Raw genomic sequence first — 104,410 nt, 5'->3', positions numbered from 1 at the left:
GAAACTCAGTTTGCACGCTGGTCTTTTCCCCAAGTTCCCGTTACAGTGGGAGCGGCAGCAGGAAGGCCCTGGGGAAGAGCAAATGGAGGGCCTTTGGGAGTGACCACCCAAGGCGAGGCTGTAACGAGAGACTGCTGATCCGATCAATTGATCGATCCTCTCTTCCTTTGCTGGTCGTGTCTAAAGTAAAAGAGCCCTGGACACCAGCGTGCCTATCATCACGTGACCTCCTTGGCTCTAGGACTCCCAGCCAGGTAAGGTCCTCCTTCCCTAAAACACAGCGAAGAGTGCTTTAATCCCTGTGTCTGTGGTCTTGTTCCTCTTGCTGCAGTTTCAATCAGTGCAAACGGCATCGGAAAACCTGGGGAGCGGGAGCACTGGCAGGACCGGACCGCAGGGGAGACAGGCAGATGTCCATGTTTGAACTTAACCGCAAAAAAGAAATGTTTGTCCCAGCTGACGAGGACTCCAGCTATTGCAGTAACAAGTCAAAGTGGGTCTTCCCTTTCCAGCGTCTGGGAAGTGGCCACTCAGAGGTGGGGGTGGGGGTGGGGGTGTGTTCCTGCTGATAGGGTCCATGAGGGATGTCTTCTAATAGCTCACCCATGCTGCCGGGGGTGCCCTCCGCCCTGTCCACCTGGTCCTTGGACAACCATGGCCTGGGGCCAGAAGCCAGTGTCCCTGAATGCTGCGGGGAGCGTCTTTGTTTAGGGCCTGGCTAACATTGTGCTGTTACGCCCTGCACACAGAGCAGCCAACCCCGACTGTAGCGTGGGGCTTACAGAGCTCCCTCTTCTGCCACCTGCCCTTGAACAGTGTTCCAGGTAACACGAGGGTCTCCACTTGGCAGCCTGCAACATTCCCATTGGAACAGGCTTTGGGGGGGGGGGGGAGATCTACTGATCGCATGCAAAGTAGCAGGCTGATGTGGTCCTTCGGTGCCGGGCTGTGAGGTGGTTGACATTGATGGTCGAGTGTCACTCGCACGAGGAGTGAGATCAGCAAAGAAGCAGACTGATACCGGCCTGGAAAGGCACTGAATTCACACGGACAGGACAAGCCAATGTCTTGAAAAGAGTGTCACAGTAGTGCATTGGGACACGAGTCTCTCAGAGTTGAGGGAAGCAGGCACCTGGCACGTACACCTGGACGTAAGTCAGGAGGAACGTGCACATTCGACATGACGGGGAGGCAGAGACATTCTGGATCACGACCCATCAGTGATGGGTGATTTGTCGACTGGAATTGGCAACCTCCATCCCAAAGGGCAGTGAGTGGAGGGAAGTGGCCTTGCCTCTGACAATGCCAGTCCTGGGAAGGATTCCTAAGTGAGCCCCTGTCATCCTCCTGTTCCCACCACCCACACCGCTATTGAGTCGATTCTGACTCATAGCCACCTTGCAAGACAGCAGAAACAGTCCCAAAAGTGTCTGAGATCATAGGTCTTTATAGGAGCAGACAGCCTCATCTTTTTCCAGTAGAGCGGCTGATGGGCTTGAACTCACTGACTTTGTGGTGAGCAGCTCACTCTATGCCTACTGTGCCACCTTCGTCCTCCCGTTAGCCCCCGGCAGCTAGTTCAGAGCCTAGAGCTGGGGCGCCCCACTTCCCCATGGCACCCCCATTCCAGTCAAGTGGGCGTGGCTGCTCCAGGGTTGTGTTGGGAGGGATTGCAAGGTGGCATCCAGAGCTGAGTGATCCATAAATAAGGCCAGTTTGGGGTAGTTGGGGTGCAGCTGGTAGATGGCAGTATGTGGCCAGGATTTTTGTGCCAAAAAGGCAAATGGAATCTAGCATCCCACGCTGCAGGGCAAGAATTCCTTGGAATCCAAAGATGATGTCCTAGTCTGCAGAATGTAGTTCTAGGAAGGTCCGTTTGAAGACGGAGGAAGGTGTTAGGGAAGTGCGGGCCTGGGGAAAACATCAGGAAGGATGTCGGTGCTCACTGTGTGTGTGTGTGTGTGTGTGTGTGTGTGTGTGTGTGTGTGTGTATGTGTGTGAAAGAGAGAGAGAGAGAGAAGACAGAAAAGGAGAGGTTCGTTCTAGGAAAACCCAGTTACCCAATCTGGGTAAGGGTCAAAAACCAAAACCACCTCACTGCCATCGAATCTGTTCTGACTCCGCAGGATAGGATAGAACTGCTCCGGGGCATTTCTCAGACTGCAGAACTTTACGGGAGCAAGTTCATCATTCTCCCATGGATCGGCTGGTTTCAAACTACCGACTTGGGGGTCAGCAGCTCAACGTGTAACCCAAGAGAAATAGGGGAAGTTGAGTACAAGGAGATCCTGAAGTGAATGTCTACCACTGATTTAAACTCTGCTGACAATGCCCTTGTAAGGAGCCCCGAGGTCAGCACCGGCGTGCTCCCCATCAGGTGGTAGTGAGTGCCAGCAGTGGGGAGGGTGGAGGTCTAATATCATTTCAAAGTGGATGCAGGCTTCTCTGCCCCTGGGCTGTTAATCTCAAGGGGAATTGCTGTTCAGAGGACGTGATCTAGAAATAGATGAGAACCAAATACTCATCTACAACACAAATTAAAAACCATCATCTTACAGTCAGCCAAAAATAGAGGCTAAGTCAATGTGGGCACTTATCCCCAGGGGTCCAGTGTTCAGCCTCAGGGGAAGCATGAAATCCCCGGTCTGTGAGGTCCATGACGCACGGGCGTTCGGTTGTTGGAACTGAAGAATTGGCTGTTAAATTCTCTGGGCTCCCCAGTCAATACTTTTCAGAGGCCCGTGGGATTGTTCTCAAACACATATCAACTCATGTTTTCCCTGGTCACTCCCAGGCTTCCCTTTGTAAATGCCCTCTGCCCCCACCCCCTTGTCCCCCCCATACACAAAAGAACCCCATTCAATATGGGGTTTTATTCAACTCGATGCACAGTGAGTGACTGAAGACAACACTATCGACCTAATATCCGGATATAGTGGGAGGCATTATCATGATAGCTGGCCAAGATGGGAATTGAGAAATTAGATCAAATGATGAGGCCTCGTCATGGATTCAGAGCCTCATGTTTCGGCCACCACTGAAGATGTGTGAGCCTCATTGGGTCAGTGTTTCATGTTGGACAGAAAGAGGAGACAGTGGTAGCATCTTCATCTAGGAGCACTGGTCCAGAGAGAGCCAGAGGACAATGAGGTCTGAAGATGGGGTTAGAACACTGGGCCTTCCATGCACTCTCCAGCCCTGTGTCCCTGCTAAGGACAGGGTTTCAGTCTAGAACTTGAGTTGTGACAATGGCATCACAGCTCGGCATGTTATGTGGTACCCTCTGGGTGTTTCTGCTTCATCTAGTCGCCTTCCTGTACCAAAAGAGGGGCAAACACGGCCAGTTTTGTGGGGCCTGGCAGAGAGATTATAAACGATGCAGCCACTTCTTGAAACTAACCAACCCATATGTCCCAGGGGAAAAAAACCCCGTAGGTCTCGGTCCTTTGGGGCATGAAATAATTCTCGTTGCTTCTAATAGAGTCCCATGATTTTATTTCTTAAGAAACTCGAGAAAGTTTACAGCAATTGAACTGTTTGTCCATTCACACCACCACCTCCCACCCAGAGACCTTCCCGATCAAGTCAGAGTCACGGTGTGCGCATGCCTGGGCCCCAGGTCCAAGCGCACCCCGTGATTGTGCTGGTGCACGGAGAAGCAGGGACTGCGGTGCGGGGGGTGGGGGGGCCCCGGAGGCTCCCCGACAGCAGTGGCGCGTCCATCCCTTCCCCGCAAATCACAGCATTCATCGTTGGCAAGAAACACAATCACTGTGTGATACCGTCAGCCACACCTTCGGACCCACAGGAAATGCGAATGACAATAACGATTACAAAATAAAGTAACAGTGACAAGTGCAATGCCATAACTTAAGATCGCTCATGTAGTCCAGCTACAGAATTTATATAAAAATGGAATAACTTAATGCAAACAATGCTGCGCTCTGTATAAATTAAGCGTTTTCCTTCATCCTCACTAAGAGCTATAAATTAAAGACACGACATGATAAAACCCACGTCTCAACATAAAGTGTAAACAAATGGAGGGCTCGAACAAGCAGGAGAAACGGCTGGAACGTCACTCCCCTCCGCTCCGCTCCCTTTCTTGGCGATTGCAATCCATGAAACCGGCGGAGGGGCGGCATTTTCATCTGCATTGGAAAGGGTTCCATACCTGTGTGCTCAGGTGTTTCCAAAAGCCGGACACATATGGGATATGGAAGAGTCTCGCATCTGGTGCAAGTCCTGAGCCTAGAGAGGTTCTTTGACATCACCCACCTGGGAAACCGAGACTAGCACTGGGCCAACACCTGCATGTACAGAAAGGCTAGGCTCAATGTCCCTATGGAAGCCCTGGGAGCCTGCAGTGCGGCCAGGGCTCTTCAGGGCCAGTGAGAGGCCACGGAGGCAGGAAGGACCTCCAACCACTAAAATCTCCCTCTTCCGCATTAGCACTGATTTCCAAAGCCAACTGCTGCTGAAAACTGCACGGCAGATCCTAGGGGCCTAAAGGAAGTAACACATCTGAAAAGGTGGATTTTACCACAATGTGACTGTGCTGACAGTGGTGGGCAGTCACTTCACTACACCCATTGGGGCAGAGTGTGTTCAAGATACAATCGAGGGCCCTGATTTTCGAGTGGACGTGAGACAGGCTCACAAACGCCATAGCTGCCTTCCCAGCTTGTGCCGATGCAGCCGCGAGGTGATGGGAGACAGCAGGCTGCTTCCGGAGCGGAATACCTTCTCCAGCGGCTAGAGCGAGGCGTTCGGAGAAGGTTCTTTTAGAGATGTCACACTGGCTTGGCTGACACTGTTGTAGATTTCCTTTTGCGCGATCCTTCACTCCTTTCTTTCCCCTCAAAGAAGTGGTCGGTAGGTAGAAAGGAGCCACGTGTTACAAGAAAATGGCACTTGAACCTGAAGAGTCCACACCTTGGCCAAGGTCACCACAAGGACAGCATTACTAAAGGAAGTGTCTGCCAAGGACAAGGTCTACCGCTAACTGCAAGGCTGGCTGCCAATTGCTAGGTACAGTTTCAGAAATCACAGCTTCCACATACACAGCTGTTGGGTTCCTTCTTTGTTTGTTTTCCTCTTAAAGGGAGGGCATGACCTTAAAGACCTTTGGTGCAAGTGTCTGGTTACCACACTGTTCCAGGTCATTCCCGTCACCCAGCCGGACAAGCTGGTTGGATGGAATGTGATTTGCTCACAAGTTGCCTGGAATCTTTTTTCCGTTTGCTCTTCCCGAGTCTCTCCGCGGCGCTCTCCATCTGTCCTGCTCTTGCTCTTCAGTCACGTGTGGCTCCAAGACCGGCTCCCTGTTCAAGCAGCAGCAGCAGCAGCCCTGGGCCCACAGTTCCCCAGGACGTGGCTCCTACATTCCATCCATCTTTCATTGTTCTCTCTTTTTTCCCCTTCCAACAAATTTTGGTGTCTCTCTCGCTCTCTCTGTGTGTCATATATAGTTCACTCTTTACAGTACAAAGTGTTAAAATGTCGAACAAAAATAAATATCAATGTTACAGTAGCTAGAATATTCAATAAAATAGATCCCTGCCATTCTTGATTGAAATGTTCAGTGAGACTTAATTTCATTTGGATATACATCTATCTATATATATACTTTTTCCAGAGGTTTGCGAAGTCTTATATCCCTGTTATTGCAGCTCGTTTTTTAGGGGTGGTAAAGATGGGGCCGCTCTCTTCCCAGACAAAAAGCAGGGAGAGAGAGGCGGAGTCTGGGGGCGGCGGGCTTGAAATGCCAGGACAGGCAGCAGCGTTCTCTCTCGTCACCACGTGGCGGAGCTGTAGTGCTTATTGGCCCTAACCGTGGCGTCCGAACACTCGCCATCCGAAGAGTCGCACTCCGATTCTTCAAACTGCATAGGATTCTGCGAAGGCAAGAGAAGGGGACACACAGGCACTCAGTGAGCACGGACTGGAGACCTCTCCCCTGGCAGGCCTGGAGCTGGGAGGGGCACAAAGGGCGGGGAGCCGCAGGCGAAGCTGGCACGGCGTTTGTGATGCGCCAAGCACCAGTGTGAGGATCTGCATGCCGCCGGACTCGTGCACCCTTGTGACGATGGCCTTAGCCGGGAGATGCGACTGTCGTCCTCAATACGGTCACACAGCCAGAAAGGAAGAGGCTGGGGCTTTCACCAGGCAGTGCCGTTCCAGGGTGCACACTGGCACGCACTTGGCTAGTCTCCCCCTCAGAAGGCCCAACGGGATCGGGCCACGGTGGGTCATAGAGCTATTGCTTTCCAATATTTCCCCTTTGTTGGCAGCCAAGTGCATCACCAAACACCCACCCATTCGCCTTTTCTCCCCGGGCGGTTCCTTCCTTTACCCGCCCATCTCGCGACCTGCTGTCACGTGGTTTCACCGCCATTCGTTCAGGCGCTCTGACCCTCAAAGTTCCCCTCTGTGCTTTGGAGCAACTGCTTTCAGTCCACCCTCAGAAAGAGCATTCTTTACAAGAGTGCCTTCTATGCTTGAGGCCACCGGTCTGCATCCACGGGGCTAACCTTACTTAGCTTGGGGGCCCCCGCCTCCCGTCTGAACCACCGCTGTTCACTGTCAGAGCTTTCTGCCAAAAATGCTGTAGCAGGAAGTTCCAGCTGTGACGCCCAACATCCTAGCAGCACCCAAGCCTCGCGGGCAGACGGGGCAGCTGTGCTCAGGGCATTGATCAGGCATTGGACTCCGATCGATGCACAGATGAGATATCTCCCAGTGCCCTTCTCAAAGGCAGCACTGTGTGCATCTGTGCTGTGCTAGCAAAACCCAGGGGAGAGTGGCGGCCCAGAGAGGGAGCCATCACACCCGGACCTAGGCTGGGAGAAAACGGCGGGGAGGAGGGGTGTTGGAGTTAATGTCTTGAAATGAAGAGCTCCTGACCCTCATTTAGAAGGAACTGTCCTGGTGGAGTTATACATTGGGCTGCTAGCTATACGGTCAATAGTTCAAACCCATCAGCTGCTCCATGGGAGAAACATGAGGCTCTCTGCTCCCGTAAAGAGTGACTGTCTTGGGTCGCAGATGGACATTGGGCTTCCACTCAAGCACTCCCTCGATGCAAGAACACTTTGTTCTATTAAACTGGAATTCCATGGTGCTCACCTTCCCGACACAACCGCTGAAGACAAATGGGTGCATAAGCAAATGTGGTGAAGAAAGCGGATGGGGCCCGGCTATCAAAAGATAGAGCATCTGGGGTCTTAAAGGCTTGAAGGTAAACAAGCGGCCATCTAGCTCAGAAGCAACAAAGCCCACATGGAAGAAGCACACCAGTGTGTGTGATCATGAGGTGTTGAAGGGATGAGGTATCAGGCATCAAAGAACAAAAAAATTGTGAATGAGGGGGAGTGCGGAGTAGGCACCCAAAGCCCTTCTGTAGGCAACTGGACATCCCCTTATGGAAGGATCGCAGGTAGGAGACAAGCCAGTCGGGGTGCAGGGTAGCAACGATAAAACATATAACTTTTCTCTAGTTCTTAAATGATTCCTCCCCATCACTGTCATGATCCCAATTCTACCTTACAGATCTGGCTAGACCACAGCATGTACACTGGTACAGAGAGGACCTGGAAACACAGGAAATCCAGGACAGATGATCCCTTCAGGACCAGTGGTGAGAGTGGCGATACCAGGAGGGTGGAGGGAGAGTGGGGTAGAAACGGGGAACCAATTACAAGGATCTACATATAACTTCCTCCCTGGGGGGCAGACAACAGAAAAGTGGGGGAAGGGAGACGTCGGACATGACAAAAAAAATTTATAAATTATGAAGGGTTCATGAGGGAGGGGGGAGCGGGGAGGCAGGGGGAAAATGAGAAGCTGATACCAAGGGCTCAAGTAGAAAGCAAATGTTTTGAGAATGATGACGGCAACAAATATACCAATGTGCTTGACACACAATGGATGGATGGATGGATTGTGATAAGAGTTGTACGAGCCCCCAATAAAAATGATTAAATAAAAAGTGACCGTCTTGGAAACCCTCAGGGCAGTTCTACCCTGTCCTACGGGGTCACTGCGAGACAGAACTGGAGGACTGTGACTTTGGTCTGCTTTGATCTTCTTTCTGGGAGCTCTGTTAACCTCCTTCACGAGGCATTACCGTGTCTGACATGTGACATGACTATCGTACAGGCCCCAGGCAGGGAACGGCGTGGAGAGGAGGTGGGGGGGAAGGCCCACCTCGTAGCCTCGGTCCTCCGCACACAGCTTCCCCAGCGACATCTGCGTCTTCACGCGGCTCACGGCGCACTCCTTGTCCGAGAGCCCGTCCGAGTGCGAGGAAATCTCAATGGGGATCTCGGGCGTCTGGGACAGCAGGTCCTCCAGCTTCTCTGCCAGGCGGGCCTCCCGCTGGCCAGTTCGCTCGTCGGGGCTGTTGGAGTGGTCGCTGGTGTTTCCCTCCTCCCCGTCAGACACGGAGAAGTTCTCAGAGCTGAAAGTTGAATAGGACTGGCAGCTGCTGATGCAGCGGTGGGGCCTGAGACCACAGAGAAGCAGAAAGCCTTAATGATGGACGCGCGAGGTGGCCCCTTCCCTTCCCTCATCCGTCAACCCCCCTCCCGGGGAGAAGGCATCTCCATCTCGGCCCTGGCTCGGGTGTGTTGTTCCTGCCCGAGGGAGATTCAAATCTGGATTGCATAGGAGAAGGCCACTGGGTTTTTAAAGCCACAGAGAGACCCGATGGAAACAGGTGGGAGAAAGAGAAGTTAAAGCAAAACCCACACAGCTCCTTACACCTGGCGATCCCGAGGGCCGGGGAGAACATACTGCGACAGAGAGGGCCAAGGCGTGAACCACCATGGAAGTGGGCTTGCACCCGAGCAGAAGGGCAGGGGGGCAGCCTTCAGGTGCACTGAGCTCGTGGGGTGTCACAGAGACAAGACCGGAAGTGACATGCTTATGATGCCGGTATAATGTGTTCAGAGAGCAAGAAGACACCTTTTCGGTACACAGGAGAAAACTGTGCTCAAGGAGACGAGAGGACAGAGGGCACGATGCCAGTGTGGCCGGAACAGGGCAGGCCTGAGGGCAGATGTCAGCCCTGGGTACAGAGAACAGCCTGCCAAGGGGCCAGGAATCCCAGGCCGGAGGGCTTTCCTGTCTCTGCGAAGGCAGGAAGGCATACAGAACCTTCCGGGGGGGGGGGGGATTCTTAGAGCTGCATCCTCAAGGAATGAACACCTGCTAGCAGAAACGTCTTCCTGGGAGGAAAGCCACCTTCCCGGCTGTCACACAGGGGCAGCTCTTGCTGTAGATCGTAGGTGGCCCTGCGCTCCTACCAGCACCGTTGCTGTCCCTGGGTAAGCAGATAGCTAAGGCAAAGGCTGGTCTGAATGGGGATGTAATTTGTCCAGCCGCAGGACAAACAGGCGAGGAGGTACACTGGGATCATCAGGGTCACCTCTCCCTGTGCCTTCCCGTGCAACCTTGAATCTGGGCTTAGAGCCTTCACCTTGAAGGTGATTTCGATGACTGGCTCGGCTGTTAATGTCAGCCAGGAGCCAGAATGTGGCAACAGGAAAACACAAACACACGGGGTTCAATTCTCCCCCGAAGGAGGCTGTCGGAAGGTGGCCTGTGATGGGGCAGACGCGGGGCGTTCCTGCGTGCTTGGTGTTTGCTGGTCTTACCTCTGTCTCCGTGGAAATTCCACTTCACTGTCTACTTCCCCTTCTTCCTCTTCCGAGGAGTCGTCTGCGCTCTGAGGGGAACACGGAGGAAGGCGTGTCATTTAGGGTCCCTCTCTCTCACACATCATCGTGCAAAGGCTTTAATTATTAAAAGTATCCCGTAGTGGCTTGCTAACTGCCATCCATCTCCCAACTACGTCTCCTCCCTCCCTCATTCACTGGGTAGCCAGCTCTTCCTGGGTGTCTGTGATGTCAGGCCTCACGTCAGAGCTGGAAGACACACAGGCTTATCCTCGCTGTGAACATGGCCAGAGGTGCGGGGCGAAGGGGGGAGTCGGAGAGGAGTGGGAGGGGGTCTTTTGTAAACTCTGTCTCTGAGAGATTCCAATATCTCTTTTTGAGACTCAACCAGGAAGTAAACATTCGGCTCTTTAAAGCTCAACAATTACTCTCTTAAGCACTGTGCCAGTTACACAATCTGTTGTCAATTTAGGACTTAAGAGTGAAGGGGTGGAGTTTAGCCTGTCAATCAGGTCACAGCTTGATGACCTCCTTTGGAGCTGCCAAGGAGATACGTAGCTCGCTGGAGGCAGGAGACTCTCTCACTCCCCCTGAGACATTCCTGTTGACAAGCCACATGGGGTTCTATGCTGATGGCAGTCCGAGCCTTGGAGCTGGAGGAGCCACGTGGAGACCCACACCAGTGCTGAGATGCTTCCACCGCCACTGGATCCACCAAAACGTCCACCCGCTGGCCTGTGATCATCCTGCACTTGGCATCATTGCATGTGTTGTGTGAGTCTGAAGAGGAATTTACAGACTGGAAGTGGACGTATGGGCTAATATTGGACTTACGGACTTGATCTGGACTGGGCTGTTTTCTTATTTCTTAATGTACACTTACTTTTTATATAAAGCTCTTTCTTATACACACACGAGTGTCTATCAATTTGGTTCTTGAGTCTGCCAATCCCTTTCCACTATCATTAGGTATTATGTTTGGGCCATCTCCATCGTATGTCTGCTCCGCCACAGATACAGGGTGGCATCCTGGTGAAGAGCCCAGCTGTTATCTGAAAGGTCAGCGTGAGAGAAAGAGGTGGCACTGCGCTTCTGTAAAGAATACAGCCCTGTGCGCCCGAGTCAACGCGATGGCCGTGGGCAGAGGGCGTTCAAGCCAGGTGCTTCGTCAGTGTGTGCTGGCAGGAACAAAGGAGCTCAGCTGGCAAGGTCCGAGGCTGTGAGATTGCTGGGCTCGGTGGCTCACTGGAACCCTGGTGATTGCAGTTGGGCTGCAATCTAAAAGGTCGGCAGTTCAAAATCACCACCAGCTTCCCTGGAGAAAGACGGGCTTTCTCTTCCTGTAAAGTTAGAATCTTGGACACGCACAGGGGCAGTCCTACCTAGTCCATGGGGTGGCGACGAGTCAGTACTGACTCGACGGCTGTGAGTTTGGTGTGTTCTGTTTGTACCTTATCTGAACCCTGGGCAAGGGGCACCTCTGCAGAGACGCTCTTCCTGAGAGAGAGAGAGATCCTGTGGGAGAACAGCCACGCCGAAGAGCGACTGTCCTGAACCAGTGTCCTGCCACAGTGGATAGGGATCATTCCTTGTGACGTGAGCAACTGGTATTTTTCCTAAAGACTGAGGCTGATGCATGTCTTCAAGAGTCCATTCGGAAACACCATCTTCCTCCACCAACTTTGTATTCTGCTCTGCTTTCTTGAATGGGGATGGCAGGGAGGCGTCACACTGACTACTGAGACACACGCCGGAGCCTAGGAATGCCCGTGGAAGGGTTTCCGGTGCAGGGAGGGGGCATGTGCCCGGAGGGCACGTGGATCTAAGAGGGCTCATATACCAGGTAGCCACACTCTCAGAATGCATCGCCCCTTGGATGGCGAGTTCACAAGCATGCTGCTTGGGGAAGTGACTCTTAGGGGTGTGGGCTTTTTTCTGGGGGTGGCGAGAATGTTCTCATGTTCTTTGTGGTGATGGTGGCACAGCTCTGTGAATATTTTAAAACAAACAAAAACCCCACATTGAGTTGAATACTTCAAATGTAGGGATTCTACGGTATGTAAATCACACCTCAAAAAAGCTGTTTATATAAATACATATGTATATATTTAAAAATACATACTCTTATTCATAGAAGAGCCCTGGGTACATGCTGGGCTGCAAACTGCAAGGTCAGCAGTTCAAAACCACCAGCCGTTCCACGGGAGAACAACAGGGCTCTCTACTCCCATAAGTGGCTGTCTCAGAAACCCACAGGGGCAGTTCCACTCTGACCCATAGGGTGGTGATGGGTCAGGGTGCACTCCAGGGCAATGAGTTTGAGTTATTTTACTATTCGCAGGGGTGGGGATGTAAAGAAGGCAGCAGCCCCCCAAGCACAGTCATTGTACCACCCCAAACACAGGGAGTCTCTCGCCAGGCTTCCTGGGGAGTGGCACCATGGAGGGGTTGGATGGGGCGGGGGAGGGTAACCAATTCTGCCCCAAGATTCAGCCCTCAGCCTCAGCTCCGTCTTCCCTTCTCTGCCTTTGAGACCCTTCCACTCAGCTCCTGATGGATGACGATGCGCAGAGAAAGACCCCAGTGGGGGGTTTACTCCGTACACGTAACCATATCATTTCACCTCATCGATAAGATCAGATGTGGGGCAGTTGGCTGCGCACCAGGACTTGTTCTAAGTGTTTCATATTTGAGGTGGCTCCAAAGCAAGTGCAGAAAGATGGAATCGAAAGACGGCGGAATTGTCCCAGGAACTTTTCAAAGTCTCATCGTGCATATGAACTCAATTCTCACCAACGAGCCCGCTGCCAGAGGTCCAGTCAATTGCCCAAGCTCACGAGTAGTGAGTGAGAGAGTCTGATTGTGAACTCAAGCGTGTCTGAATCCCAGGCGCACTCTTAGCCACTAGGGCAGCGGTGGGTGAGGAGGCCAAACCGGGTGTTGGTGGTTGGGAACCGGCGGAGACAGGCCGTTATTAAGGCGGTGCTTGCTCTCCACATTGTGTTTGTGAAGCAAGTGAGTCCCATTGGGGTGGGGGTGGGGGGAGAAGTTGGGATTCTTCATGGATATTATTGCTAAAAGGGGTTAAGGTGCAGTCGAGTAAGGCCGGACTGCTACCCACAAGATGGGCAGTTCAAACCCACCAGCCTCCTTAGAGCAGAAAGATGAGGCTCTTGGTTCCTGTACAGAGAAGCCCGATGGAGGGCCAAGACGATTTGGAATCCACTCGATGCAGGGGGTCTGGTTTGGGGTTTACGGTCAAATAAATGAGGGAAATGGTGAATTAAACAATTCCACCGTGCGCTGTCACAAAGCCTGTGATTTGTGAATGCGCAGCAGGATCTCCAAGAAGGGACAGAGGATGCTTCCCAGTGTGTGTGCCCTTGGGTAGTGGCTCCGAGTGCTTTGGATCACAGGTCCCCACTATGTGATTGTTCTCCATCCATAAACTATGCACATGTGATTCCGCGCCCTGGCTCAGTACTCCCCGAAGGGACTCCCTAGTTTACTACTGCAGCAGCGTGGAGAGAAAGTCATCACACACCGCTGGTAGGCTTGATTCCCCTCCCCTCCCCTTTTCAAACCAAACCAATACTGGGGTCTCAAGTCTGCTCTGACTCACAGCCACGTTGTAGGACCAGCCAGAACGGCCCTGTGGCTTTCTGAGTCTGTGGCTATCTGTGGGAGTAGAAAGCCTCATCTGGCTGCCACTGAGTGGCTGGTGGTCTCCAACTGCTGACCTTGTGGGTTAGCCGCCCACCGAGTAGCCTCTTCGCCCCCTCTTGGAGAACCTGTCTTTCTTGTCCACCTGGCTGCATCATTGCCACGAAGTGACACTCTGCCATTCCTTGGGGATGTTGACACCGCAGGGTTCTGCTGTCCCCACACTTACCTTCTGCAGGGGCCTGGCTTTTCGAGGTAGCACTGGGGGGGTGCCGTGCTGGGGGATGCCCAGGGACGACGCAGACCTGCAGCCATTGAATTGGTGTCCTTCCACGTGCCCGGGAGGCTGGGTGTTTCCCGGGAGGGGACTGTGTGCTGGTGACTTGGGAAGGTCGAGGCTCCTCCCTGCCGGCTCCACAGAGGGCACATCTAAGTAGCCACGCTGTCCCGGCCTGCACTGGAGGCAGGGGTCGTAAGGGTCAGCCTGACAGCAGTCCCAGGGGGCAGCCTGGCCCTGGTCGGGCTCAGAGCTTCTCCAGCAATCGGCTGCCATGACGGTGGAGATGAGGTCGGGGCTGGAGCCAGGCATCTGTCTCTGGGCGTGGTTGCTGAGCGGGCTCCGCAGGGCTGCCGCTGGGCCAAAGTACCTCAGGTTGTTGGCGCAGGTGGCGATGTCCTGCCCGTGCACTGGGAGTCTGGGGTGGTGGGTCTGAGCCATGGCGGGCGGGGGCTGCTGGTATTGCTGCTGCAGGGCATGAGGAGGGTACTGGGGCTGAGCCTGGGGCGAGTCAGGGGGCTGGGCTGAGGCTTCCTGGCCTGTCTGGTTTTTCAAGATGGCTGAGAAGTCGCTGTGGCTGCCCCTGCTGTTGCCCCGGCGGTGGCGAGGTTTGCTTCGGTATCGGCTCTTGCTGCTTGAGGTGGACATTTTGGGACTTCCGGATACAGGGGACGCGCTGGGAGCCACCTCCATGGTGGGGATGCCTTCAGATCTCAGCAAATCAGGCCTGGGGGCAGAGAACAGGCTCAGGTGTAAACGTACGGAAACAGATTCAAACTTGGGCAGCTGTACAACACATCCCCCCACCCCCCGTTTTGAGTCAGTGTGCAGACTCATAACACATGGGCCCAAGGATGTGTGTCTACAGCCGTCGCAGGGCCTGGGCACGCCTCCCATCTATTTCAGGACGAGTCCTTTCGTTCCTTCTGCCATCGACTCGGGCTTGCTAGCTCTGGCCCCGTATCCCCTTGAACCTTAAACCCACCCTTTAGGCTTCTTGATCTCATCCTCAAAGTCCCAGTCGCCAGGCTGGTGTCAGTCTGCCCAGGTAGGGCCGGAGACCAGCAGGGATGCATCTGGGCGGATCTCACAAGAGACCATGGAAAAGGGGAAGGAGATCTAGCTTCATGCTGGCAAGAGTGGGGCAGAGACAAGGTGTCCTTCAGGGCTGAGACGGGGGCGGTCTCCATTTTCGCACGTGAAGGGCGTCACCTCAGGCTCATAGTAGTTACTCCATAAAAGTTTAAGGAAGGAAAAGCAGGGAGGGGCAAGAGCCCAGAGCCCAGGAAGCTGGGTGGGGCCAGCACAAGAAGCGCCTGTGAGGATAGGCTCCGGGGTTAGTCTTCGACCTCCTAAGGGAGGCCACAGAGTCAGTCATGGCTTCTGAGCTGATGGGCTGATTCAGCAAGACCCCAGGGAGTGCCAGGAGGTGCCAACTCTTCCTTCCTGGCAGGGAGAAGTCTCACCCTTCTTGGGTATGACACAGACTCAGCCCAAGAGGAGACTGGGAGCTCCAAGAGCACACACTTTTTGTTAACAAGATTCCCTTTCTCAAAGAAGCTATTGTGGAGACCCAGGAGATAAGACAGGTAGACGTGACTGAAGAGGACTAGGGGCGCTCGCTCCCCTCAGCCTCTCTGGCCTTGCAGTTTCCGAGGCCCTTTGTGGAAGCCCTGCTGGGTCAGGCCTTGCTTGGGCTCAAAGACAGGGTCCTGCGGCCACCACATGGGGTGTGGAGCCCGAAGTCCAGCCAGGGTGGCCCGGGGTCTCACAGTTGGCTGGGGTCAGGGTCCAGGCAAGAAGGCTTTCCTTCAGCCTGGCTCATGGAACAAAGCACACCCTGGAAGGAGAACCGCAGTCAGCTGGGGAAGCTTGTGACCAGAGGCTTCCTCTCGTTCCTCCTGGAGTTACCGTATATACTCGTGTATACGCCGAGTTTTTCAGCACAAAAGTGCAGTGCTGAAAAACTGGGGTTCGGCTTATACACGGGTCAGTGGTACCCCAGCGAGGTGTAACATCTCGTGGGTGATTGCCGTTCCTTCTGTTCATTCAAAGCCCCGCTGACACTGCAGGGCTTTGAATGTTTGTTCACTCACATCTAACCAATCAGAGCCGTCCTATGACGTGGACGGCTCCAATTCTCAGAAGCACCCGTAGTGATTCATTACGCCGGCAGCTGAACTGGTAAGGATGTGTTTGTGACTGCGCTCGTCTCTCCCCTCTGGTCTCTGTGTTAATTCACATCCTGCATTTCTCACCCTACGCTTATACTCGAGTCAATCAGTTTTTCTGGTTTCCCAGGTAATAATTAGGTACCTCGGATTATACTCAGGTCAGCTTATATTCAAGTATATATGGTAGTTCTGCGCCTCACCAGTCTTGGTACTCAGGATTCTAGATCAGGAGGTCCAGGGTAGGGCCCGAGTCAGTATGTCTCACAAGCTCCCAGAAGATGCTGGACGGAGGACCACACCCCGAATAATCAAGGCTGAGAGGGGCTGCCATCTCTTTCAGAAATGCAAGCAAAGGCTTGCCTTAGCACCCAAGGCCCTGAGGTGCTGGTTTGTGATGAGATGGGGAGGGCATTGTGCTTCTGGGCTTCGTGGCTTCCTGTCCCAGATGTCAACGTTCTGTGGTCAGCAGGCCATGGTGCCCCCAGGGGATGTGGACTGAGGTGGTCCCGGGGCTTTTACTGAGACCCAGCTAGACACATCTGTGCACACAGCACCCGGTTATAGCAGGGCCTGGGAGCGGGTGGGCTGAAAGCCTCTGAAGCAGGGCCCCGGCCAGCGCGTCTCCGCTCCATCCCAGATACACTGATGCCTCCGCCAGGGCTACATTTTAACCAGCTCCCCAGGTGACTCACGAGGCTGTGACACTACCAGGAGACACAGGGTGGACACAAGAAGGGCAAGACGAGGGAGAGCAGTAATGGATCCGCCAGCCGGCTCCAAGTGAGCAGAGCCCACTAAGGGGGTCTGCATGCCAGGGGGCTTCACAAGCTCACGGGAAAATGGGATTACAAGATTGTGGAGTTTTCCCATGAACCCTTGGGAGCCCCCTCGGATCTCCTAAAAAGGAGAGGCAGAGATTAAGGAAGATGTAGGGAACTAGCACTGAGGAAACATGGCGAGGACTATCCTCCCTAACTTATAACAGAGGGAATCTGGAATGCTGGTGTTCCACGGCAGGGAAGCGTCCGCTTTGGTAAATTAAAGTCCAAGTACTTGATCCTGTTTTAAATATCATTCCCTCAGATTCTCTGCTAACAGCTAGGCTGCCTTAAAGTGAGCACGTGGTAGATTCTGTCTCCCGACAGAAGCAGCCATCCTTCTGTCATTTTTCCCGCATGTCACCCAGCCCCCTCATACCTTCCCCAATTCACCTGTGAGCTCAGGGACCCTAATGTAGATATCACCCACCTTGTGGCGTATGTAACTACTAAGCATGCATGTCTTATGCTACCTATAGATGTCCCAAGAGAGTAAAGGTTCCCTCTCTCTTCTCACCTCCACGTGGACCACCAAGAGGGACTGAAGTGCGCATTCTACCATACCATGTGTCTGACTCCTTCATTTTACCCTCTCCCCTATCTTTCCCATCCTCTATGACTTTCCTATGATCTTTTCATTTCATCGCTGTGTGATTGCGCCTCCGGGCCCTTCCGTTGTTAGAGGCAGGTTGCTTCTGATGGAAAGAACCTACGCTCTGTGATCAAATGGTACCTGCTGTCACTTCCCCAGGAGCCACAAGGTCAGTGGATCAAAACCGCCAGCTGCTCCATGGGCGAAAGGTGAGATGGCTGTGGAAGCTTACCGGGGCAGTTGTGCTCTACAGGGTCCTACAGGGTTGCTGAGTTGGCAGCCATTCGGTGCCAGTGAGCTTGGTTTCCAGTGCTTGGCTGCTTCCTAGCGTTGTGGTGAACACAAGCCGGCTCACCTCTCTGACCCTCCGTGCCCTTATCAGAAAAACGGGACGTGGAATAGTGGGAGACACGCGGTTTAAGCATGCTGAGGTGTCTCGTAGACTGCCAAGGACGCTGTAAACGGTAAGACACTGCTTCGACATCTGCTGCGCGGGACACAGAAAGATTTCTCCCAAGTTGGCTCCCCCAAATATGTTAGACTTAGGACCCTGCTGGCAGCTAATGGTAAAAGTTACTCCCCTTGAGGCAGACACCAGACCAAGGCAGGCCCAGCTCTCTGCTGTTAAGAACAATGGGTTATTCCTCCCTGAAGGCCTGTAGATGGAGTTCACACCCAACTGATAATGGTGCCAGGGAACAGGTCAGACCTGCTCAGCTAGGCTGCCATCTTCCCATCTTGCCATGTATGCCCCCAACCCCTCCTCTTCCTATTGCGTGTATGCCCCTAGACCACCCCCTTCCATTGCCGAATAACCTATAGCACAACCCCTTCCTGTGACGTATGTCTTTACCTGTAATTAGGGGCTTGCATGTCCTCAGAGAATATAAAAGCCTTGATTTGCATTAAATATCTCTCTCTCCACGTGGACCACCAAGCGAGGCTGAGGTGAGCATGCTACTATGAAATGTGTCTGACTCCATTATTTCAATCTCTCTTTTTTCTCTCATGCTCTCTATGACTTTACTATAATCTTTACTTACTATCGCTGTACAATTGCGCCAGCCAGACCCGTGATGATGTGTTAGGGCAGGTATCCTGGCACTGCTGTGTCTGGTGTGGCCAGGTTGAGGCACAGAAGCCGGCACCTGCCTTAGGTCCCAGGTGTCAAACCAGCGAATTCCCGTTAGACCACCTGTATCGTCCTCTGCCTCCCCCGGAACCAGAACCCGAGATCTCCAGGCGATTCTTGCTCTGGGCTGGGATCGACTCAGCAGCAGGGGTCAGGTTTAAGATTTGCTAGATACTTTCCCACCCAACAGGAGAAAGATAGAGCTATCTGCTCCTGTCAAGACATACGGCCTTGGACATGCAGCCTCTGTCTCAGAGGCTCCCAAACTTATTTTAGCCTACCACCCCCTTTCCAAAAAACTTTATGATTTCAGCCACCCCGCCCCCCAGCATGAAAAGCATTTGTCGGATAGCCCGTAATGCGGGATGAAGTGTAGGCATCTGCGTTTTCAAGGAGACCTGGCGGCGGGGTGGGGTTTGTGCTGGGCTGCTCACCTCAGCAGTTTGAAACCACCAGCTGCTCCGAGGGAGAAAGACGGGGCTTTCTACTCCTGTAAAGAGTCTCAGAAACCCGCAGGGGCAGTCTGCCCCGCCCCGCAGGCGCACTCATAGTCGGAATCGACTCAACGGCAGTGAGGCTGCTGTCGGTTCGCACCCTGGATTACCCCCATGCCCCCCACTTTGTTAACACTGCCTTACTGGGTTGCAGGTTTTTCACATACCGACCACCCAGGGACCTCAAAAGGTCTGTGGAAATAAGAAATGGGCCCATCACTGCGGTGAGGTCCATTGCAACCCACGGCTACTGTGCCAGAGGCACGGAAAGGCGCCCCATGACTTCTCCGAGACAGAATCTTACTGGGGCAGCCAGAAACAAGGTCTGGACTTTCCCACAGACTTTTTGGAAGCCCCTCCTCCTACGTCATCTCATTTAGACCCCACCCCAAGCCCACGGAGCGGGGAATCGGGGAAAGTGCAAGGCAGGTCAGGGCTTGAGTGAGCTTACACTGGCTCAGCCATGGCCGCCAGAGGGAAAGACATGGAGTCTCAAAAGCAGAGTGACAACTGCAGCCGGGAGACTCATGGGTCAAAACCCCGGAACGGGAGACTCGGAAGAGGCCTGGTGCGCTCTTTCGGGAACCTGATAAGGAGACTGATTACTGTCATGGTGACGGAAAGTGCCTCGCATGCAGAGTGGTATAGCTGCCCCTTTTTAGCTGTGCCCTGTTTTAGTGGGGCGCCCCTGTTTCCGAATGCTGGTTAAGAGATTGGTTTGCTATGCAGTGCACACCCTGCCTTGTTTCCCAACAGGGAGATTAGGTCATTTTGCCCCTGAGCGCCCCGGTGGGGCTGTTGGCTAAGGGTTGGACTGCTAACTGAAAGGTCGGTGATTCAAACCCACCAGCCACTCCTCAGGACAAAGATGAGGCTGCCTGCTCCTGGAATGATCTGCAGGCTTGGACACCTGCCCAGGGCCGCAATGGGTTCCGTCCCTATGCATTGGAATCGATTTGATGGCAGTGAGTTTGGGGTTTTTTGGTTCAAAGAAGACCCCCAAGTATAGTTTTGGTTGAAAGTCCTTGCTTTTGAACTTGGTGGTGGGATCACAGGCATTTCTCTACATTACTAAAAATAGCTCACTCAATGAGTACATCAAAGAGGGTCTTGTGTGAGCCAATGTGTCACAAATCAGGAATGACTGGCCCAGTGCTGAGCACTAGAGGTCATCAAAAGAAAAAGCATCACTGAGATGGAAAAAGGCTAAGTGACACCCCAAAACTCACACAGCTTCTAATAACAGGCAGAGCCAGGATTTGAATCCAGGTCTGTCTGCCCGCAGTTTAATTCTCTTTTCTTCACATGATTCCGTGCAAAGACAATAAATCCCTACAACCAGATTCCTAGCGTCGGTGAAGCGGAGCCCTGGTGACCCCGTAGTTCAGTGCCAACTGAAGGCTGGCGGGCAGAGCCCTCAGACAGGTTAGCGGCTCTACCTGTCCTAGAGGGAGGGAGGAAGGGAGATGGTGAGTGGGCATCGGAAGGATGGGAGGCAGTAGTGGGAGTCCGTTTTGCCCTCTTTCCGCCCCAGCCCTGGGCTACAGATGCCCTCTCTCCGCCCCAGCCCCAGGCTATAGAATGGGCATGCTCATCCTCCTCTGAGACAGCTTCCTCCCCAGGGGGGCGGTGTCCTGCCCCACTCCCGGGCCTCTCTAGCCTCCCCTGAGCACGGGGCTGGCTGGGGTGCTCACCGTCTGGCCTGTATCCCCGGTTTGTGCGGCGTGCCCTTCCTCTTCATGAGCCTCTCCATGGCACTGGGGTGGATTATTGGGCGGACGGGGTGCCGTTTGTAGGTCCCGGGATACTTCTTTTCCACAGCTTGCTCCCGCCTGCAGGATGAAAGAAAAGAGATCTCTCTGTATTGTGGCAGCAGCGGGTTCTACCAGCTATTTCCACCCACAGATCTGGGCTCCGGGTTAGCAGACGCAGGTGATGTGGCGGGGAGAGGACACTGCAGTGGCCTGGCCCTGACCTGGTTCTGCTCTACAGCTCATGGATGCCCTAAGGGACAAGCAGTGGGTACACCTGGTTCAGCGCTCACCTACTAGCCCAAGGTGGGTGGGTCAAAATCTCCCAAGAGACGCCTAGGAAGAAGGGCCTGGCAACCTGCTTCCAAAAGGTCACACAGCGTCGCTCTGCTCCAAGCACACCACTGGAGCTCACCCCACAGCAACTGACTTAAACTTATTTAAGTTGACATAAGCAAAGCTCTTCTTGAAACAAGGACACCTTCTCCACACTGCGGGCACTCTGGGGGTGGGGGTGGAGTTCTGCGTTGGGCTGCGAACCGTTAGGTCAGCAGTTTGAACCCACCAGCTGCTCTGCAGGAGAAAGATGAGGCTTTCTATTCCCGGAAAGAGCTACAGTCACTGGGGTGGTTCTACTCTGACTTCCAGGGGGGCTGGGAGCCAGTACTGACCCGATGGCCCTGAGCGTCTGAGCGACCCACTGCAGAGCAAAGCCTGTTCAATGCACGTGCCGAGGCCCAGCAGCAGCCCCGGGGGCGGCTCCATGCTCGTGAGCCTTGCCGGGCCCTGTGTGCCGTCCAGCCCTTAAGCAAGGTTGGGCGAATGACTACAACACATGCCGGCTGCGAGGGGCAGCACTGGGGAGGCGTGACTCCTTTCTGCTGACGGCTGACGCAAGTCCGCGAGGACAGTCGCCGGTCTGGGTACGTACTTGATGAGCTCCTTCTCCCGCATCTCCAGCTGCAGCATGATGGCACTCAGCTCCATGTATAAATTATTGGCTCGCTCGAGTTTCCTCTCGTAGTGCTCCCGGATATCCAAGGCATGCCTGGCGGACAGAGTGCAGGGTTAGCTGAGCGGGTACCCGGCGGGGAAGGAGGGGCGGCTGTAAGGACGTAAGGAACAGGGTGTGTCTCAAAAGCATTGGCCTAAGGACCCTCAACGCCCCAGGCTCCTTCATTCTGTGCACTAACAGAGAGCAGGGAGCTGGGGAGAGGACAGGCAAGTTCAATACTTGTTTATCCTTGTCCGTGTGTGTGTGTGTGTGTGTGTGTGTGTCGCAGAAGAGCCCCTGTTCAAACCCCACGGTGATTTGTGTCTGCGGTACGGCCTTTCAGGCAGGCTGCCAGGATCCACCCTGATCGTCCCAGCTCTGTTCGCGAACCTAACAACGGCTTTGGGTATCCGCGTCTTGAGGAAGGGCGCAGTAAAGCCCACTCATCCTCAGGACCGTCGCAGTTAAAGCTGACGCCACGGCCAGCTGGTGTGTGTGCACTGACCCACGGCCCAGAGCATGCCTTCTCTGCTGCTGTGGTCACGGGTGCCCACGGTGGGTGTGCGCCTCTTACTGGAGGATGGGCTGAAATACTCTCCATCCCTGGCCTCCCAGGGCACCCAGGCCAGGAGCTGACCCAACAGGCCGCACTTTCACTGGCCTACTTTGGAAGATCCCTGAGTTGGAGAGAGAGGACACGGAGAAGGGCGAGCTTTTAGGACAAGTTTGAAAGAGTCTGACTTTGAAAAACGGGAGGAAGGTGTGTGTAGGGGGGTGTCCAGTGCTTCACAAAGAGGCCTCTCGATGTCAGCTGGAGACCTGGGGGTGAGGGGGGTGGGGGAGGGGAGAGGCCAGCTGACCTGAGCTCCTCTCTGCGCCTGCGGATCAGTTCCTCGTCCAAGCGGTGTATGCAAGTCCCTTCGCTTTTGATCTTCTCGAAGTGCTTTTTCACTTCTTCTCTCCATTCAGCCTGGGTGAAGGCACAGTAGAGTTTGTTCATGTGTTAGCAACGTCGACCCCTGACATACCTGGGTCCAGGCGCAAGCACCCACCACCCCCTGCCCCTAAATATGTCTCTACTGAAGAGTCTTATCCAGAATAGAGTTTCAATAAGTATTGATTGATGCTTACGCTAGTCTAGCTGCAAACTCGACTCCATTTTCTTTTCGGCACATCGAGGCCAGTGTACAACACCGTCTCTTTTTAGACTGCCCTGCTGCACTGGCCACCGGAAACATCGCAGCTGGCACACTGGCCTTCGCCTCTGGGAACCAGATCTCAATGCCAGTCAAGGTGGAGGCTGAGCTAGCCTGGTAACTTGGGGAGGTCCACGTGTCCCTGAGAATATGACCATCTTTCCAACTGGCCAGGAGCTCTGGTGGCGCAGTCGGGACTCATTGAGCTGGAAATCACCCTCCAGCTCGGAGGGAGAAAGATGGGGCTCTCTACTCTCGTTAAGAGCCACAGTTGGGGAAACTTACGGGACTTTTTATGCTGCCCTGGAGGGTCACTGTGAGTCAGAACTGAGTGGATGGCAGTGAGTTCGGGTTCTGGTTCTACAAATGGTATGAGTATTCCTCCTTGCTCTGTTTGGGTCAACATCAGGAGGAGTTGTTTGCAGGAGAAGACCCCCTCCCCCCCACTGGGGCTGAACAGCAGAGGATGGGCATAAACGTATTAAGAAATGATGCCGGAATTTGGGGTGAAGAGACGAACAGACAGGGAAGGAGGAGGAGAGAGCAGGAGTGTGAACAAGCAATTTAGTAGGTCAGCCAAAATTTCGGACAGGCTTGGGTGTCGAACAAGTGGCTTAAACCTCTGCCAATTTCTGGAACCTTCAGTGGAGCCTCCCACGTTCACATTGTGAGTGGAAAGGGGCTGACTCTCACCTCTGGGTCAAAGGTGAAGCTCAATAGCAAGCTAAGCAGGGGAGGGCTCCCCGGAGGAGGGAGATGCTGCGGAGATGTGGGAAGACATGTCCCTGTTTAGGTGGGCAGAGCCAGAGTGGGCCTGCCCGGAGAACGTCCTCGGGGATTGACCGAGTGTTAGGGAGGAGACGGACCTTCCACAGGGCACAGGACTTCAAGCCAGTTTAATTTACATTTTAGAAGTCAGGGAAGGCTCTGCCGGAACATGATCTACAGGCAGTTTCTAGAAAAGAAGACTAGGCCAGAGGAGAGGTTTCTTCATTGTGTCTAGACTGTCCTTTCAAGAACAGACTGAGGTGCAGATCCTTTCCAGCGAGGGCTCCATGCGAAACTCCATGCCCCTGATTGCACGAACGTCCCCTAAAGCTGTCCTATGGCATTTAACCTCGCGTGAAAGCCCACGCCTGGGCCATGGAGGAAGCCATGCCCCGGTCACTGGGGCAACAGAGAAGGCTTTCCTTCCGCAGAGAGAATGATAGCACGGTTCTTTAGAAACGATCATTCTGTTATGTTTGTCACCGGCCAGAGCTTCTCATGCGTGCTGATCATCAGAGAAGGCTCTCTCAGTTGGCGGGTTGGCTCAGGCATCGAGGTTGCTAACAATTTGCTGGCCTCAAGTTCAGGAATAACCGTCAGTAGCTTCTCTGCAAACATGCAGGTGTGACCGAGCTCCAGGGCAACACTGCTCTTCCTGCCCTCTGGTCAACACTTTGAAGTAGTGTTAGGTAGCTGCAATCCGGATGGGGGTTGCCCCTCCCGTGCCTGCACAGGCCCCGTAAAGGAGGTTGGGAAGAACTCAGGAGAGCATTGAACACCTATGAGGACCCCCTAACTGAGCATGCTCCAATTCAAGCCCCCAGCCAGGTGGGAGTTACACCTGGGCAGCCCAAACTAGGCCCAGGCCCATCGCATCACCCAGGTGGGTTTAACACAGCCAATGGGGTCAACAACACCATCAGCCATTCCTCCATAGCCGGAGGTTTGAAAGACCCTGGTGGAGGGAAGGCAGTTCTTTTTTTTACCAGGCTCCCAGACAGAGGCAGGTGGGAGGAGGGAGGCAGCCTAAGTGTGCCCTCTCAGGGCCAGCTCTTAAGAGCCTCTTTCTCCGAGGCTCTTCCCTCCCCCACCCCCAGTACTCTCCCTGGCCTCAGGTCACCACATGTGGGTGCGCTGTTCCCCAAGGTCGCGGCTAGGCCTGCTTCCCTGAAATAACGTGTACCCTTTGGAGACTGTAAGACCTGAAACTTCTTCCGTCCTTCATAAAACCCACTTGGATTATAAATGGGAGAGACGACTCAGCTAAAGATGGTGGGAACAGGTGCCCAACTCAATGTAATGAGGGCTATGTTTTGCTGTGTATATTCTCCACAACTACAATGACAACAATAGATAGCAACATCTCCCACTCCACTCTGCAGAAGATCCCAGTGGAGTAGTTTCCAGGGCCACAACCAGGCGTAGAAAAGACAAGACACCCCTAAAAAGCAGTGCCTTTCTATAAAGAGGGAACAAGATGTACAGGGAAAACTTCAAGCACTGGTTCATAGCATGTTCTCCTTAAAGAAAACCTGTCCCAGGGAGATGTTCATGTTGGCATTTCTACGTAACAGTAGTTCCAATTTGAGATTTAGCAGCAATTCAGGCCAGTCTGGGCACATCCAAAGACCTGGAGGGTGAGCGGACATGCCTGGAGCCAACCTGGGCAGAGCAGGAGGGGCCTCTGAGAGACTCCCGGGTGACCTGGATCAAAGTCTCCATCAGTGGAGTGGAGGCACCTTTCACATGGTTTCACTAAGTTACCTGCAAGTCATTGGGCCATAAGCAGCACTGCAGTGACCTTGAATAAAGGACGAATTCCGAGTGTGAACGGATGGCTGTGCAGCTTTGGGAGCTTGTGAGCTGCGGAGTTGCAGCCATCGCCTGAGGAGCACCGCTCTTGGTTGGTGAATTAATGCCTCGAGGGTGTGCTAGCCCATGGGGACCACCATCTTTTAGCAGAGAGCAGTGATGGTCAACTGATAAAGGAACACCCAGCAGATGTTAGGTAGGGAGCAAGGGTGGGAGCCGGGAACCACCTAGTGCTTCTGGTCTCCGGGTAGTGGAGGCTGTCATTTACCAATCTTTCGGTTAGCAGCTGAGCATGGTAACTTTGTATTATCCAGAAGAGCCTTCCAAATCAAAACCAGTTGCCATTGAGTTGATTCTGACTCACATATGGACCCTACAGGGCAGCATAACTTCCCCATAGTTTCCAAGGCTGCAATGCGTACAGAAGCAGACTGCTACATCTTTCTCCCACAGAGAAGTGGTGTGTGGCTGGGTGGGGGGAGGGGTATTCAAACTGACCTTTTGGTTAGCAGTCAAGTTCATAACCACTTCACCATTGGGGCTCTTTAGAAAAGCCTTAGCCCTCCTCTGTCCCCCACCCCCCCCAAAAAAAACCCTAAAAATGATTGCCATTGAGTCAATTCCGACTCACAGCAATGAGAAGCCTCTCACTAATGTCTACTGCCATCTAGTCAATTTGGACTCAGACTACTGTGCGGTGTAGGACTACTCTTGGGGTGTCTGAGATGGTCAATCTTTGTGAGAGTGGAGAGCCTCTTTTATCCCTCACAGAGTAGCTGGGGGGTTTGAACCTCCAACCTGGCAATTACCAGCCCTCTGCAGTTAGGAGCTAACCCTCACCAGAGGTCCTTGTGAGAAGAGTCTTAGAAGCCATAAAACCCAGCACTTAACTGGCACCCGAGTCCTTTTTCCACCTCCCAAGGTATGGCTGCTGAGGCGACCCCCAAGTCACGGCACCCCAGCCCTACACTAAGCTGTGGTGTCTGGGCACCTTCCAGCCCCTGGATTTCTGCTGGCCATAGTGACTAAGGCACTCTCAGGAACCCACAGGAAAGCGAGAGCAAAAAGCAGAGTCCCGGAAGAGCTCAGATGCAGACCCATGACCTCCGAGGTAGGTGGGATTGGGGAGAGGGCTAAACTGTCTTCTAGAGACCTGTGCCACCTGTCACTGAATACAGGGAGCCTACTGGGTGAAAGGGGTTCTTGTCTGGGAATGAAGCAATCGCTTCAGAAGAACCTAAGCTGGTACTGAAGTTGGTCGCTCTTTTCGTCTGTTCTATGTACGCTGCCTCTTTACGCGTGTGTTGTTGATGAGAGGCAGACCAAGCATCTTCTTTCAGAAAAAGTCGGCCGGGCTCTTGGCAGGAATTTCTGATCACTGCCATCCAGTTCGTTCTGATTCACAGTGACCCTATAGGACAGAGTAGAACTGCCCTGTGTGTTTCCTGGGCTGTAAATTTTTATAGGGGCAGGCAGCCTCATCTTTCTCCAGCAGAGCAGCTGGTGGGCTTGAACTACTGACCTTGTAGCTAGCTGCCCAATATCTAACCCACTCCACCACCAGGATTCCTGGGGTAGTTATTTAATCGTTTGTCAATATGAGCGGATTAAGAGTGAAGGGGTGGAGCCTAGCCTGTCAATCAGATCATAGCCAATGAAGTCTCTGTGCGGGCATGGCCTACTGCTGGGGATTCTGGGAACTCCAGTATTCCTCCTTGGAGGTGGAAGACGCTCTCTTTTTCTCAGCTCTCTCCCTGGGAGACACTGCAGCTGACAAGACACATGGAACTACACTAGTGCCCTGAGCTGGAGGAGCCACGTGGAGACCCCTGACAGCACTGAGATGCTTACAACACCACTGGATCCACAAGACTTTCCACTGACTGGCCTGTGATCTTCCTGCATTTGGTGTCATTGCATGTGTTTCGTGAGTCTGAAGAGGCCTTTCTAGATTGGTATCGGACATATGGGCTAATATCAGACTTATGGGCTTGATCTGGACTGAGCTGGGATGTTTTCTTTATGTACAATTATTGATTATGTAGAGCTCTTTTTTATACACATATGCATGTCTATAAATTTTGTTTCTCTAGTCTACCCAGACTAACACTATTCCTTAGCTGACAATTTTGGTGGAAGGTGGAGGCCAGGGGCTAAGGGACATTGGTTTCTAACTGGCCCTGAGGAGGCAAGAGGAAGGGAGTCTCAGGTACATGATTGCTATAGAGGAAACAAGACTGTGTGCCAAACATCCGTCCTTCCTCCCGGAGGGAGGGCAGAGCCACGCCACAATGAGCAGGCACTCCCTAGCTGCCATCTCTTCCAGCTCAGGAGTTCCTCCCAAAGGGCACCCCGAGATAACAACCCCCAAAGAGGATTACCACTGTCTAAAGCTTTTTATTATGACTTCAGTGACGGTTTCCAGCGCAGAGCATCGATTTTACAGTCGACACTTTTAAACACTTTTTGTTTCAGCTCACCCACTTCCATCCCTTAATGCAAGCGCCTGCCTTATTTATTTGCAGCGGGTAAGTAATCACACCCTACCGCTGACCGGTTCTTTATAGTCTCCAGTGCACTTGTTTTATTGCCTCATTTGATTCTTGCAGACACTCTGCGCGGATGGGAAAATCCACCAGCTTTCCTCGTGCGGATGAGTAAGCTCAGGCGAGAGCAAGTCGTCGTTCACCCAGCCCACATGGCACTAAGTGACAGGGGAAGAGTGCAGACACAGGGGCCGGTCGCTTTCTGTCCTGTCTCACTGGCTAGTTGGTTAATCCTTCTGAGGAGCCGGAGCTTGTCTGACTCAGCACCAGAAACAAGCCAGCTTGTCGGTGTCTGGAGGAGTCGAGGGAGTGGGGAAGAACAGCAGACTCGGGACGATGTAAGGAGAGAGAAAGGTGGACGGTGAATGACAACTGGAAGGGGCCCAGATGGTGCAGCCTGCCCGGTGGGTGTGCACAGCGAGACCCGGAGATCTGGCCCCATAAGGATAGGGACCAGGAAACCCTCTGAGGAAACCCTACTCGGTCCTGTGGGTGGGCTGACGACGCGCCAGAACTGGGGCAGCAACAAGATGCCGTGTGTTCAGCGTTTCATTTTGGTTCTGTCTTCCCGAGGCTTGTCACCAGACTAAATTCCTGGTCACTGCAGCCAATCACCGAGTGGGGGAGGTGGGGTGAGAGTCAGCGTGTGTCTATTAACAAACACATCGACAAGGTCAGCGAGATGGGGTCTCCAAGCCCGCCTTCTCTCTCTCCTCACATACTCAGGGCTTGACACGTCTTGGGGTGTGGGCACATCTGCCTGGTCATAATCTTTCCCACCTGGGGTACCATCTGTAGCAGAGGCTTTACGTCCTGGGCATGACTGCCCTGCCCCCTTCAGACCATACTGATGTTCTGAAAGGGGCACAAAGGCACCTGCCTGCTGCACATCCTGTGTCCTGGCTCTTCTCATGCCGGTTCCCTTATCCTATGTTAGGGCAATCAATACAAGAGCAGAACTAAATCACTCAGACTCTAAGTCTGGGAGGGCATTCCCATGGGAAGTTAGCCAAGACAGTAACAACGAAAGGGGTTTGGACTTTGTATCTACTTCCTGTATAAGCAGACTGGAATAACAGCCAAGGCATCTAAGTTTACCACAAAAACGGCATAACAAATGTGCTGAAAAACTCAGCTTATACACGAGTATATACGGTAATCTGCTTAGCTGATTCAGGATTAAGCAGATTTCACTCAAAGCCCCCCCTTGGGAGTTTCTCCAGCTGCAGGGAACTAAAACCTACAATGTGATCAACGCAGCAAGACACCCCCTCCCTCATTCTTGCCTCAAAGGAAGATTTTCCGGATTCAATTTTAACTGGATGCTGTGAGTATCTTGGGGCTAAACGTGAGTTTGTACAGGTGCGGATACTGACTGTGGGGCATTTAGTGGCCTAAAACACTGCTTTAAAAATGTTGCACCGGTGTCAGAAGTGATATTCTGTGGACACTCAAGTACTACCTGTTTAGAATGTGAAGTTTTCCTAATATGAGGGCAAGTTAAAAAAAAAAAGTCTTGCTCCAAAATAATGGAAACCTTTATTAAAAAAAACCATGAAGCTATTATTTCTCAACATAGCCCTCATCTAAGTCTATATACTTCCGAAGGAGGTGTTTCCATCTCCCTGGCCCTTCCCCCTAAAGAATTCTATGATTGGTGATTTCTACCATGTCCGTCCACAGCCTCGGCATCCCCAAGGGAGGGTCAGGGCTGCTGGATGGACAGGGAGTGGCGGGTTTCCCCGTGGAATTTCTCTAAGGACAGGTCTTGCTACCTCAAAGAACAAGCAGCCGCCACATCGTTGGAAGGGAAAATTCCTTGATGTAACTTCCTTGGGCTTTTTCTCACTGATGCAGTTATATATATAACTTCTTCACCATAAGCCTCCATGGTCATCCTGGGTCCCTTGGGAAAATCTATCAAGAGTACCCTTTTGCCCCTCTCCCCCCGATAAAGACTCTGTAACCATCTGAGCTGACTTCTCTGCCTTGAATTTAACTGGCCGACCAGATCCAGTTACAGTTTTGATGGGCCCTTCCTTTTGAAGGCACCTTCCCAAGACTGAGACAAATGTGTTACCGAGAGGGTTGTCTACTGCATTCCACTGATCACAGAGACACGAGCCAGCATGTTTCGTTTGGCACAAACCCGCACATGCGTGAACTGGAACCCTAAGGGTGACTCCCCTTTGTGTACACAGCTACACGGTCTCAATGACATGTGACTCTGAAGCTTTACAGGAAAGGCATTTCGGAATTGTGGGACACGTGGTGTTACTATAAAGCAGCGGTTCTCAACCTTCCTCAAGCTGCGACCTTTTCACACAGTTCCTCACTGTCATTTTGCTACTGTTAGGAATCGGGTGACTACATGTTGAGAACTGCCGCTATATAGAAAGAAAAACTATAATTGCAACCATATCTTGGAGTTTGAAATACGACCCTGAGAATTCTCACTTTTAGTCTCTCTCATGGCCCAAAAGGCCCTACGCCTTTCCTGCATACTAACAGGAAAAGGTAGTTGAGTGATTTCTTTTTTTTTTTGAGTGATTTCTTATCTGGTGCCGCATATCAAGATATATTGACTAGCTAGGTAATTGTTTACTTAATGCTAAGAGAATATACCTGAATGCAATTCAAATGACATGGGAAACATCATGATGTCAGCCTCCTACAGCCTCTCATGTTCTGAGAGCAAACATTGCATTGAAATTCCTCAGAAACACTAAACACAATAGAACACCTGGCTACTTAGAGGCACAGAGTAGAGAGCTGCACTGTGAATCCCAGAAAGTGTGTTTGGGGCAGCAGGTCAAGTCTCTGACTGGCCATTCCCTGGAAACTGCACAAACACAAAGAAGGTGTCCTGTTAGTCAGGCATCCCCAGTGTCTGACAGCCAGGATGTCCCTGGGCTTACCAGGCATCAGGAGGCAGGGACTCCCTGGCTCTGACTGGGACTCCCAGAGCCAACACCTCTCCCAAAGCCCAGGACCCCTTCATCAGATACTTTCCAGACAGCTAAACTCATCGCCCCCTGGAGGCTGGGCGCTGTGAGGAGGAGGTTGAAACACCAATTAATAAAGCCTTTTCTGAGAATGAATCTAGTAGATACTACTAGATAGAATTCACTATGTAAAAATCCACTTTAGAAACCCAAGGGAGACAAAACGATATGAGAATGAAGATCTTAGGTGAACCCGACAGCGGAATTCCAGGAGGCCTGGTTCAGCTGAACCCCTGGGTTCAGCAGGGGGCTGCTGACCACAAGTCGGTGATCCAAACCTTTGCAGGAGACAAGTCTTTACGCTCTCAGCAAGACCTGCCCTCTCAGAAACCCTCCGGAGCAGTTCGATCCTGTCCGACCGGGTCACTATGAGTTGCAAGGGACTCAAGGGCCATCGCTTTGACTTGATAGTTAAATTCAGCACGTGTCAAGCTAAATCATCCCATTAGCTGCCAAAGCCCCATGTCAGCGCACTTTATCCCCTTTGATATTGCCTGGGTCTTGTAAGAGTAGGCAGCTTGGCATATACACGGCACCAGCCCCACCCCCATGCATCGCAACAGACCGTCCACCTTCTGCCGTGTGCAGCATGTGGAAGAGCCACACACGCTCTCCATATCCATGTCCTTACCATGTGTGCTGCAGAGCTCCTTGCTAAGTGGAGAAGTCGGCCCTAGAATCGGTGACTTGTTTGGGCCAAGAGGATATTAGCAGGCAGGATGCAAACACCGGGGCACTCTCCCCACTAGCCAGCCACCTGCCAAGCTTGTGAGGAGGCCTGTGAGGCCCAGCCAGTCTCCCAGGTGACCCGCAAATGACTGCAGGTACCTGCTAAGCCCTCTCAGAGCCAGCAGAAGAACCACCTGGCCCCAATTGCCAACTGCAGGTCATGAGCTAAAGGGATGCACCTTGTTTTCAAGATCCTAAGGCAGCCCAGGCCAACCAATCCATGGAGTTAGGTTGTATTTTGTGCTACAGGTGCTGTGTGCTGCCTCTCTCTGGGCCTAATTGCATCTCGGCTGTCTCTAGTACTTAGCTTCCCTCCTCTGTACTTCCACTTGTCGGATTCTTTGAAAACAACACTTTCACGAACGCAAACACTCTAATTCCAGCCCTGTGCATCTGCTATACACTCTCGTTTCTGTCCCTCTCTTCTCTGTCCCACTGTGCGCTTCCCACCGAGATCCGTGTGTGCACCGTGCAGTGCGTGACGACTCTTTGGCCATGACTGCAGTTAGGTAATTGTGCTGAAAACCGAAGGGCGAGTTCCTCTTCCTCCCGCAGTGTTCTCGGCCCGTCTGCTCAGAACCACCTGGTGGACAGTTTCCCAACTTACCTGGGACTTGAAGTACGTTTCTTGAGGGGTGGCCAGCACGTCCGCGGACGCGATGTCCAGATGCATGAGCGTCTGCCGGAAAGAAGGCCGGTTGCGAGGCTTACTCTGCCTGAAAGTCAGAGGCGGGGCGCGCAGTTCAGGGATACTGTCCAGGAGGCGGGGAGTCTATGATACTCTGTGGGCCTTTCTGACTCTGGGTACTAGCCAGCCCGGCTGCAGCTCTGTTTTCATAGACCGTGGAGCAAAAGGCAAATGCCATGTAGCAATACTTGTAGTGATGACAGTGCTTGCTGGCAGTCCCCGAGGACCAGTCAAGTAATCGCCCTCATTTACTAAGGTCCCAGATATCAAGCTATCTGCTTTATTTAACAAAATCCTTCTAAAAATGTAATCATCATCACGTAACTCTATGAATAGATGAGAAAACTGACGTGTGGAGGACATGTCCCACACCAGAGAGGAAAGGGCAGAACCAAGATGGAAACTAAGCCCTGGTGGTGACATGGGTTGCTAACTGCAAGGTCAGCAGTTCAAAACTACCAGATGCTCCTCAGGAGAAAGACGAGGCTTTCTACTCCCATAAAAATTTTTTTTTTTAAATGTCTTGGGAGCCCTGCCCTATAGGGTCACTGACCAGGAATCGATTCAATAGCATGGAGTGCGAGGATTTAACTCAAGCTTCTCAAACTCCAAAGTGGCTCGTCTTTGCAGACACATATTGGGATGTCCCTGTTCTTTTCGGAAGGATTTGATAGAGCTTGGAGGGAGAAGGGAACCTATTCCTTACCACGTCTGTTTCATCAGAATTTTGAATCCGTCAGGGCAAGTGGAAGGAACTGGAAGGTGCAGGCTGTTGCTTCCAACACCCCAGATAATGGCTGATGAGTCCACGTCTTTGTACGGAATCTCGCCTGTCAGCAGCTCCCAAAGCACCACTCCGAAGGACCTAGGGCAGCCCAGGAGCACACACAGATGCTTCAGAAAGACACATTTGTATACTCACTGCTGTTTCCCTTCTTTTTTTAGCCTTCATCCAAGCACTACACATGCCCAATTTTAGTCTGGCTGATGCCTCTACTGGAGAAGCAGAACTGCAATAGCCAGGAAAGCTCCGCAGAAGACAAACCGATGAAAAGAAACCAGCACTACTGGGCTTGAAGACACCATTCATGCTGTGCGGCTAGACAGCCAGCTACCCGCAAGGGAACAGAAACCTAGAAATAGGCCACACAGGATACAGGAATTGAACATATGACAGAAGGGACATTTCAAACCAGTTGGGAAGAAATGTTATTGGTTATCCAATAAATGCGATTAAGATAACTGCTAGTTTATCTGGGGAAAAATGAAATTGGATACATATCCCATCTTGATAAATTCCAAATGAACTGAAGATTAAGTATAACAAATAAAACCACAGAAATCCTTGATTGAAATGTGGGGTGTTTTCATATCGTCTTGGTTGGGGAAGGCTTTCTAACTACAAAATGTAGATGCCACAAGGAAAGAGTAATGCGTTCAACCGCTTTAAGGAACAAGACAAAATATCACGTGAGGGGAGGAGAAAGCCCATCATTAAATAAAATAACTAGATCTGAAAAATGGTTGCAATTCATATAAGCAAGAAATATTCTAATATATAATACTCTTACGAAAGGTAAGAATAAAGATAAAAACGAACACAGACATGAGCAGTGCATGGATGGGAAATCACAAAGGCTCTAAACATGTAAAGATGCTCAAAATCACGCTAGGAGCAGTGCAAACTGAGCCCGTCCCCAAGACGCCACCTCTCACCTACCCAGTTAGCCAAAAGCCACACGCTTGCTAACATATTTGCTGACGAGACTGAGAACACCTTCTTGCACGTTTCTGGTGGGAATATAACTTGGAATAAGCCCAAGGAAGGCACTGTGCCCAGAAGACAAATGATTCCACATTTCCCCTTTCTCCCATTCCGTGGCTGTTAAGTTCCAATCAACAGAGACTGCTCATTGAGGAGCCCCGGTGGTGTAGTGGTTACATGCTAGGAAATCTGCAGGGTCAGCAGTTCAAAACCACGAGCCGCTCCTCGAGAGACAGATGAGCCTTTCCAAGCTCAGTCTTGGAAATTCACAGGCACCGTTCTATGCGTCGGAATTGACTCGATGGCAGTGGGTTAGAAGTCCCTGGTTGGGGCAAATGGTTAGCGTGTGGCATGCTAACCCAAACTCTGAAGGCTTGAATTCACTCAGGGGCTCCTTGAAAAAAAAAAACCCGATAATTGGTTCCTGAGAAACCAGCCTGTAAAACTCCAGGAGCTCAGTCCCATTCAGACACACAGAGGGTGCCCCGAGTCAGAGTGGGCCCAATGGATTATTTTGGTCTTAAGCCTAAAAGCTGTTAGTTGCTACTTCTAAGGGTTGAAGTACAATAAGTATGAGGAAACGCTGTTAACTTTAGCCTCGGGGTAGTTCTGCCTGCCATGTAGGGTTGCTCTGGGTCAGAATCCACTCCACAGCAGCGAGTTTGTCTGTCTGAGAGGTGAGCATGATAGTGGAACAGGAGGGAAGACAGGAAAGAACTGGGAAGTAAAAACTACATGAAGATGTATATAGACATGTATATGTGTAAATACATTAAGATCTAAAGATAGCAGTATTGGTCTATGTACGTATATGTATACGTTACTACATTAAAGTAGCAGACAGACTTTGGACCTCTACTCAAGTCTTCCCTCAACACATGAACACTTTGTTCTAATAAGGTGGCATTGTATGATCCCCACCTTCCCGGCAGCATCGCTGAAGATAAAGCGGGTGCATAAGCAAATGTGGTGAAGAAAATGGACGGTGCCTGGCTACTAAAACATATAGCCTCTGGGGTCTCAAAGGCTTGAAGTCAAACAAGCAGTCATCTAGCAGGGAAACAACTAAGTCCCCATGAAAGAAACACCCCAGCCTGTGCGACCACGAAGTGTTGATGGGAACAGGTATCAGAAATTCAAAAACAATTATATCGATATGAAGGAGATGGGTCAGAATGGAGTCCCAAAGCCCCCCTGTTGATAACTGGACATTCCCTCATAGAAGGGCCATACGGAAGGGCCGACAGATCCAGGATACAGTATAGCACCAACATACAACATTTCTCTAGCTTGTTAATCCTTCTTCCCCTCACTATTATCAGTTCTACTTCACAAATCCTGCCAGACCGGCATCTGTATATTGGTACAGATAAGAGCTTTTGATACACAGAATCCAGGCTAGATAAACCCCTCAGAAACAATAATGGGAGTAACGATTCCATGAGGTTATAGGAAGGGAGGGGGAGAAGGGGGGAAGGGGAACTGATAGCAAGGGGCTGTATAACCCCCTTGGAGGGGACGAATAACAGAATTGTAGATGAAGGGATACATCAGATGCTGTAAGATATGACTATTTTATATATATATAAAGGACTCAAGAGGGTGGTGGGTGAGGGCAGGAGGGAATAAAGAGAAGCTGATATCAAAGGGCTCAAGATGAAAGATAACATTTTGAAAATGATGCTGGCATTATCTGTACAAGTTAGGCTTATATAATTGATTTATGGATTGTCATAATATCTGTAAGAACCCCCAATAAAATGATTTTTATAAAAATCTACAAAAATACAAAAAACCATATAACAAATTTAGCAAAGCCTTATAAGCTCGGAAGAAAGACTGATAAAGATTAGCAAAAGAAGCTGCCCCCACAGAAACCCCTGGAAAATGAAAACCAACAAGCAATAACAACATTAAACCATAGCTGCGGATCAGGGGTGGTGAGCATCCGGCCTGTGGGCCGTGCGAGGGCTGGGAAGTCATCCTGACCAGCTAACAGCACAGCCTCACCAAAGAGAAGCAGGGCCAGCCACCACACCCGAGGGGAGGGAACGAAATGTTGGACCAGGATGGCCCGCGGATGACGCTATGCATATCCAAGTGGCCCTGGCAGAAAGAAGCTCCCTGCGCCTGCTACAGAGGCGCCTGAATACAGTAAAGCCCAGTACTCGACCACATCAGTATTCAACACAATCGGATTTCGACATGAAATGTTGAGAAAATTTTGCATCGGAGCTCGAACAAAACATTGGAATCCGACCCCGTGCGCGTGAGTTTTGGAAACAAAAGCAGTTTGTGTTTCCGTCACTCGGCATCAGTTGGCGCTGTTCATACACGTTTTTTAAACCTTTGGGGGCAGTGTTCTAGGCGTTTTGCTATAATTTTCTTAGTTTTTGTGACTTTTTGTTCTGTTTTTAGATAGAAAACATGGGTTCTAAGAGAGACTTTTGAAAAGAATCATCATGCGAAGGTACTGGCTAACCGTATTACTGATATTGCTGATGACATAGTAGATCACATTAAGACAATTTTTTTTTTTTTTTTTTTTTAGAGAAAGCCAGCCCAGGTCCTAGTGAAAAAAAAAAAAAGCAAAGAAGGTAAAAAACAAAAACAGCCCTCCTGGAAAGCAGCTACCGGTTGAGTTTATGGAAGGAGATTCCCCTTCCACACAATGACTCTCTCTCCACGCCTCCTCTCCACCTCCGTGTCCACAGATCCAGGTCCTCATCCAGCTCAAGGTATGGGGCGTACTGCAGTTGTTAAAAACTTTTTAAATGTTGTGTTTCTTATTTAAATTATATTATGTAACTCTGAACTAATTTACTTTGAAATGTCTGTTTTGTGTTTGTATAAAAAGGCGAGGTGAGGGTAGAAATTTAGTGGTCGAGAACAGATTCATCCTTTTTCAGTTATTTCTTTTTTAAAAATCATTTTATTAGGGGCTCGTACCACTCTTATCACAATCCATACATACATCAATTGTGTCAAGCACATCTGTACATTCATTACCCTCATCATTTTCAAAATATTTGCTCTCCACTTAAGCCACTGGCATCAGCTCCTCATTCCCCGGCCCCTCTTTTTCAGTTATTCCTTTTTTTTAAAAAAATTTTATTCTTTTTGAAAGAAATTTTCAGTTATTTCTTATGGGAAAAATTGATTCAGAACTCGACTGCATCGCATCTCAACACTCCTTCTAGAATGGATTAGCGCTGAGGTCCGGGGTTCTACTATAAATGGACCAGCAGCCACAAATCCTTTAAATAGGTCTAGAGCATGTTTTCAAACTCACCGTATATATTTGTGTATAAGCTGAGTTTTTCAGCACATTTTTAATGCAGTTTTTGGGGTAAAATTAGGTGGCTTGGCTGATATTCAGGTTGACTTACACTCGGGTGTATACAGTATTTGGCCTTTTTCAGGGAAATAAAAAAAAGCAATGGGAAATTTTTGTGCTACAGCCCTGAGTGCAGGATAAAGTACAGGTATCTGAGTTTGCATCCCCCTGATCGTTCCAGTGGCCGGCAGGGGCTGGCAAGCTGTAAGAGCACAGAACTCCATCACAGCAAAATGCGTTATTGATATGTACACTGATGGTCTAAGTAATCAAGAATACGGAATACAATAAAATTTCAAAAAGAACACGTAAACCGAGTTTAAGGTGTTTTACTCAAGAAAGAAAGAGTTCTGTAACACACTACAGGGTGAGTTGAAGAAAATGTCCAGTTTCCCAGTCAGTCCAGTGCATTTTCAGAAGGTCCCCCAAATGGATAGTTTACTGACTAGATATCCACCCTACTCCCCTCGCAATCCTCCTAATCAGATTTTCACTGGGCAGGACCTTGGAGAGCGTGAGCCGGAACTCAGCGGGAAGTGGGCGAGGTATACTCAGGGGGAAGTGAGAAGGCGTTCTACTTGACCCAGGAGCGCCACTCACCATATATCGACTTTCTCGGAGACGGGTTCATTCCTTATCACCTCTGGTGCCATCCAGGCCACTGTGCCGGCAAAGGACATCTTGGTACTTTTATCGCTGAGCTCCTTGGACGTACCAAAATCTGAAATTTTGACGGCATCTGTGTGCGTCACTAAAACACTGTAAGGAGAAAGCAGGAAACCACAGTTCTAAACGGCAGGGGAAGACTCGTGTGCGGCCTCTGGCCTTTTACACTTTGGCTTGCAGTTTCCAGTGCGCCTTTGGGCCTCAGCTAAACAGAAGCCGCCTGGTTCCCACTCACAGGGCAGCAGAGTGCAGCTTCTGCACCTGCCTCCACCTCTTGCTAACTGCGTGGCCTCTGACCAATTATTTAACTCCCCTAAGCCGGTTTCCTCACCTGCAAGGTGGCATTGACACAGAACACAGTATCTTCTCCATAAATTAGACAGGCAAAAGGATTTGGAAATGGTTTATAATTATGTTTCCATCAATATATAGCCCACTCAGGTTACCCCCCCCCCCTTTGTGTGCCTGTCACAGGCTTTGCCACAGGTAAGTGACCACAGCTGATGGCAGTGGACTAGGCGATGCTCGGGAAGCCCTGGTGGGATAGTGGTTACTTGTTGGACTGCTAACCAGAAGGTCAGCTGTTGGGAGCCAGCAGACATTCCATGGATGACAAATGAGATTTTCTACTCCTGTAAGATTGACAACCCCATAAACCCACAAGGGCAGTGTTAGCCTGTCCTATGGGGTCGCTAGGAGTCGGCATGGCCTTCATGGCAGTGAGCTGAGGCTCTGTCCTTGCCATCTGCCTCCACCTGCTTTAGATAAGGGATCATGTCACGGTCACCACCACCTCGTAGAATGACATAACCCCCCACAGCACCACCCGGGCTCCTTAGAAAGAGTGACAAGCCACTAAGCAACAGAAACCCTAGACACCTCCCTGCTGTCTCGTTTGTGCTTGCCCGTGATGTGATGAGACACTGGCACGACAGACGGGGGGAGGAATGACTTGGGACGACAACAGAGAAGATCTACGGTTGGAACTGGTACGAAATCTCGAATTTCGTTTGGTGTCCCAGCCTGAGGTTTGGTGTCCGTGGTTTCATCTCTCATTCCAGCAAGCCAGACTGATCGCTGTCTTCTCAAAGTCACCGTGAAACCCAAAGCAGCCAAGCCCGCTGGGGGTGGGGGTGGGATGGGGACTGCTTCCGATAACAGAGGCACAGGTTTAACGGGTAACCAACTTTAAATGGCAGGCGGTCAAGGAAATGGTGTGTGATGTCCTGCCTCCTTCCGTCTAAAGCGGCTTCTCCAGGTGGGCAAGTTAGTTCAAAAGGACGGGTGATGTGTGCTGTGGGTGGCGAGAGAGCGGTTGGCTCTTCTCAGACTGTGAATGGGAAGAATGGAGACTATAACACAGTTAATGTGCAAGTGAAGCTGGGAGGGAGGTATTACGTCGTAAGCACTGGACTCAGCATGGTTGAGGACAAAGGGGGTGAGTGGATATTGCTTGGTTGCTATTTTCCGTGGAGAGGAGCCGGGATTCTGTGTGTATCCCTCACCCTCACAGGATTAGGTAGGATGCAGTGGTCTTTGTGATGCACATGATCTGGGTTCAAGTCCTTGCTCCATAACTTGGGGTTCTGAGCCCTAGTGCCTCTTGTACCAGGTAAGAGCAGTGACCCTCGTCCCACCCACCCCACATCGGTTTTGTCAGGCTCAAAGAGCCCGTGTGATCACGGAACCACACGCAACGCTGTTCGCCACAAAGCCCTGGGCAACTGTCGATCCCTCTCCGCTTCTCGAAACAAAACGTGACCAGAAATAACAAAAGCAGTCCTGTTTTAAAAGAGGGGCTGCCCTGACACATACCCTTTTAATTTGTTCCTTTCTTTGGGCAATTTGGGGACGTGAGGAATAACTTGTCCTACAGGGGGTTCTGATGGTCACGGAACCGTGCGGATAGAGGTCTGGAAGCTGCCCGGTTTGCATCTTCCTCCCCGTGGACTCCGGGAGCCTGCTCCCTGTCCGCTTCCTCTTAGCCTCTCGAAGGCTCCAGATCAAACCCGCCGTCATCTCTAACATCGGTGCAGAATTTTACGGAACAAGTTTATGAGTAAGCTGTAGGTCTAAGGCAGCGGTTCTCAACGTGTGGGTCGAGACCCCTGAGGGGGGGATGACCCTTTCACAGGGGTCTCCTGATTCATAACAGTAGCAAAATTAGTTATGAAGTAGCAACGAAAATAACTTTATGGTTGGGGGGCGGTCACCACGACATGAGGACCACTGTTCTAATGCCTAGTTTTCTCTTGGCCTGCTTCACATCCACCCACCTCCATCCTACTACATACACTTCTGCATCTTAGCTTTCAAAGCCAAAGATTTTGTGGGCACAGGGTAGGAAAACGACACGTCATGCTTTCAGATCCTCTGAGATGCTGGCAGGAGACGACTTCAGATCATAATGGAGGGGGTTGCGTTGCATTTCAAGAGCAGCAAGGGGCCAACTAGTAGGCTGCTGGCCCTATCGGCCGCCCGGGCAAAGCAGCGGGAATCCCAAAGACATACACAGCTGACATGGGGCGCTTCAAAACAGTCAAACAGAAGCGCTGGAGGGTTCACCCCAGAACTCACTTGGGCGATTTGAGATCACGGTGGATGATTTTGTGGAGGTGCAAATAATTCATTCCACTGGCAATCCCCGTGGACCAGTCTACGAGCAGTCGGGGCGTGATCTTCCGGCCCGCACGCAGAACCTCGTAGAGTTGTCCGTGGGCGCAGTACTCCATGATGATACAGTAGCACGGGGCCTGGGTACAAACCCCCCTGGCCAGAAAACACACACATGTTGAGGAACACAGACAGAGTGGTAGATATACCAGCACACATTCTTCTTCTGCCTTGAGGATAGTTAAGGAAGTAATAAAAGTGAATGCCCTATCCAAGGTCTTTTTAAAATTTCAATAGCTTTACTGGCATGCCGTTCACATGTCATACACGTCCACAGTTCAGTCATTAAAGGGCTATGTAAACACCACTACAATCACTTCTAGAACATTTTCTTCCTTCCTGTAGCCATTATTAGCTCCCATCTCCCTCCTGCCTCCCCTCTCATATCCCCAACAAGCCATTACTCCGGGTACTATCCCTATAGATGTACGTATCCTGGACTCCGTATACTGGAAAACCTAGCAAAAAGAAAAAGATCAACAACGATAACAAAATAAGCCAGAGGAAAAAGCTTCAATCCAGAAAAAAGCAGGAAATACGAAAAACTAGAAAAAAAATTAAAGTGGGTCCAAAGGGAGATCAAATATTACCTTTTAACCTAGCTACACCTGCCCTATTTGAGCTCACAATACTCTCTGATATCAAGGCTATTCAACGCCCTCAACTCACACCAGGTTTGCAGAAGGCCACGGATGACAGTCGGAGCCCAAAATTCATTTGCAGGGTCTGTGCATGAATGAAGCCGCTGGTGATGGCAGTCGGGGGCGGGAGGGGTCAATAATAGCCTCGAGATGAGAGTCTTTTAAACAAGCATGGAGCTCGTCTATTCTAATTCTGAGGTGAGCATGGGCGTCCGGGGTTTCTTCTGACGTTCAGTTTGTTGTGCTCCCCCCTGGATGGATCTAGAGGCCGTGCTCCGTCTGGTGTTTTCTCTGTGGGGCTGAGAAGCCACGTATAGACCAGCACTGAGATGCTTACAATGCCACTGGATCCAAAGACTTTCTACCCACTGGCCTGTGGTCGTCCTGCATTCGGCGTCATTGAATGTGTTTCGTGTGTGGGAAGAGGACGTTATAGATTGGTATTGGACATATGGGCTAATATCGGACTTATGGGCTTGGACTGGACTGGGATGCTTTTTTAATGTACAATTACCCTTTATATAAAACGATTTTTTATACACATAGGAGTTTCTATGGATTTGTTGCTCTAACACACTTCGCCTTAACTGTTTTGCTGAAACAAAGCTTCCATACAAGCATGGACAGACCTAAGGGGTAGGAGGGAGACCACTCACACAAGAGAATAGCTCCTACTTGTTCACGCGTGTCGGTCAATGAGTATGAGGGCCAGGGTTCCAGGTCATCTATGTACAAGTTCACCTCTGTGACGCTGCGGACAACTTCTCTCAGTGGCACACCGGGCTCACCTCAAAAACTCACTGCCGTCGAGTCGCTGCTGACTCACAGAGACCCTACAGGACGGGGCAGAGCTGCCCCTGTGGGTTTCCGAGACGGTAACTCTTTGTGGGCATAGAAAGCCTCGTCTTTCTCCCTCGGAGCAGCTGGTGGTTTTGAACTGTTGGCCTTGCAGTTAGCAGCCCAATGCTTAACCACTAGACCACTAGGGATCCCTAGTCGCATTGGGGCACTTTGGGGAAAAAAGTTACAATGAAAATAGTGGCTTCTGAGGGGTTCTGCTTAATCTGGTCAATTCAGGGAGGAGAGGCCGGCACAGCAGGCTTTTGCATCTGTATTTTGGGGTTCCTAAGGGGTCTTCTTGCTAGATTTTCTTGAAGGATCCAGGATGATCACAGGGGTTTATTGTGAAAATAGTTTAAGGAAACAGAAAAGTGCATTGGTGAGAAAGGTCGCACTGAGGAATTTTTTCCCACTTCAGCAATGCGCCTGCTCATTCTTGGAGGGTGGCAAGGCCTGTCCTAGTGGAATTTCACTGGGAAAACTTCACTGGCACAGCCCTGGTACCGCAGCCCTTCAGGCTTCTTTATATCTGCCACACTCAAAGAACATTTCAACGGAACATGTTTTGATAACAAAACGCCATGTTGACGTGGTGGAAACCAAAGGGCACATAATTAGTTGGAAGAAGGGCTGGAGCGATAGGAACACTGCTGTCAGACATGTAGACGCCTGGAAAGAAAATATATTGAGAAGCAATAGCTTTACATTTTGGATGTTTTTGTTTAATAAAGGTTTCTATGGTTTTGTAGCAACACTTTTTGACTTCCCTTAACATATGCTTATTTGACTTATTTAACCCCCACCCCAAAATTGAAACCCTAAGTTGAAAGACAGCTAGTATATTTTCCATTCTTATAGATAAATCTCGAAGAGGGAAAGTGACTTGCTCCAGGCAGAGCTGGGAGCGAAGCCCCGCCTGATTTCAAAGCCCCTCTCCCTCGGGACTCTACATGAGGCCTCACTTTCACTTCTTGTGCAGATCCGTATTGTGGTAGTCACATGATTTCATGTCAACCTGATAAATAAGTGGAGGGGTGGAGTCCAGCCTGTCCTTGTGGGCGTGGTCTTCTCATGAGGATTCTGGGAACATCCTCTCTCTCTCTCTCTCTCTCTCTCTCTCTCTCCCCCCCCCCTCTGTCTTCCTGCTGACAAGCCTTGCAGAGACTTGCTGAGTCCTGCGAGGGCCTCTCGCTCTGCTTCACCTTCCTGTTAACAAGCCATGTGCAGCCAGGTTGAGACCTAAGGGAGCCATGCTGTGCCAGCCCTGTGAGGCTTCCACCGCCATTGAATCCACAAGACTTTCCGCCCATGGATCTGTGATCTTCCTGCAATTTGCATCATGGCGTGTGCTCCGGGAGTCTGAAGAAAGATTTATAGACTGGTATTGGACTTATGGGCTAATATCAAACTCATGGACTTAATCTGGACTGAGCGTGAGCACTTTCCTTTACATACATGAGTTTCTCTGGATTGGTTTCTCTAGTCAACCTGGCCTAACACAACTGTGTAGGGGATGCCCACGTTAATACTGTGGCCTCAGAAAAGGGGAAATGGCCACATTAACTCTACTCCACAGCTTTGTTCTGAAGATGAAAGAAGATAACTTAGCTCACATGCAATTTTCTGGACCCCAGCTATTTAGGATAGCTATGTCTTCCTTTGAAATTCCCGAGAAAAGTTAACCGAGTGCTCGATCTACAAGACAGCCAGGTACAAAAAAACAGCCACCCACCCATGTCCCCTCTCTCAGGTTGCCACACGAGATTAAAGCTCTTAGAAGCTACGGCTTCGGGCACTATTCATGTGAAGATTTTACAGTAGCAGGTTATGAAGAAGTAAAGTCTTCATTCTCCCTGCCTTGACATGTCTGTCAAATGTCACAAAGCCATTTCTTGGAATTGCCTATCATTCTCTAAGCTACCCAGAATTCTCACATGGCTAATGAAAACATTTACCTCATCCCCGCCCCGCCCCATCCCCCCGACCACCACCAAGTTCAAGTTCTTGATGTTTTAGGAAAGCACAGTGGAGCACCAGTGTCCAGCAAACACCCCCAGATAATTTAATTATCTTTACCGAGAAGCTGTGAAATCAGGCAGGTCTAATGTGCTCCACTGTGGAAGAAAGATGACTGTTTCAACTCCTGGAAAGATTTACAGCCTCAGAAAACCAAAGGGGTACTTCTACTCTGTCCTGCAGGGTCGCTGTGAGTTGGGACTGACTCAATGGCAGTGAGTTTGGCTTGCTGGTTAAGCACTAACTAAAATGTCAGTGTTCCCATCCACCAGTTGCTCCGTGGGGGAGAGACGAGGCAGTCTGCTTCCATCAGAGTCCAGCCTTCGGAGCCCGATGGGGCCGTTCTCTGTCCAAAGGGTTGCTCTGCGTTGCGATCAACTCAAAGCAGTGGGGTTGGTTGGGTAACGTGCCGAAGAATATAAACGTATATTCATTCGAAGGTACCCTGCATCCTACTCAACTGTGCTCTCCCTCCTGCTATGGACAGACAGAAAAAGTCTGCCGGCGATATGTGAACGCACGTTTCATCTCTCTTCACTGGTGAAAGAGAAGCAATCATTCCATCAGCCTTGTTCTATGACAAGGCTTCTTAGGAGCTATAAATAACCGCTCTATAACGACTTCTAATTGCTACCTTTTCTTCCCTCGACACTGAATTCCATTAGGAACCGTCGGTTTTGCCCGGCTGCAAAGATTATTGGGGAAAGAAGAGGGAAAGAAAAGAAAAGAATATAGTATTGTCTCTTACGTCCCCTTCTGTGCCTGGCTCTTACTAATTTCACAAGAGGCTGTAAGCACATAGATCAGTGTGCAGAGAGAGAATTTAAAATCCAATCTTGCTCTTGTCCTCTAGATGGTCCTGAAAGTGTCCACTGGCCGAGCAACACACGGCACAGTCGGCGACGACCAGTGACACTGCACAAAACCCGAAAGCGTGGTGTATAGTACGCCAGAGACCGGTCTCACGATTGTTTTCTGCGTAGAGGTAAAGGCTCTTCAAGCGGCTCCGGTCTAAGGAATTGGGGGCCGGCGTTGCACATGCAGGTAGGAGGGCTGGTGGGGTGTTATGGGAAAGAGACTTTTCCCATAAGAGAGGAAGGAAAAGGGCACCTTCTCACTGCCTTCATCGATCGATCAGGGCACCCTGCTAGAAAGCCCACCTCATCTAGTTCAGGAGGCCAACCAGCTATGGTAATCTATAGACTATTCTGTGCCTCAACCCAGCTTCCTGAGGACCTGTATTTTAGAAGCGCTTGGCCTTTGTAGGAGCCCTGGTGATGTGGTGGTTATGCGTCAGGCTGCAATCCGGATGGTTGGCAGTTCGAAACCCCCAGCCGCTTCGCAGGACAAAGACGGGGGTTCTACTCCTATAAACAGTGACAGTCTCGGAAACCCACAGGAGGTCGCTATGAGCCAGCAGTGACTCGATGGCAGTGAGCCTGGTTGTTGGGAGGGGGAGGCTTCCGCGGGGGAGGGGGTGACAGCGATGGGAAATTGATGATCCGCTCAGTAAAGTAAGAGGAAGAAAGGAAGTGAGTCTTGCTCATTCCATCAATCCTTCTGTTCTCCTCAGTGGGGGACCCCAGCTGGCACAACGGCTAAGCATTCTACTATGTCCAAAGGGATGGAGGCTCACACCCACCCGGAAATGCTCCGGAACACACGTCTGTAAAACACAAGGAGCTGCCACGAACCAGCGCCAACTTGACGGCGACAGGCAGAGGGGCGGGACTGTCTTCTGAAATTTCCTATCTTTGGAAAGATTGTAATTGGTTGTGCTAGCACTTCGTTTTGGTCTCATCGCTTCCTGACCCTCCTAGGGCAACCACGGTAAGGCCACCAGGCGTCCTCGGCCTGGGTGTCCTTTCCACGAGGAAAGGAGTCCCAGCACTTCAGTTAGCCTGTTAGTCTGCCAAGTGGATGCTTCTCCTGCCCTTTTCAGAAGGGGTCTCGTGTGGGAATCAAAACCCAACTTCAATTCAGATTCAACCCATCCTATGAACCGTATACCCCAGATCGCCATCCTGTGTTAGGGATGTGGTTCCAATGAGGAATTATCATGTGAATGTGTAACTTTATAATGAGGGTTTGTCTTTAAATCAAGGAAGCATTCTGGGTGGGCTGGGTGTTCTTCCTAGCCTAAGGAAGCGGATTTGTAAGGTGGTCTACTTGACTGGTCAGACTATCTCCCAAGACTGAGCACTCCATGTCAAGTGCGCCCAGAAGCTCCAGTTCCTCACCTTCACCCCACTTCATGTCTGCCTCTTCTGTCCACTTGATCCCACGTCACCTTCCTCTGAAGCAGCGGTTCCCAACCTGTGTGTCGTGACCCCTTTGGGGGTCGAATGACCCTTTCACAGGGGTGCCTAAGACCATCGGAAAACACATATTTCCAATGGTCTTAGGAACCGAGACACTGCTCCTCTATCCATCTCCAAGTGGGTCCGCCCACATGCAGATATGCCCACCTACCAGTACCCGGCGTGAAGACGGTTACCCACGCTACACCAGGCTTCAAGACAAAATTTCATTGATTTGTCATTAGAAGTAAACATTTTACAATATATCATTACATATTGTCTTTGTGATGAATCACTATGCTTTATGTTCAGTTTGTAACAATGAAAATACATCCTGCATATCCGATATTTACATGACGCTTCATAACAGTAGCAAAATGACAGTGATGAAGTAGTAACGAAAACAGTTTTATGGTTGGGGGCCACCACCACCTGAGGCACTGCATGAAAGGGTCGCGGCCTGAGGAAGGTTGAGAACCGCTGCTCTAAAGCCACCCGTTGTGCATTAAGTTAACCTGAGGCAGAATTTAAAGGTTAGTCAGGGAAGGGACTCCAGGAAAGGGGGAGAGATCAGACCTATTCAGAGCTCTGCACTTCCAAGTTTGTGACTTCCATAGATCTACCTATGACTCGCCCCTTCTCCTGGGACTCTCCATCAACGATAGCAAAGAATAGGCTCGGCTAGGGAGGTATGTCCACATACTCTCAAAACCAGCCGTTTTCACCTGAATTTAACACCTAACTTGCTATCACCACACGACCATCACACTAAGAACACTGAGGGTCTGGCACTCTTTGAAAATGGATTGAGCAAAACCTGAGGCAAGGAGAGCCGCTCTGAAGGTGCCTGTTTTTAACAGGTTAACATTTAAGAAGAAAGGCTAATAGGGACTAACAAAACTTACGTATGGTTATGCATAGACTAGATGTTCTATGATCACTTCAGATGTGTTAGCTTGGTTTTCTTAACCGGACTGGAGGAGGATCAGGTTCCATGAAAGTGGCCTTGGCCGCTCCATTGAGAAATGAGGTCATTTGGCTGACGTGACCATTTTGCGGGGATCTACTTCCTCCCCCGTCCCCCGCCCCATGAGCATCCCTGCTAAGCGCTGGCACAAAGAACGACTAGATTGTAAGGTCCTTAATGACATGTCTCAAATAGAATAGTTCTTTAGGGCCCTCCCCCAGCACCTAACACAATGACAAACCTGCAGCGCACCTTTGCCGCGTGTCTGAAAGCAGGGACTTCTATGTGTGTGCATGGGGGCAGATCAGTCTGCTTCTGAGGATCAGCGAGAGAGATGGACCTACTTGAAGGCGATGATGTTCGGGTGCTTCAACTTCCTCAGGTGCTTGATATCCGTCTCGTTCTGCTCTCTCACTTTCTTGATGGCCACCTCCTCCGCTCGGAACTTGCCCAAGAAGACGGCTCCCTGGGCCCCACTGCCCAGCCACTGCAGCTCTGATATCTCCTCGAATGGTACTTCCCAAGTATCTAGGCACACAGGCAAGAAGCAAACTCGGGTGAATCTGGGACTTGGCTCAGGATCCTTCTGCAAGGGCACTCCGAAGGTGCCACCTTCAGCATCGCCCAGGATAACCGCTACCCTGTCTCCTACCTGGCAATCCTCCAAAAGACAGAACCTTCCTCTGGTCTTAATATTATGAGACTATGACATTTGCTTTCAATTTTCAACCACTGAAATCCAAGCAGAGCGGAGCTCTTCAATACAGACTACTCCAGACAAAGCATCCCCTGGCCCTCCCTCAGTCCCACCTCCAGCTCCCATTTCACCTGGTCCTACAGCATGACCCAACACTCGATGTTTCACTTCCCTTTGATTTCGAGCACAGGTGCTTAATAACTCCTTGCTGAATGAAATTTTCAATACTTTCCTGAGAACCTAATTATGCACAGTACTGAAGTGCTAAAACAACCTTTAATATTTGGTATAATATTACCATGTAGTATTTACACGGTAGCGTTGTTTTGCCTATATCTTACACATCATCCTTACTGCAGTCCCACCTGGGTGGCCTTACTGTGGTGTCAAGAGACCAGAAGACGAAGGCATTTCTCCAAGGACAGTGCTGTCTCCACTCGGCCACGCTGACTCTTAGAAAGGAATTGGTAAGGCTGTGGCTCGTGAAATGTTTGCCCATATAGCTGCAGTCTTTTCAAAGTAAAATGTTAAGAGTTTGGCTTCTTCCTCCCACTGCCCCCAAAGTGAATCATTTCTATGTGATGGCCTAACTGGTGATTCATAGTACATTCTTTATCCCTTCCTTTATTCTTTTTCTTCAAGCCACGTCTATGTGATTTTTATAACGAAAAAGTACATTTTCAAATAAAACACTTCAAATTTCCATTTTCGATCTTATGAACCCCATTGATCCTTCCTACCACTGTAGCAGATACACACAACACAGAGCTAGGAGACCCGTGGAGTGTGGCCAAGAATGATGATGACGTTAAAGGTTCTGAGCGATTCTTGTCAGACCACTGATCACTAAAAGGCCACTGTATGCAGAACGCTGAACAAGGTGGTATTGAGTTCGCTCTGATTGTATTCTGGTCTTTGAAAGCAAATCAATTCATTATCCACTAGGTCAACAAGAGTGTCCAGAGAAAGCTCTACTTCCTTCTCTAACTTTCTTGACCTTAAAGAGAAAGAAATTCTATAGATTCTTCATACAATGTGGTTTCCCATTACAATGATGAAAACATGGACCTGCAAAACAGAACTACACAGAGCAGGAGCAAGGTATACGGAGAGTGATTTATACACAGCATGGGCATGTCCCACTCTCCTGACAGAAGCAACATTCAACCTTTCTGCTCTAGGGAAGTGGAATGGATGCTATGTTAAAGCAGAGCTCTCTAAAATACACATAGCTCAAGCATACTAAGTCACTAGATCCCAAGTGAGATTTGGCAGGAAACCCAATTACAGGCTTGACTGCTTTCAATATCTTTAGGCCTTCTAGATTGACAGGCATTAGCAATTCATGCTCTCTCACTTCTATCCCCATAGGTTTAGTCAGTGCAAAAGAGGAAGACTCTCCCCGTGAAATGGATTGGCACAGTGGCTTCAACAATAGGCTGAGACACAATGCAGGAACGGGCAGTGTTTCCTTCTGTGATGCACTGGGTTGCCGTGAGTCACAGCCGACTCACCAGCACCTACAACAACAACAGCTTTGTCCACACAGCAGACACAGTACAGAGACTGGTGGCACATTGTGAGAAAATTAGACTTTTCAGGCGTCCTGTGCAGAGTCTATGTCACTCACGATACCACCTCGAGCATTCTGGAAGCTGAATAAAGTACTACTCCTGGAATCAAGGACAAGAACACACTGGGCAAGAGTTTCATAAGTAATCTGATGTTTTTCATAGACTCAACAATAATGTTTAATACAATGAGCAACAACAACAACAACAGACCAGCATCTAAGGGTATTTTCTTTTCTATTAACTCAATCATTATTTACTACTAAATATTATACATGTCAGAAAATTCTAGAAATAGTATTATTCTTTTTTTAATTAAACATTTTAATGGGGGCTCTTACATCTCTTATCTCAATCCATACATTCACCCATTGTGTCAAGCACATTTATATATATGTTGCCATCATCATTTTCAAGCATTTTCTTTCTACTTGAACCCTCGCTATCAGCTCCTCATTCCCCGCTCCCTCCCTCATGAACCCTTGATAAGTTATAGATGATTATTTTCATGATCTCACATCGTCCTCTGTCATCCTTCACCCACTTTTCCGCTGTTCATACCCCCGGGAGGGGGTTAGATGTTGATCCTTGTGATCGATTTCCCCCTTCTCCCCCAACCTTCCCCTTATCCTCCTAGCATCTCTATACTAGTATTTTTCTTAAACATATTCCATTTGTAGCTTCACCTCATATTCCCTTTTCATCCATCTTTGTTCATTTGCTTACAGTTATATAAAAGTTATATCTGAGGGAAAGTTGTTTACATTCTTTTTCTGTATTTTGTATCTTCCAGTTGTCTGCAGCGTTCATTTCAAATTTTTAGTCACTGTTTACCTTCTTATGCTTTGGAAACCTTAAAGTATTTCTATCTTTTTATTTTACGAATCTAACTTTGACACGCTTTCTTTCTTTACACGATTTCTCCAGACGCGATCACTGCATTACAAAGCCTAGTTTCCTGATTTGGGGCCCGCTGTCCACATTTGTGTCATTTCCACCACAATGTTGTTTGCACTGGATGTTATCAATTATTTCTCTGGTTCTAATTTAATTAGGAGCCCTGGTGGTGGAGTGGTTATTGTCGAACTGCTAACCACGAGGCCAGCAGTTCAAACCCACCAGCCTCTCTGCAGGTGGAAAAAGGAGGCTTTTTACTCCTGCAAAGAGTGGACAGTCTCTGAAACGTACAGGGCAGTTGTACTTTGTCCTAGAAGGTCAAAAGGAGTCAGAATTGACTCGATGGCAGCGAGGTTTTGAGCTTGAATTTAATTGTCGACGTGATGGTAACCATTTGGCTTTGGAGTCTTCTTTGCTCCATCCCAGCGCCCCTGCCGACTGACCGACCTGTGGCACGGAGCCCAAGAGCAGGGAAGAGGAAGTTCGCGATAAGGATGTGCAAACTTGGGGCCTAGATCACGCACAGTAAGATAATCAAACCCACTCCTAGGGAACTGGCTCTGTCTGGGGTCGGTCCCAGACTTACTGCTGCTTCGACATCGTCCTGTTCATCCTCCGGCCCAGCTTTCCCTTTTCTCCGATTCATCACTCTGCACTAGTTGTGATGGCAATGTCTACCATGAGAGAAAGCTGCTCCCTCCCCTGGCTTCCAGGCGGCCGATCCTCTGTTTACTCTGACGACGCTCGCTTCGAACCTGGAGGCCAGCTGGCAACCAAAGATTTCCGTTACACACCCGAGCACTACCTTGCTGGGGCATCGCTGCGACGAGGGCAGCATCACAGTTTACGAAAATCTAGTGCCATTGCCTCCTAAGTGTCAAATGTAGGCCACGTCTGTGGTGTGGGCTTCCTCCTGGTGGACTGCAAACCAGGATTAAAGAGTACCTCCCTGATTCCAGAGCCACAGGGACACACAACATGTAGTTTGGGCCCAGCAGCAGTAACAGCCCCCAGAGATGATAAATTAAGCACAGATTTTGCAGGAAGAGGAAACCCCAGAGGGCTCCGTGTAACAGACCCGCGGGCTGTATCTACTGCCCCTGCGCCTGACCTTGGCTTTGGATCTGGGGGCCTCTCAATGGCACCCTGATGATTATGAAGGGGGCTGGGAGATTTCATTTTGTAAGCAAAGACCCTAAAAACCAAATATACAGATATGACATACGCAGAAATGAATGGGCTCTGTGTCTAAGCCGGGCAGGGGAACTTGAACAAAATGATAGATTGAGGGTGGTTATCTCTGTCCTGTGAAATGACAAGGGATTTCTACTTTTCCTTTTGTGCTGAACTTTGTTTGTTTAATAGCAACTGCCAAGCTTTACGGGATAAAGACCAACTTTTTCATTTCCTTGGACCCTGGAGGTCATGGAGGGGAAAAGGCAAGGAGAATAACGAGTAAGGCATGAGGGTGTATATGCATGAAAGAGAGCAAGACTACACACACGCACACACACGCACACGCACGCACTCACACGCACACACACATGCACACACATGCACGCACACACGCACGCACGCGCGCACACACACAGACACACACACATCTGCAGGGAGTAGGAGGATATGTTGTGTTTGATGAATCCTGAGAAGTATACCTGGAATTGACATATTTACCGACAGAGCACAAGCGACTCATGAGGAAGGAGGGGATGGGAGGAAGAGGCTGGCATGGTCGTTTAAAAGAAATATTTCAGAAATAGGATCAATGGAATACATGAGGAAATGCTCAGGGGCTACCGATGTCCACTGGCTGTTGTGGAAAAGTTGGCACCAGTCTTGACCCAAAAAAGATAAGCAGACTTCCAAGGGAGGGTCGCAGAATCCACCATTCGGTTACATGATAACCAAAACAGAATTTCACTTCTGGTCCTTTAAAACGTTTTTTTTCCTTTCTATATTTTCTTGATGGGCGAACTAAAAAAATTGGAATCGTTTATATATAAAGACTAAAAACATCTCTGAAACCAGCAAAGCCTTTGAACCCAGACGTGTCTAGGACTTTATCCTAATGGGGGATCAGAGCTGTGTGCCTACGTAAATAACTAAACAGGTGTTCACCGCGGCGGAATCATGAAGGAGAGCAAACAGATTAAGTGTCGAGTACAAAGGGCCCACTTCACCGATGACACCTGCTTACTGTTCGGCGTGCTACAGCTCTTAAAACTGAAGACGCGGAGTTACTGACATGGAACATATTCACAATATGAAGTGAAAAAGCAAGTTGCAAAACAGCATGATGTGATTTTTCATCCGTATGCACACAGCACAAAAGTCATGTATAGCAAGCACATGAATGGTGCTTGTCCTGAGGAGAGCGGGGATCATGGATTATTTTAAGGTTTTTAAATTTGCCTCCCCCCACCCCCATTTTCTACAGATGAGCTGGCTTCAAAAAGTTTGTGGCAAAGTAGAATGAAAAGATGACGGGATTTTCCCGCAACTTTGGTGAGCCCCCTCATACACGGCTTTTTTTTTTTAAAGGTTATTTTAAAGAAGCGAACTTACATGATGAAGCACGCTAAGGTCAAATGTTCTCTTCACATCAAAAGTGGAGCGCTTGAATTGGAATATGTGGATCTACACGTTATTGAGAGAGCTCTAAACACTTCCTTTTTACAAAGCTCCGAGAGCTAGAAATCATCGCTCAATGAAAACACTTAAGTTTGCTTAGTCTGTGCTTTCCCTCCAAGGGTGAGCTTGTCTTGCCTTCACTGAAGCCACTCATTCTGGTTGGCTATCATCTGAGACAGGCCTGCCCGCTTCAGAGGCAGTGCCGTGGGCTTGTGTCTGGCTCTGGATTAGTCCAATGGCCACACACCTTTTTGATTATACAGCTTCTCAGTGGAAAACAAGAACAAAAGCTAATGAGTAAAGAGCAAAATTCAGCCTGGACCCACACCATGATTTATTTATGAATTCTGTACCCGTGCAACTACTTCAAGAGGTCAAGGATACCGGAAAACACAGATTTAAATATGAGATCAAATTTGAAAAGAAGTTGTAATATTTTCTTTCAGTACTCCTTATTTATAGTCTACTTTGGATACCACTGAATCGGACAACTGCAAAAAATAGGCTTCTACCCCCAAAAGACCCACCAAATGTCAATCTGTTTCATTTTAGAAGGCTGAAGGGCAATTGTGCCGGGCTACTCGTCTGCCACTACTGGTTCTTTGATGTCCCCAGGGGGTCAAAGTTGCCCAGCTTGTGTGGCGGGGACTCCACGGAAGACGTGTCTGGCACGTCCTCGAGCTTACCTTGCTGCTGCAGCTTGTAATCAGTGGAATAGGCCTTCCCGATGATATTCCACACAGGCCTCAAGCATCCGAACAATCCTTCCAGAAACCCGCCACTGCCGCTGCCGGACCTGCTGAACTGAATTTTGATGTCTTCTGCTCCCCTCGTGTGCTCCCCATCCACCGTGTGGCCGTTGCCCTGAGACACAGCCATCTCCGAGTCATCTTGCTCCCTTAGCTGGAGGATGCTGTTCTCAAACTGGTCCCTGGAATCCTCACTCACGCTCGTCAACACGGTCGTGGTGATGGGGCTGCTCAGGGTCTCAAGGAACTCGGTGCGTGCCACCCCGCGGTCCTGCGGGTCCTCCAGGAGCTTGGAGGAGACGGGGTTCCCCAGAGGGGCGAGGTCATTGTGCAGTCCATGGGAGGCTCTGCTTTCACTCAAGGCCAGGTGTGGCGAGGAGCAGCTCAGGTGCTCCTGAGGGCTGGCCATCGTGCCATGAGTGTGCCCACGGTCCTGAGATGACACTCAGAGGGTGGTCAGACGGAAGAGAGGGCGCCCAAACCTAGGGAGACAGGGGAGCATAAGGTCACGCTCTCTTCAGTCATCCACACTACTGTTTATCATGAGAAACGCATCGAAACAATGGAAGACCGGTTAAACTGTGGTGTACGTCCACATGGTAAAGCACTGTACGGTGATTAGAAATCACACTGCAGAAGCGTTTTACTAACATGAGAAAATGTTCATGCCATCGTAGTGTCAAAAAGCAGTCTAGCCCAATACAGACAATTTAAACAGGAAGAAGCACACCAGCCTGTGCCATCACGAGGTGCCGAAGGGATCAGAGAGCAGCCATCATCAGAACAAAAAATCCTATCATTGTGAATGAGGGGGAGTGCGGAGTGGAGACCCAAAGCCCATTTGTAGGCCACTGGACATCCCCTTACACAGGCGTCCTCGAACTAAGGCCTGCGGGCCACGTGCAGCTGGCTGAGGACATTTATCCAGCCCGCAGGTGTTTTTGCCCCCCCCTTTTTACTTCAAAATAAGGTATGTGCAGTGTGCATAGGAATTTATTCATAGTTTTTTTTAAACTATAGTCCGGCCCTCCAACGGGTCTGAGGGACAGTGAACTGGCCCCCTGTTTAAAAAGTTGGAGGACCCCTGCCCTTACAGAAGGGTCTCGGAGAGGAGACGAGTCAGTCAGGGTGCAATGTAGCAACGATGAAACATACAACTTTCCTCTAGTTCCTAAATGCTTCCTCCTCCCCTCCCCCTTATCTTGATCCCAATTCTACTTTACAAATCTGGTTAGACCAGAGGATGTACACTGGTACCGATAGGAACTGGAAACACAGGGAATCCAGGGCGGATGATCCCTTCAGGACCAGTGGTGAGAGTGCCGATACTGGGAAAGTGGAGGGAGGGTGGGTTGGAAAGGGGGAACCTATTACATGTGACCTCCTTCCTGGGGGACGGACAACAGAAAAGTGGGTGAAGGGAGACGTCAGACAGGGAAAGATATGACAAAATAGTAATTTATAAATTATCAAGGGTTCATGAGGGAAGGGGAGCGGGGGAGGGAGAGAAAAAATGAGGAGCTGATGTCAGGGGCTAAGGTGGGGAGCAAATGCTTTGGGATGATGAGGGCAGTGAATGGACAAATGTGCTTTACACAAATGATGTATGTATGGACTGTGATAAGAGTTGTATGAGCCTCCCATGGATGGATTTTTAAAGAAGGATTTAGAAGGATACACAAATACAAGAAGAAGAAAAAAGAACTGGAAGGATACAGCCAACGAGTAACAACAGTCAATTCTAGCTGGTTAGATTCTAAGTGGTTAGATTAGGGAGCGGTTTACAGCTGGGTTCCCCAAGGGGCAGTTCTTCTGTGTCCTGCGGCAGCGGTTCTCAGCCTTCCTAATGCTGCCACCCTTTCATACAGTTCCTCACGTTGTGGTGACCCCCAACCATCAAATTATCTGTGTTGCTATTTCATAACTATAATTTTGCTGCTGTTATGAATCAAGTGATCCCTGTGAAAGGGTCGTTCAATGCCCCCAAAAGGGTCCCAACCCACCGGTTGAGAACCACTGTCCTACAGGGTCACTATAAATCAAAACAGACTTCACAGTGTGAAAATGGCATAGGGGCCATGTCTGACCACCTCCACGTTCAGTAGGGAAAGGACAATCCAAGGCTACACCACCAGCCCAAGGCTGATTCCCAAGGAGGCAGAAATCAGACATGACTCCACCTTCCACCTTCTCCCCCCTCTTCTGACTTCCCTCCACCACAGTCTACTTTTCTGCTGCGTTTTATTCTCCTAGCGATGGCCACACACAACTCACAGGCAATGCTCACAATTATGCACTTTGTTAGGGAAATTAACAGGTTACATGTCAAGGTCAGAAATGTTGAGGATACAGTTCTTTTGTCTACAGTGCCTCTTTTCAGCCTTGCTGGCAGACAGGTCTCTCTCTGGCCCTTGGCTTCTCAAGTAAGAGTCACAAAGGTCTTCTAATGTTGCCAATGCCTGGAGGCCCTCACTTTATTCATTCGGCGGGCCAGGAAGCCCACCACTCTGGTCTGCCGGCACTGCTTCTGCCCACAAGGATCTCAGATATGTTCTGCCTCAGGCTCTTCTTTCTTGATGGTCACCAGTCTCCCTTCCGGCTTCTGACATGTCTCATTTTACATCCAACAAAATCACAGAACTGGCCAATCCCCTCATTAGAGTCTGCTGCTCTATTTGCATGTCCCTGCGCAGTCATTTAGGAGTCTCACAGACGATGGGTAGCCATTACCAAGTAATTTCACTTTACTTCAGTTCAGGTAGCAATGGGCTTTGGTATATTGTGCGTTTCATGGTATTCTAAGCAGTCTGCATTACTCTGTATTATTTTATAATCAGGGAAAAAACCAAACGGGTTCCTGTCCCACAAGTAAATGCAAGTTGTTCTGAGGTGCATATTTCACTAGAAAGACCCTCCTGGGGGCATAAGTCACTTCTCTCTTCTCTTTGCTTCAGTGTCTTATCCACTGGGCCACTGCTCCCTTCCCAAGGTTCTCACTACGTTATGCCGATACACGTCATACCTTTGGCAAGACAAATGCCTGAGACAGGAGATTTGCATTTTTCTGTATTGCCCCAAATGAATGGCAACAGCACTAAGCTTAAGCTCTTTCGATTCATTCTTTGCGTCTCCTCTGTCCACTAGCACCAATTTTTCAGGGCGCACGCCCGCTGAAAAGAAAAGACGTGGGATTGTTCTGGGTTGGAGAGAGCTTGCGAGATCATCCTGGCATTTGCTCAAGGCAGTTTTTGTTTGTATCATCCCGTCACCTTCTCTGCACAACCTGCCGTCACATCTCTTGTCGCCTGTGCGTATACGCATGCAACTGCAGGTCTCCTTCCATTCTTACCAGCATGCTGGCAGTCAGGTCACGCCCATTTCACGGAGAGGTTTTAAAAAGTAACTTACTGAGTAAGTAGTGGCGGGGCGGGAGTGAAAGCCTACCCCAAATTTCAGATTTCCAACTTCTCTTCACCTTTAACAACACGATGGCAATACTGAATGTTTCACTTTTTTTTTTAAGTCTACAAAGTGCTTTTCTCTGTAGTTCCTGGTTCTAAACATTTGATTCCGAGTCAGGGAGCCCGAGCATGGAATGATAATTCCTATTTTTCACAGAGGGAAACGGAAAAGTTAAGTAATATGCCCAAGGTCACAGAACCAGAAACGAATAACGGGTTCTCTTTCCCTAAAGCCCAGAAGGCTTTCTTGCATCACACGGGTTTTCTAAGACAAAGTTTCTTCCGTGCAGCGCCTTCGGGAGTCAATAATCACATCTTGAAGGGATGGCAGCACCTGCCCACCTGCAGCGCGCCCTCCTCTCTTGCACAGAGCAGTGAGAGGAGGCGGCAATAGGAGGCAGGGCTGGTTGGCACGGAGTGGACGAGAGACTGAGCTCTGGATGAGCCCTGAGTGCCCAGCATGGGTCATACTGGCAGGGGGAAAGGAAGCCAGGGTGGGTGGAGCCTTCGCAGAGGAGGGAAGCAAGAATGACCTTGTGTGGAAGGGAAGGGCTGGGTACCCAGAAATTATGAAATAGCCGGGTGAGGTCGGGAGCAGTGAAACACATGGGAACCTCTGCTTTTGTCCCAAAGCACCGGAAGCTCATGGGATAATGCAGGTGAGTCTTCTGCTTCAACAAATAGGAGAGATGACTTTAGCTGGATAGGTTGGGTACCAAACCCACTGCTACTGAGTCGATTCCAACTCAGCAATGCCATAGAAGACCATCAATATTTACGGGAGTGGACAGCAGCATCCCTCCACCTACAGACTTTCTGAGGGGTCCGTGTGAGTTAGGTAAGAAGGATTGAAATTCTAGGATGTGGAGAAATCCAGGAGCTGGGAATATCAGGATGTAGGGTCATGTGGGAAGAGCTAGCATCCTGTGTTAGTCATAGCTCATTGGAGAGCTGTCCTCAGCCCTTCTGTCACATTCCCTGCATCCCTGTCCCTTCTGTGCCCACCTCCAAGCCTGCGCATGACCCATGTCCCACCACAACCTTGAGCTGCCTCTCGCCTTGGCCTCTCTGACCTTGCACGGGCTGAACCCTCTGAGGACTGCTGAGCTGGCACTCTGCCTTGGCCCCAGCCTCCCAGTGACTTGCAGGCTTCCTGTGCTGCTGGGACTCTTGGTAACCCGACATGGCGCAGGGCACATACGACACTGTTGGAGCAGAGCAAACTCAGGGGTAATGCAGACACCCAAAGGTCCAGGCGACTTTCAGTCGATTAATATTTGTGATTTTTTTTTTAAATACAGGACTTACATTCATTCCTAGGGGGGAAAATGTTCATTTTTGTCCTGGTGATATAGCATGTCAGAATGACTTCAAACACAAGTGAAAGACACCTGCCCGTTTCCAAAAAGCGGCTGCTGCAGCAGTGGCCTGCCGTGGAGTCAGTCTCTGACTTACGGTGACCCACGCACCGTGGAAGGGGCTGATGCCTGGCCCCGTTCTTCCCGCCAGACTGGTGACAGACCAGACTGCTGTGAGCCACAGGGCTTTCACGGGTTGGAGTTTTAGAAGTTGATCACCATACTTTTCTTCCTCGTCCATCTTGGCCTCACAGGTCTGCTGGACCCGCTCAGCATCACGGCAACAGGCAAGCTTCCAGTAGCAGACGGGCGAAGGCTGCGCATGACAGGCACTGGCTGGACACTGCATGCGGTTAGCCCGCATGGAAGGCAAGTATCCTCTCACTGTCCCCTAGGTGCCTGGTGACAGAAGGCTGTGTGTGGGCCTGCATAAACAACATGGAGTGGGTCTGGCCCCCGTTGGCAGTGGCAGTGAGTCTCCGCTGGAGAACTCCAGAGCAGTCATCACGTTCAATGTGATACATGAGGCCAGGGAAGAACAGGGCACCTTCAAGGAAGACACCTCCCTTCAAGGAAGACAGCTCAACTCACCTGTTGTAATGACGAGAACATGGAATCTCTTAGAGATGACCAACTTGCTCAATAGAAGAACTCGTCCGTGCAGTGTGGGGATGAGTCCTAATTCCGCCCCAACCACTTTGCCGCGAGTCCCGTTTGTATTCCGACAAGGAGAAAGCCAACGCAGTGATATCATGACTGCTGCTGACAACAGGTGAGACGCTAGAGCAGCGGTTCTCAACCTGTGGGTCACGACCCCTTTGAGGATCGAATGACCCTTTCACAGGGGTCGCTCAATTCATAACAGTAGCAAAATGACAGTGATGAAGTACCAATGAAAATAATGTTATGGCTGGGGGGGGGGGTCACAACATGAGAAACTGTATGAAAGGGTGATGGCATGAGGAAGGTTGAGAACCACTGCTCTAGAGAGCTGTGGGTATTGTGCTAACCCTGCTCCCAGGGGAGCAAGCCCCCACCCAGCCGCAGGGCAGTGGGAGGCTGACTCAGCACTGTTCTGGGAGTGGGAGGAGGCGAGGCGGCCTCCACGTTATGTGTAAAGGCACGCCCCCAAATCGGCCTTACCCCTGCCCACCAAAATGATAAAATCCACCTGAACCCACAAAGGCAGAGAAAGCGAGAGACACCAGAACAAAGGGAATGAAAAATCATCACCACGACTATATCCAAATATGATCCGAGCCGATGCTACATTTAAGAAGCCTGTGGGAGGATGGAAATGACTGAATTGTACCTGTGTTTGTAGAGACACCCACATGCCGCCATAGCACCGTGAGGAGGCTGGTAAGTGGGGGTGAAGGGGACACAGCACGCACACGACCTCAGCTCCTGCCCTCTGCTTCTCAGTTCTCCTCGTGGTCCAGGTCTAGCACAGGTCCCTCAGGGGGACGCACTGCCTAGTTCTTTTAATGTCTTTTTCTTTTTTTTTTAATTACGAGAACTCAAAGATGATATTTGTTACGGGGGGACAAAAAGGAACTGAGGCAAAGGGTTTTTAAATGGCGGATCACATGGAAGATGAGAAGGAGCAGCCGAGGAATAAGGGCGAAGCTGGGGTGTGACACTTCTCAGGAGGAGATGGTGTGGGAAGGAGGGAGGATACCGCAAATCCTACTTGCTGCTTTTCCGTGTGTCCTGTTTGGACAGCAGCTACACATGCAGCACTTTCCCTCCCACCCGAGTCACTGGGGGCTCGGTCAGACCCCACCAGTTATAGTGCTCAGCCATCCCGACACCGAGTCTGCGCACTGTCTCCCCGGATGCTGGCTGCAGCTTAGGGGTCCACATGGCACCCCTGCTTCTGACCTGCTGGAGACAAATTCAAGTTTTTCCTACTACCCCTTCAGGATGCCAGGGGCAAGCCGGGTGGGGCAGGCCTCCTCACTGCTGACCTGCTGGAGACAAATTCAGGGGTTCCCTCCACCCCCACAGGATACCAGTCCTAAGTCTCGAGGTCCCCAGCGCCCCCAAGTCTGGCCTGGTTCCCTGGGATTGAAACTTCACTCGAACTCCTCAGAGGAACCACAGAAAGCACCACACTTACGACTGGAGCAAAAAGGATCCATTTGCAAAGACGTGGAGGGAGAGTCCAGGAGTTTCCACCCCAGAACTGACCTAGATCCTACAGTGACGGGTCCTGTCCCACAAGCACTGGTGTCTACCACCAACCAGAAGCCCCGTGTCCAGAGCTCCCGCTTAAGACTCACTGCACCCATGCGAACTCTGGCCCCTTTTCCCCAAAGGGGTTTCATAGTACAGGTTTGCTGTCACATGGTGGGTCTTTCTGGCTGAGCATCTCCCCCCTCCCACAGCGCCCTGCCCCACAAGAACCTGTGAGGTGAAGTTAAGTTTGGAGCCCTCGTCGTGGAAGATGCTTGTGATGACGTGGAAATCCCCAGCTTGTCACGGTTGACCGTTCAGGAATCAAAGGCAAAGACCACATTCTTTGGGTAAAGCTCACTCGAACCCCACAGAAGGCCTGAATCTGCCAGGAGCACAGGTGGAGCTCCTGCTTCTGCCCTCATGGTCAAGGTCACCGGCCCTGGGAATTAGCCTCAAGCAAAGAGAGTAGCTTGTGCAGCACAAGGGGGTTAAGAGGTGGAGCCAGCAGGTGCTGTCTGCTTATTGGGGACTGCCAGTTTCTGGAAGTGACATTGGCTCCACGTCAAGATCCCGAAAAGCGTGTGGAAGAGGTAACGCAGCTCAATGGCCCCAGAAATGAATTTATTATACACTTTCTCCCACTGCGCTAATAAGGGATAACTTTACAAAGCTCACATTTCGAGTCTGATGTCACAGGTAAATCAAATGTTTTGGAAAATGTGGTAAAGTTTTTAGTATAACTAAAAATCGAACAAGCGTTTTGATTTAAGCATTAGTATGATAAACTTGATTTATTCTATCTCCATTTGCTGACTGACTAACGGATGGATGTCGAGTTCTCCACCTGCCTTCCTGCCTTCTCTTTCCTTAGAACCAACTTGACTCTTTCTTTAGAGAAATCAAAACACTGTTACCTTGAACCGCTAGTTCTCTCTCTGGGATTCAGAGAGCCATCTTTAGAACAGACGAGAGTTTCTACGATTACAGTCATTATTCACACTTGAAGACTGACAGTGTGACTTATTCATGGGAATCACCTTCTCAGAACAGAGGTCTGTTATTTGGATCCTAACTTGAACTTTTAAAGGATTAGATAGCGTGGTGCTTTGTTTAGTTCAAATAGAATTACCAAACGATATGATTTCCAGCCAGATAATGAGTGGCCTACAGTTGTGTTGTTACCCCCACGCCAGTGTGCGTGTGGTCAAGACGGTGAACACGAGGCCGCTTTTATGTCAAAGAGGAGCAGGGTTGATCAGAGTGGGCAGGCTCCACTGGAGTTTCCAGGCGGAAATAGACTAGGAAGAAAGGTCTGGTGATTTACTATCCCAAATCAGCTCCTGAAAACCTATGGATCATAAAGAATCCTTTTCAATACAGTGTTGGTAACTGAGTCCCCTGTGTTCGTAGGCAGCAATGGACTCAAGCATGCCAGAGACCAGGAGAACGATGTAGGGGCGTGGGCAGGATTTCATCAAGTTGTACACAGGGTGACAGTGCATCAGAGATGACCACAACCAACAACTCACGACAAATCAGAGATGAGCGCATCTTCCCAATGTACGAGGAATCAAATGGAAAGAAATGGCTTGTGCGGGGTGCATAATCGTTCATCGGCGGTGAGATTTTCGTAAGTCTTCGTGACCACTGCCTATCGGATGAGCAAGCGTCAGAGCAGGTGCTAGCGTGAAAGCAGCCACGGGAGTTTATATTATTAGGCCAGACTCGGGGCAGACAGGTAAGTGGGGCAAAGGAGCAGCAGGCAGCACACAGAGAGGGGGAGGAGAGGCAGCAACGGAGGTGCTGCGCCTCCTCGGAGCTACAAGTCAGGGGCTGTGAACTGCGCGGAGGAAAGAACGGAAGACCAGAGTCCAGAGAGCGCAGCTACTGGAGATCACCCAGGTGAGAGCTGGGACTTTTCAGAGGGATATGCACTGGCCTGACAGCGGGGAGCCAGGGGAATGAATACGGAGCAGCAACCTCACCTTCCCCTGCCCTGTGAACTCTGCAAGTGCTCACCATTAGCTGTACTCGATTTAAAAACATCAGAGGTCAAGGGAGCCCACTGAGGTGGCCTCGACCCATCAACCTTCACAGGCTCAGCGCAGGGTGTTTCTGAGAAGGGTTGGGAGTGCCCCACTCCCAACAAGCACAAGGGTGGAGACCCTGCTGCTGAAGGAGGAGGCACATTGGTCAAAGTTGGAGACAAACACAGCTCTGGGAGAGCCGAGCGCCGCCTTCTAAATAGTCCGCCTCTGACTTCTGGAGCTTTGGGCTTGGTGAGAAGACTAACTTTGGAATCAGTCCTGGGCCCTACAGTTGAGTATCCACTAGACTATCTGATCATTCTCCCTGGGCTGAGGTATGGGAAGTAATTTCTCTTTCTAAATATATAAAATATAATTTAGGATATTTAAGTCATTCAGGAATGCCAATACCGGTGGCATGTTCCAAAAAGAGCATTTTCATCAATAAATACTAAATGGTGCCCATGCCCATTTTGTGATTAAATATTTATAGTGGAGGCAGCTTGCTACAGATGTGTTCTAAAAAGTGGGGACCACAAAATTCCCCATAGGATTTTGATGACGATGAAAGGAGATAATGGTTGAAGGTGCTTTGCAAGTTCTGAAGCGGTATCCTGAAACGGGTTGTTCCTATTAAAATCTCTACAGAGCCATAAGCTGGATCCTGGACTGTCTGGTAAGACAGGCTGGATCTGCAGTCAAGAGCCGCCGTTCATGGCTCTAAGCAAGTGGGAGAGGAGAAGGGCATTTCTTTGAATGAAATGATGTTGTGAAAAGCTCTCTTTCCCTCCGAAATGCACCATCAGCCTTTAGTCTGTTCAGCTGGGCATAAAATACAACTGAACTTGCAATTCAAGATAAGAATATAACATATTCTGCATTTGTTTGTGTTACGTAACATAGTTGTTACTGTTCAGGGTCACTGAGTCTATTTCCACCCATAGTGACCCCGGAAGACAGTGTAGAACTGCCCCGCAGAGTTTTGTAGGCTGCTAGTTCAGTGGTGACGTGCTTAACTGCTAACCCAAAGAAAATAAATGACTCCAGGTCTGGGGTTTGAAGCCACCAGCCCCCGTGGGCAAGAGCTGTGGAGTCAGTTTCTATAGAGAGCCCATGGGTCTGTTCTCTGTCCCATGAGTCAGGCTTGGCTTGATGGCAATGGGTTTGGTTTTCGGTTTAATCTTTAAAGGATCTGATCACCAGTTCCCTCTGGCATGGGAGGGTCCAAACCATCCACCTCAACCAGCTGCCACCAGGGCGCCCATCTAGTGCGTTTCCAGTGTGGTGTGTACAGTAGAGTTCTTAAAGAGCAGCAGCAGAAAGACTTCCAATCATTGACCCGGGCTTGCTCACACACCATTCCCCGGGCGAGGACACGACAGGCAGGTGGCCATCCAGGGTCGGGCTCCCATCCTGGCCTTGTGCTCTCAGATCTTGCTTGGGGGGGGAGGGTGCAATCATAAACTGTTAGAATGGGGCGGGGTAGAATGAGTGGGCCACAGCACCTTATTTTCCAGGAGAAAGAACTGCGGTTTTGTGAATTCGAGATGCACACTGGTACCCAGGTATCCCTGTACTATTTCTCCACGTACCTAGCTCCTCTTCGTTTCCTTCCTCCTCATCCTAGGACCCAGTGCAGGACCTGATACACTGTTCACTTCATTTTGGGGGAGAAGAGAATGTCTCTCGTCTCTTCTTTTCTTTCTCTTTCCCCTCTCACTTCCTGGGATCATGTGCCGCTCCCCGTTGTAAACAGGGTTCCACTTTAACTCCTCAGATTGTCACACCAACCTTTCGCCCTCTGAGGAAGGTTATCATCCCCGATGAGAACTGATGAACTGGCCTGGGGAGTTTCAGAACTTATTGATAGCTACGAAGTGGTTTCAGCCAGATTGGAACACAGCGACGTTATTCCAGGGCCCCTGCTCAAGTCCTTAGCCAACGCTACCCTGACCATCTGACAGCGGGACTTCTATTTCCTAAGAAAGCTCTAAATCAAAAATCTATGCACATCTTACCTGGAAAGGCAGGTTCTACATCTAGGTGGCAGGTAACAATTCCTAGCAACAATTAACGATGTTATTGTTATCAGGGGCTGCTGAGTCCATTCCAATTCATAGCGACCCCACGTAGAACAGGACAAAACCCTGTCCTGGGTTGCCTTCACCGTGGCTGCTTAAGTCCATTGTTGCAGCCACTGTGTGGGCCCATCTCGTCCAGGGTCTTCCTCTACTGCCGACCTTCTGCTTCACCAAGCATGCTGTCCTCTAGAGGGACAGTCTCTCCCGGTAACATGGCCAGGTGGAAAATTCTACAATACACTTACTTTCTGTACGGCTCATTCCACCTGTTTTAGTATTGGACTCATCACAACCTTCAAGGACAGAGTAACACTTCCCCTGTGGGTTTCTGAGACTAAAAGAGACTTTGGGGTATATAATAAACCATCTCAGAACCAGGAGGTAGGGAATCTCCCTGTCAGCGAGAGAGAAGACCCTGGAGTGGAGTGTGCCCTTTGGACCCTGAAGTCCCAGAGCACTGAGCCTCCTTATCCAGGAGAGAGCTGTGGTAGCATGGATCGCACCGGCAGAGGAGCAGCAGCAGCGGCAGAGCCCAGAGCGAGAGCACCAGGCAGAGTAAAGGCGAGTGCTTTGGGTAGGGGTCAGGCTGGTGGAGTGGGCTGCCTCTGGCACTTAAGTGGGAGAGCAAGATCTGCTGACCCACGGAGCTGGAGCTGAGTGACTCTGGGGTGAGGCTTGCAGCAGAGTGGTGTGCCCGCTGGACACTTATTAGCAGCCCTCAGCGAGCTTCGAGACACTGCCCTAGGGCAGTAGCCAGGTCACAGTCCGAGGGCTAGAGAGAGGCCTGTCTTGTGGGCATGGGAAAGTAGAAACTGTCTGGACTGAACCACGGAATCCTGCGCATTGATCGTTTGGATGTAATCCGTTAACTTCCCTACTAACACCCAGTGTTCACACCCAGTGTTGTCAACATGGTTGGTGATTTCTGTGTGAATGCCACGCAATGTGCCCTTGAACCCAGCCGGAAAGTAGAATGCAGGAAAAGCAGAGTGCCCGGGAGGAAGATGGAAGGGGGAGGGACGTCTGACAGCAGCCTCAAGGAAACTGGCCTCATGTGAAGATGATGCAAAATTTGGTTTTCCTTCCTCACGTAGCTGGAGGAGGTTAGATGTCACTCCCACATTATTTCATCTCTTTTTTCAGAGAGAGGAGGGCAAATAAGGCCAGAGTTTCTACCAAATCACCAACAGTTCTTGTCACTTTTCAGAGAAGACTGCCTTACAAATATCCGGGGGCAGGGAGGGGATGCTTGGCTCGGCATCCAGTATCAGATGTGAATAGAGCAGTAATTTAAACCACATTAGTGAGAGCTCTTGCTGCTTCAGACTTACATTTGATCTCCGTAAGGTCACATTGGTTTGGTGCACACGAGCAGTGCTTGAGTTTGAATTGCTACAGTCGTGTTTCAATCAAGAAGACCCGCTGGAAAACGGACGAGAACGCTTTCAGTTTTACCAAGAACAGAAATTTGAAATTGGCCGAGATCAATCATTTTCACCTGTTTCGTGTTGCTGTTTTGGAACGTGAAGTTGACTCTGTGCTAGAGAGTAATCCATTGCCATGAATTACCATATATACTAGAATATAAGCCGACCCGAGTATAAGCTGACACCAGTATAAGCCGAGGTACCAAATTATTACCTGGGAAACCAGAAAAACTGATTGACTCGAGTATAAGCCTAGGGTGGAAAATGCAGAAGCTATTGGTGAATTTCAATAATCAAAACAAATGAAAATAAAATTACTAAAGATTGAGACATCAGTGGGGTAATGTATTCAAATATTTATTTTAAGTAAAAAACATAAATAAAAGGACAAGTCATTTAACATTAGTAAACCAGCACAGTAAGTGGAAAATAGGCTCAACAAAAACAATGAGGTATCAACAATGATACCTGAAGAGTACTATTCCCTGAGCTCAATCAGCAACCAAGTTAAAATGTAAAGAGTTAAAATCCTTCAAAACTAGATTCCTCATCATCATCATCCGTATCCCAATGCAGAGCTTCAGCTGGTGTGAGGTCATCATAGACGCTGTCCTCACTGAGATCGCCATCATCACCATCACTGCTGTCATTTTCATACAAAGCGCAGTATTCACTGCCATCCATAGCATTACTAATACTACATTTCTGGAAGGCATGTCGCACCATGTCTTCTGGAATGTCTTCCCATGCATCTCGAACCCACTTTGCTATTAACTCTATGTCAGACTTCATGAGATTTCCTCTTTTAGTTAGTCAGGCTTGACCAGATGACATCCATTCATGCCACATCATTCGCACATGGTCTTTAAAAGGCTTATTCAAAGATACACATCATAGGACGGCTCTGATTGGTTAGATGTGAGTAAACAAACATTCAAAGCCCTGCAGGGTCAGCGGGCCTTTGAATGAAGAGCAGAGAAACGGCAATCACCTGAGAGATAACAGGCGCTTACCTGGGGGGAGGGGGGAGAGCAGCGAGATGTTACACCTCGCTGGGGGACCACTGACCCGTGTATAAGCCAAACCCCAGTTTCAGCACATTTTTCAGCTTATATACGAGTATATACGGTAATTATTCACTGGAGTCGTTTCCATTCCTGCCCCCAACATACAGCTGGAATGTGCAGACTACTAAAGGATGCTGGGTAAGTCCCCTCTATCCAAGATGAGGATGACAAGGGGAAACATCAGTAAGTATTAAATATTTACTCTAAGGGCTAAAATAAAACCAATAATAGTTGTACAAGACAGTTCTACTGGACAGAAAAATACATAGAGAACAGTGATCTGTGCATGACAGATGACAGTATCGAATCCCTCAACACAAAGATTTGGCATCGTAGTCAGAGGACAGAATTTAAAGACCGTGAGCAGCCTCCTTACAGCAACGACAATCTGCACTCACTGTAAGTACAATTTCCATCTATGTGTCCTGAACATGCTGCATATAAATCTCATTTTTAAAAATTAACATTTTAAAACACCCATAGATGTTACCATTCGAATAGTATTTGCTAAATCTGCTTGAAAATCGGAGAATCCTTATCAACCTATTGTCAGTATCAACCTATTAGACAACCCGTTAGCTGTCCCTTCTCCTAACTCTTAGTGAATCTGCCTGAATTGTTAAGACATTGCCTATCATTTGTCAAGGGCTTGGCAAGCAGATAACCAGCTAATTAGACTGTATACAAAATATTAATACAAATACTTAAGGAGTTGCTAAGCTGTATAAACTGAGAATATGGGGTTCAAACTCACCCAGAGGCACCTTGGAACACAGGCCTATTGATCTGCTCCCCAAAGGTCCACATCCTGTGACCCACAGCACTCCTCTGGAGCTCCTGGGCTGTCAGGGGTTAGGGTGGATGACATGGCCACACGGAGGCTTAAAGAACGCTTCTATGAGTAAACCATGAGTTGAAGTAGGTGATATCTTTGAGCTATGACTTTGGGACATCTGTTTTGCTTTTGTAAGAAGGTTTCTCTCCCTCTACCCACTACCTCATTTCCTGGCTTACAGTAGTTTTTTGTTTTTTTTTTTCTGAAAAAACAACAAAACAGAGCTCTCTGCCATTCAGGTGGTTCTGACTCATAGTGACCTATATATAGGAATGGAGGAGAACTGCCCCGGGGTTTCTGAGACTATATCTCTTCTTCTTATTTTAAAAATAATTTTATTGGGGCCTCTTCAGCTCTTATAACAATCCGTACATCAATTACATCAAGCACACTTGTACATATGTTGCCATCCTGATTTTCAAAACATTTTCTTTCTACTTGAGCCCTTGGTATCAGCTCCTCTTCTTTTCCTCCCTCCCTCCCACACCCTTCCACCCTTGTGAACTCTTGATAAATTATACATAATAATTATTATTTTTATATCTTACACTGTCTGCTGTCTCCCTTCACCCATGTTTCAGATATTCCGCCCCCCCCCCCATGGGTGGGGGATTATTCTATGTCGATAATTGCAATCAGTTCCCTCTTTCTTCCCACCTTCTCCCTACGCTCATGGTGTTTCTACTCCTAAGGAGTTTATCTGTCCTGGATTCTGGGTGTCAAGAGCTTTCATCTGTACTAGTGTACATGCTCCGGTCTAGCTGGATTTGTAAGGTAGAAGTGGGGTCGTGATAGTGGGGGGAGGAAGCATTAAAGAACTAGAGAAATGTTGTGTGTTTTGTTGGTGCTATGGTGCACCCTTGCTGACTTGTCCCTTCCTTGTGACCCTTCTGTCAGGGGATGTCCAATGGTCTCCAGATGGACTTTGGGTCTCCACTCTGACCCCTTCTCATTTGCCTCTATATAATTGTTTGGGATCTTCTGATACCTGATCCTGTCAACACCCCATGATCACACAGGCTGCTGTGCTTCTTCCATGTGGGCTTTGTTGCTTCCCTGACAGATGGTCGCTTATTTATCTTCAAGTCTTTAAGACCCCAGATGCTATACCTTTTAATAGCTGGGTACCATCAGCTTTCTTCACCACATTTGCTTATGCACCCATTTTGTCTTCAGCAATCTTGTCAGGAAAGTATCACAGGATGCCTAGTTATTAGAACAAAGTGTTCTTACATTGAGGGAGTACTTGGGTAGAGGTCCAATGTCCATCTGCTACCTTAATACTTAACCTATAAATATGTGTACATAGACCTAGATCCCTATCATTATATATTAAGACATTTACAAATATACATGCCTATATTTATACCTCTATAAATGGCTTTGCCTCCTAGTTTTTCCCTCTATTACCTTTTACTTTCCTTTTGTCCCAATATCATGTTTGACCTTCATTTCGCTCTCAGTAATTCTTCTTGGCTACATTGCACTTGATCAAACCCTACCAGGCATTCTACACCCTCCTTGCCATTGATTTTAGATCCCGTGTTGTTCTATTGTCCCTGAGTTTGTTGACTCTCTACTTCTCCCTTCCCCACTCCCTCCTCCTTTCCCATGTCCCCAAGGAACTGTCAGTCCCATTGTCTTCTCCTCGGGATTGCTTATCCTGTCTATCTGATGAGACTGTATCTCTTTATGGGAGTAGAAAGCCTCATGTTTCTCCTTCGGAGCAGCTGATGGTTTCGAACTGCTGACCTTGTTATTTGCAGCCCAATTCGTAATCATTAAGCTGCCACTAATTATAGATCCATGCTTACATATGCCTAAACAAACAAACAAAACACTGCTATTGAATTAGTTACAACTCACTAACCCCCTAGAACAGGGTAGACTGGCCCCTGTGGGTTTCTGAGACCATGACTCTTTCCGGGAGTAGAAAGCCTCGACTTTCTCCTGCAGGGAGGCTGGTGGTTTCAAACTGCCGACTTTGTGATTAGCAACCCAATGTGTAACCACAATGCCACCAGGCTCAAAATATATATGCATTAAAACTCAATATGAAGATCAAAATCATCATCCAGGACAGATAAACGCTTCAGGAACAATAATGGGAGTAGAGATACCAAGAAGATAGGGGGAAGGTGAGGGGATAAGGGGGGAGAATGGGGGAACTGATAGCAATGAAATGATTTATATATTAAAAAAAAGATCAAACTCCTCACAGCTCACCACATGTTAAACGGAGAAAAGATTAAAGTTGTCAAAGATTTCATCTTGCTTAGATCCACAGGTAAGAGATAAAATGATGCATTACACAAGGTCAATCTGCTGTACAAAACCACTGCAAAATGTTGGAAAGCAAAGATGTTACTTTGAGGACTAAGGTGCGCCTGCCACAAGCCATGGGATTTTCCATCACCTACTATGCAAGTGAAAGTCGGACCATGAATAAGGAAGACCAAATGAAAATTGATGCATTTCAGCTATGGCGTTGGTGAAGAATCCTGAAAGGACCATGGGCTGCCAAAGGTTCAAACGGGGCTGTCTTAGAAGTACAACCAGACAGCTCCTTAGGGGCAAGGATGGAGAACCTCTGTCTTACATGCTATGGACATGGTATCAGGAGAGATCAGTCTCTGGCGAACGACCTCGTGCTTGGTAAAGTAGAGGGGCTGGGGAAAAAGGAAGGCCTTCACACGAGGGACGGACACATGGCTGCAACAGCGGCTCAAGCATAAGAACGCATGGGACTGGGTGGTGTGTCTTTCCGCCGTGCACAGGGTCTCTCTGTGTCAGAACTGACTCGTGAGAAACTTGTTGAGGGCAGGGATTATCTTATGACTGTTTTTTTCCCAGCACCAAGCATGGAATTCAGCATTTTTCAGAAAGGTCTCATGAATTAATTCATTGATCATTTAAAATTACTTTAAAAAATTTAAAGGAAACCGTTCTAAAACTGATCCCCAAACATTTTAAAGTTTCCGCGACTCTTCTTGGAGTCCCAAATTTATGCAAACCACAGTTTTTAAAAATATCAACTGTTATTCTCCAAAATGAATGGGTTTTTAAATTTCAGCCTGCAATCCTAAGACAGGACATATACTTCAGCTGCCTTTGTCTGGCCCACCTCCAACGCTGCTGCATCTTTCTTTAAGATCGTTGTACGTCCCTGAGTTAAATTCAATGCATAATGACAGAGAACTGTCCCACAGGCTGTAAGCTTTACTCTGGATTCTGTTGCTGTCTTGCTGCGCCCTTGTTATAAACAACATTGCCAGACCCCTTCTTCTTGCTCGCAATGTACATACAACATGCAATGAGTTGACTGTCAACAGCAAATTTCCTCCTCAAATTTCCTCCCATTACTGCACAGTTCCTTCCAGACTGCAATGGGCCAAGTGTAGTAGGTTAAATAAACACCCCAAAGGTAACAGGCCCTAATTCCTGGAACCAAAAATGGAACAGGACAAAGACTTTGTAAGCAGAACTAATGTAATGAGCTTGCGATGGGGAGATATTCTGGATGATCTAGTTGGGCCCCAAATGCAATCGCAAGAGGGTAATTTGACACAGAAAAGATGAAGGCCGAGAGTGGGGTGATGCTGCCACAAGCCAAAGAATGCCAGCAGCCACCGGAAGCATGAAGAGGGAAGGATGGATTCCTCCGTAGGGTTTCTGGAGGGAACCCAGTCCACGTGACACCTTGAGCTTGAGCTTGACCTTAGTGATACTGATCTCCAGAATCGTGAGGTTGTGAGGGGACAGACTTCTATTATTTTAAGGCACGACGTTTGTGAAAACATGTTACAGCAGCCACACAAAACCAAGACATGGACTTTACGGAAGCCTGTTGTTCAGTGGCGTTGATTCAGCGCCGACCCCTGAGTGAACCCATGCACAACAGAATGAAACCCTGCCCGGCCCTGCACCATCCTTACCACCACGACGGTGCTTGCGCCCACTGCTGTACCCGTGTGCCAGTTCATCTCAGTGAGGGCCTTCCACTGGCAAGGGTGCTGAGTACACCGCCAATAGTTGTTTTCCCCACATTCATTACAGTAGCCTTAGGATGCACTGTAGTGGGAAGAGAGTAGGCTTTCTGATCTGAAAGGCATTATTTGAATTTTGGCTCTATCACTTACCAGTGCAAAATGGATTGTTTCCTTCTACACTTTGACTTTCTAAAACTGGGAAGAATTTTAGTTCCACAGGCTAGTTCAGTGGTACACTGAACATACGCATTTATCTCTGCTGCGCGCCCCCCGCCCCCCCACGCCCAAACTCCAGTTAGGTAAAAGTCAAGGATTTTTTTTTCTATAAAAAGAGACATAGCATACAATATGGACGAATCTTAAAAGCATTAATGCTAAGAGAAAAGCGTCGAGCACAAAAGGCTGCATCACATATGATTCCATTTAGATGACCGTCTAGCAAAAGCCAAATTACAAGGACAGAAAGCCCAGTGGTTGTCAGGGACAGTGTGTGGGAGAGGGGACTGACCTGAGCCTTTCTTCCAGCTAACTCCAATGCTGAGCTACACACAAAGCATGCTGAAGGCAGGCTTCCCGAGCTGTGAACAATGAACAGGCCCAAGCATACTGTCAGTTTTTCTAGCATTTTTCCCTTGACGAAGACCATGTCCATTTGGTTCAGTTGTGGCAGGTTTTACTGAAGGGCAGCCTTACTGGTCTACAGATACGGCTTCCTAGTGTGCACATTGAAGTGTGCTTTACATTCAGAATCATTTAACATCCATGAGACAAGGAGGTGCCCCTGGGTGTTTCTAGATGAACACCAATAACGTGGGTGTGGAAAATCTGAGAACAAGGTAAAAAGCATTTCTTCAGCATCATAGGAACCTTCATTAAGTAAAATAATCTAAACGGGAAGCTACTGTGTCTTGACATATCCTCCATATAGGTCGATATGCTTCTGAAGTCCCTTCTGGATGTCCAAACTGCCAATTGGACATCATGCCAACAGGGAGAGGTTAGAGATGGTAAGACCATCTTTCCCAACCCTCTGAACTCTGTCCGTGGGTCGAGGCTGCCCTGTGGATCTAGCATGGGGGAAGTTCAGGTCCAGATCTGAACCTGTTATCCTAGGAATGCCCCGCGGCTCTGTGCAACCCTTAAGGCTGGTTTCTCTTACCTGTTGACTTTTAAAATTTTATTAAATCGTTTTATTGGGGGCTTTTACAGCTCTTATAACATTCTACACATCAATTGTATCAAGCATGTTTGTATATATGTTGCCATCATCATTTTCTAGACATTTACTTTCTATTTGAGCCCTTGGTATCAGCTCCTCTTTTATCCCTCCCTACCCGGACCCTATCCCCCAGCCCCCCGTGAGTCTGCTGACTTTTTAGATCCAGTAGATTCACAGTCCAACGTATAAGTCCAATTTATTCTCTGTTTCTCCTTACTCATTGCTTATGCAGAATCAAGAGAAAAGGCTCCAATGTCATGATCACTAGTTGGGGGGCTGAAGAGGTGGAATCAAAGCCCATTTAGCCCCGTGACTGGCTTTATCTCCAGCTGCTTCTTGGCACGGCAACTCACATGTAATTAAGGAAGGCGCTACAGGAGGAAGCACTGAGAAGGAAATTGCTGGCCAGGAGTGACTAGACTGGGAGTCGAGTGGTACTCTGGACTTCCTGTGTTGTTTTTTTTTCTGACTTCAAAGTGTTTTTGGTCATTTTTACCTGGCTACTCAGGGACCCTCCAATCTTTTCAGAAATGGTCCGCTGCTGGACGTGCATGGCTTTTCCAGCCAGCTTACTACATTGCACCAATCGATGTGGCCTCTACCCACCCGCCGATCCACGTTTATTATTCCTCTCTTGCACCCTCGAAGATAACATTCTTCCCAACAAAACAAACGGATGTTCATGGGCTCTTTCAGTTTAGGGACGCACAATCCGGTGCTTTAGGCACCCATGAGAGCCCCGTCGCGGAGTCAGAATAGGTTTTCCAATGTGCCCACTCAATAGGTATGCATTGAGCACTGTGTCCCAGTGCTTGAGATCACGGAGGGCTTGCAGATTCGACAGTTCTGCCCTCAAAGAACATACAACTTCCTGTTAAGGAATACACGAGTAACTCTAAAAGAAGGTTGGGTCAAACACACCTTCAAAAGCGTGCTGAACCATGACAGGCAGCAGCAGGACGGAAACCAACCCTGACTGGAGAAATCAGGAAAACCATTCACAGAGCAGGAGCCATAACAGCAGCAAATCTAAACCTTAAAGGAGTAAGTCACACCAGCAGAGAAGGGGTGGAGCAGGAGAGAGAGAGAGAGAGAGAGAGAGAGAGAGAGAGAGAGAGAGAGAGAGAGCTATTTGAACGGAGGCATGACTATCTTGGCAAAGGGAATTTCGTGCAGAAAAGGAGAGAGGTCCAGAAAATGAAGGGCACTGTCCAGGAGTAGCCAACGGCCTGGAAGAGCTGGAACACTCGTTACCGGGAGAGCAGCGATCAGCCCTGCTCTAACTACAGGGCGGCGCCACACCACCAGGGAAGGCTCCCAATTCCACTTCTCTGTTGTACAGAATCTGACCGCATGTAAAGCCATGACTCATTCCTTATGTAGTCATCAGACAGCGTTTGCTCCACACGGTAATTGGAATGAGCAAAAAGACAGGCTGTGTCCAAAATCATGCTGTTTCCTTAAATCGCAGTGCTTTGTCTGCACACATGTATGCAGCAAGAACACTGAGTGACGGGCTGCTGGCTGGAGCAGCCTCTCTCTCAGAGCAAGACCTGGCCATGTGACATGTGGATGCATCAACCCAGCGTGTTGTTGGGGCATACGGCTGAGGCTGAGTTCCCTTTACCATTCTTTGGCACAAACATAGTCTTCCGAGCCACTTCTAGGCATCTACCGGGGGCCAGCCTGAACTAAGCACTCTGTCGAGCAAACAGGCAGGTTCCAAGAAGTGTCCGATGGACCGCGAGACATTGCTCATGAGAACACCATCCCTGGGGCTGGCTCATGACAATTTTATACATGGCGAATAAGACCCATTACATTTCAAATTCAGGACACAACGGGAATGCGGGGCCCTTTGCTGAAAAATTATGAAGAATTTCAAGACAGAGGAGAGCAGGGCACAAAACCAAGTGCAAGGTGCTGGCCTGCCAACAGGTTGTGCACCCACACACCTGGCTCGGAGGGTCGAGCCTCACCTTTATTTTGATTTTTGAAACATGTACTTTTGGTGGCAATATATGTAACTAAGCATGCATCCACTAGCAGTTCTACACCAACAAGCCAACAACGGTGGCTCCATTTGCGGCACTGTGGCACGGTTGTCGCGATCTCTCCGGCAGTACTTCATCGCCACGGATTCGGGTGCTTTGCCCCCCAGGATCTCATCTGTGCCGGTGTGAACGCATAGAGATAATGGGCCATTCTTCTCCTTTTGTCAGACAAGTCTTTGTAAGCATCCCGTGCTCAAGGCAAGCGTCACTTAGTAGGTTGGCTAGATCCTAGCTTACCAATGGCTTCGTGGGATGGCTTCTCACCAACTCCGGCTTTGGATGATAATCTAGTTAATTTCCATAGCCTGACGTGTGTAAGGCAGTTCCTTCAAGTGTGATTTTGTGCCCCCAGGTCACAGCCCAGAATGGACCCCAGGCCAGCCAGTGAGTTTTTCTTCCTGCCTCTGTAGCACCGGCAACTGCGGGACAGCCTCCCTCGGAGGAGGGCTGATCCCTCCACCGGCGCTCACAGAATCCCGTTCTGCTGTTGGCTGAACTCTCTGCCCCATTCTCCTGAACCTTTTGCCTTAAATGTACACCTCTTTAAGATGGTCTCAATGATAAGAGTTAAGGGGATACGTTTTTAGCTACATTCAGTATTTCATTTTAAACCCATGCATTTTGGGGGGCTACTCTTTCTGTACAGTGTCGGGGGATGATGAGGGCACCTCCTAGAGTTATCCTACAGTTTCCTACAGTTTCGCCCTAACCCTCAGTATATTAACACTTTTCCCAAAGGAAGGAGGAAAAAACTCAAGTCTGACACTTTTTCATGGATTTGGTGAGAGAAAAGGTAAGTTATTCTTATGGATTGAGTTGTTTTCCTGTCCTCCCACACCCTGCCTGGAGAGAGAGAGAGAGAGAGAGAGAGAGAGAGAGAGAGAGAGAGAGAGAGAGAGAGAGAGAGAGAGAGAGAGAGAGAGAGAGAGAGAGAGAGAGATTGATTGATTGAAGTTCCGATCCCTGGCAAGGAAGAGGAATGAAGGAGACTAAGGAAATATGGATGTGTCTGAATGCTGGTGTTGGTGAAGAACACTAAACTATACCCTGAGCTGTCAGAAGAAACAGATGTTTTGGAAGAAGTACACCAGAATGCTCTCTGGAAGCAAGGCTGGTGGGACTTTGTCACACGTCCTGGAGGCAGGTTATCAGAAGAGAGCAGTTCCTGGAAAGGGGCATCGTGCTTGGTAAAGAAAGTCGGTGGAAAAGAGCACGACTTCAACCAGCTGGATCCACGGGGCTGCGGCGTGGCAATGGCTGGGCAGCTGGGGCGGGACTGGGCACTGTTTTGTTCTGTGGTCCGTACTGTCACCATGAGTCAGAACCAACTGCTCAGCACGTAACAACCGCCACCACCCTGGTTTCTATTTGGAGAAGTTATCAGTTAATGTCAGGTCATGCTGGAGTCGGGTGGGTCCCAATTCCACCTGAGCGGTGTCCTGTAAAAGAGGACAAGAGACAGAGGACAGGTGTCCTGTGAGGATGAGTCAGCAAGTCCAGGAAAGCTTGGGGCTACCTAAACTATGAGACAAAGCAGCAGGTCCAGGCCTGCCGGCACACTTCTAGCCCCCAGAGCTTTAGGCAGCACTTCGGTTGTTGACAGCCACCTACTGGGTGTTTATGACAGACAGCCCAAGGAAACAGACACACAGACTAAAATGAATGAATGTGATGAAAACAATCACTCAATTATCGCTCCGACATGATCTGTGCATTTCACTTATTCTCCCTGCTCATCGGTGCAGAAATTGGTTACTAGGTTTATGTCTCAGTAAGGTGTCCACCTCAGTCCATACAATCATAGAATGAAGTTACTACGCGTTCTTAAAACGGAGTCCTCCTTCGTCAACAGAAACACTCAGAGCGCTTAGAGCAGCTGTAAATTCTGCTCAATTTAGTAAATACATAGCCCACGCTTCCTGTTATGTTGAAAAGGTCCACGTTTTCTTAATTATTAATGTTCTCGCCATCACTGGAGAACTTGTGGCCTCGAATCCATCAAGGACCTGAGTCTGGCTAAATGCTGTCTAAGTGGATTGAATCTATTTAGATTCCCATCCCCCACCCCCACCCCGCTACGCGGACAACAGCTACCTGAAGGCAGCTACTCTGCGGGGAGCTGACTCCATGACATGCTTTGCTTGTGCAAGAGGAATGGTTTCAGCCTCCTGAAAATCGCCCCCCCCAAAAAACAAACAAACAAACAAAAAAGAAGACAGCGAGTCCGCAAGGCAGTTAGGAGCTGAGCTGATCTTTCATCTTCCTACTGCCTTTTTGTTTTTGATTTGGGGGGAACGAGGCCCCCCCTATTCCCTGGGCGTAGGAAAGAGAGGGGCTTTTTTTTTTCACGTGCAGAAGACAACTCTAGCACCTCGGGACTTGGGGCCTCCCGCGCGCGCCACAGCTTAACAGCATTAGCAGAAGCCGCTCAGCGAGGGGAGCTGAGTGGCAGCTGAGGCCGGCTCGTCATTTACACTAGGGAAAGCCCTTGGAATGCGGGCACCTGGCCCCGCTGCAGAGACTAATCTAATCTGGGCTAATGAACGATGCTTCTCCCGGCTCGCCTATCGGGCCGGGCGTTGTACGCATGCGCACACAATTACTCCTGCCCGCTCAGGGGCCGGTGTAGCCAGACAGCCCAGCACCCTGGATTAAATCACCCAGGAGGACTTCCAGGCGTCAGCTGGCCTCTACATCCTGTCTCCTGAATACTGTCCCTGGCTCCCACTGTGGCGCTTTGGCGGGGTTCAAGTGCATATGCAGCTGAGTAGCACACTCCGCAGGTGACGACTCCGTAGAATAAGCAGCTTGACTTCCAAGTAAGCAAATGCATATGGGGAGAAGGGAGGCACATATTCTGCTCAGAAAAGGGCGGAAAGGCACACGCTGCAAAGAATAAAAGGTTACAAACAAAAAGCCAAGAGAAGGACCAGGAGATAAAAACAATTTCTATGCTAACAACAGTTAAAGAGGGTGCACGGTGTGGACCGAGCTTTCTGTGGGTCACAAGGAAAAAGTACCGTTTACTGCGCACGTGCGATTTACAAAACAAGTGGGAAAAGCATCCGGGGCAAGCAATACGTAAGAGCGAGACGCTTCAAATACCGAATCTCTTGCTTTTTCAATGACTGATTTAACCCGGGGAGGAAAATCCAATTTGACTACTATTTCGGGGGGGGGGGGGAGGGGTACAAAGACGACACTAAGTAGCTAAGACAGACTGCTTCGTTCTCTGGCAGGAACATGGAAACCAAATAGTCTCGGCTGTTCTGTGAGGACAAATCCATAAACTCTCACAGCCAACCCGAGGCAAGAGCTGGCCCCTCCTATGAAGATGCAGGCCTCTGACCAGGGTGTGCTGAGAAAGGATCAGCCCCCGCCATGGGGATGCTTGTTTGTGAGGCTATCACATTCCGCAGTCACTTTCTGATGGAACTTTCTCTATTGACAAGAGGGGCAGAGGTAAACGCTCTTTTCAGACAAAGCCTTTTGCAAACAGTACCCCTGGTTTTAAAGGGTGGGAAGCAGTCTGGTGGCTCACGTCTGGGCCGCCTTCCTGAAGCAGATAGGGAGTGGGGAGGGCGTGGAGCTGCCAGCTGGGCTGTAAATTATAATCTGCTGCATGGTAATGAGCGCAGGCTGAGCCGTGAAGCTCCCCTAAGAGAACCCATCTATCAGCGCGGCTGTCCATAGCAGGGACCCAGGCAAAGGGCAGCTGCCAACGAGACGGCCCAGCTGACAAATTTCCAAAAGCAACTCTCAGGCACCACCCGCCCTCCTCCACCCCAAAATTCCTGGAAATCTGAGGGGAAATGCTCCCTCTTTCAATACTGGTGATTAGAGAGGACTCTGGGATTGAAGGCAGGGGGGAGGGGAGGGGCGGGGGAGGAGCAGATGAAGGAGGATAAACAATAGGTTGGGGGCTGCTTCGTCCTAGCGTAAATAAAATCACACAGATCTGTTGGAAATGGTGGCTTGAGAAAGCGTAGAACACAAACTAAGAAGTCCCTGAGCAAGGCGCACCAGGGACCCTGTCGCGGTTACCTGTCTCAAGGTCCTTTCTAGTTCAGGGCCACGGGGTGCTGTGTGCAGTGTGGAACTGCTCCTCGGGGTTGTCAAGGCTGGGGTTCTCAGAGACAGGTGACCACCGTCCTGGGCCCTGAGGTCTCTGGGTGGGTTGAAATCACTCGCCTATGCCCGCCTTTCCCTGGGGAGTCAGGCCGCTGTAGAGATGAACACGGTGGCAGACCCTGCTCTGGAGTTCACAGCCAGCAGAGGAGCAAACTACGACTCAGTCGTTCCTCTGTAGTGTGAGAAACTCGAGGGAGGCAGGGGCACGTTGTTGAAGTACGAGAAGGGAAAGCTGCTTTCAAGAACGAATAAAGAAGCGCTTAAGAAAGATCAAGGAGCCCTGGTGCTAACCGAAAGGCCAGCAGCTCGATCCATGGGGGTGTGTGTGTGTGTGTGTGTGTGCAGCCCATTATGGCACCAGGGCTTCCTGAAGGAAGGCAGGAGGTGAGGGAATGATTTGAGAGACATGTAGAAGCCAGAAGGGATAAGTCATCATGCCGGATTTGGGGAGACTAATGAATGGCCAGACCATATTCGTAAAGATCTACTCTCTGCAGCTTCTGGTCCAGGAAGACCAGCCACCGTCTCCAGCATCTACCCTAGTACACAAGCCACTATCTGGCCGACCAGGACGCCAAAGAGCAAGCCCAAGACTACCAGGGCCCAAATGGGCCGAACGGAATGAATAACCGATCCATTTCTGTGCCCAGTTCCAATTAGAACCAACCACAAAAAGCCAAATATGCCCCCTAACACATCACGTGAGAAGTGCCGCTTCCACTTTGCTGCCCTCAGCTCCTGTGGGCCAATGCCTCCATTGGAGGCAGACCGGAAGCCTTCCCTTTTACCTTGATAGAACTCTCTCTCCCTCTACCTGCCCAGTGTGGGTCTCTGTCGAATGGAGCGGGGGGTGGGTTCCCTGGCTGGAGAGGCAGCGGTAGCTAGCTCTGGATAAATAGGCTTTGCTGCTCTTAGTGGAGTTTCGGTTGTCTCTGCCACGTTTGTTTCAAGGGGAGGACTGGTTGACAGGAAGGTAGGAGATACTGAGGCATCAGACTTTTACCACCAGGGAAGCTATTGGAAACACAGAATAAAGAAATAACTAACTGAAACGGGGACAAAGAACTACAAACGTTGTTGGTGAGACAACTCTCAGGGGGGGGAATATCGCTCAAGTCCCAGACTCAGGAGAATGCCCCACCCCACGGGTTCCGTTTCTCCTCGACTGCATGATCAGGATCATCTTTCTCAAGAATAATCTTACCATTTTTTCCTTTGTCTCATTCACAAACTTCCTGAATCTACTACCAAGCCCCAGCACTCACCCACAAACAAATCTAGACTCAAATAACCCCTTCCCATGCTTCCTCTCAAGCCCGGTACGTCCTTCCGACTGTCCTACTGTCATCCAATTGTTTACTGTGTTAGCTTGCGGCGTGCTGTGAACTGGAAGTAATAGGGAATACAGGCAGCAAACCACCTCTAGCAGCCAAGTCCAAATGCACACTCCCATTGGGCATTTCAAATACCGCTGGGCCGCCATGGTGGCACAGGATTCAGCAGGCCTTCCAGACTAACGCTGGCTAAGAAATAAGGCCCTGAGCTCAACTTCTGAAAGTCAGCCACAATCGTCTGCTGTCCCATGTGGTGCTGGAGGAGGAAACCCCTCGGCCAGACGGCGTTCAGAACACAGTGGCTGCAGTGGTGGTGCTGGCCAGGGACTGGCAGCATCTTGTTCTAGGATTCACCCATTCACCGTGACTCAGAGTTGCCTCCACAGCACCGAGCCACTGTCACGCTTTCCTCAACACACCACCGTGTTTCTTCAAAAGCCTGCCTTCTCTTGGTCACGTTTTGGGTTGCCTCAGTCAACCAAGGGCAGCTCTGGAGCAAACGTGAACAAACCACTTCTGCCATCCATGGCCACAGCAACACCGCCACTGGCTGCTCACGCCTTCATGAGCCCTGGCTTCTTCAAACCTCGAAGTCTTATGGATACATGTGGCAACTTCTGAGTTCTCTTGCTCATTAATAATTAGCATTCATTACTGATCATTAATTATTGCCTAATGGGGTCACCAAAGGAGCAGTCGTAACACAGCGGGTTACACATTCAGCTGCTAACCACAAAGGCGGCTGTCTGAACCACCAGCTACCCGGGGGAGAGAGAGGAGACCTTCCGTTCGCAAAACCAGTTAGTGTCTCGGAAATCCACGGGAGGCAGCTCTACTCTTCCCCACAGGGTCCCCATGGGTCAGAATTAACATGCATAAGCAAATGTGGCAAAGAAAGCTGATGGTGCCCGGCTATCAAAAGATATAGAGTCTGGGGTCTTAAAGGCTTGAAGATAGACAAGCGGCCATCTAGGCGAGAAGCAACAAAGCCCACATGGAAGAAGCACACCAGCCTGTGCGATCACGAGGTGTCGAAGGGACCAGGTATCAGGCATCATCAGAACAAAAATTCTTACAGTGAATGAGCAGGGGGATGCGGGGTAGAGACCCAATGCACATTTGTCGGCCACTGGAGATCCCCTTACAGAAGGGTCTTGCTGGGGAGGAGACGAACCAGTCAGGGTGCGATGTAGCAATGATGAAAAATACAACTTTCTTTTGGTTCTTAAATGCTGCCCCCCTCCCTGCCACTATCATGATCCCAATTCTACCTTACAAATCTGGCTAGACCAGAGGATGTACACTGGTACAGATAGGAACTGGAAGCACAGGGAATCCAGGGCGGATGATCCCTTCAGGACCAGTGGTGTGAGTGGTGATGCTGGGAGGGTAGAGGGAGGTTGGGTTGGAAAGGGGGAACTGACTACAAGGATCTACATGTGACCTCCTCCCTGGGGAATGGACAACAGAAAAGTGGGTGAAGGGAGACATCAGATAGGGCAAGATATGACAAAATAATAATTTATAAATTATCAAGGGTTCATGAGGGAGCAGGGAGGGAGGGGGAAAATGAGGAGCTGATGCCAAGGGCTTAAGTGGAGAGCAAATGTTTTGAGAATGATGAGGGCAATGAGTGTACAAATGTGCTTTACACAATTGATGTATGTATGGATAGTGATAAGAGTTGTATGATCCCCTAATAAAATGATTTTTTAAAAATTAACTGAATGACAGTGGGGTTTTGTTTTTTAAATGTGGACCCCAAATGAGTTTTGGTGGTTCTGTGAGGTAGGCATTGGGCTGCTAACTTCAAGATCTGTAGTTCAAAACAAGCAGCCACTGTGCAAGAGAAAGATGAAGCTGCCTGCTTCCATAAAGATGTACAGTCTCAGAAAGCCTACACAAGGCTGCTATGAGTTGGAATAGACTCAATGACAGTGGGTTATTATTGGTAGAGGTGGTGGCAGAGGTGGTGGAGGTGGTGGTGGTAGCAGAGGGAGTAGAGGAGGCGGTAGAGGAGGTGGAGGTGGTAGAGGGAGTAGAGGAGGTGGTGGCGGTAGAAGTGTTGATGTTGGCAGTGGAGGCGGTGGAGGTGGTAGCAGAGGGAGTAGAGGAGGTTGATGTGTTGATGTTGGCAGTGGAGGCGATGGAGTAGAGCCCCTAGCACAGTGATTAAGTGCTCACTTGCTAACCAAAAGGTTGGTGCTTTGAATCTCCCCAGCAGCTCTTCAGGAGGAAGGCCTCATGATGTGCTCTAGAAAGAAAACTCTTTCTTCCCTGCTCTGTCGTGTGGGGGTGCCAGGCGGCAGACCAGACTGGATGGCAGCTGGCAACAACACTGCGGGTCCCTTCATGCCAAAGGCCTTTCAGGGCAGCTACTGCTTCCATGAATATCAGAGTCATTTGCATGGGCCTCAGAGCTTGGGTCCCCAGAGAAAAAGGATTCTGATTCCCCATTATCTGCAAAGGACAGACAGGAGGCCTGTACACGAGACCGGACGGCAGCACGGTGATTCTGCAAAGCTCTCGCAGAGTGACTGCTGCCGGCCTGGCCCTGTGCTCGTTAGAGACTGGGGGTGGGGTGGGGTGGGGTGTGGGTTGGAGGGCAGAACAGATGACAGCTTCTTTATCTGCCAATATCCCTGACCTATTTCATATGTTAATTATTATGATCATTTTTAAAGGCAGGGTTCCTGCTCTTCAAAACTCAAGCCCCTCGGTGGGAGACAGTCACAAAGACAAATGGCTCTACATCAAAGCCACCCAGGGCAGGCATTTACCATCAAGGCACAGAGTGCAGTCGGATGATAGGAAGCCAACAGACTCTTCTTTCTGCTTTCGGGGAAATATGAAACCAGACGCTGGCAATTTGACCCGGGCGAGGGCTGGTTCTTCTTGGATGCCTCTGATAAACCTTAAAGGTATACCTCTTGCCCCTCCACCAAAAGGGCATGTCGGCCAGCCGATTGGGTCTCAGGCCTGAAGCGGCTGCCAGGGGCTCCTTCCAAGGCTTGTGGCTATTTCTCGGAACAGGGAGTTCCGTGGAGCTTGTCGGCTCCAGACACCACCCTGTTTCTAGTTCTCCCCCCCGCCACCCCCCGGTCTGTCCACATCCCTGACAACCCTCCCAGGGGCTGTCAGCTTCTCCCATCACCCAAACTCACTGCCACCGAGTCGATGCCAACTCACTGGGGCCCTCTAGGACAGGGAGAGCTGCCCCTGTGGGTTTTGACGTCACACTCCACGGGAGCAGCAAGGCCTGTCATCTCCTGAGGAGCGGCTGATGGTTTCGCACTGCAGACCTTGCGGACTGCAGGCCACCTCCTAACCACCAGGGCCCTCCTCCATCACAGCCCTCCTCCACAAGGCTGCCCCACAAGCTTCCAGGGAGTCAGCGCACAGGACAGAGAGGTGGCAGGTTCCCTTTAAGTGCAGCTCTTCGAGAAGGCAGGCAGAGGCCCTGCGGGCTCTCTGAGTGCCCCTGGCATATGGGCAGGCTCTACTCCAGTCTCTTCCTCATTGCCACTGACAGGCCTGGGGCCAAAGCCTGGCAGGAACAGTTTAAAAAAAAAGAATCCTGGCTCTAGTCCACCCCACAGTCCTCATGCCGGGCAGAGAAATGTGTTTTTGTCTTTTGGGGGGCCATATGACATCTTAAATAGATTAAAAGGGTCAGATGAATGACTTCTCTTCCACATCCTCATTCCAAAAAGGAATGCAAAGGAAAAAATTAATGTTCTGTGTAAAGCGGGAGTTTCGGGGAAAGCTTTACGGAGTTCTGTATACATAGTCAAAATGAAAGATCTAGACTTTCTTTAAGAAATCAGTTTACGTACAGTGAGACAAGTATTTGCTGTGCTTAAAAATGCCATCAAAATAAGCATTTATATACAGCATAATAACACTTAAGACTAATCAACAGTGATGACCTTAGTAATTTTACAGTTTGATGATTTGGGGGTTAAAAAAAAGATGCAGGAGTCAGGGGTCCCAGCTATGCCATCAAGGAGTTGCGTGACCGTGGGGAAATTCCCTAACCTCTATGGGCCTCAATGTAATCACCTGTAAACTGACGGATTGGGACTAAAATCATTTCTAAGGTTCCTTACAGGAACTGAAAAACAAAAGCAAACAAACAAACACCCTGTGACTATGAGGAATCAGAACATCCAACAATGGCGGAGGGTAGCTGCAGTAAAGTGAAATGACTTACTATTTCCTTCTATCCATAGTCTTTGCAATTCCCATTCAGTGACTGCAAATAAGGTGTACAGGACTCTGCCTTGGGGATTGGTCCGTTTTGCTATGCTGCTGGGTATAAAGTGGGCCATTTCCAAAGCAGGAACAGAGAATCTCACAACGCTCTGTGTGAGTCTTGCCTGAAGTGGTGGAGGCAGCAGAAGTCTTAGCACCAAGACTGTGACTTGGCGGGAGGCATTCCAGCCAGTAGAACCGGTAAAGCTGTGTGTCTCCGGACAGTTGGCTGGTTTGCAGAATATGGCACACTTTGGGCATTTATCAGAACTGAAGGCATTTTAGGGAGTCCTGGCGGTACAATGGTTATGAGTTAGGCTGTGATCCGCGGGGTCGGTGGTTTGAGACCACCAGCAGCTCTGCTGGAGGAGCACTCCCATAACTGTTGACTCCCATAAACAGTTACAGTCTTAGGACCCTACTGGGAGTTGCTAGTAGTTCGCAATGACTCGATGGCAGTGAGTGGATTTTGGAAAGCAGTTTTACAACACTTGCCCACACAGGGCAGAGACCATGGAGCTGCATGGCTGAGAGGCTAAGGACCAGAGACAGAGATGAGTCTGCCAACAAGGCTGCAACCAACCAACCAACCAATGGCAACAGCAAACAAAAGGACTGTATCCTTAATGTTTTCTGATCCTGACCTGTAACCTGTTAGCTTCCCCAATAAATTCCATCATTATGAGTATTCTCTCTGAGGTCCGTGTGGCCATTGCTATGAATTCTGGAACTCGCAGAGAAGGGGAACGCTGTGGGAGAGGCTGGTGATCTCAGCATGGGCCCTTTGCTAGGGTAGAACTTGGATCCTCCTTCCTAGTGACGCTTGTGGGGGTCAGATTTCTTTAATATCTGAAACCGATCAGCCTCTCCTCACTGGGGATGGTCTGGGGGGAGGGGCACACCTATCAACAAGACATGTTATTCTGGTAAAGAAGATTGAACCAAGTGACGCTCCCAATTATTTCAATGATAAGATTCTCTGGTGTCATGGATTGGTTCTGGAGACTCTAATACAACTAGAGAAATGCAGTTAACGATAAGAAGGTGAGCAGTGGCAGGGCGGGGACACTCAGTCTTCTAGTTACAGGACGTGTTTGCTTCAATGTTAGCAGAGCAATGACAGGCATCGCCATTCTCCGAGGAGGAGCTCCTAGGCACTGTTTGTCTTGGGTCAGGTTGCTGGGCGGTGTAAATAACTCAGCAAACAACGCTCCTCAGTGCAAAGGGGTGGGTGCCTTCAGCCGGAGCAGACAGACTTTCATCACGCGGAGCCTCTGACTGCCAGTCAGGACAAGGAAGGGACGAGGCCCACCATCAGCCCACCTCTGTGGGTGGGCCTACCAACATGCACTCCATTGGCCTGACCTGGGGACATGATGGGGAGAGCGGCTGAGAATCACAATAATCCCTTACATTGCCACTGGCATGATCTCTTACAGTGGTCAGTTATCTCACATTGGTACACGGAGTTGAACAGCCAAAGAAATCTACTCATAATAACATGACAATAGTCACATGAGCAGGTAATCGATGAGCCACCTCCACAGAAAAGGCAGGTGTGGGGAGGTCTGGGGACACTCCCTTTCCTTGACAATGGGAAACGGGTCAAATCCTCATTGGATCAACTGCTTTCAATGTCTTTTGTCACAGGAGGTCCAGCAGCATCGATACCTGTTTATGTAAAGAGACACAATCTCAGGGGGCAGTTCTACCCTGTCCTACAGGGTCGCAACGAGTCAGAATCCACTTGATGGCAGTGGGTTTGTTTGTTCAGTATTCAGGGAATGGCAGAGAAACGAAATATTGTTATGAAATTTCAGAAAACACGTTTTTAAAAGAATAATCCTGACCTGTAATGGGCTGCAGGAAGCTGAGTTAGAAAGAGGTGTTAAACTAGAAATGTCTGGGACAGCTAGCTAGAAGGGCCTTTGGGGCAGAGTGGTTAAAACCTGGGCTGCTAACATGACGCTCGGGGATGCGAACCCCCCGCCACCACAGGAGACAGGTGTGGTCCTCCGTCTGTGTACAGCCTCAGGAAGTCTGTGGGATAGTTTTACTCTGTTCTAAAAGGCGGTTTTGAGTTGGAATCGGTGGGCTTAGTGTTTGGGGTTTCGCTTGCAACTGGGAAATTATCAAAGGGGACCAAAAACCGTCTAACAAACCCAACTGAGGTTGTAATCTACCAGGATGACTCTAGAGGGATATAACAGTAATGCCTAGCATGTTGGGACGAAGGAATGAAAAGTCAATTGATTGGAAAGAGCGAAAGGTAAGCATACTGTTAACAAGGAGTAAAAGGTAAAGTATTTGAAATACAAGTAGGTGATAAATGTCTCAGGAAGCAAAGCTCTCTCTACAGAAATTATACTGAACAAATTAGATTGATAAAGAATTATACAGAGTGCTAAATATAGCCCATACTCAAACAAAAGAAGCTTTTGGTAGGATGCAAGAATTCACAGCTCTCCCCCTGAGAAGAGAAGATGCTGGTATCTGTTAAAGAATTAATTTGAAGACGTAGTCTGCTTCAAATGTTTGAATACCTTCTCTTCTTAAATCTCTACTCTACATTGAAGTATATATGACCATTATTTTCGATGAGAAAACTGAGATTCGGGGAGGTTCACTAACTGGTCCCAGGTTCCATTTGTGGGGTATATTTGACTTCAAAGCCAGGTCACCTCTCCTTATATGTAAATTTTGTAGCTGTATTTAAATTCAAAGACTCAAACTCAGATATGAAAATAATAATAACTTATCATTTATCAAGGGGTCCCGAGGGTGGGGAAAGGGAGGGGGAAAAAGAGGAGCTGATATCAAGGGCTCCATAGAAAGTAAATATTTATTAAATAATGATGGCTACCTATGTACAAATACGCTTGATGTATGGATTGCTAGAGCCCCAATAAAATGATTTTTAATTTTTAAAAAAAAGGGGAAAAAAAACCTCAAACTCACTGCCATCGAGTCTATCCTGACTCACAGTGACCCTATAGGACAGGGTAGAACTCCTGTGGGTTTCTGAAACTCTAAATCTTTATAAGATTAGAAAGCTCCATCTTTCTCCCCAAGGGGCAGCTGGTGGTTTTGAACTGCTGACCTTCCAGTTATCAGCCCAATGCATAGCCCACTACACCACCAGGGCTCCTTAGTTATAGTTAGCTACTGGAGATAGAAGAGTTTTTTTTCCCTAATAGTCCACAGACTGAGAATTTTCATGAGCTACTATGGTTTAAATGATCCACCCTAGTGATGGGGACTTGGAATTGGATCTGAATCCTGGAATCCTTATTTAACAACACGATCTGAGACTAGCCAACATACTATATTCTTCATTCCAACTTTTTATGAAATTTAACTGCTAGATGTTATGCCGTTCCTGGGATACAAAGATGTGAAGCACGAATCTCTAGCCTCAGAGTTAATTTTCATGAAATCAATTTAGTCAAATCTAAATTATCTTCCACATTCTTAATCAGCATCATCAGCAGGTACCTAAGGACAAACGTCTCCTGTGCCACCCCCTTTGGAAATAAGTGTTTCTTTGTTATGTTAATGAGGCCCTACCAGTGTAGGGAGTGTCTCTGACATAATCACTTTGGAGATATTGAAAGAGCACATCAGCACAGAGTTAAGTAAGCGCAGATGGGCAGGACAGGAGCTACAGGGAGATTGCCAAGAAGCCAAGAACTGCCTGGGTGAGAATAATTTAGAGAAAGATTTCCCCTCAGAGACAAAGAGGGAGAGCCTTCCCCTAGAGCCAGTGCCTTGAGTTTAGACATCTGGCCTCCTACACTGTGCCGAAATAAATTTTTGTTCTTTGAAAGCAGGTACTGGAAGTGTTTCTGTTTCAGCCGTACTAAGAAACTAAGCCACTGCCCAAGATGTTAACCCACCTGGTTTACACTTCTCTGTGCCTCCTCTTCTCGGGTCCCACCTCCTCCCCCTCCAATACCTTCCCACTGCCCTTTCTGCACCATCTTGGTTGGTTGGATGGCCCCTCAACCTCCTCGAATGGATGACCACACTTGACCCCTTCCTTCCCACTCACCATCACCCTATCCATCAGGAAAACTCCATGGGCATCGCATCAGCAAAAAACTTAGAATGATGCTGAAATGAGCAAAAAGGCGACTGGGTCTAGGGTACCATTCTCAGATGGTTTGAGCCTTTTCTGGTTTTGAGATAATGGTTGATGTTAGTTTTGTAGCGTTGGCTTTGACTCACGGCGACCCCATGCACAAAATTTATACAAAATGGTGCCTGGTTCCACACATCTTCAGGACTATAGGAAGACTTGAATCTACTGAAGACTCCAGTCTGAGGGCTCATCTTCCTGCATCAGCTCGGACATCATTTTGTTGTGACCTCCCAGGGTTTGCACTTCCTTCCTAGTTTTTTCTTAATCTAGAAGTTCTGCGGAAACCTAGCCCCCATGTGGGATCCACCCGGTAAATGAAATACTGGCAACATAGCTTCCAGCATCACAGACACACAAGGCACCACGGTACAATGACATGACAGAAGGGCTGAGGAATTTACAATTCCAAACATTGCAGCAGCAAATGGATTCTTATTCATACAAAGGCAAATAACTTGTGTCTGGTAGAGGATGCAATTGATTATTGCCTGGCAGATATTAGTGGCTTGGGGCAGTATACTTTAAACGGCCTACGTCGGCACTTCAAAAACCAAGCCAAACGCACTGCTATCATGTCGACCCCCAACTCATAGTAACTTTGGGGGGCAAAGCAGAACTGCGTGTGGGTTCCCGAGACTGTAACTCTTTATGGGAGCAGAAAGTCTCCTCTTTTCCCCCACTGAGGAGGGATGCAGAGAGGAAACTCACACACAGGAATATTAACAACCACCATTTGTTAGGGTGTTACTCCGGGCCACAGTTTTGGTGTAAACGGCTTGTGCCCCATGGCTAAGCCAAAGGTTACAGCCAAGAAGCCCCCATGGGACAGCTCTCGGCTGTCCCGTGCGGGCTGCCCGGAGTTGGAATAGAGTCATCAGCAGTTTTACGCTGTTTCACCACATGCCACATAATGTGCGCCGTTTTCGTCTACCGTCTCCCATTTGGCCCCCACTGGATTCCAAAGGCTGGGGCTTGTGCAGTGTGCTAGTTAGCCAGATGGTAGTACTGGGTAGATAAAACCCAACCCGCTGCCATCAAGCTGATTCCAGCTCAGAGCGACCCTGTAAGACAAAAAGTAGACCTGCCCCTTTGGGGTTCTGAGCCTTGAAATCCTTCTGGGAGCAGACAGCTTCGCCTTGCGTGTATCACCCACTCCAACACAACAGCCGCACCAATGAGCTCCGTGCCCTCATGCCGAGGGCCAGGCTCCAAGCGTTCTGCTGTGTTACACACAGTCACCGAGAGCGGTGCTAACTCGGCAGGAACCAGTACCAACGAACCAAGCCGTGGTGGGTCAACGGAGACCACGGCGGGCAGGTCAACTGAGAATCGGAGGCAGAGGATGCCTTTTGCTTCTTCCGTAAGCACACCCTATAAAATCACCTACCATTTGTGTACCTCGACGTTTCTCTTGTGACTTACACCCCCAAACAAGAGCATCTTGCTCGGTAAAAAAACGCCAAAGAAATTTTATTTTGACTTTTTCAGTCTCCTGTTATAAAAAAGTAACAGGAATTAATCTAGAAAGGGTAGGCCCAGGACAAGGCCCCCAAAGCTTAGTGTCCTGGTTTTGGCCAGTTCCTTGGCTGTTACTTCTCAGAAATAAAACAAAGGAGGCTTCTCCTTAGAAGCCAGAAGCATTAAGACTATATTTTCCTCACTCTGAATCTGCAAGTCCAGCATACAGTCAGTTCAAACCTGTTCTTCAGCTTAAGGGAACTTCTGGGTACAAAATACACCCACTCCTCCCTTAGTGAGTGGTTAGGTGCCAAAGATAAGTCAATGCTATGCAAAAACAGATGATGACCATGTCCAATAGTAAAATGGAGGATGATTATATCATTACATGTCTGCCACGCCATTGACAATTACAGCCTGGCCAGGCTGACATATAACCATCACAGCCAGCATTGCTCTTGCCTCATTACTACCAGATATATGTTCGTAGTGCCCAAAATAGTTTCGGGGTTGTTTTACTTTGTAAATGTACAGTGTGAAAATTGAGATCATTGTTAGATGAGGAGTGGGAGGGTGTGCGTTTCAGGTGATGTTACTCAGGAGCTGGGCCAAGCTTCACAGTGTGACGGTTTAGTCTGTCTCGGCCAGTGGTTCTCAACCTCCTTAAACTGCGACCCTTCAATACAGTTCCTAATGTTGTGGTGACCCCCAACGATAAACCTATTTTCGTTGCTACTTCATGACTGTAATTTTGCTACTGTTATGAATCGTCATGTAAATATCTGATTTGCAGGATGCATTTTTATTGTTACAAATTGAACATAATTAAAGCATAGTGACTCATTGCCAAAATAATATGTAATTATACATTGTGAAATATTTATTTCTAATGAGAAATAAATGAAATTTTGTCTTGAAGCATGGTGTAGCATGGGTTAACAGTCTTCACACCAGGTACTCATATGTGGGCATATCTGCATGTAGGCAGACCCGCCTGGAGGCGGATAGAGGAGCGGTGTCTCGGTTCCTAAGACCATCGGAACTATGTGTTTTCTGGTGGTCTTAGGCGACCCATGGGTTGCGAACCGCTGGTCTAGGCGCTCCTTTGAGATCACTCCCTTTTCCTTGCCACAGAATCCGTGTCCTGCGTGATAACACGTTCTCCTGCCCGTCCTCTTTCCTTCCCAGAGGTGGTCCTACGCTCTCGGAGGCCTTGTCTTTAAATCCATTCCACGGCCTTTTAAAGCCTTCCTGAGCCAAAGAGAGGGGCGGCATAAAGCCAGCCTGTGGTGAAAGCTGCTTCGCTCCAACAAGAATGGTCGGTTCTGAGCACTCTCTGGATGAGCTGTGCTTCGAAGGAAGCCTTGCCCATGCAGATCACCTTTTGCTCAGAGGAACGCAGGTGACGGAGAGGGGTGCTGGATCAGTGTGTAGTGGCAGAAGTCCTGATGGGTGAAAATAAATCATTACCAAAGACATAAAGGATGACTGCCTTCCTTTCTCCAAGAAACCCCATTACTTTGGTTTCCTGGTCTCTGAGAATGCTTAACCACGAGATTAGGGCCTGGCTTCAATCATTAATACAAACAACATCAAGCAAATGTTCACTTATTCTTGATTAAACAAACAGATGTAAGGGGCTCTGCCCAGATATGGCCTCAAAAAGGGAGGGGAGGAGATAAGTGGGGGTGGAGAGTCTGGCAAAGTAGTAAAATGCCATTTCTAATTGGCCCCAGAGCCCCGGCAGCTGCGCTATCAGGTGGGTATTTCCCAGGGGTTTCTAAGCTTAGCAAAGATTCAAATGCATCTGTAATTCAGGTCTAGAAATGGTGAGTAAAACCAGCCCAATGCACGTGTTTAATCTTTTTTAAAAAATCATTTTACTGGGGCTCGTACGTTTTTCACAATCCGTACATCCATCCACTGTGTCAAGCACATTTGTTGCCATCATCATTTTCAAAACATTTTCTTTCTACTTGGTATCAGTTTCTCATTTTCCCCCTCCCTCTCCCACCTTCTCTCCCTCATGAACCCTTGATAATTTATAAATTATTATTATCTTTTCTGTCTTACACTGACCGATGTCTCCCTTTACCCACTTTTCTGTTGTCCATCCCCCTAGGATGGGGTTATAGGTAGATCATTGTGACTGGTTCCCTCTATCTCCCCCCAACCCCACCTTCCCCTTCCCCTCCTAGTATGGCTACTCTCAACATTGGTCCTGAGGGGTTTATCTGTCCTGGATAATGTTTATTTTAATCAAGAGCGGCTTCTCTCTGGGAAAGGCAATTGTGGCTTTGTAGTTTGGTGGACTTTATCTCACTGGGCTCAATTTTCCTGCTTCTCCCAGCTTGCAAATAGCCTGGTGAGTCCTCTCAGAGGCAGACCAGCCAGCTATTACCAGGCAGGCACACTGCCCCAGGGGTAGGAAGGCTCTCTGGGGGGCTTATTTTGTAAATTGAGCCCTCTATGACAGCTCCCTTTAAAACTCTAAGTGAGAGTCCATTTGTGGGGAGGGGGCTCCTGGAGGCCCTCACCCACCCCCTTTGGCTTAAGGGGAAAACCTCCCTTCCTGCTGCCACTGCCCATCAGCTCAGGCGCAGTGTCCTGGCTCCGGCCTCCCTTTACTCCCGCTGTTTCCTCAGTCCTCACGCACTTGGAGCCCTGGTGGCATAGGCGTTCTGCCATAGGCGGCTAACAGCAAGGTCTGCAGTTTGAAACCACTAACCACTCCTTGGGAGAGAGAAATGACATGTTCTCCTCCCATAGAGTTAGTCACGGAAATCCTCAGGGGCAGTTCTGCCTGTCCTATAGGGTCACCATGAGTCAGAATGGACTCAATGGCAGCGAGTCTGGGTTTTCTGGTTTGCACCATCAGCTCATTCCTTCATGGATTTCTCTGGCCTTGTATGAAACTTCCCTGAAATGGCCTCTTCCCCAGAAGCCAGCTCCCACCGAGCCAGCCCCAATGTACAACGAGCCTATGCAGGCTTCCCAAGACTGCTCTTACCAGGAGCGGGCAGCCTCGGTTTCTTCCTGGGAAAGGCTGAGGGCTTGAATGCGTCTGAGGTTGGCTTAACCTACATCCTCTTAGACCTGCTCAATTCTCCGATTACTCGCATGCTAAGTCATAGCACAAACTAGTGCCGAACGATCATCCCCATCTGCTGGGAGAAGTCTCATATTGTTTTCCTAAAAAACTTTAAGCAATTGAAATTACACAGTCACTGCACATGCTCTTAAGAGGTGCGCAGTAAGTCAAAACTGCTTTCAGCAAGATGTTTCTACCATCCTGCTAAATAGATTACTGTTATCAAACAGAACCCCCATCTGAAAGTATTATCGCTGTCAGGACTGGGCCATTGGCCTCCCTGCTTAAGTGTTACCCAAATGAAAACGGATGTAGAAATATCCCAGGCTGGTGAAATGAACAAAATAGTAAAATGGAATCTTCTGTGTTTAAGCTTTGTAACTTTCATCTTTTTTCCTTGGGTAAAACCTGCAAATTCAAGTCAACAATCCATCAAACGACTTGCGTTTGGAGAATTCTGAAAAGAATTTTCAAAAGTTACCAACTAGCATACAAAATCTTGTTTATCCAAAGACCAGAGCCCCGGTGGTCGAGTGGCTACGCATCGGGCTGCTAACCACGAGGTCAGCCGTTCAAAACCACCAGCTACTTGGAGGGAGAAACACAAGGGGGGGTGTCTTCTACTCTTAGGGTCACAGTCTTGGACACCCAAAGGGGCAGTTCTACCATTTCTCTAGGGTTGCTACGAGACAGCACTGCCTCGGTGCCATCGAGTTGGGCTTTGTGGGTTTTACAGTAAAGCTTGTGAGAGCAGACAGTGCGGTCACGCTCCGGCGCCCACAGGTGCCACAGCTACACCTGTAGATTTTGTGGGTCTTCCTGTCCTTAGCACCGCAGACGAAGGCACCCTGGGGCACAGTGAGGATGCGTCTGGCGGCTAACCTCAGTCTGAAAGCACCAGCTACTTGGAGGAAGAAAGATGAGGCTTTCTACTCTCACGTCGATTTAAGCCTTGGAAACCTACAGGGGCAGTTCGACCCCATCCTCTAGGACCGCTATGGGCCAGCAGTAACGCAATGGCCTTTCATCACATGTGAGCCGGCCATAGAACAGGATGAGCATACATACGCACACACTCATACTCTCCCCCCACCCACAACCTCCTTCCCCACCACACACACACACACACACACACACACACTCAGAGGAGCTATCCCAGGAGGTCCAGAAGCACACTTTGACAAAGTTCCTGAAGTTTGAAAACACCTGCCCTGGAATGGAAGGGCTGCTAATCCAAACAAACTCATATAATAAATAAATGTTTCTGGAGTGTCTCTGTGCCCTGGTGGCACAGTGGTTACATGTTGGGCTGCTGAGAAAGAGGGGGCTTTCTACTCCTGGAAACAGCAACTGTCTTGGAAACTCACAGGGGCAGTTCTACCCTGTCCTACAGGGTCACTGTGAGTCCTCGTGGACTCCATGGCCATGAGTTTGTTTGTGAGTTGATGTGCCAAGCACTGAACACATAAAAGGCTATCTTAACTACACTTTGACTTTTAGGACTTAGCAAGCCCTGGATTTACCCAAAGGTGCCTGACTCAGTCAGTCACAGGCCCCTCCCTCCATTTGATGGCTGCTCAATCTATTAGAAGCATCTCTAGCTACACTAGAACACTCACTTCCCTCGACTCCCATCCACAGTGACCCTGTGGGGCAAGGTAGAACTCCCTGTGGGTTTCCAAGACTGCAACTGTTCACAGGAGAAGAAAGCATCCTCTATCTCCATGGTAACCATATGATGAACAGTCTCTTGCACTTTAGCCCCTCTCTGCATTCCCCATTCCCCTCCTCCTCCGTTTATGTTTTCCCCTAGCACTTAGGACTGTGGGAACGTGTTACATAATTTATGTAGAACAAACTAAGCCTCAAGAGGGTAAGGATTGCTGTCTGTTTCATTTGGGGCTGTGTACCCAGGACACATGGTAAATGCTTACTAAGTAGTTGAGTACATGAATGGAAACTCCGCTGCACTGGCTGGTTGCTGCAGCCTCGTGGTCTTCCCACCATCCATTCCCTCCAGTCATTCTCCCAGGCCTTCTGCCCTCCGAGGCCCTTTCCTGCGGATGAGTGGGAGGCAGCCAGCCTGGACCCTGTGCCTAGCTGTCACGTGACAAGTCTCATTTGCCCTCACCCCCCATCTCCCGCTGCACCTGCTGTGCCAACACTGAATTCAGTATCACCCCCACCACCCAACGTATCTTACTCTTTGTCAGGCCAGAGCCTGCCTTGAGAAGATCTTAGCTTTGTGCTGGGTTTGACCCCTAACAGTTCATGGCGGTACGCAATGCTTCAAGTGCCCAGTACAGAGAAGAAAGAGAATGGGGTTCAGAACTAGAACTGGGTTTGAGCACAGTCTGATGTGTCCTCTCTGCCAGCAACCTCTCTGAGATGGTTTCCTCACAGGTTAAGTGGGGACCACAGTACCTAGGTCACATCACGAGGTGCATATTTTCAATGAAACTGGAAGTGGACAGCCCTTTGTGGCCCCAACAAGTGGTATAACATGCCCCTTTAGTAAATGGCAAATACCTCACTGCCACTGTGTCAATGCTGATTCATATAAGCCACACTGGACAGGGTCGAACTAGCCTGTAGGGTTTAAATCCTTATGGCTGCAGGCCGCCACCACTTTCCTTTGCGGAGAGGCTGGTGGGCTCAACCTGCAGAGCTTTCAGTTAGCAGCCAAGCACTTTAACTACTGAGCCACCAGGGACCCCGCAATAGGCATACACCCGCCTAGCCCAACCCAGAGCCATCGAGTCAATGAGGGTTTCTGAGACTCAGTCCTTACGAGGGCAGACAGGTTCATCTCTCTCCCAGCAAACAGGTGGGTCTGACCTAGGATCCGGGGCTTAGCAGTCCATCACTTCAGGCACTGCCCACCAGGGATCCATTAGCGCTAGGCAACCAGTAATCTCCTTCCTCTATATCAGTGGTTCTCAACCGTCCTCAGGCCGCGACCCTTTCATGCAGTTCCTCATGTGGCGGTGACCCCCCAACCATCAAATTATTTTCGTTGCTACTTCATAACTGGAATTTTGCTACTGTTATAAATGGGGCGACCCCTGTGAAAGGGTCATTCGACAACACACACACACCCCCAAAGGGTCGCGATCCACAGGTTGAGAACCGCTGCTTTATATATAGGTGTGCCTGTTTTGACTATTTCCTATAAATGAAGCCATTCAACTGGATGGCAGTGGGGTTACTTGTCTGTTTGCATTTAGGGCTAGTGGAAAGGGGTGGGGGTGGAGGGGCGGTACTTGAAGGACGACCACTAATAGAACTGGGGGTTATCTTTGCAGGGTGGTGAGCCCACATTCTAGCACAGAATATGGTGATGGGGAAACGCTGAATATACCACAACACTGACTTGTAAGTCAGAAAAGAACAGGTTCCCCAGGTAATTCTGTGAAAGAGTGTCTATTTTCGGAAACTATTTTCAGAACCTTGACTCGATGCTAATTCATCTTCTAGATTATTTGTGGGGTGGTTAGAGATAGCATCCTCTAATTCTTTATCTTCTCCACATCCTTAGAGCATAATCCTCTAACAGCAAGAGTGTGATATCTTTTGAATTTTTATTTCTAAGTATCAGAGGTCTCTTAGGGAATGTTGTTTATTCTAATTCAAGTACAAAATCTGCAAGGCTCAGGCTGCCACCTGGCAAAATTGGTCAACTTAGCTATCTCAGATTTATTTGAGGTCCCTAACCCATTAAGTCCACCGCTGGTGCACGGGAGGGGCAGGCTTACAGGCAAACCCAACGGACCGGTTTTGCCCTGCCACTTCCCTCCCTCACACCCAGCAGGGCAGCCTGTGGCCTCTGGCCCCGGGAACCATTCCTTTGACAGTTCCAGGGACAGGGCTCTGGCTTGGCTGACTTTGTTTACTAAATAAACGATTCCCACTTCTGGAGAAGCTTCAATTTTTCAACAGAAAGCCTTCTATTGACAGTCATGGATACACAGGATTTTATTGTTTGATATTAAACAATTAAGAGTTATTGTGTTGGCTGTTGTTTTTTTCCCCCTACAAGTACCCTATACATGAAAATAAATATGATCTAGAATACAGCCACTGAACCCTTCTAGGTCCACTGTGTGCCTTAAAGGGGTCGTTTTGCCCCTTGCGTAAACCCAAATAAACGTGTGCTTAGAGTCTGAAGAATAGTTCAGTTATGTAAACCCACTTTCGAAAAGCACACCATCGAAGTCTTTTGATGGTAAATGTTAGCAATGTAAAATACATCTGAATTGGAGCTTTTTAATAGTTTCTGAAGGTGCACCAAAAAGGAACATTTTTGCAGAGATGAGTAAAGATGTTTATATCACAAGGGGCTGAAAAATAGTATTTCATTTGTTTGTCCTAACAAATAAAAGAGTAGCAAAACTGGAAACCAATCGCCTCAGTACAGGACAGAGACCTGACTTAGACCCGGGCAGAGATTTCCCCTTGCCTAAAACTCTAGTGAGTCCAAAGGCCCTTAAATGAAGCAGGAGAGAGACCTGCTGGGAGGGCACTGAGAAATTATCAGGAAATCTAAGTCCCCAATCATGCGAACTTTGAATTCACATATGAGTTTTCAATCGGAAGATTCATTCATGGAATAATTCAAAAGACAGCCTGCGCTCCTTCCTTTAGAAAGCCCTGCTTTATGAAATAACATTTTAATCTGAAAATCTCAAATTAATGTATTGGTTATTCAAGATAAGCATGACAACGACAGACGAGAAGCACTAACAGGCGTCTATTTTGCTTTTTCACTCTGTGGAGGGCACCGGTACCTGCTGCAGACCGGTGGAGAAATGGTATCAAAGCAAGACAATTGGAAGACACAGTTAAGACTCTCGGGCTGAGGAGCTGCCCCAGAGACAGAACACATCACAATGCCACATTCATCCTCTACTATCACTACTTGCGTGAGAATAAACCAGAGCCTTGGAAAACACGAATCACAAAGACCAACTTTCTGTTAAAAGCATATGCAGCAAACCCACTGAATGCAGATCAGAAAACTTAGGCGTGGTTTCCCCAGCACAGTGGAGTGAGCTATTTTCAGTCAGAAGTTTACCTCATAAAACATATCTGTGTGCGTTTCTATGCAGTGTCATTAAGGAGGAACACAATAAGAACCCCCTTCTTAGTTGTCAGGGAGAATTCCTCTCCTGCCCTGTGTCCAGGCTTTTAGCTTTTTCAGACAAGGTAAGTTAAATGTATAGGGTGGCGTAAGGAGGACCGACACATATGTATGCATTCACCATGAAGGACGGGGGTGGGGGGGTGAGAAGGGGTGCTGGAACCAGTATCCATTCTCCCCTAATTGTAATCAGAAGTGATCAGTATCAAACAATTAAGAAACAAAGGCATGGTGAAGGGGGAGGGCGCGCAGAAGGGGCCACAGAGAGGGAGGCAGGCTCAGCAGGCTGGATGGAACCTGCTCTCGCCGGCTGGCCCGGCTCTCCTCTGGTCCCTTTGGGTGACCGGGGCTGCTGCTGCCGCGCGACCCCCCATCACCTCCCGAGAATCGGATCTCCCTTTAGTTTGGAGAGCCACGCCAGCATCCCGAGGAGCGTGCAGAACACTGTCCCCGTCTGGCAGGCGGACAAGCCCAGGAAACCAGCTGTCAGGTTCAGCGGCTCCGGGCTGGAGCGCGGCTTCGGCTGTCTGCGCCGCCGCCTGCGTCTGTCCGTCCGTCCGTCTCACTCGCTCCGCGCCGTCCGTCTGTTACTTACCTCCCATGCCCAGTGCAGTCTCCCTCTGCCCTCGGGAAACCAACGCCACCGAAACGGCAGCGCCGCGGGCAGGACTCCCAACGAGGAAGAATTCCTACACACGCTCTTCCATGTTCGTGCTTCGAAAAAGATGGAAGGGTCATTTAAAATTGGGGAAGGACAGTCAAAAAAAGAAAAAGCCGTGCGGAATGAGCAAGATCAGGGGGCGGTGGAGTCCACCCACACCGTCCTCCAGCCCACGGCGAAGAAGCCCACGGCCTGCTGACGTCACGGATTCATGAATGGATGTAAAGCGGGCTGGTGGAGGATTCCGCGCAGCCCTCGGCGCGGTGGGTGCCCTGGACAAGAGGGGGCGGGCCCGCAGGAGCCCCGGCCAATCGGCTGCGGGCAGGGATGGCCTGCCCTCTGCTACAAGGAATCTGGCCGGAGAGTAAACAGAGCCTGCCAATCGGGCGCCTGCCACGGCCTGAAGACAGACTGGCAGCTAGGAGTGTGTGTGTGTGTGTGTGTGTGTGTGTGTGTGTGTGTGTGTGTGCGCTGTGATCATTATGCGAACAGCCTTATTGCTAATGGATGAGGAAATCACAATCGAGTTTTGGTTGAATCAATGCTACCCCAAAGTGCCTATAGAACAATCTTTATTCATCAGGCTATTTTCTTTCACCTATTTCCTGCTATTCGGCAATGCTCCCGTGTGATCTCAAAACAAAACAAGGAAAGTAGTTACTAGAACTGGTGACCAGAAAGCATGCCCTGTCTTCCAAGACTTGTAAAAAAACAAAATAACATAGAAAGGGTGGAGGTATACACTAACGACTAAGGAAACGTAAACATGTAACTAGGGAAAACAGTAACATCTTACTGACCCGTGTGATGCATGAAAGAGGGTGTGGAGGGGTAATTTACGGATACAGTTAAATAAGGGAGAACTTTTCCTCATTGGTTTATTCAGCTTCGGATAGTCAATGAACACAAAACTCCTAAAAAGTGTCTTAATGAATCCTAGGGGAAGCTTTAGTTTCAATAAGATGTCCCTCCTTTAAAAGTGTAAAGAGGTACATAAAACTCACCCCAAGGGCTGGAGGCACCCTTTGTCCTTGTTCTTAGCGGCCATAGCTTGGACCCTGGCGCATGGGGATCACATGAACTACTGAATAAAATGCTACCCAGGTTGACTCCCTCCCCATGATCCGTTGCATTTCTTTACTCTTTATTTTTAATTTCTCCCATTACACAAACAGATTGAGATAATGTACTGTTCTTGCGCCCCTCACCCTGCTTTGCAACAACCAATATCACAACCTTTCTGAACTTGGAACATGGCCTCAAGCTTGAAACGGCCAACTGTGGTGATACAAAACCTTGGTGGTGAGGTGTTCTGAGCAGAGATCTCCTCAATCGCTCAATCACACTATCTTGTACAGCAGAGAGAAAGGGAGCGGTATACTATTTCTATGGTTCTGGAAGATCCAAAACTGCTTAACTTAATTGGAAAAGAAAACTTTCCAGGACTCTGTATACAGCAAAGGTGTTAACTCTACTATTTTATATACCCAGGCAATAGGATAGCACTGGCAAATAAACTATTCAACACATTTCTCTACAAGAGCACGCTGTGGACTAAGGCTCTAGAAAAGATGTACCTCATAGATGCTACGGAAAAGTTGACCCCTGTACAATGGCAGTGCTCAAGGTCAAAGCAGCCTTGATACATCTGAGAGTATCACATAGGCCCTTACCAGCATGTACACATTGCAAAATTATTTTAGAATTCACAAGTAGAAAGAACATTAAAAAAATGGACATTTAAAAAAAATCATTTTATTGGGGTCTCTTACAACTCTTGTTATAAACCATATATCAATTGTATCTGACATATTCGTACATATATTCCATCATTCTTTTCTAGACATTTACTTTCCATTGAGTTCGTGGGATCAGCTCCTCTTTTGTTCTCTCCCTCCTCCCCCACCTCTCTTTTCTCTTCTTTTAACAGCAATCAAAGACAACCAGAAGGATACACTAAAATCAATCAGATTTCAGAAAAGTGTTTCTTTCAAACTAATGGTTGCTGTTAGCCATACCTCATGGCAATCTGGTGCACGATGGGACTGGATATCCAAGGGGGTAATCCACCCCCCACAAAAAAAACCAGATTTTTTTTCAAAGCTATGTATTTAAATTTTTTTTTACAAACCAACCTTATCACCTTCCAAATACTCTCTATTACACTTAATAAATTTGTAAAATCTGAGATTCTTAGAAACATTTTTCAAATTCATCTGTTTGGATGGCTGACAGCACCTCTCTCCTTGTGTGTGTGTGTGTGTGTGTGTGTTTTCTTTCAACTCTTCTGTCGTCAAATCACTGTCCTTTCATGTCCCTCTTCATTCTTGGAAAGAAAAAGAAGTCGCACAGAGTGAGGTCAGGTGAGTGAGGTGTGTGGAGCAAGAAAGGCATGCTGTTTTTTTGCCCAAAACTGGTGCGCTGAGATGGCTGTGTGAAGAAGTGCATTGTTGTGGTGGCAAAACTAGTCCCTGTCTGCCACAAACCAGGCCTTTTTTGTTGTACAATACTAGGCAATCTTTTCAGAACTTCTAAATAGAAAGTTTGATTAACAGTCTGACCTGGTGGAACAAATTCCAAATACACCAGGAGTCAACATTTTCATCCTTCAGGAAGCTGAATGAGGTTTATCATGAATCAACATTTCACCTTATTTGAAATGAGAAAACCACTTGCACACTGGAGTCTTTCCCATAGTGCTGTCCTTGTAAGCTGTGTTCAACATCACAACAGTTTCTGTGGCATTTTTTCCAGGTCAGGGAACAAAAATTCACAGCCCCACGCTGTTCTCTTAAATTGGCCATTACCAAAAACAAGGTTCCAGCGAACCTGCTTTTACGGAAAAATTCACTGTGACCAGAGAGAACCTTCCCAGGCAACGCCACTGTGTGCGCTAACTGAGAGCGATTTGCTGGAGGTTTGCCTAGCGGGAAAAACACATACTCCTGAAAGCTCTGCCTAGGGGAGCTTTTTTCCATTTGGGAGGGGGGTGCCCCCTGTAGACTAACTGAACAAGGAGGCACCCTCTTTGTGGAAAATGTCAGCAAGATGGTGACACTGTTATAAACGCTAACACGTTTGCTGTGTGGTTTGACAGCAACAGCATTACTAAGACCACCCAGGATGGCATCGTCTCTGAAGTAACTAGAACACACACACACACACACACACAATAGGACCTGTATGTCTCTATTAACCACGATCTGCGATTGTTGGCTCAGTATTTATCTGGAAAATAAAAACTAGTTGGCTCCATGGGTTTGCCAACTAGTACCCAACTAGTACGATAAGCAGTTCCCTGTAACACAGAAATACCAAGTGGGCCAGTGGAAACTTCTCCATGTCCAATATCAGGGAAGTCATTGGACAGATAATCTGCTTCCCCAGATTGTAGGAGCTGTACAGGTCAGTCTCAAAGGAAGTTGTTGGGGGCCACGGGGGTGGAGAAGAGAGGTAGTGGTAGGAGTACGGGAAAAATAGAGACACTTGAGCAGCACTGCCCACGAGCACTTCCTGTGATGATAACCATGTTCTAGAAGCCCTACTCTTCCAGTGGCCACTTGCGATTACTGAACATTTGGAAATGTGGCTATTGTGACTGAGAGACTGTGTTTAAAATTTTACTTAATTTTGGTGGGTTTAAATTTTATAAAGAAATAGTCCTATATTTGGCTGGTGGTTACCATCTGGGACAATAACACTAAAGAAATCTAGCCAAGTCTCATCATCACAAGGAATTTTTTTACTTCAGCATTTGATCATGCTAAATACAGAGAGAAGATGACGAAGCCATTCCCAAGGCAAATAAGCTCTTTTAAGAACCAAATGATCCTCTTCAAATTTCAGTTATGACTGGAAGATGTCTCTGGTTGCATGACCCAAAAAGAAATTCAAAACTCATTATTGGATAAAAGTCTTAACAGAAGTTAAGGCACAACCATTCCACTACGCCCCCCCCCCAAATAAGTTCCTTTTTTGTTTTTTAAATGTGGGCTTTTTCTGTAAGGAGAAAATAACTCATTGCAGCAGAAGCTAAGAGAAATCTTCAGTATCATGACCCAGAAGCAATCTCTGTCAGAAATAATGTTCAAAAGGAAAAAGAGTACATGCCACCTAATATCATTAGGCTGACAGGCCCCAGGAGATTCTCTACCATCAAGTTAAACTTTTATTTTGCAAACACACTTTTATCAAGAATTATTATCAGGAACAACCATAGCTCCTCTGTTGTTCTCTGTATTGCTCAACAGCTCCTCTGTGCAGACTTCACACTAGGATCAATTAATTTTAGAACTTAGTACCCAGGCGGGGAAAGCTTTCCTAAGAGAATGGATCCACTCACTGCATCTCCACATTCTTTGGTCCCTGCTCAGGGGAAGTTCAGAGCAGAGTTGTGCTCAATTAAATATACGTTAGGGTTTTGGGGGTTAGC

General features: G+C 49.2%; 1 protein-coding gene across 1 annotated transcript; it reads right to left on the bottom strand.

Moving 5' to 3' along the window:
• Positions 1-4,005: 4,005 nt before the first annotated feature.
• On the bottom strand, positions 4,006-54,514 carry MAP3K13 (mitogen-activated protein kinase kinase kinase 13). The gene is made up of 13 exons (XM_075555617.1): positions 54,007-54,514; positions 47,869-48,052; positions 40,665-40,856; positions 38,022-38,180; positions 33,026-33,184; positions 32,239-32,347; positions 22,436-22,545; positions 21,513-21,629; positions 20,525-20,662; positions 13,573-14,347; positions 9,660-9,730; positions 8,209-8,506; positions 4,006-5,897 (listed from the first exon to the last, which is right to left on the bottom strand). Exons 1-13 carry the CDS (start codon positions 54,476-54,478, stop codon positions 5,796-5,798), a joined length of 2,886 nt encoding a protein of 961 aa, XP_075411732.1. The 5' UTR covers positions 54,479-54,514; the 3' UTR covers positions 4,006-5,795.
• Between the last annotated feature and the right edge of the window lie 49,896 nt (positions 54,515-104,410).

This window comes from Tenrec ecaudatus, chromosome 8 (assembly GCF_050624435.1).
Source record: "Tenrec ecaudatus isolate mTenEca1 chromosome 8, mTenEca1.hap1, whole genome shotgun sequence".
Taxonomy (NCBI): domain Eukaryota; kingdom Metazoa; phylum Chordata; class Mammalia; order Afrosoricida; family Tenrecidae; genus Tenrec; species Tenrec ecaudatus.
Note: the sequence above shows the minus strand (reverse complement) of the source record. Positions and strands in the feature narration are given on the sequence as shown.

Coding starts and splice junctions, on each gene's coding strand:
- MAP3K13 (XM_075555617.1), bottom strand. CDS start 54,478: ATGGCCAGCCCTCAGGAGCACCTGAGCTGCTCCTCGCCACACCTGGCC. Junction 40,857..47,868: donor CCGAACATCATCGCCTTCAA/GTAGGTCCATCT, acceptor TTTTCTGGCCAG/GGGGGTTTGTACCCAGGCCC. Junction 9,731..13,572: donor AAGCCAGGCCCCTGCAGAAG/GTAAGTGTGGGG, acceptor TGTTCCCCTCAG/AGCGCAGACGACTCCTCGGA.